This window comes from Bubalus bubalis, chromosome 2 (assembly GCF_019923935.1).
Source record: "Bubalus bubalis isolate 160015118507 breed Murrah chromosome 2, NDDB_SH_1, whole genome shotgun sequence".
Taxonomy (NCBI): Eukaryota; Metazoa; Chordata; class Mammalia; order Artiodactyla; family Bovidae; genus Bubalus; species Bubalus bubalis.
The window spans coordinates 59086698-59230876 of record NC_059158.1 but is presented as its reverse complement, the minus strand read 5'-3'; the positions used below and the strand labels follow the sequence as shown (position 1 = coordinate 59230876).

General features: G+C 38.2%; 1 protein-coding gene and 2 long non-coding RNA genes across 4 annotated transcripts; 1 reads left to right on the top strand and 2 right to left on the bottom strand.

Moving 5' to 3' along the window:
• Positions 1–9895: 9895 nt before the first annotated feature.
• LOC102404092 lies at positions 9896–22833 on the bottom strand. Its single transcript, XR_003106006.3, has 4 exons — positions 22408–22833; positions 15229–15348; positions 14557–14610; positions 9896–13694 (listed from the first exon to the last, which is right to left on the bottom strand). It is a non-coding gene; the product is annotated as an uncharacterized LOC102404092 (long non-coding RNA).
• A 40598-nt stretch (positions 22834–63431) lies between these two features.
• On the bottom strand, positions 63432–104145 carry LOC102403862. Its single transcript, XR_329175.4, has 3 exons — positions 103951–104145; positions 68278–68397; positions 63432–63491 (listed from the first exon to the last, which is right to left on the bottom strand). It is a non-coding gene; the product is annotated as an uncharacterized LOC102403862 (long non-coding RNA).
• On the top strand, positions 103399–139186 carry WDR75 (WD repeat domain 75). 2 transcript variants are annotated; one of them, XM_025273537.3, is made up of 21 exons: positions 103399–103633; positions 110213–110342; positions 111103–111168; positions 112025–112115; positions 114244–114368; positions 117761–117831; positions 121134–121253; positions 121722–121810; positions 125707–125865; positions 126739–126798; positions 126889–127004; positions 128600–128775; positions 129921–130078; positions 130553–130733; positions 131731–131825; positions 132978–133073; positions 133669–133838; positions 134342–134401; positions 137065–137214; positions 137560–137651; positions 137934–139186. In XM_025273537.3, the coding sequence occupies exons 1-21, from the start codon at positions 103473–103475 to the stop codon at positions 138139–138141; spliced, it is 2574 nt and encodes an 857-aa protein (XP_025129322.2). In that variant the 5' UTR covers positions 103399–103472; the 3' UTR covers positions 138142–139186. The 2 variants fall into 2 exon arrangements, with proteins under 2 accessions (XP_025129322.2, XP_006077021.2); XM_006076959.4 differs by lacking the exon at positions 103399–103633 and adding an exon at positions 104245–104399.
• Positions 139187–144179: the final 4993 nt, after the last annotated feature.

Here is a 144179-nt window from a genome sequence, read left to right as displayed (position 1 = left end):
ATGTATCTTTCAATTCTGGTTTCTTTGGTATGTATGCCCAGCAGTGGGATTGCTGGGTCATAAAGCAGTTCTATTTCCAGTTTTTTAAGTAATCTCCACACTGTTCTCCATAGTGGCTGTACTAGTTTGCATTCCCAACAACAGTGTAAGAGGGTTCTCTTTTCTCCACATCCTCTCCAGCATTTATTGCTTGTAGACTTTTGAATAGCAGCCATTCTGACTGGCCTGAAATGGTACCTCATTGTGGTTTTGATTTGCATTTCTCTGATAATGAGTGATGTTGAGCATCTTTTCATGTGTTTGTTAGCCATCTGTATGTCTTCTTTGGAGAAATGTCTATTTAGTTCTTTGGCCCATTTTTTGATTGGGTCGTTTATTTTTCTGGAATTGAGCTGTAGGAGTTGCTTGTATATTTTTGAGATTAGTTGTTTGTCAGTTGCTTCATTTGCTATTATTTTCTCCCATTCTGAAGGCTGTCTTTTCACCTTGCTAATAGTTTCTTTTGTTGTGCAGAAGCTTTTAATTTTAATTAGGTCCCATTTGTTTATTTTTGCTTTTATTTCCAATATTCTGGGAGGTGGGTCATAGAGGATCCTGCTGTGATGTATGTTAGAGAGTGTTTTGCCTATGTTCTCCTGTAAGAGTTTTATAGTTTCTGGTCTTACGTTTAGATCTTTAATCCATTTTGAGTTTATTTTTGTGTATGGTGTTAGAAAGTGTTCTAGTTTCATTCTTTTACAAGTGGTTGACCAGTTTCCCCAGCACCACTTGTTAAAGAGATTGTCTTTTCTCCACTGTATATTCTTGCCTACTTTGTCAAAAATAAGGTGTCCATAGGTGCGTGGGTTTATATCTGGGCTTTCTATTTTGTTCCATTGATCTGTATTTCTGTCTTTGTGCCAGTACCATACTGTCTTGATGACTGCGGCTTTGTAGTAGAGCCTTAAGTCAGGCAGGTTGATTCCTCCAGTTCCATTCTTCTTTCTCAAGATTGCTTTGGCTATTTGAGGTTTTTTGTATTTCCATACAAATTGTGAAATTATTTGTTCTAGCTCTGTGAAAAATACCGTTGGTAGCTTGATAGGGATTGCATTGAATCTATAGATTGCTTTGGGTAGTATACTCATTTTCACTATATTGATTCTTCCGATCCATGAACATGGTGTATTTCTCCATCTATTAGTGTCCTCTTTGATTTCTTTCATCAGTGTTTTATAGTTTTCTATATATAGGTCTTTAGTTTCTTTAGGTAGATATATTCCTAAGTATTTTATTTTTTTCGTTGCAATGGTGAATGGAATTGCTTCCTTAATTTCTCTTTCTACTTTCTCATCCTTGAGAGCTTGAATAGAACAGAAAAAGGAAGGCAGAATTCATTCTTTCTCTGCCTGACTGCTTGAGCTGGAACATTCATCTTCTCCTGCCCTCAGACTGAAATTTACACCATAGCCTCTCCTGATTCTCAGGCCTTTGAACTAGGACTAGAAGTACACCATTAGTTTTCTTGGATATCCAAATTTCAGATGGCATATTATAAGATTCTCAGCCTCCATAATCATGTGAGTTAGTTCTTTGTAATCTCTCTATACCTATCTACCTGTCTGTCTGTATATCTGTCTATATATCTATATAGATAGATAGATATATACATTCTATTTTTGGAGAACCCTACCTGATTTGGATAAATTCAAAAAGAATGGCACTCATCTCAATAGATTCAAAATAATCAAAAAATTTTAACACTAATTTGAAACTTAAAATTCTCAGTGAATTAGGAATAGATAGTAATTCACCAAATTTGATAAAAAGAGTTATGAAAAGAATTAACATTTTTCATAACAGTGAAACACTGAAAGGTGTCACCCTACAACTGGGATTATAGTAAAGATAACTAGCCTCACCATTTCTTTACAGTACAAAACTGGAAGTCTTTAGTGCAAAAAGACAAAATAGCCAGAATAGAAAGAAAGTAAAACCGACCAGCATTTACAGATAACATGGTGGTATATGAATAAAACCCTAGAGATCCTCCAAAAATGTACTAGGACTAACAGATGAATTAGCAAAGTCTCAGAATATAAGATTGGTATACAAAAATTAATAATATTTAAATACTATAAGCAAATAATTAGAAAATAATATTTAAAAACAATACCATTCACAATAGCATCAAAACTATCACATACCTGAGACTAAATCTAAAAAAAAACACACAAGATCTTTACACTAAAAAATAAAAACTATTCCTAAAATTAAAGATCTAAAAAAATGTGAAAACATACTATGTTCATAAAACAAGGAGAGAAATTTGTATTAATAGATTCTCTTTATCATCAAATTGATGGATAGATTTAGTGAAATTTCAGTTAATTATTCAGTAGATGATTTTGTAGAAAATGACAAGGAATTTTTAAAATGTGTATGCAAAGACAAAGGACCTAGAAGAAACAAAAAAATGTTAAAAGAGAAGAAAACAAAATTAACATCTTGCATTATCTGATTTCAAGGCTACAAATATCATGTAGTATTCACAAGAAGACAGATGTATCTATCAATGGAACAGAATAGAGTTCATAAATAGAACACACACATATGGTCAACTGGTTTACAAAAAAGGTCTCAAGATAATATAATGGAGGAAATTATAGTCTATTCAATTAATTGTACTACAACAATGTTACATGCACATGGAAAAATAAATAAGTCTTTACATTTACTTCACACTATATGTAAAAAATCAACTCATTACTGATCATTGATCTAGCTATAAAATGTAGAGCACAAAACTTCTAGAAGAAAAAGTAAGCAAACATATTCATGACCTTAGGGAGACAAATATTAGTTACCCAAAACATATTAACCATAAGAAAAGGAAAAATTAAAATTTTATCTCAGTTTCATCATAATCATCCAAAGTTAAAGATTCATTAAATTGAAAATGTCGAGCAAAAGAAACCAATAACACAAAGCTAAAGTAATCAAAGGGGTTTCCCTCATAGCTCAGTTGGTAAAGAATCTGCCTGCAATGCAGGAGACCCCCGTTCAATTCCTGGGTCAGGAAGATCTGCTGGAGAAGGGATAGGCTACCCACTCCAGTATACTTGGTCTTCCCTTGTGGCTCAGCTGGTAAAGAATCCGCCCACAATGCTGGAGACCTGGGTTCGATCCCTGGGTTGGGAAGATCCCCTGGAGAAGGGAAAGGCTACTCGACTCCAGTATTCTGGCCTGGAGAATTCCATGGGGTATAGTCCATGGGGTCACAAAGAGTCAGACACGACTGAGCAACTTTCACTTTCACTTTCAAAGTAATCAAAACTGCATGGCACTGGCATACAGATGGACATACATATCACTGGAATGAAATTCAGAGTCCAGAAATAAACTCATATTTATTGTATTTATTGCTCAAATTATTGTAATCGCTCATAAGCAATTGATTTCCAACAAGGGGACCAAGACAATTCAATGAGGAAAGAAAAGAATCTATTCAATAAATGGTACTGGGACAACTGGATAACTACATGCAAAAGAATCAAACTGCAATTGTGCCTCATACCATGTATAAAAAATAATTCAAAACTGATCAATGACCTAGATTTAAGAGATAAGATAAAACTATGAAACTGTAGATGTAAACCTTTGTGACTTTGGATTAGGCAATGGTTAATTAGACATAAAATCTAAAATACAAGCAACCAAAAGAAAACTAAGCTTTAACAAATAGATTCAAGGGATTGGATCTGATAGAGTGCCTGAAGAACTACGGACAGAGATTCATAACATTGTACAGGAGACTGTGATCAAAACCATTCCAAAGGTAAAGAAATGCAGGAATGCAAACTGATTGTCTAAGGAGGACTTACAAATAGCTAAGAAAAAAAGAGAAGCAAAAGGTAAGGAGAAAGAAAAATATATACCCTACTGAATTCAGACTTCCAAAGAATAGCGAGGAGAGATAAAAAGCCTTCTTAAGTGAACAATGCAAAGAAATAGAGGAAAACAATAGAATGGGAAAGACTAGAAATCTCTTCAAGAAAATTAGAGAAACCAAGAGAACATTTCTTGCAAAGATGGGCACAATAAAGGACAGAAAATGGCAAGGACCTACCTAACAGAAGCAGAAGAGATTAAGAAGAGGTGACAAGAATACACCAAAGAACTGTACAAAAAAGGTCTTAATGACCAGGATAACCACACTGGTATGGCCTCTCATCCAGAGCCAGATATCTTGGAGTATGAAGTCAAATGGGCCTTAGGAAGCATCTCTATGAATAAAGCTAGTGGAGGTGATGGAATTTCAGCTGAGCTATTTCAAATCCTAAAAGATGATGCTGTTAAAGTGCTGTACTCAATATGCCAGCAAATTTGGAAAACTCAGCAGTGCCCACAGACTGGAAAAGGCCAGTTTTCATTCCAATCCCAAATAAGGACAAAGCCAAAGAACATTCAAACTACCACACAATTATGCTCATTTCACATGCTAGCAAGGTAATGCTCAAATCCTTCAAGCTAGGCTTCAACAGTACATGAACCAAGAACTTCCAGATCTACAAGTTGTGTTGACAAAAGCATAGGAACCAGAGATCAAATTGCCAATATCTGTTGGATCATAGAAAAAGCAAGGGAATTCCAGAAAAACACCTACTTCTGCTTCATTGACTACACTAAAGCCTTTGATTGTGTGGATCACAAAAAACTGTGAAAAGTTCTGAAAGAGATGGGAATACCAAACCACCTTCCCTGCCTCCTGAGAAGCCTATATGTGGGTCAAGAAGCAACAGCTAGAACCGGACATGGAACAATGGACTGGTTCAAAACTGGGAAAGGAGTACATCAAAACTGTATATTGTCACCCTGCTTATTTAACTTATATGCAGAGTACATCATGGGAAATGCCAGGCTGGGTGACGCACACGTTAGACTCAAGATTGTGACAGAAATATCAACAACCTCACATATGCAGATGATTCTACTCTTATGGTATAAAGTGAAGAGCAACTAAAGAGTCTCTTGATGAAGGTGAAAAAGGAGAGTGGAAAAGCTGGCTTAAAACTCAACATTCAAAAAACCAAGATAATGGCATCCAATCCCATCACTTCATGGCAAATAGATGGGGAAAAAATGGCCACGGTGGCAGATTTTAATTTCTTGGGCTCCAAAATTACTGCAGACAGTTACTGCAGCCATGAAATTAAAAGATGCTTGCTCCTTGGAAGAAAAGCTATGACCAACCTGGGCAGCATATTAAAAAGCAGAGACATCTCTTTGCCAAGAATATCCATATAGTCAAAGCTATGGTTTTTCCAGTAGTCATGTACAGATGTGAGAGTTGTACCACAAAGAAGCCTAGGCACCAAAGAATTGATGCTTTCAAACTGTGGTGTTGGAGAAGACTCTTGAGAGTCCTTTGGACTGTAGGGAGATCAAACCAGTCACCTAAAGGAAATCAGTTCTGACTATTCATTGGAAGGACTGATGCTGAAGCTGAAGCTCTAATCTTTTGACCACCTGATGCAAAAGCTGACTCATTAGAAAAGACCCTGATGCTGGGAAAGATTGAGGGCAGAATGAAAAGTGGGCAACAGAGGATGAGACGGTTGGATGGACATGAATTTGAGCAAGCTCCGGGAGAGAGTGAAAGACAGGCAAGTCTGGCATGTTGAGTCCATGGGGTCACAAAGAGTCACATATGAGCTAGTGACTGAACAACAATAAAGGCTTTATCAAAACTAAAACTTTTGTGCCTCAAAGGGCACTATAAAGAAAGTAAAACTACAATCTAAAAAATGGGAGAAAATATTTGCAAACCATGTATCTAACAAGGGTCTGGTATCCAGAATATATAAAGAAAATTCTCATAGCACAACAATTAAAAAAAAAAACTTTTATTTATTTATTTATTTTAATTTTATTTTATTTTTTAAACTTTACATAATTGTATTAGTTTTGCCAAATATCAAAATGAATCCACCACAGGTATACATGTGTTCCCCATCCTGAACCCTCCTCCCTCCTCCATCCCCATTCCATCCCTCTGGGTCATCCCAGTGCACCAGCCCCAAGCATCCAGTATCGTGCATCAAACCTGGACTGGCAACTCGTTTCATACATGATATTTTACATGTTTCAATGCCATTCTCCCAAATCTTCCCACCCTCTCCCTCTCCCACAGAGTCCATAAGACTGTTCTATACATCAGTGTCTCTTTTGCTGTCTTGTACACAGGGTTATTGTTACCATCTTTCTAAATTCCATATATATGCGTTAGTATACTGTATTGGTGTTTTTCTTTCTGGCTTACTTCACTCTGTATAATAGGCTCCAGTTTCATCCACCTCATTAGAACTGATTCAAATGTATTCTTTTTAATGGCTGAGTAATACTCCATTGTGTATATGTACCACTGCTTTCTTATCCATTCATCTGCTGATGGACATCTAGGTTGCTTCCATGTCCTGGCTATTATAAACAGTGCTGCGATGAACATTGGGGTACACGTGTCTCTTTCCCTTCTGGTTTCCTCAGTGTGTATGCCCAGCAGTGGGATTGCTGGATCATAAGGCAGTTCTATTTCCAGTTTTTTAAGGCATCTCCACACTGTTCTCCACAGTGGCTGTACTAGTTTGCATTCCCACCAACAGTGTAAGAGGGTTCCCTTTTCTCCACACCCTCTCCAGCATTTATTGCTTGTAGACTTTTGGATAGCAGCCATTCTGACTGGCCTGAAATGGTACCTCATTGTGGTTTTGATTTGCATTTCTCTGATAATGAGTGATGTTGAGCATCTTTTCATGTGTTTGTTAGCCATCTGTATGTCTTCTTTGGAGAAATGTCTATTTAGTTCTTTGGCCCATTTTTTGATTGGGTCATTTATTTTTCTGGAGTTGAGCTGTAGGAGTTGCTTGTATATTCTCGAAATTAGTTGTTTGTCAGTTGCTTCATTTGCTATTATCTTCTCCCATTCTGAAGGCTGTCTTTTCACCTTGCTAATAGTTTCCTTTGATGTGCAGAAGCTTTTAAGGTTAATTAGGTCCCATTTGTTTATTTTTGCTTTTATTTCCAATATTCTGGGAGGTGGGTCATAGAGGATCCTGCTGTGATGTATGTCGGAGAGTGTTTTGCCTATCTTCTCCTCTAGGAGTTTTATAGTTTCTGGTCTTACGTTTAGATCTTTAATCCATTTTGAGTTTATTTTTGTGTATGGTATTAGAAAGTGTTCTAGTTTCATTCTTTTACAAGTGGTTGACCAGTTTCCCCAGCACCACTTGTTAAAGAGATTGTCTTTAATCCATTGTATATTCTTGCCTCCCTTGTCAAAGATAAGGTGTCCATATGTGCGTGGATTAATCTCTGGGCTTTCTATTTTGTTCCATCGATCTATATTTCTGTCTTTGTGCCAGTACCATACTGTCTTGATAACTGTGGCTTTGTAGTAGAGCCTGAAGTCAGGTAGGTTGATTCCTCCAGTTCCATTCTTCTTTCTCAAGATCGCTTTGGCTATTCGAGGTTTTTTGTATTTCCATACAAATTGTGAAATTATTTGTTCTAGCTCTGTGAAGAATGCTGTTGGTAGCTTGATAGGGATTGCATTGAATCTATAGATTGCTTTGGGTGGTATACTCATTTTCACTATATTGATTCTTCCAATCCATGAACATGGTATATTTCTCCATCTGTTAGTGTCCTCTTTGATTTCTAAAAAAAAAAAAAAAGAAACTTTTAAATAAGCAAAAGATCTGGATGGATATTCCTCCAAAGAGGATACAGAAGTGGTCAATAAGCACATGAATAGGTGCTTATTAGTCATTAGAAAAATGCAAATCAAAACCATAGTAGTAACTCTAATTTTAAAAAACGGTCAATAGCAATGGTTTGCAAGGCTATGGAGAAATTAGAACCCTCACACATTGTTGGTGAAAACGTAAAATAGTATAGTTGGTGTAGGAAGGTTTGTCACTTCCTCAAAAAGTTCAACAGACAGTTACCATACGGAATTGCTCATAATTCAATTCTAAGTAATTATCTTAGTTCAGGCTAATATAACAAAAACACCATAGATTGGTTGGCTTAAACAATAAACATTATTTTTTACAGCTCTGCAAGCCGGGAAGTCCAGGATCAAGGCACCAGCAGATCCGGTGTCTGATGAGAACCTGCTTTCTGGCTGGGAGACGGCCACTTTTGTTCTGTATACTCTTGTGACCTGAAGGAGAGGTAGGAAGCAAATGCTCTTGTCTCTTTTTAAGGGCATTAATCCCTCATAAGAAAGGCTCCACCCTCAAGAGCCAATCACTTCCCAGAGGCCCCATTTCTAAATGCCATCATATTAGAGATTAGGATTTCAACATACGAATGTTGGGAGAACACGAATCAGTCTATAGTAGGAATATACTCAGGAGAACTGAAAATATATCTTTACATAAAAACTTATACATGGATATTCATGGCAATATTATTCTTAACAGCCAAAAAAAGTAGAGACAACACACTATCCATCGACTGATAAATAGAAGCCACACACAAGAGGCCACAGATTGTATGATTTCATATGTATCCTCTGTCCAGAACAGGCAAATCCATAGAGACAAAAAATATATCAGCAATTGCCAGGGCCTGGAGGAGAAGGAGAAAATGGGGAGTAAATGATAATGGATATGGGATTTATTCTAAATTTGATGCTATGTGAATAATTTATCAGTCAATAAAAGAAACCAATAAGGAAAGAGACAATACAGAAACTAGAAGAAAATGTTCAGAAAATATTTATCTAACAAAAGACTTATAGATTATAAGGATCAGTTCAGTTCAGTTCAGTTCAGTCACTTAGTCGTGTCCAACTCTTTGCAACCCCATGAATCACAGCACACCAGGCCTCCCTGTCCATCACCAACTCCCAGAGTTCACTCAAACTCATGTCCATCGAGTCAGTGATGCCATCCAGCCACCTCATCCTCTGCCATCCCCTTTTCCTCCTGCCCCCAATCCCTCCCAGCATCAGAGTCTTTTCTAATGAGTCAACTCTTCGCATGAGGTGGCCAAAGTACTGGAGTTTCAGCTTTAGCATCATTCCTTCCAAAGAAATCCCAGCCCTGATCTCGATAACTCTAATCAAAAAAGGATATTGATACATGGAACAATATGGATAAATCTTTAAAACACATTGGGTCAAAGAAACCAAACCCAAAAGAGTATATACTATAAGATTTAACTTATATGAAGTCCAGGAACATGCAAAACTAATTGTTCTTTCTGGTATATGGAGGAGGGTAGGAAAAAAGCCTAGAAAGGGGCACAGGGAAGCTTTGTGGATGATGGAAATATTTTATATTGATTTGGGTGGTGACTACACAGAGTTGAAAACCTTTTGAACTATAAACTTAAAATGTTCACATTAAATAAAGTATAACTCTATTTTAAGAACTAAAACAGAGAACATATCTAAGCAATATATCAATTTTACAAATTACTCAGACTCCATAAAATATCAAAGAATTTAGATTCAGAAGAATTTTGAATTTATGGACTAAGGATTAGGTACTCTTCTTCTGTGGCCTATTTTTTGGTTCATTCTTAACTTTGATAACTATGTTTATATGATATGTATTTGTACTTGCATTTTGCCAAATTCAAACTGCAATATTTAAACTAGATTAAATAAGGCAATGGCGCCCCACTCCAGTGCTCTTGCCTGGAAAATCCCATGGGCAGAGGAGCCTGGTAGGCTGCAGTCCATGGGGTAGCTAAGAGTCGGACACAACTGAGCTACTTCACTTTCATTCTTCACTTTCAAGCATTGGAGAAGGACATGGCAACCAACTCCAGTGTTCTTGCCTGGAGAATCCCAGGGACAGGGGAGCCTGGTGGGCTGCCATCTATGGGGTCGCACAGAGTCGGACACAACTGAAGTGACTTAGCAGCAAATAACCTCAGTACACACATGCACACACGCGCACAGAAATACTCCTTTCTGGAAACATTATGAAGTGCTTTTTACATCCTTTTTATAATGAAATGAAAGCATATGTCTCCAATTACCAGTACTATAAGCTTTCAAAATTATGGGAGTAATGTGAACTACTTTCTTCAAAGACAGTTGAATTAAACTTCCTCACAGAGGAAGCATAGATATGGATCCTGATTTTTATCTGTTTTAAGAGAGTAGAAAAAAAGAAGGAATTACAATCTTGTCATATTATGCAACTCTTCTGCTACAATATATCAAAAAGTTGATGAACTAAGGTCATGCAGCACAGCTGAGAAGCAATCAAAGTAAACAATGTACATTGCCGCCAGGAAAGCCTGCCAATTTGAGATTAGAACTCTCCATTTTAGCAAAAAAAGAAAAAAAGGTCTTTGGAAAGTTCCTTATAACATTTTATGACTCATAGATATTCCCAGAGGTTCCTGTTTCCATTCTGCAGTAGACAGTTTGAAGACGTGCAGTTCTAGTCAAGTGTTGTTCTTAGGCAACTTGGCTGAAAGATCTGTTTAAAAAACATTTGTTGGAAAGATGGTATGTTTGGATGTTTTCATTTTTTAAAACAAAATTCCAGATTTTAAATTTGTTTAACTCCTAATTCAACATTAACTTAACGGATATTCAATTAAGAATTACTATGTTACATAATATGTATTATGAACTCAACAGTTTTCCCATTTGAAAACGCCCATACCAGGGGGTATATATTCCTGGCATAGTCCCCCTTGCAGATCCTTCCAAACTGCCTCCAGATCCCTGGCTCTGTATTCAATAGTTCTGGCTCTGATCTTGGCCACCCAGTTCAAGTATCTCACTTTGACCAAAACTGCCAAGTCACCTCCCGGCCCACCAGGACTTGATTCCTGGCTATTCTCCACTTTTGTCTAGCCCCAGTTCTCCCTTTCTGTTCTAAGTATTGAATATCACTCATGAGGTATTTTCTCCCCATACTCATCTAAGTCTACTTCACTCCATTTACAGATCAGTATCTTCACCTCCAAGGCCTATTCTCTACTCCCAACCAGCTCCCACATTCTTGTCTTTCCCTCCCTCCCATGTCCCAAACAATAAGCCACCTGGTCTTTAATAATTTTCATCATCTATATATGGTTCTTGTAGGTTTGTTTCCTGACAATAACTATAAAGATATGGACATGAGAAAAGCCATAATATTATAAAACACTTTAGCATTATCCAAATAAAAGCTATTCCTTCATGTAATAGGTATGTTAATAGAGGAAGGCCTGATCTCCCTTGACTCCTTAAGCGACTCATCACCACTCTACTCCCAAGCTCAACTCTCCATCCCTCGTTTACAGATGGCATCTCCCTCACACACAGTCTCTTTGAAAATGTGGTTCCTTTCCCAGGTTTCACACACATCTCTCCCCTGATTCTTCTGCGGGTCAGATTCTACAGAGATATGGTAAACTGGGTCCAGACCAAACACATGTTCAGTTTGACTTACACAGTATTTTAGACTTTTTGCAGTTAGTTTCTAACATTTAAAAATTGGAAGAGTAAGTCAAAAAGTAGAGATTTCCAAAGGAAATGAACAGATATCAAAGATATATCTGCACTCCCATGTCCACTGAAGCAATATCCACAACAGCCAAGATGGAACAACTTGAGTGTGCATCAATGGAGGAGCGAATAAAGAAGAAGATATGAAACAGACAGACAGATACACACACATGGAGTGGAATATTATTCTGCCATGAAAAAAAGGAAATCCTGCCATTTGCAACTATGTAACTGTAGGTAACTTAAGGGCACTAGAAAGACAAATACTGCATGGTACACTTATATGTGGAATCTTGAAACAAAAAAAGTCAAACTCATAGAAACAGAGAATTCAAAAACAGTCACCAGGAGCTAGCGGGTGGAGGATATAGAGAGAGATTGGTCAAACAGTATAAACTTTCAGCTAAAAAATGAATAAGCTCTGAGGACATAACATGCAACACGGTGACTAGGGTTGATTACACGGTATTGTATAATTAAAATTTGCTGACAGAGTAGAACCTAAATGTCCTCATAAAAAGGTAAATAAGTGAGGTGACAGTTATGCTAATTAACTACATAGATGGGGGAATCCTTTCACAGCGTACATGTGTGCCACATCACCACAATGTACACTTTAAATATCTTACCATTTTAAACGTCACTTACACCTCAATAGAGCTGAATTCTTTTTTCAAAAACTGGGAAATTATTTGAGATCAGGGGTCAGGAAGGTATGACTTTAAATTTGTGTCCATAAATAAAGTTTTATTTGAACACAGTCATGTTCATTTGTTTATCTGTGGCTACTTGCGTGCTAAAATGGCACAGTCAAGTAGCTGTGACAGAGTTCATAAGGCCAAATATATTATGCTGCTGCTGCTAAGTCACGTTAGTCGTGTCCAACTCTGTGCGACCCCATAGACGGAAGCCCACCAGGCTCCTCTGTCCCTGGGATTCTCTAGGCAAGAACACTGGAGTGGGTTGCCATTTCCTTCTCCAAAATATATTATAGATACTACCAAAGCCAAAAATATTTACAATCCAGTCCTTTACATAAAATATTTGCCAACTTCTGCTCAAATGGCCCTCAATCCTGGATGCCTCACCCACAGAGATTATAATATGATTAGTCTGCAGTGGGCATTGGTGTCAATGCGCAGAGATTCCAACGCCACTGATCTGAGTGGGCACTGACATAGGCATTTTCAAGTTCCCAAATGGTTCTAATGTACATACTATGGTTTGCGAACCACTGAATTAGGTAATCTGGATGTCTTCAACAGTCTATGGTTCTTTTCTCTCTCTCCGGGAATAGATCTAAGACAGTCAAAAGTGATACTAGAGCAATGACACATGTCATTACCTCACATTGTTATAGATTAAAAGTTAATACATATATCATAAGCTAATTGACAGAATACAAATGAATGAATACATGTGCAGTATAAAGAAGTAATTGACTTTCATCAAAAGGCAACAAGTTCTCCAACACGTCCCTTCCAAATGAAAGTTCTCAGTATAATATGTTAATATAATTATTAAAGAAATCCTAGATTAATTACTTTATTTATGCTCATTTCTGGCCAAAAGGGAACAAACCTTTGCACTGAATACATGTAAAGTCACGAGCAACTAAGTCAGCTTGAGGAAAAAGAAAGAAAATTAGATGCAGTTCTGCTCCAGGTTTCTAACCACTCGCTTGTATGACCTGGAGCAAGTCTCTTCATCGCTCCTGGTCTTGGTGTGCCTTCTGTAAAATGGAGTATGAACTAGGATAAAACCTAATTAGAACTCCACTGGCAATGATTAAATATTTTTTCAAGGAGATATTACTCTCAGTGTTAACACCCACTCTTGCTTTCGATTGTGGAGGTGTCATACGTTTTACATGGCATGTTTCATACCACATAGTGAAAATACATGTGATATATATCCTTTAACATGTGATATGTTTGTGGTGGTACATGTGATACATGTGGTATGTATGTTATATATATGATATGTGTGATATGTATGTGATGATGCATGTGATATACATGTGACTCTGCAACCCCATGGACTATAGCCTTCCAGGCTCCTCTGTCCATGGACTTCTCCAGGCCAGAATACTGGAGTGGGTAGCCATTCCCTTCTCCAGGCGATCTTCCCAATCCAGGGATCGAAGCCAGGTCTTCAGCATTGCAGGCAGATTCTTTATTGTCTGAGCCACCTGGGGGGCAAAGGATATATATGACATATATATTACATATATATGTATATATAGATATCAGTTCAGTTCAGTTCAATCATTCACTTGTGTCCAACCCTTTGCAACCCCATGAACTGCAGCACGCCAGGCCTCCCTGTCCATCACCAACTCCCAGAGTTTACCCAAACCCATGTCCATTGAGTCGGTGATGCCATCGAACCATCTCATCCTCTGTCATCCCCTTCTCCTCCCGCCTTCAATCTTTCCCAGCATCAGGGTCTTTTCAAATGAGTCAGCTCTTCACATCAGGTGGCCAAAGTATTGGAGTTTCAGCTTCAAAATCAGTCCTTCCTATGAGCATCCAGGACTGGTTTTCTTTAGGATGGACTGGTTGGATCTCCTTGCAGTCCAAGGGACTCTCAAGAGTCTTCTCCAACACCACAGTTAAAAAGCATCAAATATTTGTCAAAAAACCACATAGAAGGGATTTCAACAGAAGGGATTTAATGGAAAGAATTGTCTTCACATGTGTTACAGGACAGACTAAGCAAAAAGGTAACACTGAGGTAACCCAGGAGGCAGCTACAATGCCTGAGATTAGGGGACCAAAAGGGGAAAGGAGGGGAAAACCAGAACCTAAGAACTAGAACAAGTCCCCAGATTTGATGCTTTAAGGAAGGGGCTTGGTCTAGCTGCTGCTAATTCCTCTGAGGGAATACAGTGAGACTAGCTCTGGAAGAGCCACAAGGAACTGGAGGCTGGAGTCACTTCCACAGCTGTGGCCACTAGCTGATGCTCAGGAAAAGTGCCATTTTGGAACTGAGGCCAAGAAGAATGGTCAAATTCAAAAACAGAAAGTCTTACCTCCTTTCCTGCTACTCACCTCCAATACCTTCAAAGCCCCAGCCTAATGCCATCAAGAATCCAGCCAAGAAATCTGAGGAATGAAGTTTGCAGAGTCATAGCCCTAGCATCACAGAACAGAGTCAAAAAGGAGGACACAGAGACAGTGGGTAAATAACTGACACAACTTCTTTACTCAGAAAAGTGAATGTCAATTGCACTGTAGTTAACAGCATGAATATTAATGTTAAAGAAAGTATCTTAGAGAATATAAGACTGTGGAGATTTATACATGAACAGACAAGCATGTACGAGCAGAAAAGTAAACGCTCTCCCATGCTTAAGGAATGACATGCAGAAAGAGGGAAGAAACAAAGAAAATTTGGACATTGTGGAAAAGATCTCTATTAAAAAAGGAAAGTGGCAGTGGTATAAATACATAATCATAACATTAAAAGTTTAATCGAAAAAATAAATAAAAGTTTAATCGACACTATATCTCAAAAAAAAAAGTTCTGTGTAATTATATTAGGTTCCAAGGGTAAGAAATTGGCCCTTATATTGGAGCTAAAAACAAGCATGAAGTGTCCCACAAGACCATGGTAACTAAAATTTGGGATTACTGGGCTCATGTGCTCATGTGCAAACACTATTTGTCAAGCACCCCAAAGTTAAAATAGACCAACAGTGACATCTGCTGCTGTGGACTTACTTTGAAAATGGCCAGTCTCAACATTTTGAAGTGAAGTCTCCTGCCAAACCACTGGACTTCTGCTGTGATGCGTCAGCGCTTCTGGAACTCCTGTTTGTCATCTGTGCTATTAGAAGCTTTCTTAAGTGAACACAGAACATGGGAAAAATGAGAGAATATTTGGAAAAGTAACTAAAACAAACAAAAAACAGTGGGGGTGGAGACATAAGTGATGAGAAGAAGAGACTTCATATTGGCTTTTCTCGTCCTGGTTTTCCTTTAGCTAAGTAAATCCAAATTAATTCTGTAGCTGTCAGCAAGCATGAGCACGTCCGCAGTACAAGGACGGATTAACTGTTGCCGGCTTCAGTGGACTCCAACACAAAGTTTACAGCATAATATCCATACCAGGAAAAAAAAAAAAAAGGTTAAATGATCAAAGGAGAGTATGTGGAAAATGTCTGAAGTTACTCTTGCTTTGGAAATCTCTTCTTAATTATCTAATTGTTTACATTAATTATACTTCCTTCAACATCTGCTGACCCTCAGGCTTTTTCTTTTCTGAAAGCCCATAGAACAGAAGGTTTGAATCAAACAGCATGGCTTTTAAAAATTACATATAATCTCCCGTGTAAAGTGGTCAGTGGGGCTCATTTGCATAAACTAATAAATATGAAAATCATGGGTCAATTTATTTGCTCAAGAAAAAAGGTGGCAACTGATACCGAATCCCTGGTTATTATAAAAGAAGATGGATGAAAAGGCCTTGCAGCGAGGAAGAACTGAATTAAGAGTTCTGACTTCTAATGTGGATTCTGACCACTCACTAAACGTGTCACCGTGAGGAAATCCCATAGTCTATCTGAGCCTCAGTTTTCTCTTCCATAATACTAAAGGCCTGGGCTACCTGAGAGATGGAAAGTGGATTTCAACTCATTTTCCTGTTTTGGTTAACTGGCAATGGCTGCTTTTAACTAATCCCAAAGCGGCATCCAGACTCAATGAAAAAGCTGCTGACCGACCAGCAGGGTCTGCAGTAAGCAATACAAATGTGGAAGGGCAGCGTGCATGTCACATATATACCAAGCTTAGACAAAATTATTTCTCTCATTTTCTTGCAGCTGTAGATTCTACTATTAGCTGCCATTTTTAGTGCCTAGTCTCTTTCAGCTTTGCAAGATGCTCAACAGATATTATTTCTAATCCTCACCATATTTTAAGGACATGGAAACTCAGAAACATGAAATAATTTTCTCAAGACCACACAACATAGCTGGACTCAGTTACTAACAAAATAACCCAACATTCTCTATTGTGAATAAAACCTTCACTTATGTTTTAGATCACATCCCCTAGCCCTCTTGCAACGTAAAAGCTATAATACCATTATGTCTTATCTGGGGATACCTTAATACATCTATATTTTCACAGAAAGAAAGGATGGTTTAGACATGAAACTTGGCTAGTTCATGTAAACATGAAAGGGCAAGGCAGGGAAAAAGTATCCAAGAAAATGCTTTTTCCAGGATTGTATGGTAAAAATTAAAAGTGACAAAGGAGTGGGCAATAACTAAAAGTCATATTCAATTTTAAACCAAATAGAATTACAGACAAATGAACAGAATTCAAAAGACTCCTGTAAAAATAGGACATTGTGTATTACATCGATTGGGTCTGCGTAGGCATTGCAGCTTAACTGGTATAGTACTTGGGGATGTACTCAGGTATAGTACTCAGATGTCAGTGCTTGATACACACTTTTTGATGATGATGGTTCACAAATAATTCAAAGAAGAGATTCCTGGTAAGAAACATTTTTGAAGCTTCCTTAATTTGATACACCATTTTGGACATTCTTTGGGTTACAATCTCCAGGTACAGTAGAAAACAAAGACATTCTAACTTGCGGTTGGAACAAACAGACTCCATCATACAGCAGAAACTTTGAGAATGACATCACAAAATCGGTCTACCCTGACTGCAGAATTACATACTGATGCTCTCAGAGTAATACTCAGAAACTTACACTTGCCTTTAGAAAATAACCTAGAAATATCGATTAGTGAAAAAAAAGTTTTAAGGAAACCAAATGCAGTACTGCACCCATAGGAGAAAAATTATTATTAGTAGTCAAGTTGAGTTTCATGTCAAGGTACCTCATGGCCTATGATTAGCTGGCTGATTCATTCATGTTATAAATATTTATTCTTTACTTACTATGAACCTAGGCACTCTGGAATACAAAATAAAATAGACCTGAGGAGTAGAGGTCTAATTGGAAACAGCTACATAAATAAATTAAAATACAAAATGACATGTAAATCAACTGGGTAGTATTTGAGGTACATATGTATCGCACGAAAGTGAAATTACTAATTTTCTCTCATGGTGTCAGAGAAGGACCGGAAAGACACATAAGTACAAGGCTGAACTGAAGATCAATATATTTCTTAAGATACCCATAATTTGCAAGTTTTTAATGATATTAAGACAGTAAAAAAAACAAAACATTAAAACCAAAGGCATAGACCCCCTTAGACTGGCCTCACTCATAAGATAGCTCTGAAAAGAACACAGTCAATAACCATATGGAGAAAATGGTACTTGTATACTTAAGTAAAGCAAAGTGTTGTGTATTTTTCATCCTACTATTTTAAGGTAATATCATTCCAAAGTATTAGGGCCTAACATCTTGTCATGCACAAAGAAAGTCAACACAAGAAAGTCCTGCAAAGAGTCTTGTTCCACATATACTCTGTGACTAATTCTGTTTATGGAATGAACTGCGCTGTGGTCATGGGTCACATTCAGCCAGCCAAGAGAATGTTTCCAGAGTGTAATTGTTCTGGGCATCAAGGCACTTTACAGCATGTTCCCATTGCTTTTTGATACTCTGTGGCCAGGAGACTGCTGAGAAAATATTATTCACCCGAATTAGACTGGAGGAGTCAACCGCCTGGGTATTACATCTCCATGTCAGCACAAGCGGCGTCTGCAACCGACCTTCCCAGATGTTTCTAATTTCTCTACCTTCTGAACTACGACTTGGTTTTCTTTTCCTGACTTTGAAATATTTTAAACAAAGGACTTTCTGTAATGTCTCGGGAAACTTACGAAATTAAAATCCTGGGGTTAATATCAGAATAAGAGTTCTGGAACTCCTGCCACTGCCACATTGATGAGATTTCCACCTTGCGATTCACTACCTCAGTTTCTCTCAAACAACTTTTGAGCTGCAGGAGTCTCATTCACTCTAGAGATTTCCACCCAGCTAACAAATTGAAAAACACTGAATTCTGGAGGCAACTACATGTCCCCTGTTGCCATATTACCTAAAATAAATGCTACTTCAAATTAAGGCCTTAATGTTAATAAAAATGATCAAGCTGTCAAACCAGCAACTGCATATCTAGAAAGTTATACAAAGATTTTCACACATGTTCACAAGGAATCATATATAAAGATATTAATTGCAGCATGGTTTGTCAGAAATTGAACTTGGAAATAACCAAAGCATCTAGCAGCAGAGGACTGGTAGAATATTTTATGCTATATCCACACGAGAAATAATGTGCAGCCCAAAAAGACCATGGCAGTTCTCCACATATGATAAGAAGGGAAATCCCCATAATAATTGTTAGGGAAAGAACTGGGCTAATATGTATGTGTAAAAATACAATACATACTGTGTAACTTTTTGTCGCTTTTGGATTGTAATTTTTGCCATGTGCAAGCACTGTTTATTCAAAAAAATTAAGTTTGGTGAAAATAAAGTAAAATCAAGATAAAACGATGTCTTGAGGAAATAAAACTAATAGAAAAGGAACATGGTAAAAGAAGGGAAGGAAGAAGGAAAAGAAAATTGTGAGACTTCAAGCTTCTAAAACTATGAAAGGGTCTGTCTCATATTCTCAGCAAAATTTCCAACTTGTGTCACAGGTTGGCCTGACTCAGTTCTTATTCTTTACAAGCGCTCCGGAGTGCATTTGACTCATGATTGGAGACTCTCCTCTTGCATGAACTGCCTCACCCTGATTCTTTTTTTTTCTTTCTTTCTTTTTTCCTTTTTTTAAATTGAAGTGTAGTTGATTTACAAACTTGTTTAATTTCTGCTGTACAGCAAAGAGATATACATCCTTTTTTATAATATATTCTTTTCCATTATGGTTTATTGTAAGATATCGAATATAGTTCAGGCTTCCCTGGTAGCTCAGTGATTAAGAATCCACCTTCAATGCAGGAGACCACCTGCAATGCAGAAGACACAGCTAGATCCCTGCATCAGGAAGATCCCCTGGAGAAGGAAATGGCAACCCACTCCAGTATTTCTGCCTGGGAAATCTGGTGGACAGAGGAGCCTGGTGGGCTACAGTACATGGAGTGGCAAGAGTCAGACATGGCTTAACAATTGAACCCACCACCACCACTGGATATAATTCCCTGTGCCATATGGTAGGACATTGTTGTTTATCTACTCTCTATATAATAGCTTACATCTGCTGACCCCAACTTCTCACTCCATCCCCCCCAACCCCCTCCCTCTTGGCAACCACAGGCTGTTTTCTATGCCTGTGAGTCTGATTCTGTTTCATATTTAGGTTCCTTTGTGTCATATTTTAGATTCCACAGAAGGGATATCATATTGTATTTGTCTTTCCTTTTTTAACTTACTTCAGTTAGTATGATAATCTCTAGTTATATCAGTGGTGTTACAAATGGCATTGCTTTGTTCTTTTTTATGGCTGAGTAGTATTCCATTGTATATATGTACTACATCTTTTTATCCATTCATCTGTTAATAGACATCTGTTAATAGACAATATCCAAACATTGTTTCCATGTCTTGACTAGCACTGGTGTGAATGTAGCAGTGCTAATCTTTCTGAATCACAGTTTTGTCTGGATATATGCCCAGCAGTAGATTACTGGATCATATGGTAATTCTATTTTTAGTTTTCTGAGGAACCTCCATACTGCTTTCCACACTGGCTGCACCAACTTACATTCCCACCAATAGTATAGGAGGGTTCCTTTTTCTCCACACCCTCTCCAGCATTTGTTATTTGTAGACTTTTGAATCATGGCCATTCTGACTGGAGTGAATTGATACCTCATTGTAGTCCTGATTTTCATTTCTCTAATAATTAGCAGTGGTGAGCATTTTTTCACGTATCTGTTGGCATCTGTATGTCTTCTTTGGAGAAATGTCTATTTAGGTTGTTTGTTTTTTTTGTTGTTGAGTTGTATGAGCTGTTTGTATATACTGGAAATTAAGCTGTGTTGATCATATTGTTTGCAGATATTTTCTCCCATTCTCCTATTCTGTGAGTTGTTTTTTTGTCTTGTCATGATTTCCTTTGCTGTGCAAAAGCTTATAAGTTTGATTAGGCCCTCTCACCCTGATTCTTGACATGGTCATTGGTCACTCCTCTCTGCTCTCAGGTGGCTCTTCATCCTCCCCTCTACCCTTCAAAGCTTTGGTTGTGGGCATTTCCCAGAGCTTAGTGACTAGACCTCAGTAGTTCAGATACTTCCTTGATGGCATTTTATTTGTAGATGAGTCATAAAACTGTATCTCTGGCATTTGCCTACTTTTTGTCATTTACCTCTTGTCTTCCCTTTCCCTTTTCATTCTCAATGCCTTCCAACCACATTTTCTGACTGCCTACAGAAAACTCCCAACAGATGCTATTTAAACACTGAACTTGATCTTCCCCAGTCTCTCTTGCTCTCATGTTTTATGTATGTGCATGCATTGCCCTCAAAATGAAATGCCAAATTCCTCAAAGTTAGAAAGATTTTTACAATTACCTTAGTATATACCCCATCCTTCTGTTCTTCCTTCAGCCAAGAACAGTGTTCTAACCAGGCTGTTAGCCAATAAATTCTTATGTAATATTATATTTTTGTGAATAAACTACTCCCTTCTCATACAACCACCAGATTTAGTTCATAATTATACATATGGTATGTATAATAGGATATAGGAATTCTATTTATTAATTATTAATATATTTTTTCTAATCTACTCCACAGTGGATTATTATTACACAGTGGATCTGAAACAGCCTATGTTAGAATCATTGTTTACATTTTCCTCCTCATTTAGTTTTTTGAGGCTAGTACCTGTGTGTTATGTGTTTCCATATTGCTAGAGACTGACTCCCACTAGGAGCTTATCATAATTATTTGTCAAAAGAATAAATATTTTTTAAAAAGAAAATACAAGAAATATTTTCCAAAAAGGATTTTAACATTTAGTGGATTAATCCTTTTCTAACAAAGTCGTGATTTATATTCACAAGGAATAAAGTGGATCAGAGCAGGGATAAATGGAGGCCACAAATTCAGATATGCAATTAATGCAAATGTATTTCCCATTACTCCAGTGAATTGTTATTATGAGTCTGAATGTCAGGCTGAAGCTTCCCCTTGAGTCTTTTTGAAGGTTCCCCCAATTCTGCAGCATTTTGTTGAGGTTTAAAGAAGAGTAAAGGATTTTGTAAGGTTAAGAATTGGGGAAGATGGGGAACTAACGCACAGCCCTAACGTCACTTCTCATATAAAGGTTACAGCAGAGAAGTCCCTCAGGCCGTGGGATTATGGTCTTTCTGAGGCACCTTCCTGCCCATTCTTAGAGCACAGGAATGTGTCCACAAAGTTTCCCAGTCTCCATCTGCTAAAAGCCTCACGTTGCTGTTTCCTTGATAGCATCTTACAAGATCCTATCCTCTCAAAGACACTGCCAGAAAGCAGAATTGAACAGTCAGATCTGTAGGATGCCCTCAATCTCCCAGGCTTTCTCTTCCTAGCCTAATCTATTTTCTTCTAGTCTCGAAGCAATTCTCCCTTCAGAAATCCAGCCAAGACACTTTCCTTTGTATTCACATTCCCTTTGTTGTACCAATTTCACAAAGCCTTCCTCCATTATGGGGTTTAGATTTCTAAAACAAAAGACACGTTTTGTGGTTCCAATCAGCCATATCCCTTCCCTTAGACAGTGATCCCAGAACCAAATACTTACTTGACTAGGAAAAGAAAAAGGGAAAAACACAATGCAAAGTTTAAAACTAGGTTACTGTGTCAGTATATTATCCCGTTCTGTTTTTCCCAGATCTTTCCATCATTTATTTATCTTCTCTTTCCCTTTTTCATTCTCACTGCATTCCCACTTCATATCACCCTTTTCTGGGCACTTACCTCACACTTGGACTACATCAATATTCTTCTTGAGTCTCCAGTTCATCCTAGCGTCCACCATTTCTTTCCTCTACAAAACCAATTATCACGCCTCTGTATAATCTTCTACTCTCTGTGACAGAAAGCATAAATTCTCCTGCCAACTTGAAATATTTGCATGTTAAGTTATTAATATTTCAACCTAACTTATTTTCACCCAATTGGGAGCATTCAACCTCTTTTCTGAAAAGACCAATCTTTTCATTGCTCTCTCCATGTTTACAGTACTTGTTCCTGCTTCTGTGCTTTAACTCACATCATTTGTCTCATCTTAAATGCCCTGTTTTCTCCTCTCACATATATTTCAACCAACATTTAGGACCAACTCTAAATTCACTATCACAACCCAGTCTCTCTTATGCACTTTAATTTTACCCATAGGGCATGAATTGTCTAATTTAAAATTTAATTATATATTATATATTTTTGCACTGCACTTTAATTATTCCACATTTTTTGTTTTTTGCACACTCCACTAATTACATGCTCCATGTCAACAGGGAGCATATATTCTCATTTCCTTCATTATACCCAAAGCAGAGTCTGACATGCAATAAATTCTAAATCAATACTTGTGTGGCAGAAAGGTCATTTTAATTACTTACCAGTGTCGCTCCTCCCAACCTCTGCCTATGCCTCCTTCCTCCAACATGCACACAAACAACACTTCTAACTGATCTCCTTCCTCAAATTAGGAGGTGGCAAAGGAATTCTATAACTCTCAAAGTAGAGTTGTTCCAGCAGAAATGCAGAAAAAAATAATAATAAATGATGGAAGCAATTTTTAGCTCTTGACTTTCAAAAGTTTTATAGCCCACACAGAGACAGCAAAAAGTCAGAAAGTCTATAATATAAAGCACAAAATGCATGCTTTAAACAACTGAAGGATGATGAAGAAAGAAATTAGCTCTCCAATCTAGGAAGAAACTTTTAAAAATAATAATAGCGTGAGATGCATATATGAGTCTCTTAGAAGAGACTCTGCCCTCACTTCTTCCCATTGCAAGAAGGTGTAAATAGAATCTCTAGTAAATTTAAGTACTGAAAGCTTATTCTTTGTTTCCCATCTGCTGCCTTGAGAAGAAGCAAGCTAACAGGCTCCAAATATTCACTGGCAGAAGGTTATAGAAATGACTTCATGCATACTTGGATGACTTAAGGGGTTCAAGAAGTATGGAGAGCCTTGAACTAAATGGATGAATAAAACTTTTTCACTTTTTGAAAGAGGCCAAGCAAAGAGAAAGTAAGTCCACCAAGTGTACTGCAAAACGACTAGATTAAATTTTCTGCCCCTAGATAGAGCAGAAGTTGAAAATGAAGCTTAGGTTGAGTTACAAAAAAATAAAGAGAGCTACTTTGCACATTCAAAGTTACTACCTGAGAAATATTATACCCAGTACTGTATTTATGATTAAGTGATTAACTCATTGATCAATTCATGATGAAATAAAAGGTTGAGCTAGACTCTGAAGTCGAAAACACAATTTCTGAAAGGTCCTAAGTCCATTTTAAGAAATCTATTAAAATATTCATAAAATTTAAATAATGATATAATCTCATGAATAAGAAAAACACCCTCGGAAAAGTACAAATGGCTTCCCTGGTGGTTCAGACAGTAAAGAATACACCTGCAATGTGGGAGACTTGGGTTCGATCCCTGGGTTGGGAAGATCTCCTGGAGTAGGGCATTGCAACCTACTCCAGTATTCTTGCCTGGAGAACCCCCATGGACAGAGGAGCCTGGCAGGCTACAGTCTATAGGGTCACAAGAGTCATACACGACTGAGCAACTAAGCACATGTTTATACCAATAAATGTAACATTTGAATGAGAAAATGAAAATACAAGTCATCACATAGTATTATATAAATATGACAGAATAAGAATATACTGGACTATACTTTTAAGGCATTTGTCTGTTTTCACTTTTACATGGGCTAGGATATGTAGAATGAGAGTCCATGATTTTTAATACTACAAAATAATTTATGCTCAAGTCTTTTACAAATCTATCAACTGCCACCATTCACAATGTCTAAAAGCAAGAATTTTGTCTATGGAGTCTTTAGGTAATTATATAATGAGTTTATAAGGTCACCAGGCTATTATTAAAGAAGAGTGTAGAGTGTTATAATGTTTCAAACCAATAGAAAAAAAAGTATTCAACTTAGGTCTTAAATAAATAGACCATTTTTCCCTTTCCTCACAGTTTGTCTCCTAATTTTACCAACAGCATTCTGTCAACCCAGTACACTAGAACCACGATGATGGAAAACATTGGTCATTTGTCTCCTTCTTATATTTGATGAGTTACTAATCCAAAGCACAGCTGGATGATGATTAACTATTTGTCTTAGTGCAAAATATTCCAGTTGTGTCCTCACTGTCAGAATTTTTTCATTTTGATTTATAACTTTCCTGGCAAGCATATTATTAACTTTACATCTCTGTAGTTAACTGCCAAATGTGAACAATAAGTTATTCAACATATTAGCCTCCCTATTCTGAATAAGCCCAGGTTCTACTTGGTAAGAAAATATTCAGCAGAAACTACTAATTATGGTAGGAAAATACTCCATATTTTGAAATTAGGAATCCTAACTCACAGATCAATAATTGAATGTTATTAATATAAGCCTGGTTAAAGTGCATTTTCACTTCAAACATTTTTGAACTTGTTTTCAATCTCACTGAATAATGTTTAGATCACGTTTTTAAATATCAATTTTAAGTCATTAAGAAAGGAAAACAAAAATTAATTTCTTATACCATGTATAATCTTTGAGAAATAGGTCTTTAAGAGAATATTCTGAAACAGATGGAAACAAATTCATTTCTTTTAACACTGATTTCTAAATGGTAGTCAAAAAACCATGTAGAAGCCTCAACTGAGGCAGATGCCTTGCTGGAAAACACTGACCACCTCTGATGTGCCTTTCTTTATTCTCCTAGCCACTAGATCAATGTTGAAGACTGTGTTACCATACCTGACTTGGGAATTGCTGTCTCTACTAAGGGGAAAAGGGATTTTTCCACCAAAGATGCTGTAAGGCTTTGCTAATATGAACTGGTAAGAAGCAGGACAGCATGCCTTGAAAGTCCTGAACCAGGAGGGGATCTGAACTTAGAGCTGGATTTGTTTGTTTTTGGCTGAGCCTGTGAGGCATGCAGGATTTTAGTTTCCCAGCTAGGGATTGAACCCACACCCCCTGCAATGGAAGCACAGAGTCTGAACCATTGGACCACCAGGGAAATCCCAGGAAGAATTTGTTGATATGGGGGCATGCTCTGTGACTCAGGATTTAATGCCCTGGCATGTTCTAATATGCTGCTGGGATGAATCTTGGAAGCTTGAAAAAAAAATAATAATGATGGCTTTCTATTAACTCTAAGATGCCAGAACTGATAGGCTGCTGAAGGAAAGAAAAAAATGACCCAGTGAAATGAACGTGGCAAAACGAGTCCATTACATAAGATGTGAGAACCCACCAGGTGACTTTTCCTGGAAGGGGCCAGAGAAGATTTCATTAACTGTGGTGATAAGGAATGCAGTGGAAACAGAGATGCCACCCTTAAGGAGAAGCTTAGTGGTGGCTGGCCTCTGCAGGCTGAGGCTGATGGCAGGACATGCTGCTACGGAACCTGGCTCCCCAGTATCAGCAAAGAAGATGGGGTTCCAGAGTAGTAGAGACAGCTGGTAGCACTTAATTGTCGGAGAAAAGATGCATGTAATAACTGTAACTGACAGCATAGTTGAAATGGTGGCATCCAGGGCATCCTGACCCACAGTGAACTATCATAATGATGAATATAGTCCATGGTTCTAAAGAGCAAGATGAATAAACAGTAAACAGGGCGTTTCTTCACATGATTGATACATGCATATATACATATACACATAATATAAACAGATTCAAGAGAGATCAAAAATGGATGAACAGAAAGATGATATCAGCTGCCCCAGTGGAACTAATCAAATGCTGCAATGTCTCACCAACCTTCTATACCTGAGCCAGTTCTTAGACAAGTCATTGATTAAAAGAGAGATCAGATGTCTGTAAGAAAAAATTCTCAAATACCATAGTAAGTGAAGGTAGCAGTTCCCTCAGTTTTTTCCCACAGTGACCTAGGATCATTCACTGTTTACATATATATTTTTCAGATTATTTTCCATTATAGGTTATTATAAGATATTGAATATAGCTCCCTGTGCTATGTAATAAATCCTTGCTGCCTATCTATTTTATGCACAGTAGTTTGTATCTGCTAGTTCCAAACTCCTAATTTATCCCTCCCTCCCTTTCCCCTTTGGTAATCACAAGTTTGTTTTCTCTGTCTGTGAATCTACTTCTGCTTCATACATAGATTCATTTGTATTTTTTATATTCTTACTTTTATATTCCACCTATGCAATATCACATAATATTTGCATTTCTTTGCCTGATTTACTTCACTTAATATGAAATTCTCTAGGTCCATTCATGTTGCTGAAGTGTCAATATTTCATTCTTTTCTATGTTTGAGTAATATTCCATTTTATTAAATATATGTATATAATATATATACATATATAATACATATAGTATTAAATAATGTAAATATTTTACATAAATATATGTATATATTTTATAAAATATATGTTGTATAAATGTATATATATTATATAAAATATATTTAATATAATATATACTATATACAAATATATAATATGTATTTTATATATGTATAAAACATATATAACATATATTTATATATTATGTATATTTGTATATAATATAAATATATATTTTATCAAGTAAAATGGCAACCCCTCCAGTATTCGTGTCTGGAAAATCCCATGGACAGAGGAGCCTGGCAGACTACAGTCCCTGGGGTCACAAGAGTCAGACACAACTTAGCGAATAAACCGCCACCATATATAAAACACCTTAAACCAGCCACCTATTGACGGGTACTTGGGTTGTTTTCATGTCTTGGTTTTGTAAATAGTGCTACTATGAATACTGCTGCTTTTGAGTGAAATGCAAAAAAGCAAAATGGCTGTCTGGGGAGGCCTTACAAATAGCTGTGAAAAGAAGAGAAGCTAAAAGCAAAGGAGAAAAGGAAAGATATAAACATCTGAATGATCTGGGAGAATGCATTGAAACATGTATACTATCATGTATGAAACAAGTCGCCAGTCCAGGTTCGATGCACGATACTGGATGCTTGGGGCTGGTGCACTGGGACGACCCAGAGGGATGGTATGGGGAGGGAGGAGGGAGGGGGGTTCAGGATGGGGAACATGTGTATACCTGTGGTGGATTCATTTCAATGTTTGGCAAAACCAATACAATAATGTAAAGTTTAAAAATAAAATAAAATTAAAAAATAAAAAAAATAAACATCTGAATACAGAGTTCCAAAGAATAGCAAGAAGAGATAAGAAAGCCTTCTTCAGCGATCAATGCAAAGAAATAGAGGAAAACAACAGAATGGGAAAGACTAGAGATCCCTTCAAGAAAATTAGAGATACCAAGGGAACATTTCATGCAAAGATGGGCTTGATAAAGGACAGAAATGGTATGGACCTAACAGAAGCAGAAGATATTAAGAAGAGGAGGCAAGAATACACAGAAGAACTGTACAAAAAAGATCTTCACAACCCAGATAATCACAATGGTATGATCACTGACCTAGAGCCAGACATCCTGGAATGTGAAGTCAAGTGGGCCTTAGAAAGCATCACTATGAACAAAGCTAGTGGAGGTGATAGAATTCCAGTTGAGCTATTCCAAATCCTGGAAGATGATGCTGTGAAAGTGCTGCACTCAATATGCCAGCAAATTTGGAAAACTCAGTAGTGGCCACAGGACTGGAAAAGGTCAGTTTTCATTCCAATCCCAAAGAAAGGCAATGCCAAAGAATGCTCAAACTACCGCACAATTGCACTCATCTCACACGCTAGTAAAGTAATGCTCAAAATTCTCCAAGCCAGGCTTCAGCAATATGTGAACCGTCAACTTCCTGATGTTCAAGCTGGTTTTAGAAAAGGCAGAGGAACCAGAGATCAAATTGCCAACATCCACTGGATCATAGAAAAAGCAAGAGAGTTCCAGAAAAACATCTATTTCTGCTTTATTGACTATGCCAAAGCCTTTGACTGTGTGGATCACAATAAACTGTGGAAAATTCTGAAAGAGATGGGAATACCAGACCACCTGATCTGCCTCTTGATAAATTTGTATGCAGGTCAGGAAGCAACAGTTAGAACTGGACATGGAACACTGGACTGGTTCCAAATAGGAAAAGGAGTCCGTCAAGGCTGTATATTGTCACCCTGCTTATTTAACTTATATGCAGAGTACATCATGAGAAACGCCGGACTGGAAGAAGCACAAGCTGGAATCAAGATTGCCGGGAGAAATATCAATAACCTCAGATATGCAGATGACACCACCCTTATGGCAGAAAGTGAAGAGGAACTAAAAAGCCTCTTGATGAAGGTGAAAGTGGAGAGTGAAATAGTTGGCTTAAAGCTCAACATTCAGAAAACAAAGATCATGGCATCCGGTCCCATCACTTCATGGGAAATAGATGGGGAAACAGTGGAAACAGTGTCAAACTTTATTTTTCTGGGCTCCAAAATCACTGCAAATGGTAACTGCAGCCATGAAATTAAAAGACGCTTACTCCTTGGAAGGAAAGTTATGACCAACCTAGATAGCATATTCAAAAGCAGAGACATTACTTTGCCAACAAAGGTTCGTCTCGTCAAGGCTATGGTTTTTCCTGTGGTCATGTATGGATGTGAGAGTTGGACTGTGAAGAAGGCTGAGTGCCAAACAATTGATGCCTTTGAACTGTGGTGTTGGAGAAGACTCTTGAGAGTCCCTTGGACTGCAAGGAGATCCAACCAGTCCATTCTGAAGGAGATCAGCCCTGGGATTTCTTTGGAAGGAATGATACTAAAGCTGAAACTCCAGTACTTTGGCCACCTCATGCGAAGATTTGAGTCACTGGAAAAGACTCTGATGCTGGGAAGGATTGGGGGCAAGAGGAGAAGGGGATGACAGAGGATGAGATGGCTGGATGGCATCACTGACTCGATTGGCGTGAGTCTGAGTGAACTCTGGGAGTTGGTGATGGACAGGGAGACCTGGCGTGCTGCGATTCATGGGGTCATGAAGAGTCGGACACGACTGAGTGACTGATCTGATCTGATCTGATCTGTTCATCTTTTCTGGATATATACCCAGGAGTAGGGTAACTAGATCCTGTGGTAGCTCTATTTTTAGCTTTTTATGAAACCACCATATTGTTTTCCATAGTGTCTGTACCAATTTATATTCCCACCAACAGTGTATGTGGCAGGGTTGGAGGGGCCCAGGATCTTTTGAGGCCTACCAAATTCAGGATCTAAACTGACTCTGATAACAGAACTACAATAGATACCTGACCCAAGAAAAATAGAAAATCAAGAACAATACTGAACAATACTGCATTTCAGATAGGACAGTTTAGAGCCAATCTCAAAGGCCTAAAAAAATGCAGTGAAGGTGTTTACTATTAATAACCCATTTAATTCACCAATTTGGCCATAAAAAATTAAATGGAGCATGGCAGATGACAGTAGATTCTAAAATTTAATTACATATGAATCCCAACTTTAGCTTTTTTTGCTAAATGTAGTGGCAGATCATTTTTTGCTAAATGTATTCGGCAGATCAACATGGATGGCTGTCCTCTGCAGGCAGAGGCTGAAGGCAGGACACGCTGCTCTGGAACCTGGCCCCAGTATCAGCAAGGAAGATGGGATTCCATCTAGTATGTGATACGGAGCTACTGGTCTGGTAGATAACTGGTCAGGAAAGAGGCTAAAAAGCAGATCTCACTTACCAGAGACCAACAACATGATACATTTATGGCATCGCCCAGGGCTATGTTGAATCACCTCTCTTCTGTCACTGTATAGTCTTAATGTATCTTAATTACCTGGGCTTTCCATAGGTCCTTTAATGACTTGCTCATTGGTCTAGTTTATTGATAACAACATGGCAAATAGAACTGATAAGCAGAAAATGGCAAGTACTCTGATGGCAAAGAAAATGGTAAGTAACATACATGAGCTCCTAAAAACGGGCATTAAGTCCTACAAAGTCCCAATTTTTTACCAGTCAATTGCTTTTTTTTTTACCAGCAGTATGCTAAAATATCCTTTTCAAGATAAAGAACAGATTATTATGCTTTGCACTTCCTACTGCTTAGAAGCATAGCACCTGGAGGGCTTTATGAATAGTGTTTCAACTCACTTATCATGTGACTCAAAAGAGGGCTTTACAGTAAATCGAGGCTGACATACAAATAGTCCTGCCACTTGGGCCACACAGCCCATCAGACCCATAATTCTAAAGGAATTTATGTTAATCTACATAATCAACATTATGTAGAGTCTCTGGGAACACCCAATGGGAGAGTTGCAGCAAAGAACTCCAAGGTTCTGGATCAAAGTCATGCCATCTATAGTATAGAACTGTATTCTGTTTAGAAATTGGTTCCTAGCATGCTATTGAGTCATGGTGAAAACTAAGCGTAAGACCACAGAATAGCAAGTGACCATTGACCATAGCTTCCCATAATGAACTAGATTCTGTTAGACCTAAATATGTCATAAGGTTCAATGGGCCTGTGTATGTGTGCTAGTCACTCAGTCATGTCCAACTCTTTGTGACCCCATGGACTGTAGCCTGCTAGGCTTCTCTGTCCATAGGGATTCTCCAGGCAAAAATACTGGAGTGGGTTGCCATGCCTTTCTCCAGGGGATCTTCCCAACCTAGGGATCAAACACAGGTCTCCCACATTGCAGGAGGATTCTTTAACATCTGAGCCACCAGGGAAGCCCTCAACTGGCCTAGCAACGATATGTCTTTCAAGATAAGCTTCATACAGGTATACCTAGGACAGAACGAAGAAAATTTAGAAGACTCAGTAAGCTTCATGATTAGGTTTATTATGTACCAATAACTCATCCTTTTCTTACACCTATGGGCTCGTGGAATAGTTTCTTACAGCTAACAAAGGAAATAAAAAAAAACAGAACTGGTTCACAGATTACTAGATATGTTGAGGCAAGATTAGAAATAGACTGTGGCTGTACCAACTCAAGGGTGGAGCCCAACTCAAGGGTGGCCCTGAAAGACAGTAATGAGAAATTCTCTCAATGAGCAAAACTTGGGTCAGTGTATCTGGTCATCCAGTTCATCTGAAGACAACAACTGGTCAAAGATAAGGACATACATGGACACATGGACAATGAAAAGGTGGATTGACTGGTTGGTCAGAGGCCAGAAAAGAGCAAGACTGGAAGATCAAAGATAAGAAAAAAAGTCTTAGAAAGAAGTGTTTAGATGAGCCTGTAGCAGTGGGCACAAAGGTTGAGCATTCTTGAAACACACTAAATGCCCTTTATAGAGCATCAACTGCAAAAGACATCCTAAATAACAGGTACACAGGATTACTTATCCAGTGGCTGGCTGCCAGCCTCTGCATTTTGGCACATAAGTACTTCTTCGATGGGCCCAAGAATGAAGTAGTGGTGGTGGAAGAGATGAACCTATACATAGGCTCAATACCATGGGGTCCCATGTGTACACACACACACACACACACATCATATGCTCATTATCCATTCATCTATTGATGAACATAATTAAGGTTGCATCTATGTCTTGGCTATTTATTAGTGCTGCAATGAACATTGGGATGCAAGTATCTTTTTCAAATTATGGTTTTCCAGATATATGCCCAAGAATGGAATGCAGAATCATTGGTAACTCTATTTTTAGTTTTTTAAGGAACCTCCATACAGTTCCCCATAGCGACTAACCAATTTACATTACCACCAACTGTTTAGGAGGGTTCCTTTTTCTTCACACCCTTTCCAGCATTGATTATTTGTAGACTTTTTGATAATGGCCATTCTGACAGTACGAAGTGATACCTCACTGTAGCTCTGATCTGCATTTCTCTAATAATTAGCAGTGGTGAGCACTTTTTCATGTTTCTGTTGTCCATCTTTATGTCTTCTTGGGAGAATGTCTGTTTAAATCTTCTGTCCATTTTTTGATAGGGTTGTTTGTTTTCTGATATTGAGCCATATGAGCTGTTTATATAATTTGGAAATTAATCCCTGTGGGTCACATCATTTGCAAATATTTTCTCCCATTTCATAGGCTGGCTTCTTTTGTTTATGGTTTCCTTTTCTGTGCAAAAGCTTTTAAGTTTAATTGAGTCCCATTTGTTTGTTCTTGTTTTTATTTCTATCACTCTTAGAAGTAGATCCAAAAAGATGCAGCTGCAATTTGTGTCAAGGAGTGTTTTGTCAATGTTTTCCTCTAAGAGTTGTATAGTATCCAGTCTCACATTTAGGTGTTCAACTCATTTTATTTTTATGTATGGTGTTAGAAAATGTTCTAATTTCATTTTTTAAATGTAGCTGCCCAGCACCACTTACTGAAGTGACTGTCTTTTCTCCATTGTAAATTCTTGTGCCTCATTTATCATAGATTGATTGGCCATAAGTGCATGGGTTTATTTCTGGGCTTTCTCTCCTGTTCCATTGATCTATATGTCTGCTTTTTGTTGCCAGTACCACATTTTTGATTACTATAGCTTTGTAGTATAGTCTGAAGTCAGAAGGCCTGATTCCTCCAGTTTTGTTTTTCTTTCTCAAGATTTCTTTGGCTATTGAGGGTCTTTTGTGTCTCCAAACAAATTTTAAAACCCTTTGTTCCAGTTCTGTGAAAAATCCCTATGGTAATACGATGGTGATTGCACTGAATTCGTAGGTTGCTTTGGGTAGTATAGTCATTTTGGCAATACTGATTCTTCCTATCAAAGAATATGGTATATTTTTCTATCTGTTTGCAATATCTATAATTTTTTAATAAGTGTCATATTGTTTCTGGAGCACAGGTCTTTGGCCTCCTTAGGTAGGCTTACTCCTAGGTATTGTATTTGTTTTGATATGATTGTAAATGGGATTGTTGCCTTAATTTCTCTTTCTGCTATTTCATTGTTAGTACATAGAAATGCAACAAACTTCTATATATCAATGTTGTTAAAGAATTGATATTTTAAAATGAATTATTTCATGGTTCTACTTCAAGCTTATGTATGTCCAGTTTTTTAACTATTTAATATTATTCAAATTTGCATACTTTATATATAAAACATTGAAAATGAATAAAAGCCTTTTTCTTGTTGTTCTGTCACTATGCAGTGTCCAACTTTTTGTGACCCTATGGACTATACCATGCCAGGCTCCTCTGTCCTCCACTATCTCCTGGAGTTTGCTCAAATTCCATTGAGTATGAATAAAAGTCTATCTTTCACTATTTGCTAATACATGAATTATACATGCAATTATTACATGCTGCTGCTGCTGCTAAGTCGCTTCAGTCGTGTCCAACTCTGTGCGACCCCATAGATGGCAGCCCACCAGGCTCCCCCGTCCCTGGGATTCTCCAGGCAAGAACACTGGAGTGGGTTGCCATTTCCTTCTCCAATGCACGAAAGTGAAAAATGAAAGTGAAGTCGCCCAGTCATGTCAGACTCTTCACGACCCCATGGACTGCAGCCCACCAGGCTCCTCCGTCCATGGGATTTTCCAAGCAAGAGTACTGGAGTGGGGTGCCATTGCCTTCTCCTATTACATGCTAATACATGCAATTATATATAAGAAAATATAAATGACAATATTTATGCAAGTAAATTAGCAGGAGAATTTTCCTTTTAATTTTAAGTCCTTATGAAAAGTCTGAGGGTTTACAAAGACCATGAATTACTCACAAAATCATCAATAAGCACATACAGATTTTTCCAAAAAAATACACTCATTATAAAGTGGAATTTTCCCCTTTTTTCTTCTGATGAAGCATTTTTGCATAAGCTTGTATATTTTAAAATTACATTTCAAAAGATAAGATTTGTTGACTTGTTTAGCCATTACTTCATCTTTGGTTTGTAGATTTTTATAATATGCATACAAATAAGCTTTATTTTTGAATGCTTTTCATGATATTACATCTCTCAAATTTGATGTTAGGACTGTTCCAGAGGGTGAATTTTGCAAGCCAGTCAGTTAATATCAAAGGCAATGACTTCATATTTTGGGAAAGCTGACATATGTTTTAAAAGTTTTTCACATACTACATTTGGCATAACTTCAGAAGGCCCTATATTGTTCTGGATCATTTCGTGGCAAAATTAATTTCTGTATTACTTCACTTTTTCCTCCAAAGGATGCCATTTTTTTTCTATTCCAGTTAAGTAGACATTAATATCTCAGCAGGGAGAATATGACTTTTTAAATAATAGCTTTTTTGGTCCCGAACATTACATTATTGGTTACAGTTACTATTTACTAATCAGAAAATGTTCTTTTCAGTTCAGTTCAACAAACATGTATTGATCATTTTATATACCACAAACTGGATACAGCTCAAGACTAACAAAGAAAGCTATGTTCTCTGCTGTTTGAAATATTCATCAGCTAAAAGAGATATCTAAAGAGAATTTCAATACGATCATTGAAGACTAAGGACCCACAACAGACAGAAACTTCTCTCATTTCTACTTTTCAAAATAAATATATACTCTTTAGTTTAAATTTATCAATTTAAATTTAATTCTAATTCAATTATACATTCCTACTTGGTAAAAATCCCTTTAGACCTCTCTTTGTGCTAGACTTTCCAAATAGTTATGAATAATCCGACTCAAAATAATATTCCTTGTGAATGACAGCAATGAGAAAGGCCTGGGAAGAAATATGGTAGAGACATAAGAGTTTCAGCTTCATGTGAAACAAAATTTGATATGAGAAGCTTAAATTCTAAGAGAACAAGAAAGGACATAGCTGATACAGAAAAAAAAAAGAGAGAGAGAGAGAAAAGGAAAGAAGTGAGGTAAAGAATATGAAAACTAAATCAGTTCTGTAACTCCTGTACACTGCACATGGAAGTATCTCCAACTCAGGAAATGCCTTTTATCTCCCACATGACTAAGGTCATGACATGGCTTTCAGATCCTATTTTGAACTTTTTTTAAGCAATGGGACAATATGTCATTGATTTTTGCTGTGAGAACACACAAGTGAAAAGAACTTATCCTTGAAATTGATTTCTTCTTTTTTTTTTCAAGAAAATGTCCCATGAAGAAATAGAAAGTAACCTGCACAAACCCTGTCTAAGAAAAAAGCCATAAAAGAAGTATCAGGTCAAAAGACAATTACAAATTAGAAGAGAATACTGTAAAGAAAACATAATATGAAAAGTGAAATGACAATTGCATAGTGCATGAGTGATAAGGTATGGGTTGGGCACAAAATTCACTAAATACTGAATTATTAAATTATCATTTTCATATATTTTTTCTTACCTAGGGAAATCTCAAAGTTTACATAGCTTTATTGAGGAAGAAAGATTCAGATTCCTATGGTTGTTGAAGTCCAGTTTTACTGTTTTTTAGTTTTAAAATCACTTAGGAAGAAATTGATCATGACCTCAAAATAATCTTTAATAAATTTTACATATCATGTTTAAATAAATGACTGCTAGAGAATCAATTTAATGGAATAACTCAAGAGCTATATTTATATAAAACATAATTGTTAAAAGATGTATTGCTTCAAAATAATTATCACAGGTCCACTTTTTCCTTGGTATTATATGATATATTATTCTCCATTGAAAGTGTGCATTCAGGTCAAGGGAAATGTGAACTAAGGAAGACATGAATGAATAGGTTAATATAAATGCATAAATCTTCAGGGCATAATAGTTTATAAACTGTTCTTTCACACTATAGATCTCTTTAAAAATAGTTTCTAAACAAATGAAAATGAAAGCACCTTAAAGTTAATAGGAAATTTGACTGCCTCGTAGATTGAATTGTCCCATATGCACAGAACAAAATGTAAGCAAAATATTATATGCCAGAACATAAGTGTATCCAAATATAGAGTATACATGTGTATTCACATATATGAAGTACATGGAGAAAATTCATACCTAAAACTAACAAAAATAAGAAACAGGCATTCAAAAGGTCTGTATTCCAAAACGGCCCCACAAAAGTAAATTGATGTGTAAAATGTAAAGACCTACCTTGTGCTGTGCTGTGCTAAGTCACTTCAGTCGTGTCCAGCTCTTTGCAAGCCTATGGACTATAGCCAACCAGGCTCCTCTGTCCACGGGATTCTCCAGGCAAGAATACTGGAATGGGTTGCCATACCCTCCTCCAGGGGATCTTCTCCACCCTGGGATTGAATCCACGTCTCCTGTGGCTCCTGCATTGCAGGAAGATTCATTACCACTGAGACACTAGGGAAGCCGAAAATGAAGATAATTTACTGAATAAACTATTTTTTTATTTCTTTTTTTTATTTCTATACAAATCTCCTTTATCAAATAGCATTACTTCATAACTATATTTTGCTGGATAACTTGAAGGTCCTATTTTAATTTATTGATCAATACTGTGCATGGATTATAAATAATCTATTGATTTCTTGTTTGTTTAACACAAAATGGAGGCAATGGCTTCTTTTGTCAACTAATATGATGTCTATGTTTTGTTTGTAGCATATGTTATACATTATTTATCAATGTTTAAATTCTTATATAGGGACTATTACTTTCCCAAATTACATTTTGCCCAGTACAGTACTATTTCTTATTACAGGAGGTCTAGAAGGGATCTCATACCTAACTGGTCCAAGTTCTTGCCTCAAGGTAAGTTCAAATGGTGAATAAAGAACACAACTTAATAAAACTGTCATATTTGAAACTTATTACATAGACCTCCTGAATTCAGAAGACAGTAAATAAAAAGGAAAGACTAGTTTATACTTCATGACCCTTTCTACTAGCATGTTAATAAAGGTCTAAGATTAGCAGAGGTCAGAATAATGTAAGAAAATTTCCAAGTCTTCCTGACGAAGCTTTCAACTAAACCCAAACTTCAAATTTGCTCTAATTTTTCTCATCCTACAAAAGGAGAGTAAGATCTCTTTGTGCTTTTCTAATTTCCTGGCATCAGATCAGATCAGTCGCTCAGTCATGTCCGACTCTTTGCGACCCCATGAATCGCAGCACGCCAGGCCTCCCTGTCCATACACTGAGACTTTTCCACAATGTGGGTAAGCAAAGTCTACCCTTATGGCATCAATAAAATATTATGCTTTATTTTTCTTTGACTTTCCCTTTAGTAAATACTTTAATTTTTTATGCTTATGTTATTATTGCTCAGTCACTCAGTTGTGTCCAACTCTTTGTGACCCCATGGAATACAGCATACCAGGCTTCCCCATCCTTCACCATCTCCCAGAACTTGTTCAAACACATCCATTGAGTCGGTGATGCCATCCAACCATCTCATCCCCTGTCATCCCCCTCTCCTCCTGCCTTCAATCATTCCTAGCATCAGGGTCTTTTCTAATGACTCAGTTCTTCCCATCATGTGGCCAAAGTATGGAAATTTCAGCTTCAGCATCAATCCTTCCAATGAATATACAGGACTGATTTCCCTTAGGATGGACTGGTTGGATCTCCTTGCACTCCAAGGGACTCTCAAGAGTCTTCTTAAACACCACACTTCAAAAGCATCAATTCTTCCATGCTCAGCTTTCTTTATAGTCCAACTCTCACATCCATACATGACTACTGGAAAAACCATAGCTTTAACTAGATGGACCTTTGTCAGCAAAGTAATGTCTCTGCTTTTTAATATTCTGTCTAGGTTGGTCATAACTTTTCTTCCAAGGAGCAGTTCAGTTCAGTTCAGTTGCTCAGTCATGTCCAACTTTTTGCTACCCCATGGACTGTAGCACACCAGGCCTCCCTGTCCATCACCAACTCCTAGAGTTTACTCAAACTCATGTCCATTGAGTCAGTGATGCGATCTAACCACCTCATCCTCTGTGGTCCCCTTCTCCTCCCACCTTCAATCTTTCCCACCACCAGGGTCTTTTCTAATGAATCAGTTCTTCGCATCAGGTGGCCAAAGTATTGGAGTTTCAGCTTCAACATCAGTCCTTCCAATGAATATTTAGAACTGATTTCCTTTAGGATGGACTGGTTGGATCTCCTTGCAGTCCAAGGAACTCTCAAGAGTCTTCTCCAATACCACAGTTCAAAAGCATCAGTTCTTCCATGCTCAGCTTTCTTTATAGTCCAACTCTCACATCCATACTTGACTACTGGAAAAACATAGCTTTGACTAGATGGACCTTTTTTGTAAAGTAATGTCTCTGCTTTGTAATATGCTGTCTAGGTTGGTCATAACTTTCCTGACAAGGAGTAAGCATCTTTTAATTTCATGGCTGTAATCACCATCTGCTGTGATTTTGGAGCCCAGAAAAATAAAGTCTGACACTGTTTCCACTGTTTCCCCATCTATTTCCCATGAAGTGATGGGACCGGATGCCATGATCTTAGTTTTATGAATGTTGAGTTTTAAGGCAACTTTTCCACTCTCTTTTACTTTCATCAAGAGGCTCTTTAGTTCTCCTTCACTTTCTGCCATATGGGTGGTGTCATCTGCATATCTCAGGTTATTGATATTTCTCCTGGCAATCTTGATTCCAGCTTGTGCTTCATCCAGCCAAGCATTTCTCATGATGTACTCTGCATATAAGTTAAATAAGCAGGGTGACAATATACAGCCTTGACGTACTCCTTTTCCTATTTGGAACCAGTCTGTTGTTCCATGTCCAGTTCTAACGGTTGCTTCCTGACCTGCATATAGGTTTCTCAAGAGGCAGGTCCAGTGGTCTAGAACTGCCATCTCTTTAAGAATTTTCCACAGTTTGTGGTGATCCAAAGGCTTTGGCATAGTCAATAAAGCAGAAATAGATGTTTTTCTAGAACTCTCTTGCTTTTTCAGTGATCCAGCAGATGTTGGCAATTTGATCTCTGGTTCCTCTGCCTTTTCTAAAACCAGCTTGAACATCTGGAAGTTCACAGTTCATGTATTGTTGAAGCCTGGCTTGGAGAATTTTGAGCATTACTTTACTAGCATGTGAGATGAGTGCAATTGTGCGGTAGTTTGAACATTCTTACAGTCCATGGAATTCTCTGGGCCAGAATACTGGAGTGGGTAACCTTTCCCATCTCCAGGGGATCTTCCCAACCCAGGATCAAACCCAGGTCTCCCATATTTCAGGTGGATTCTTTACCAGCTGAGCCACAAGGGAAGCCTATGGGTACACACACAACTTTTTGACTCAGAGTTTTTATTTTCTTTAGATGAATACCTGGAAGTAAAATTGCTGGATCATATGGCAGTTCTACTTTAACTCTCTAGAGGAAACACCACACCGTTTCACACAGAGATTGCACCAACTTACAGTCTCACTAACAGTGCATGAGTGTTCACTTTTCTCTGTATCCTTCCCAAAACATATGTGTTGACTTTATGATGATAGCAATTCACAAAGAGGTGAGATCTCACTGTGGTTTTGATCTGCATTTCCCTGATGATTAATGATATAGAGGATATTTTTATGTGTCTGTTGGCCACCTATATTATCTTGTTTGGTTTTCTTCTAAGAGCTTTATGGTTTCAGGTCTTGCATTTAATTCTTTAATCCAGTTTGAGTTTATCTTTGTTGTGGTATAGAAAGTACTTCAGATAGATTCTTTTACATGTAGCTGTGCAGTTTTCCCAGTACCATTTATTTAAAAGGCTGTCTTTTCCCTACTATATATTTTTGCCTTCTTTCTTTTAGATTAATTAACCATACTAGTGTGGCCTTATTTCTCGGCTCTCTATTCTGTTCCACTGATTTATTGGTCAATTTTGGTTTCAGTGCCATACTGCTTTCATTATCATAGTTTAATGTATGGTTTGAAATCAGGAAGTGTAATACCTCTAGCTTTGTTCTTTTTTCTCAAGATTGCTTTAGCTATTTGTGTTCTTCATATACTCTATGGGGGTCACAAAGAATCAGAGAAGACTTACTGACTAAACAACAACAACAACAGGTATTTCCATACAGATTTAAAAATTATTTGTTCTAGTTCTGTGAAAAATGCCATTTTATTTTGATAGGATTTACATTGAATCTATAGATTGTGTATAGGTAGTGGGTCATTTTAGCAATATTAATTCTCCCCATTTATGAGTATAGTATAAATTGTTTTTCCATGTGTTTTTTATACTCTTCAGTTTCTTTCATCAGTGTCTCATAGTTTTCTGAATTTTTTACCTCATAGGTTAAATTTATTCCTGATTTATTCAGAAACAAGAACAAGAATAGTATCTTATTCCTTTGATGCAATTATAAATGGAATTGTTCCCTTAATTTCTCTTTCTGTTAGTTTGTTGTTAGTGTATAGATTTGCAACATATTTCTGTATATTAATTTTGTACCCTGTAACTTTACCCTGCCTCCTGAGCAACCTGTATGTAGGTCAAGAAGGAACAGTTAGAACCAGATGTGGAACAAGAGCCTGGTTCAAAAATGGGAAAGGAATATGATAAGGCTGGATATTTTCACCTTGCTTATTTAACTTATATGCAGAGAACATTATATGAACTGCTGGGCTGGATGAATCACAAGCTGGCATCAAGATTGCTGGGAGAAATAGCAACAACCTCAAATACGCAGGTGAAACCACTCTAATGACAGAAAGTGAAAAGGAACTAAAGAACCTCTTGATAAGAGTGAAAGAGGAGAGTGAAAAAGCTGGATTGAAACTCAGCATTCAAAAAACTAAGATTTTTGGCACTCAGTCCCATTACTTCATGGCAAAGAGAAGGGGAAAAGTTGGAAGCAATGACAGATTTTATTTTCTTGGGCTCCAAAATCACTTCAAACGATGACTGCAGCCATGAAATTAAAAGATGCTTGCTCCTTAGAAGGAAAGTTATGACAAACTTAAATAGCATATTAAAAAACATAGACATCATCTTGCTGAAAAAGGTCTGAATAGTCAAAGCTATGATTTTGCCAGTAGTCATGAACAGATGTGAGAGCTGGACCATAAAGAAGGCTGAATGCCAAAGAATCGATGCTTTCGATTGTGGGCTGTAGAAGATTCTTGAGAGTTCCTTGGACTGCAAAGAGATCAAACAAGTCAATTCTAAAGGAAATCAACCCTGAATATTCATTGGAAGGACTAATGCTGAACCTGAAGCCCCAGTACTTTGGCCACCTGAGGCGAAGAGTCAACTCACTGGAAAAGATCCTGATGCTGCGAAAGATTGAAGGCAGGAGAAGAAGGGGGCAGCAGAGGATGAGATGGCTAGATAGCATCACCAACTCAACAGACATGAATTTAAGCAAACTCTGGGAGAGAGTGAAGGACAGAGGAGTCCAACATGCTGCAGTCTGTGGGGTCACAAAGAGTCTGACATGACCTAGTGACTGAACAACAACAACTTTACCAAATTCACTGGTGCATTTTAGTAGTTTGTTGTTAGCATTGTTAGGATATTCTATATATAGTGTCATGTCATCAGCAAACAATGACAGTTTTACTTCTTCCTTTCCAATTTAGATTCCTCTTAATTTTTTTCTTCTTTTCTGATTGCTGTGGTTAGGACTTCAAATAATATGTTGATTAAAAGTGGTTAGAGTGAGCATCCTTTTCTTATTCCTGATCTTAGAGGAAAGGCTCTCAGCTTTTCATCGAGTATGATGTCAGCTATAGATTTGTCATATGGCCTGATTAAATTGAGGTATGTTCTCTCTATACCAACTATGTTGAGTTTTTGTCATTCTTCTATTGAGATAATCATGATTTTTATCTTCAAGTTGTTAATGAAGTGTATGATATTGATTTGTGGATCTTGAACCATATTGCATCCCTGGAATAAATCCCATTGGATTATGGTGTATGATCATTTTAACATATAATATGATTGAATTTACTAATATTTTGTTGAAGACTTTTGTATCTATGTTCATTAGGGATATTGGTCTGTAATTTTTTGTGTGGTGTCCTTGTCTAGTTTTGGTATCATGGTGATGCTGGCCTTATATAATGAGATCAGAAGCATTCCTTCTTCTTCAGTTTTTTGGAATAGTTTAAGAAGAATAGGTATTAACTTTTATTTAAAGGTTTTGTATGACCCACCTATGAAACCATCTAGTCCTGGAATCATGCTTGTTTGGAGTTTTTTTATTGCTTACACAATTTCACTACTGATAATCAGTCTGTTCATATTTTCTACTTTTTCTTGATTCAATTTTGAGAGATTGTACATCTCTAGGAATTTATCCATTTCTTCTAAGTTATCCAATTTTTTGGCATAAACTTGTTCATAGTACTCTCTTATGATCCTTTGTATTTCTGTGGCATTCATTATAACTTCTTTTTCATTTCTGAATTAATTTGGGGGGAACTTTCGCTACTTGCTTACTGAGTCTGGCTAAAGGCTTATCAATTTTATCTTTTCAAAGAATCAGCTCTTAGTTACATTGATCTTTTCTATTATTCTTTAGCCTCTAATTCATTCATCTCTACTCTCAACCTTAGTATTTCCTTCTTTCTACTAACTTTCAGGTTTGTTTGTTGTTTTATAGTCCCTTTAGGTATAGGGTTAGATTGTTTACTTGAGATTTTTCTTACATCTCCAGATATTTGAAAGTCATCCCTAGTAACTGAAAGTCCTTCAATGCCCTTACTCTGTTCCTTTACAGTTCCTACCTTGACAAGTAGGTCTTAACAAGACCCAGGGGAAAATTAGCTCCTCTAAACCCTTCTCTGAACTTGAGTTGTCAATTATTCTCCTCTGTTCTTAGAGCACTTTGTACACAGTTATGTTGCACTCACTACTTCATAACACTATTATTAATCTGCCATAAACTACATAGATGATCCTCAAAGACAGGAAACACTGATATTTTCCTGTTTGTGTCCCATTTCTTGAATAGTACCTATACAAAGTAGAGACTCCAAAAAATATATTCTGAATGAATAAATGCACATTTGAACAAATCATTGACTGTCTAAAATGAATTCAGGATACAATCAAGAGTCTTTTTTAGGTTCACACTATTCTCATTGCTCCATTACCCAATTCTTGTGTGTGTTTGTTTTTTTTAACAAGGCTCACTCAAAAGTGACAATCCTGCAGCTTCTGTATTTCTGTCATAATCTCTCCACCCTCTCCTCATCCCTGCTGCTGCTGCTGCTAAGTCGCTTCAGTCGTGTCCAACTCTGTGCGACCCCAGAGACGGCAGCCCACCAGGCTCCCCCGTCCCTGGGATTCTCCAGGCAAGAACACTGGAGTGGGTTGCCATTTCCTTCTCCATCTCCTCATCCCTACAAGTGGCAAATACCTTAGGGAGAATTTTTTTTTTATTATTTCAAAGACTCATACATCATTACAGAATAAACACAACAGTTACATGATTTTTTTCCTTTTGTGAATCATTTATTCAATAATTTTTATTGCGTAAATGAGCTAGATTATTCTGAGGCTTGAAATATGTTTATAAATCACAACTGACTCACTGTTTAAGGATATAAGAGGCACCCACCAACTAATCAAATCCCTTTTGAGAGTTATCTGAGTTAAATCTGGAGAGAAATGATTTATATTTTAAAATGTTATCATTTTTGCTATTTTTCTCTCTTTTTCCTGAAGAATATACTTCCTGATCATTGTGAAAAGGGAAATCTTCCCCTCCTTGACTTCTACATGACCAGTTTCAGAAGTAATTTCTTTTTAATGTACATCTATTTATATCCTACTGTTTACATAAAATATTTGAAACAGTTTATAACAAAACACATAAAATAAAATTAGAAAAGAGCTGCCATGGAATAGATAAATATGATATTAATAAGAACAATGTAGATGCTGTCATTTCAATTAAATTCTAATTTTGGGTTGCCTGAAAGCTAAGGAACAAAGGAAAGATAAAATGAGTAATCTATTTTCATTATTTACAAAGGAAAAGAAACTAATGTGATAGATACGAAGCATAAGCAACGGTTTTTCTGGCACTGAACTCTCAAAGTTCTCATTTGAAATTTGATATATGCAATATATATATATATGAAATTTCATATGCTCAAAATTCTCCAAGCCAGGCTTCAGCAATACGTGAACCATGAACTTCCAGATGTTCAAGCTGGTTTTAGAAAAGGCAGAGGAACCAGCAATCAAATTGCCAACATCCGCTGGATCTTCGAAAAAGCAAGAGCATTCCAGAAAAAAAATCTATTTCTGCTTTATTGATTATGCCAAAGCCTTTGACTGTGTGGATCACAATAAACTGTGGAAAATTCTGAAGGAGACCACCTGATCTGCTTCTTGAGAAACCTATATGCCGGTCAGGAAGCAACAGTTAGAACTGGACATGGAACAAGAGACTGGTTCCAAATAGGAAAAGGAGTACGTCAAGGCTGTATATTGTCACCCTGCTTATTTAACTTATATGGCAGAGTACATTATGAGAAATGCTGGGCTGGAAGAAGCACAAGCTGGAATCAAGATTGCCGGGAGAAATATCAATAACCTCAGATATGCAGATGACACCACCCTTATGGCAGAAAGTGAAGAGGAACTAAAGAGCCTCTTGATAAAAGTGAAAGTGGAGAGTGAAAAAGTTGGCTTAAAACTCAATATTAAGAAAATTAAGGTCATGGCATCTTGTCCCATCACTTCATGGCAAATAGATGGGGAAACAGTGGCTGACTTTATTTTTCGGGCTCCAAAATCCTAAATCACTGCAGATGGTGATTGCAGCCATGAAATTAAAAGATGCTTACTCCTTGGAAGGAAAGTTATGACCAACCTAGATAGCATATTCAAAAGCAGAGACATCACTTTGCCAACAAAGGTCCATCTAGTCAAAGCTGTGGTTTTTCCAGTAGTCGTGTATAGATGTGAGAGTTGGACCATAAAGAAAGCTGAGCATAGAAGAATTGATGCTTTTGAACTGCGGTGTTGGAGAAGACTCTTGAGAGTCCCTTGGACTGCAAGGAGATCCAACCAGTTCATCCTTAAGGAGATCAGTCCTGGGTGTTCATTGGAAGGACTGATGCTGAAGCTGAAACTCCAATACTTTGGCCACCTCATGTGAAGAGTTGACTCATTGGAAAAAACTCGGATGCTGGGAGGGATTGGGGCAGGAGGAGAAGGGGACGACATAGGATGAGATGGTTGGATGGCATCACTGACTCAATAGACATGAGTTTGAGTGAACTCTGGGAGTTGGTGATGGACAGGGAGGCCTGGCGTGCTGTGGTTCATGGGGTTGCAAAGAGTTGGACATGACTGAGCGACTGAATTGAAGTGAATATGCAATATGAAATATTGATTGCTAGATTTAAAATGGATAAGCAAAAAAACCTATTGTATAGCAAATGGAACCATGCTCAATGTTATGTGCCAGCCAGGATGGGTGTGGGGGTTGGGGGAGAACTGATACATTTATATGTATGTGAATCCCTTTACTGTTCACTTGAAACTATCACACCATTGTTAATCTGCTATACCCCAATACAAAATGATTTTGATGTTAAAAAATTTAATTTAATTTAAAAAGAAAGTGAACTTTACCCTCAACAATTATGTATATAATATTTGCTATAAAAAATGTATCACTGTTATTTATTTTATTATATTTTCAGTTCAGTCACTCAGTAGCGTCTGACTCTTTACGATCCCATGAACTGTAGCACGCCAGGCCTCCCTGTCCATCACCAACTCCCAGAGTCCACCCAAACCCATGTCCACCGAGTCAGTGACGCCATCCAACCATCTCATCCTCTGTCATCCCCTTCTCCTCCTGCCCTCAGTCTTTCCCAGCATCAGGGTCTTTTCATTTAATCAGCTCTCTCCAGTAGCATATTATATTTTACAGATATATTATTAAAACAAAACTCAGTGAAGATGATTGTACAACAGGCTAAGCTATTATGATACAAAATATAATCTTCCTGTGACTCAATTTCTCCAAAGACATTTGTCAGAGTATCTAGGAAATTGGTTCTTAATTCCATTGGAGCTTTGAATACTTTCATGACTCTGCTGAATACTACATTATTCTCAGCACAGAAATGCACATGCACACCCACCTTCCTTTGTATACAATTTCAAGGAGCTCATTGACTCCTTGAAACCCACCCATAGATCCCAAGGACAAGTGTAAAGATGAATTAGACAGCCTTTAAACAATTTCTCTATATATTCCAGAAATGAATTTTGATTAAAGATGAGAAGTAAATGATTCAAGGCTGCAGCTTCACTAAAATTCCTAAAATATTTAATCTGAATGACTCTGAAAACCCTCAGGGCAAGATTCCTTCATCTGATGATAATAACTTTCCTTATAATAACTGTGTTTTTCTCTGCTGAGGCAACATCACTTTTTGTTTCTGCAGGTATTTTTTATAGCTGGATGAAAGGGGATCTTTAGCCTCTGGTAACTGAACTGATTGTAAAGTTGACTTTTATTATTAAAGGCTAAACGGGACGACAGAGGATGAGATGGTTGGATGGCATCATCAACTCGATGGACATGAGTTTGAGTAAGCTCCGGGAGTTGGTGATGGACAGGGAAGCCTGGTGTGCTGCAGTCCATTGGGTCACAAAGAGTCGGACACAACTGAGCAACTGAACTGAACTGAACTGAATAGAGAGGCAGGGTACAGAGGTACCTAAGGCAAAACCAGTATGTCTTTAAAGAGATATTTGAGATTTACTGCAGCTGAAGAAATGGTAGCTGATACTGAATGCTTTTTATGTCCTTGATACTTTACAGACATTATTTCATATAATTAATAAAACAAATCAGGCAGTATCATATACGCTAGTAAAGTAATACTCAAAATTCTCCAAGCCAGGCTTCAGCAATACGTGAACTGTGAACTTCAGATGTTCAAGCTGGTTTTAGAAAAGGCAGAGGAACCAGCAATCAAATTGCCACATCCACTGGATCGTTGAAAAAGCAAGAGAGTTCCAGAAAAACATCTATTTCTGTTTTATTGACTATGCTAGGCTTTGACTGTGTGGATCACAATAAACTGTGGAATATTCTGAAAGAGATGGGAATACCAGTCCACCTGACCTGCCTCTTAAGAAACCTATACGCAGGTCAGTTCAGTTCAGTTCAGTTGCTCAGTCGTGTCCAACTCTTTGAGACCCCATGGACTGCAACACGCCAGGCCTCCCTGTCCATCATCAACTTCTGGAGTTTACCCAAACTCATGTCCATAGAGTCGGTGATGCCATCCAGCCATCTCATCCTCCATCGTCACCTTCTCCTCCTGCCCACAATCCCTCCCAGCATCAGGGTCTTTTCCAATGAGTTAACTCTTTGCATGAGGTGGCCAAAGTATTGGAGTTTCAAAATATTGACAAAATCAATATTCAATCTAAGGTTGTTAATTCTGAGTTTATGTATGGTATGCTAAAAAGCATACCATATTGACAATCCTCCTTACTCTGCTTTGCACACTAAGACTAGAAGGAGTTGGGAAACCCTACATTCTAACTCTTCCCAGAAAGGTAAATAAGATCAAGTTTTTGGTTAAAATTACATCTCTGGCATTATGCTAAAAGTCTTTCCTTAATGGAATCTCTCATCTCCTTCCTCAGTAGTTATGTAGTTTTTTATTTAACTTGATTTGTTCAATATGCACTAGTTCTTCTTGGATTTTAGAATATGGGACTCCTCTTAAAAGGAACCATAACAAATGGTGAAAGAAATAGTCTCAGTATTTAAAAGTAGTGATTATCATTATTGCAAGGAATTTGGACTGTGGGTTTTCAGAATTGCTCACATGAAATATTCTAGGAATGTCAATGATAAATGGAATAAGATATGGGATCTAGGGGAGGTAAATGAGCTGTTCCAGAACCTACTAGGGTAAAAAAGAGCATTGAGTCTCCCTTGTTTGGAATGTAGACTGTGCTTAAGTTAAAAATTGTCACACAAAACTTTTCTTCCTTATCTTTACATGAGCTAAAAAATAAAAATACTAAACTATTTCAAGCTACAATTTTTAAAAATAAATTCAGTAAAAATAACATTAAAAACTATGAAGATTTAAGGCAAATCATTCAGTGTTATAACCAGTGGGGTGAGAATAATCCTGGCAACAGAGTTTTGCAAAGTACCTTGATCATATAGTGCATTAAAATCTAGGCATATGTTTAGCAGTTCTTTCATATGCTTCCTGGTTCAGGGAATCAAGAAAACTGTTAGAAAGTTATGGTTACCAAAGGGGAAAGGGGTGGAGAAGGGATAAATTAGGAGTTTAGGATTAGCAGATATAAACTACTAGATATAAAATAGATAAACAACAAAGCCCTACTGTATAGCACAGAGAACTATATTCAATATCCTGTAATAAACAATGGAAAAGGATATGAAAAAGAATATACACACACACACATATATATATGCATATATATATATATATATATATCTGAATCACTTTGCTATAACCAGAAACTCATACAAGATTGTTAAACAACTATACTTCAATTTAAAAAAAAAGATTGTTGTTAGAATGCCACAAAAAAAAAAAGATTTAAAGCAAATCAGAACTGAAACCTAACAGTATGAAATAATCAGCACACCAGGTAAAAACCATGCAGAAAATAAGAGAAATTTGCCCCCATTTTGGCTTTATTTTTTATTTTTGTTATTTATTTTTTTAATTTTATTTTATTTTTAAACTTTACATAATTGTATTAGTTTTGCCAAATATCAAAATGAATCCACTTTACTTTTTAAATGAAAATTATAATGGTATATTCCATATTAAAAAGCAGAGACATTACATTGCCAGCAAAGGTCCATCTAGTCAAAGCTCTGGTTTTTCCAGTAGTCAGGCATGGATGTGAGAGTTGGACTATAAAGAAAGCTGAGCACAAAAGACTTGATGCTTTTGAACTGTGGTGTTGGAGAAGACTCTTGAGAGTCCCTTGGACTGCAAGGAGATCCAACCAGTCCATCCTAAAGGAGATCAGTCCTGGGTGTTCATTGGAAGGACTGATGCTGAAGCTGAAACTCCAATACTTTGGCCACCTGATGCGAAGAGCTGACTCATTTGAAAAGACTCTGATGCTGGGAAAGATTGAGGGCAGGAGGAGAAGGGGACGACAGAGGATGAGATGGTTGGATGGCATCACCGACTCAATGGACATGGGTTTGAGTAAACTCCAGGAGTTGGTGATGGACAGGGAAGCCTGGCGTGCTGCAATTCATGGGGTAGCAAAGAGTTGGACATGACTGAGTGACTGAAATGAACTGAACTGATATTCCATTTTAAAAGCTAAAGTTAATTTCTAAAATAATAAAACCACAAGTAAATAATTAATATAGATCTTGCTATAATTATATATATATATGTATATTTATGACATCTGATGACTTTTCCATATTAAATATGGGAATTCATTTCTGAATGAATCCAGCCTTCCAGGCAGAAAATAAAAGGAGTTACCTCTTGCATATTTTTGGACTGCTTAAATGTTTATAAATAGTATTATCAATTCTGTGATAATAATAATTCTATGACATTTTACTTAAAATCACAAAAACATTATAAAAGAAGATGGAACAGTAATGTTAAAATAATAAATAGTTGAGGTATCTCACACATTCTTCTATATATAGAAAACATTGTACAGTAATTTCAGAAGAGAAGATTGAATGAGAAAATTTGAAATAAATTTGCATTCTTTCCACCACTTGAATAAATTTTAAAATGACATATCTTTACTACCTTGAAGAGTCTTTAAATAAATTTCAAAGTTGAGATTAAAACTAGAAAAGTATTATGATTTTCATTTTTAGTAAAACTGACTTGAAAAATATGCTCTTATTATATGTGTTACTGGATAATTAAATTAGACTATAACAAAAATAATTTACTTTCAGATTGATTTTCAGAAACTATTTGATGAAATTTACTGACATGAAAATGATATTATGCAATTATTTTCTGCTAATGTTCAATATTTTTTTCACATTGATTATACATAATCTGAATAAATAACCATTCAACAATTAATTAACATTCTGAGTAATTTAAACTTTTCCTTTCAATAATTCAGGAGACAATTATTTACATGCCTAATGATTTCAGCCAGCAACAAATAGAAGGCGGTATAAAACTGAGTGTCTTTGTGTTGAAGTCAAAGAATTTCCTTTTAATAGTCATAAATAAGTGAAATGATAGCCAGTGTTTACCTAAGTAGTTAAAGATCAAGATATTAAAATCTTGTCTTCATCATATAGTTAATTACATTTATGAATTTTTTCTAATTTCTACTTATAGGTGGCTATATATAACATCAAGAAAAATTTTGATTCATGTATAATTATCTTCTATCCAGCCATCTAATCAAATTCACTTAATTTGTAGATTTTTATTATTAATAGGATGAGTATGTCATGGTTTTCTGTATTAGTTTTCTAAAACTGCCATAACAAAATATGACAGACCCTGTGGCTTAAACTCCAGAAATTAGTTTTCTCACAGTTCCGGAGCCTAGAGTCCAAGACCAAGGTGTCAGAAGGGTTGGTTTCTCCTAAGACCTTTCTTCTTGGCTTGGAGAAGACAGCCAAGCTTTCTTGCTGTGTCTTAGCATAGTCATCTGTGCTGTCTGTGTCCTAAAATACTCTTCTTATAAAGATGCCAATCATATTCGATTAGGGTCTCACTCTTATGATCTTATTTTCACCTTATTTACCTCTTTAAAGGCTCTATCTCCAAAGAGGTCACATTTGGGGTTAGGACTTCAACATATAAATTTAGAGGGGGCATAATTCAGTCATCAGAAATTTCTAAGGATATTGAAATATCATAGACAAAAAAGAAAGAAAAAAAAATTTATATTTTTGCTTCCAATATTTCAGTTGTTATTTCTTTCTTTTCCTATTGCATTTTAGTGAACCTCAAAAATAATGTTTAACACTAATAGAATACTGGTCATCTCTGCTCTTTTCCTAGTTGTGACAGGAATATCTATGTTTCATCATTTAGAATAACATTTGCTATTTATTTAAAAAATTCAGAAATAGGTTAAGACAGGACTCCAATGGGCAAGTCCTCCCTTTCAGTGTGTTTTGTATTAAGTACAGGCTTTAATGATTTCTCCACCCTTTTTTTTATATTTACAGGAAAATTTATAGATTGTGTATAAAAGGAACATAACCAGGGACTACAACTCAAGAATTCTCTGGTTTTGCACATATAGTTCAGTTCAGTCGCTCAGTCGTGTCCGACTCTTTGTGACGCCATGAATCGCAGCACACCAGGCCTCCCTGTCCATCACCAACTCCCGGAGTTCACTCAAACTCATGTCCATCGAGTCGGTGATGCCATCCAGCCATCTCATCCTTCCTCTGTTGTCCCCTTCTCCTCCTGCCCCAGTCCCTCCCAGCATCAGAGTCTTTTCCAATGAGTCAACTCTTCGCATGATGTGGCCAAAGTACTGGAGTTTCAGCTTCAGCATCAGTCCTTCCAATGAACACCCAGGACTGATCTCCTTCAGAATGGACTGGTTGGATCTCCTTGCAGTCCAAGGGACTCTCAAGAGTCTTCTCCAACACCACAGTTCAAAAAGCATCAATTCTTCAGCGCTCAGCTTTCTTCACAGTCCAACTCTCACATCCATACATGACCACTGGAAAAACCATAGCCTTGACTAGACAGACCTTTGTTGGCAAAGTAATGTCTCTGCTTTTGAATATGCTATCTACATTGGTCCTAACTTTCCTTCCAAGGAGCAAGTGTCTTTTCATTTCATGGCTGCAATCATCATCTGCAGTGATTTTGAAGCCCAAAATTATTAATAAAGTCTAAACTGCTTCCACTGTTTCCCCATCTATTTCCCATTAAGTGATGGGACCAGAAGATCCTTAAGTTTTATCAGTTTTCAAAAACCTTTATTTTCAGAACAGTCTCTGGGTTTGAGAAACAAAATCTTCTGTAGTTTTTTGTATTTATCCACTTTCTCACATTCTCTTTCCTACGGATCTCATGGTAGGTCCTGTCAACCCAACACTGTCTAACAGTATGTTACTATTTTTCAAACTAAAAAAAAAGTAGCTTTGAACCTAGTAGGGAAGTAAGCAAGCTTTCTTCCTCTGGTTTCTTTTGAAGTGTTCTGGGATGTCAGAAAGATTTATTGGATCAAGTAGGATGGAGACAGCATCAGAGAGGAGGGAAATAACTTGACTTGGGAGCTGGGGATCTGCTATAACAAATCCTGTAATTACCCTCCCAGGCCTGGTGGCATGATGCTGGGAAGAAAGGTCCTGAAACGATAGGCCACACAGTGCCCTGGTTTCCCCAAGATGTTCCCCAAGAACAATGAGAATGCCATTGAAAACACGATCCTTGAATCCTACTGAGATTCAAAAATTCAGGCTTATTTGTGTTTTCTCGGGAGTGGGATTCTGTGTCATGATAGAAATCTATCTCCTTCTTCCTTTTAATTGTTGCTTTAGGCCTGTGAAGTTTCTTCACTATGTTAATAGCTGTCCTGTGTCCCCCTCCCAGCAAATAATTTTTGTCACTGGGGCTGAGGAAATAAACATTTTCTGTCACAAATGGCAGCACCAGTTTGGATGGATATGTTCTCCAGGACATCAACATGTGGCCCAAACTGTCACTATCGCATCCAATTATCAGTCACCTGAAAAACACTTCATATTTATGAATTGCTAATGACAAGGGACACTGCATAAATTACTATTCACTAGTATATGTGCCTCAAAAGTTATAATAAACAGACTATTAAACACATCTTGAAAGATGTAGAAGTCCCTCTATATTCTTATATAGTTCACGATAGAGTTGTAAGAAAGAAAACAAAAAATCAAACTCATTATTCTCATTCTGGAACCTACTAGGTAGAACCTGCTAATGCCAGGTCAGACGGGATGCTTGGCGTGCTGACTGGACAGTAGAGTGGTCCCTGAAGTAAGACTTTTTTGGCTTCCCTCATGGCTCAGATGGTAAAGAATCCACCTGCAATGCAGGAGACCTGGGTTCAATCCCTGGGTTGGGACTATCCCCTGGAGAAGGGTATGGCAACCCACTCCAGTATTCTTGCCTGAAGAATCTCATGGACAGACGAGCCTGGCAGGCTACAGTCCATGGGGTCACAAAGAGTCAGACAAGACTGAGCGACTAGCACTTTCACTTGACACTTACTCAGTTCAATTCAGTTCAGTCACTCAGTCGTGTCCAACTCTTTGTGACTTGGACAGCAGGACACCAGGGTTCCCTGTCCATCACCAACTACTGGACCTTGCTCAAATCCATGTCCACTGAGTTGGTGATGCCACCCAACCATCTCATCTTCTGTTGTCCCCTTATCCTCCTGCCCTCAATCTTTCCCAGCATCAGGGTCTTTTCAAATGAGTCAGTTCTTCACATCAGGTGGCCAAAGTATTGGAGTTTCAGCTTCAACATCAGTCCTTCCAATGAACACTCAGGACTTATCTCCTTTAGGATGGACTGGTTGGATCTCCTTGAAGTCCAAGGGACTCTCAAGAGTCTTCCCCAATAGCACAGGTCAAAAGCATCAATTCTTCTATGCTCAGCTTTCTTTATAGTTCAACTATCACATCCATACATGACCACTGGAAAAACCATAGCTTTCACTAGATAGACCTTTGTTGGCAAAGTAATGTCTCTGCTTTTTAATATGCTTCCTAGGTTGGTCATAACTTTTCTTCCAAGGAGCAAGTGTCTTTTCATTTCATGGCTGCAGTCACCATCTGCAGTGATTTTGGAGCCCAAGAAAATAATCTGTCACTGTTTCCATTGTTTCCTCATCTGTTTGCCATGAAGTGATGGGACTGGATGCCATGATCATAGTATTTTGAATGTTGAGTTTTAAGCCCACCTTTTCACTCTCCTCTTTCACTTTCATCAAGAGGCTCTTTAGTTCTTCTTCACTTTCTGCCACAAGGGTGGTGTCATCTGCATATCTGAGGTTATTTATATTTTTCCCGGCAATCATCCAGCCCAGCGTTTCTCATGATGTACTCTACATATAAGTTAAATAAGCAGGGTGACAATATACAGCCTTGACATACTCCTTTCCCAATTTGGGACCAGTCTGTTGTTCCATGTCCAGTTCTAACTGTTGCTTCTTGACCTGCATACAGATTTCTCAGGAGGCAGGACAGGTGGTCTGGTATTCCCATCTCTTACAGAATTTTCCAGTTTGTTGTGATCCACACAGTCAAAGGCTTTGGCATAATCAATAAAGCAGATGTTTTTCTGATAATTCTCTTGCTTTTTCTATGATCCAACAGATTTTTGGCAATTTGGTCTCTGGTTCCTCTACCTTTTGTAAATCCAGCTTAAATATCTGGAAGTTCTCAGTTCACGTACTATTGAAGCCTCACTTGGAGAATTTTGAGCATTGCTTTGCTAGCATTTGAGATGAGTGCAATTGTACGATAGTTTGAACATTCTTTGGCATTGCCTTTCTTTGGTATTGAAATGAAAACTGACCTTGTCCAGTCCTGTGGCCACTCTGAGTTTACTAAATTTGCTGGCATAGTGAGCGCAGCATTTTAACAGCATCATCTTTTAGGATTTGAAATATCTCAGCTAGAATTCCATTACCTCCACTAGGTTTGTTCATAGTGATGCTCCACACTTGCTATTTATTTCTAATAAGCCTTTACTGATTTAAGCATATCCTTCTATTCTTATTATACGTAGATGTTTCATGAATATCCTCTATCTTTCACTCAAGGTTTTCCAATATCTAGTATATAATTATATAGCTTTCTCTTTTAATTGGTAAATACAATAATTTCTGGTATTAAAGTAGGCTTGCATTCCTGGAAAGAGTGTTTCTCAGTCATGATATGTTACTCTGGAAGTACTGTGTTATTCTGTTTGCTAATATGTTATTTAGAATTTTTGTATACAGTAAAATTAAAAATTTACATAAACTTTGATTCAACAATGTCACTTCTAGGCCTCTAGCTCACAGAAAGAAATCACCAACAGGTTAAGACTTTTATGCTTAAAGATGTTAATTAGCAAATGTTAAGTAGCACAGTTTGCAATGAGTAAAAGTTTTTAAAAGTTATCCTATAAAGAAGTCCATTTAAAAATTTTCATCTACTGACTAGATAGATGATGTTTTCAGCATAACACCAGTAATTTTACAGCAAGGTTGGATTGTAACTGATACAGAAATAAAGGGATTTTTTTTGTTTATTTGTTTCATTTTGCTGTGCTGGGTCTTCGTTGCTCCTAGGGCTACTCTCTGGTCGCAGTGTGTGGCCTTTTCATCTTGCCGGCTTCTCTTGTTGCGGAGCACGGCTCTAGGATGCTCGAGATGCAGCCGCTGCAGCACGTGAGCTCAGTAGCTGTGGCTCCTGGGCTCTAGAGCACAAGTTCAATAGTTGTGGCGCGGGCTGAGTTACTAAGAAGCAGGTGGGATCTTCCTGATCAGGGATCGAACCTGTGTCTTCTTCATTGGTAGGTGAATTCGTCACCACTGGGCTACCAGGGAAGCCAGGAAAGGGTTTATTTAAATGTTTACAGATTAAAATCCCAGTGGCCCACTTTTGTAGAACTTGATAAGCTGATTCTAAAATTCACATGAAAATTGAAATTACACAGAATACTCATAAAAATTGAAAAGCAAAGTTTGGGAACTTAATCTGATTTAAAGACTTACAGTAATCAAAACAGTGAAGTACTGGTGGAAGGATAAATTCATGGCCAGTGAAATAGAATATAGAGCCACATTCATGATATATTGATTTTTGATGCAGATCTCAATAAAGGTAACAAAAAAGAAAATAAAGTCTTTTCTACTAATAGTGCTGAAATAATTGAATACATATATGAAAAAAATGAACCTCTTTCCTTATATAAGGCTGTACACAAACGTAATTTACCATGCACATAGTCCTGAACATAAAAGTTAAATCTAAAAATTTCCAAAAGAATGTATGGGGAAAACAATGAATGAAAAAATGAAAAAACAAACTGATATATTCAGAAAATGTAATATTACTCAGAAACTTAAAAATTAATCAAGTAGCATGGAAGAACTTAACATTAGACTGAGGAAAGAAAGCCAGACACAAAAGAGCATAAATTTCATCAGCCCATTTGTGTGAAATTTAGAACAGACTAAACTAACGTATAGCCACAGACAGTAGAATAGTTACTCGTTGGGGCCAGAACTGGAGATAGTAGTTAATTTTAAACAGACCTAAAGAAACTTTCTTATGTGAAGAAAGTGTTTTATCTTTTAATTGCAGGGACCAAAATACTTGAAAGTATACATTTATTTTTTGCACATTATTTTATTTATATCCCCATTGTCTAATATGTACATTTATGAACTTCCCAAAAGCAGTATTCTTTTTGCAATCTTGGAAATTTTAAATACTCTAAGTTACTCCTGAAGATTCAAATTGGCAGATTCCTCACCAAGGACATCCTTAGGTCATCTTTGTGCTTCCAGAAAGAAAGTAATCAACAGGCAGCAGTCTATGCTTCAGGCATCATTCTTTCACCTGTAAAGCCGGTATGCTTACTTGATCTCTGCAAAGTTCTTCACCACGACACAGTAACCAAGATCTAAACCTTAAGTGACACTTTGTTTCTGCCGTTGGCTGGCTTTCACACCATGACAAGGTAGGCATACATGCAGTTACACAGTGAGGCCTTCCCCTTTCACACACATGAAAACCCTACTTCTATTAAAAACTCCTTAACATACAATCCATGGCCAATCAACTCGAAAGCCCTCACACCCCTCGCCTCATCTGCCGGTGCATGAACGCAGGCCTGGGGCCGCCGCTGGGCCTCCTGAGGGCTCACCCACAGCGCGGTGGAGGCCGGGCCAGACCACTGCCCTCAACTCGCTCAGGGCCCATATGCTTTAAATGGCTGTATTTATTATATGTAAATTATTTCTCAACATGGTTGATTTAATAAAAGGCAAGAAATATATTGTTTTTTAAAAGCCGTATAAGCAAACTATTGGGAAAATGCAAAACAAAAAAGATAAGAATTCAGTAATCAAGTTGCTGAAGCATCCAAGCTCAAAGTGGGTGAAATAAGCCCTTTGTGGGACATATGGAATCTATGATTACATCGTCCAACAGAATTGTCTGTGATGATGTAAATGTCCTCTATCTGGACTATCTGACATAATAGCCATAAGCTACTTTTGACTCGGAGAAGGCAATGGCACCCCACTCCAGTACTCTTGCCTGGAAAATCCCATGGATGGAGGACCCTGGTGGGCCGCAATCCATGGGGTACTAAGAGTCGGATACGACTGAGGGACTTCACTTTCACTTTTCACTTTCATGCATTGGAGAAGGAAATGGAAACCCACTCCAGTGTTCTTGCCTGGAGAATCCCAGGGACGGCGGAGCCTGGTGGGCTGCCGTCTGTGGGGTTGCACAGAGTCGGACACGACTGAAGCGACTTAGCAGCAGCAGCACTTTGGACTATTGGCACCTAACTGTTATTAGTAAACCTGAAAACCTTAATTTTTAATTTTAATTAATTTCTATTTCAATAGTTACATGTGGTTGGTAGCCACCATACTGGAAATCATAGTTCTTCATATACAATTATTAAAGCTATTTCCAGTTTCTTCAGGAAAAGAAATTAAAGAAAAATGGTAGAACCCACTATGTGTATTACTTATATTTAGTTGTATGCAATACATAACATACTCTAGAAAGCCTTCATTTTTTTTTTAATTTAAAATCATTTAAATATTATTTTAGAACAAGCATATAATATGACATCCTTCAAAAGCAAGAATATATGCTAAATGCCCTGTCAACATTCTTGCATCTTCTCCCTTCCAAAACTCTCATGCTGAAAGGGTCTGAAAATGTGGTTGGTGAGATAGAAAAAAGGAATAAAACAAGGAAAAAGCAAGGAGCAGACCATAACCCCCATCTTCTCCTCAAATACCTGTCTGAGTATTGCTAGTGCTTGAAGTGGTAAAGACACACAAATACAAAATAAGACTGAATTTTTCTTTTTTTTAATGTTGTTTTTTTAATTTCAGTTCAGTTCATTTGCTCAGTCATGTCTGACTCTTTGCGACCCCATGAATTGTAGCACGCCAGGCCTCCCTGTCCATCATCAACTCCTGGAGTTTACTCAGACTCACGTCCATCAAGTCGGTGATGCCATCCAGCAGTTTATTCATTTGTTAATTGAAGGATAATTGCTTTACAGAATTTTTTGTTTTCTGTCAAACGTCAACATGAATCAGCCATAGGTATATATATATATCCTCTCCCTTTTGAACCTAACTAGTACAAGAGACTGGGCATTTTAACAACTAAACTACAACTCTGATATTTGACTTCAAAGAACCAGAGAACAGTTTCAAGAAATGTTACAGGGCCTGCTTGAGTTTTTCCCCAAAGGCAGAACTGTATAGAACATATTTAAAGGGAAAATAAATTATGAAAATTAAGTCCCTTTGCAATTACACGTGTGAAGGGATTTAAAGAAAAATGAACTACCTACATCACCCACTATAGTATTTTTTGCAGCAAATAAAAATGTGTGTCCAGTATCACTGAGGAATTGTTTCCAGGAAATTGAAACTATAATGAGGGCCTAATCAAAAGCTGCTCCATCAGTGTGAAAAAGGAAAGTTCTGAGCATAAACCTGAAAAACTTGAAGGAGGACAGAGCTGCCTTTTAGAAAAGAAAAACAAGACCAGGAGAATCAACTGTTTTCGACACATGGTAAATACATTTGATCCTGCAAAGGGCCTCAAACAAAACAGACAATAGGCAATGTTAAGATCCCTAAAAGGAGTTTTAATCTGTTCCAAGACACTGTGCTTCAGAGCAGGGAAATAACATAAATAAAGAGGCATTTAGGAAAGTGTGTTCCCGTTCCAACCCAGGAGACAGAGTATGGAAGGAAAAATTATTGGTGAGAGGAAAGCCTCTAAGGAGGCTGCTAGAAGAGTTTGACAAATGCTGCAAATGTGCTGAAACCATAGTGTTTAAAGCTAGAAGGAACCCCAGAGAGTTTTTTGGCCAATATTTTCCTTTTGAAGTCAAGCAAGGAAAACAGGTTTATAAAATGTAACAGACATTAAAACTCAGATGTGCAGCAAAAACTTAAGTTCCTTATTTTGCCTAAAAGCAATCTGTCCTGCTTCCTTTTTCTGCACGTAATACCTAGTGGGTCTCTGAGAGATTTCTGATCCAATCAGGTCATTTAACATTCCCTTCAAGTAATGCTCAATCTTCCACATGGATAAAAATTCTTTCTCACAAGAGCCTCTTATCTTATTCAACCCCCAGTATGTCACATCATTCTGGGTATTACAGTCTCCTGGTGTTGGGATGAGGTGGCCACCAGCCTCATGCCAGTCCTTCACTGGTGCTACTGGTGTCTGAACTGAGGTCTCCCGTCCTCTGGGTGATGGTTTGCTGCCCTGGCCTCTGTTGCTAAAAATTACAGCCAGAAAATTTATGGTCTATTCCTTTGGCTTGGATTTTGTTCCCAGAAGAAACTAGCTTCTTCCTTTTTCCAATTCAGCTTTCCCGCAATCTTTATTGACTTCACACTTGGGGTTTTCCCTACTGCCTCCATACAGTCCCCTGGCCTGATGGCCTTTTCTCAGCCCCTGCCGCGGGGTCAATCACCTCACCTCACTGTCTCTCATGTGAGTGTCCAACCTACTCGCTTCTCCGTGTTGATCAGGACTTCTCTGCTCAGCCTCCTCCTTCAGTGCCGGTCAGGAGAGCAAGGAAGAGTCACATGCCACTGATATCCTAGCTGCCCAAACTCTCTCAACCCAGGCTAAAGCCATGCGAGGGAAAACCAGGCCACATATTTATCTGGCTCCATATTCTCCCTCTTGTTATCCCTTCTGTCTACCAAAGCTCAAGGCCAAAAGGGGGGTTAGTTCTTATTCTATTCTCCTAACTTCATTCCTCTCTTCTTTCTGACTTGAGTATCTCTGTTAACGTTTAGAGGAGATTAGGGGAACCGTCACTAAACACTATGACAAGAAACACACACACCTAGGGACTCCAGGCTAATCTTAAAATAATAAATGGACTTGAAGGGTTAGGGATTCCTAACTCTTCAAAAGCCTGACTTTAAATCTATTATCTTCAAAATTCATCAAGTGTCTGCCTGCTATTGGTAAAGTGTTAACCATCAGAGAAATGAAAATTAAAACCACAATGAGCTATCACCTCACACCTACAGGAATGGCTATCACCTAAAAGAACACACATAACAAATGTTGGTAAGGATGTGGAGCAGACGGAATCCTCATACACTGTTGGTGGGAATGTAAATTGGTGCAGCCGCATGGAGAACAGAATGGCAGTTTCTCATAAGCTAAAAATAGAACTATCACATCACCCAGCAATTCCACACCTGTGTATATATCCAAAAAAAAATTTTTAAATGCAAACACTGATTCGAAAGGATACATGCACCCCAATGTTCACAGCAGCATTTACAATTGCCAAGATACGGAAGCAACTTAAGAGTCCATCAACAGACGAATGATAGAGAAGGTATCGTATGACATACTTCTAAGTCGCTTCGGTCGTGTCTGGCTCTGTGCGACCCCATAGACGGCAGCCCACCAGGCTCCCCCGTCCCTGGGATTCTCCAGGCAAGAACACTGGAGTGGGTTGCCATTTCCTTCTCCAATGCATGAAAGTGAAAAGTGAAAGGGAAGTCGCTCAGTCGTGTCTGACTCTTCGCGATCCCATGGACTGCAGCCTACCAGGCTCCTCTGTCCATGGGATTTTCCAGGCAAGAGTACTGGAGTGGCGTGCCATCGCCTTCTCTGTAATGGCATACTACTCAGCCATTGAAAGAATGAAATTTTGCACTTTGCAACAAAATGGATGGACTTGGAATGTATAAGTCTGAGTGAAGTAAGTCAGGCAGAGAAAGACAAATACTATATGAAGTCACTTATGTGGAATCTAAAAACATTAACTAGTGAATATAATGAAAAAGAAACAGGTTCACAGATATAAAGAGCAAACTAGAAGTTATCAGTGGGGAGAGAAGGGGGGAAATACATAGGATAGGCGTAGGGGATTAGGAGGTACAACTATTATGGGTAAGTAAGTAAGCTTCAAGGATGTATTGTACAACACGGGGGATTTAGTCAGTTGCTGCTGCTATAACTATAAATGGAATGGACTTCCCTGGTGGCTTTGACAGTAAAGAATCTGCCCGCAGTGTGGGAGATCTGGGTTCCATCCCTGGGTCAGAAAGATCCCTGCAGAAGGGAATGGCAAACCACTCTAGTATTCTTGCCTGGACAATTCAATGGACAAAGCCTGGCAGGCTACAGTTCATGGAGCACAAAGAGTTGGACACAACTGAGCGACTAACACTTTCACTTTATAAATGGAATGTGCTGTCTGTGTATGTTCAGTTGCCAAGTCATGTCTGAGTCTTGAATACAATCTTTTAAATTGTGATCACTATGATGTACACCTGTAATTTATGTGATATTGTACATCAACTACACTTCAATTTAAAAAATGAAAAAAAAAGATACTACTCAAAAAAGAAACAATGAAAGTCACCAGACCAGCCATATTCAAAGGATAGGGAAACAGACCCCACCCAGTAGTGAGAGAAACTACAAAATATTGTGGCCAAATTTTTCAAGCTACTATGGTACAATAAGAGCTGAATTAATCCATTAAACACTTTTCCCAAAGTCCCACTCAACATCATCTATTTGCATGTCGTTGTCTATACCTAGCTACAAGGGAGGCAAGGAAATGAAACCTTTCTATTGGGCCCATGATTATCCAAAATAAAACCAGGATGTTGACAGAAAAGTAGAAAGGGAAAAGGGATTGGAGAGGTAAGCAATCAGCATTCTCTGTCACATTGATCATTTCCCAATTTATGTGTGGCTTTCTGAGTCTGTGTCCTTAACCCTTAAATAAATATGACCCAAAAGTAACATCTGCTTTCATTGTATGTTGTGGCATCGTGCTCGTGTCATCATCACTTCAGTCATGTCCAACTCTTATGGACTATAACCCTTCAGGGTCCTCTGTCCACAGAATTCTCCAGGCAAGAATACTGGAGTGAGTTGCCATGTCCTCCTTCAGCTGATCTTCCCAACCCAGGGATCGAACCCACATCTCGTGCGTCTCCTGCACTGCTGAGCCACTGGGGAAGCCCTGGATGTGGCGTAACATGTGTCTAATAAATTTAAGCCTATCTTTTTTCAAAATAACTTACTGAAATCTGGTATGACCAGAATCTGAAATCTACTGACATGAGATGCTAGAGATCATCCCAAATAGGAGATTCAATTGATGAACAAGATGGTGAACAAGTGGTAAGATGTACAGTAATGTGGTAACTACACACGTACACAGATAGCACTGAGAGCTCAGACAAGGAGCAAACTCAATCTTCAACTGGTAGACATGTTTTTTAATGTAATAAAAAATACTTCATTCTTAAAATATTTGCTTCTTTATTTATTTATTTGGCTGCATCAAGTCTTAGTTGCAGCACATAGGATCTTCACTGCAGCATGTGGGACATTCACATGAAACTAAAATAATGTTATATGTTGATTATTCAGTTCAGGTCAGTCGCTCAGTCATGTCTGACTCCTTGTGACCCCATGGACTGCAGTACACCAGGCCTCCCTGTCCATCACCAAATCCCGGAGTTTACTCAAACTCATGTCCATTGAGGCGGTGATGCCATCCAACCATCTCATTCTCTGTCATCCCCTTCTCCTCTTGCCTTCAATCTTTCCCAGTATCAGGGACTTCTCCAATGAGCCAGTTCCTCACATCAGGTGGCCAAAGTATTGGAGATTCAGCTTCAGCATCAGTCCTTCAAATGAATATTCAGGACTGATCTCCTTTAGAATGGACTGGTTGGATCCCCTTGCAGTCCAAGGGACTCTCAAGAGTCTTCTCCAACACTACTGTTCAAAAGCATCAACTCTTTGGCACTCAGCTTTCTTTATAGTCCAACTCTCACATCCATACATGTTGATTACACTTCAACTTAAAAAACAAAAAAACAAAAAACAGCATTTAAACAACTTAAAAAACAGCATTCAGCCTGTGCCAGCTCCTGTTTTAGACAGTGAGGACACAGCATAAAGATGGCTCTCCTAGGAGATAATATCATAAAGTAATTACTGCTCTATGAAAAGAGAGTGACCTGGCAGGAAGTGCTAGAGGAGGTTCAGAAATGGGTGACTAGTCAAGACAGACCTCTTTGCAATGATGACTTTTGGTGAAAACTATATACTGGAGAGAAGCCAGGTATGCAAAGGTCTGCCTTTCAGGCAGGGGTAGCAGTCCTAAGATGGAAACCAGCTACAAAGAGGAGAGACAATGTGACCAAAGTGGAAAAGAGCCACAGAAGATGAGATTGGATATGCTTGGTTAAGTATCAAACTAAACATGTATTCATAGGTCATGATAAATGGTTGAATTTTGTACTAGCTACAATTAAAATTAGAAGAATTCAAAACATAAGTGTGACATTATATCATTTATGTTTTTTAAAAGTCACTGTTTTCTACAGAATAAATGTCTGAATATCAGGGGGCAAAGAGTTTGGGGGATTGATTGGGGGACTGGGACTGGCATATATACAGTACTATGTATAAAAAAGATAACTAATATTGCTGCTGCTAAGTCGCTTCAGTCGTGTCCGACTCTGTGCGACCCCATGGACTTCAGCCTCCCAGTCTCCTCCATCCACGTGATTTTCCAGGCAAGAGTACTGGAGTGGGTTGCCATTCCCTTCTCCATAACTAATACTATTTTATATAAAATAGCTAACTAATGAGAACTGACTGTATAGCATGGAAACTCTACTCAATGCTGTGTGGTGACCTATATGAGAAGGAAATCCAAGGAAGAGGGGATATATGTATATGACAGATTTACTTTGCTGTACAGCAGAAACTATAAGAACACTGTAAAGCAACTATACTCCAATTAAGAATAATAATACAAAAATAAAAGTCACTGTTCATTAAACAATAGATTATAGGTATAGGAGGCTAAAGGAGGAAGAAAATTAAATCAAGAACTAGGAACCTAGTACATTCACAAACTGAAAGGCAATTATGCTCCCTTTGTTTTCATATCATTAAGTAAGAGTAATGCTAAACAGAGAGTAGCACTTCACTCTATCTGGCATATACATCCTACATTCCATTCATTCTCTCATTCATCCATTCTACAGACATTTTACAGGACATTTTATGTTCTAGGCACTGGTACTAATCAACAGAGTATAAGATTATCCCCAGTGCCTTAGGCAATCTGATCCCAGGAAATATGAATGAAAGAACTACCAAAAAATACCTAATATCCTATCTTAAGCTATATGGAATAGCTATGATCAAATATTGTCAATCAGATATCATCTGGCTCCAATATTCTATGACTCTATGATCAGTTCAGTTCAATTGTTCAGTCCTGTCCAATTCTTTTTGACCCCATAGACTGCAGCATGCCAGGCCTCCCTGTCCATCACCAACTCCAGGAGCTTACTCAAACTCAGGTCCATTGAGTCCATGATGCCATCCAACCATCTCATCCTCTGTTGTCCACTTCTCCTCTTGCCTTCAATCTTTCCCAGCATCAGGGTCTTTTCAAATGAGTCAGCTCTTCCTATCAGTGGCCAAAGTATTGGAGTTTCAGCTTCAGCATCAGTCCTTCAAATGAATATTCAGGACTGATTTCCTTTAGGATGGACTGGTTAGATCTCCTTGCAGTCCAAGGGATTCTCAAGAGTCTTCTCCAACACCACAGTTCAAAAGCATCAACTCTTTGGTGCTCAGCTTTATAGTCCAACTCTCACATCCATTCATGACTACTGGAAAAACCATAGCCTTGGCTAGATGGACCTTTCTTGGCAAAGTAATGTCTCTGCTTTTGAATATGCTGTCTAGGTTGGTCATAAGTTTTCTTCCAAGGAGCAAGCATCTTTTAATTTCATGGCTGAAGTCACCATCTGCAGTGATTTTGGAGCCCCCCAAATAAAGTCTGTCACTGTTTCCACTGTTTCCCCATCTATTTGCCAGGAAGTGAAGGGACAGGATGCCATGATCTTTGTTTTCTGAATGTTGAGCTTTAAGCCAACTTTTTCACTCTCCACTTTCACTTTCATCAAGAGGCTCTTTAGTTCTTCACTTTCTGCCATAAGGGTGGTGTCATCTGCATATATGAGGTTATTGATATTTCTCCCAGCAATCTTGATTCCAGCTTATGCTTCACCCAGCCCAGTGTTTCTCATGATGTACTCTGCATATAAGTTAAATAAGCAGGGTGACAATATACAGCCTTGACGTACTCCTTTTCCTATTTGGATCCAGTCTGTTGTTCTATGTCCAATTCTAATCATTGCTTCCTGACCTGCATACAGATTTCTTAAGAGGCAGGTCAGGTGGTGGTCTGGTGTTCCCAACTCTTGAGAATTTTCCACAGTTTACTGTGATCCACACAGTCAAAGGCTTTGGCATAGTCAATAAAGCAGAAATAGATGGTTTTCTGAAACTCTCTTGCTTTTTTTGATGATCCAACAGAGGTTGGCAATTTGATCTCTGGTTCCTCTGCCTTTTCTAAAACCAGCGTGCACATCTGGAAGTTCACGGTTCATGTATTATTGAAGCCTGGGTTGGAGAATTTTGAGCATTATTTTACTAGCGTGTGAGATGAGTGCAATTGTGTGGTAGTTTGAGCATTCTTTGGGATTGCCTTCTTAGGGATTGGAATGAAAACTGATCTTTTCAGCCCTGTGGCCACTGCTGCATGTTCCAAATTTGCTGGCATATTAAGTGTAGCACTTTCACAGCATCATCTTTTAGGATTTGAAATAGCTCAACTGGAATTCCATCACCCCCACTAGCTTTGTTTGTAGTGATGCTTTCTAAGGCTCACTTGACTTCACATTCCAGGATGTCTGGCTCTAGGTGAATGATCATACCATCGTGATTATCTGGGTTGTAAAGATCTTTTTTATATAGTTCTTCTGTGTATTCTTGCTACCTCTTCTTAATATCTTCTGCTTCTGTCAGGTCCATACCATTTCTGTTCTTTACTGAGCTCATCTTTGCGTGAAATGTTCCCTTGGTATGTCTAATTTTCTTGAAGAGATCCCTAGTCTTTCCCATTCTATTGTTTTCCTCTATTTCTTTGTGCTGATCACTGAGGAAGGCTTTCTTATCTCTCCTTGCTATTCTTTGGAACTCTGCATTCAAATGGGTATCTTTCCTTTTCTCCTTTGCTTTTGGCTTCTCTTCTTTTCACAGCTATTTATAAGGCCTCCTCAGACAGCAATTTTGATTTTTTGCATTTCTTTTTGTTGGGGATGGTCTTGCTCCCTGTCTCCTGTACAATGTCATGAACCTCCATCCATAGTTCATCAGGCACTGTCTATCAGATGTAGTCCCTTAAATCTATTATAGCTTTATGGTATTTCAAAAGAGTTTTTAATAAATTACTTTTGGGAAGTAACATGCCGAGAGAAATATGGAAACTCAAATATGGAAACATTTTATTCATCATACTTTAAAAATAAACTTTTAAATGAAATCATTATGGACAAATTGGAAAAGATTCTAGGAATTTTTTCCAAGATTTCTTACCTTCTCCCTCAGAGAATTTATCTGATCTGGTGTCTTTAGAATGGCCAAATCCTTACTGTCAGTCCAATATTTATAAAACTCTATAAATTTTAGGTTGCAAAAACACAATTTGGCTTTACAACCAAGTACAATCTGCTCAAAATTTGTAAAGGGTCTGTGACATTATTGCTTAATCCTCAGGAGAAGAAAATATAATCAGCTAGAACTCCTAATCCTCACACCTCAAACACATACATACTGTGATCATTAACTGGATCATTAATGAAAACAACTGCTATTCCAATCTGAACTGAAGATGACTGCAACTGGGAAATTTTAACCTCTAATGACCTGCCGACATTAATAAGTTTTCAGTAATTCTAAATATATCTGAAAACTGAAAAGAAGATATTATTGCATTAAGAAGGTAGATTTCATCAACACATTTTGCCTCTCATTAAATTTCATGAAACCTGGAAATACTGTGAAGTATTTTGAACTGTGAAAACACCTTCATCAGTGGAGACAAACTGGTCTATCTATTCTAATGAACAAGATGACAGAGCCACGGAACAGATGTGAGCTCTTATGGACCTCCTGGTTCTCCAGGCCATGCCCCAAATCTGTAAATTCCAGCCCAAAACGTTGCCTAAATAAAGCATAATGTTGTAAAATGTGTCCCCAGAGGATCATTCTGCGCTTAACTACAGGTTCACCAGCTTAGCAACCCCAGGCCTAGAAACTTACCGGCACAGACCACAATAGCACATACCCAGATGGCTTGGTCCTTCAAGCTAAAATATGCATAGTCAGAGCAGAATGTAAGTATGTGGTATGACTCAAGAGTCACCAAAATGGTTTGCAGAAGGATAAAAACAGATCTAGTAAATAAAATATTTATTTTTAGTTAAAATGTCAAGATGATTGAAACTACCAAATTTGAGCAAAACTTCTGCCGGATCAAAGAGCAAAGGTAAATTTGGCGGTCCACGAGTCCTAATGGAGAAAAAAACCCCAAAAGAAGGGAACAGAAGACAAGTTAGAATTAATGTGAATAAAGTCAAATCTTGCTGCTGCTGCCTAGCAAAGCAGGGCCATGGGGTTGGAATAGAGGAAGGGGGGAAATAAGGTTAAGAGCTAAGGGCTACAGACAGAAAAATCAGGCATAAAATATTGGGATAATAAGCTATCCAAATACTTACTGTTGGCTGCCTTGCTCTCAAAGGTCACAAGAGCATGTGGTATGGACCATGCTCACCTATATCCAAGATTGTTTAATGATCTAAGAAACCAGTTTCCAACTGCAGTCTTTTCTTTACAGTCTAAATGAATACAAGAAAAAAAAAAAAAGATTAGGTATTCAGTACTTGGAAGCCATTTCCTGGATTTATTTAACAAATTGAGCCATTTATAACAAATTAATAAAGCACTGATAATTGATTTTTGGAATTCATTAAAACTGAACTAATGCCATGCTCTGAAACCATCACCTGGGGGTAAGATACTCACTGTATTCATAGAAGCTAATTTCTTAAAGTAATAAAGTTTTCCTTTTGGTCAAGTCTGTTTAGTTTAAATGTGAGTTTATTAAAGTTGGCTTAAAAGGTAAGTCATTAGCAAAATTGGTGGTTGCTATTTTCAAAGATTTTTTTTTTTTAAACTACTCTGAAAGTAACAAACGCTCTAAGACTCAAATTTGGTTGGATCTTTTAAGATGGATTGAGGTTTAGCTCTGAAATGGAGCTAGGATGGTAGGACACTTCCTGTGTTCTATATACAACATCTGACAGACATGCTCTACAGGACGTTCAGATTAGAGCTGAAAAGTTCCCAGGCTGCATGACAGTGAGAATTATGGAGAACACCCCTGACTTGTGGGTGTCATCCCACTGATGATGACAGACTTAAAATGAGAACCTGTTTCTCTCATTTCACAAAAGTAACGAATTTGGTGGCTCCTTAGACAAAGGCTGATGGTTCAGGGTCACAAAAAGCAGAACTAGGGTGACTGGGGTGATATAACTTGTTGTTGATGCTATTGCTAATAGGTCACTAATTTTTCCATTTAAACAGATATGTTTTCCTTACATTAATTATACATCTCAATGTTATTAAGTTTTCATCATGTTGAAATGGTGTCCCCATTATGTAACTAGTCTATGTAAGTTATTGATGCTCAGCTGAGATATTAGCTTAATCTTTATTAAAAATTTCCTTGTCATGTCAATACATTATAATATTCATTTATTCCCATTTTAAAAACAAAATAATTTGAGAAAATGTAATATTGGAAAGTACAGAACCACTTTTACTTTTATGTATCAGGTTATGTCTTAAAAGTTAGGCACTGAGCTTGATTCAACCAGTCAAAATTCCACATAAACCTGGAAAGAAAAATTTGCAAATGTGAAAAGCCAATGCAGTACCAAGACAGAGTTTGTTTTCAACTCTGTTGATAGATCTTGGGATTCCAAGAGAACTAGAAAGTCATGTAAAAAAGTCAGAAAATACTTCCTCAAAAATGTCATACTGACTTTGACCATACCCTCAACAGTCCAGGTACTGTCCTGCTGTGCTCTTGGTTGTCTCAAACTTCAACATTCATATCAAATGATTACCTCTCCCTCTTCTTTAAGTCTTAAAAGACAAAATCAGGGTTTGCATTTTCCTACCTCTAATAGTAAAGACTGTGTCTTCCTTGGTCCTTCAACTTTACAGGACCAATGTGCTTCCACATCTCCTGATCTAAAGAAGCAAACCATCTGAGTTTACCACCAGGAGAGTAGTCTCCCTCCCTCCCATCTCTTCCAGACTATAAACCTCTTGGACCAAGCCGTGCAGCAGAGTGGGGGGAAGGAAGGGGTAAGACAGAGTGAGAACTCACTGCAGTGTTAGTAGGAGTCATCAGCAACAATAAATCTCACTTTTCATGTGGCCCAATCTGCTGGGAATCATTTGAAGCAGCAACTATTTTCTAGCCCTGCTCAGAAGCTTTGTTTAGCTTCCTCTCTTTGTATTTGGTCTGGTCATAAATTATTTGCTCACCTGAACAGCTTAAGCACCTACCTTGAGAATACTGTCATCAAGCAAGGGGAATTAATTAAAGACATGCCACATCTATCTATCAAAAAAAAAGGAAGTGGGGTACTGTATACTAGTTACATCTGGGTTGCCCTTGTAGTCTTATTACTCCTGTTTGCTACACAGAACTCGACCACAAATGAGAAATATAATTGTAAGAATAAATAGACTAAAATAAGTCCAATTTGCTCCCAATTAGCAAGGCCAATTTAGCACCAAATGTGTGACCCTGAAACTCATAGTCTCCCACATTTGGGACACATTTTTTAAATCTTCCAAATTTTTTTACAGAAAAATACAAAAAGAAGTTGGTTCCAGCTGGAACTTCACTCCCTGTGTGTAAAGGTACTACGATTTTCCAGCCTTGGGTCTGGCAACATTGATGTTTATTCATAACATTAATTGCAAATTGAAACAAAACTAATAACAAAATAGGATTAGACAGCATGCTATTTTATAGTAAATGAAAATTTTCATATTTTAAAGGTTTTACACAGTCCCATTAATTCATTTTTAAACTATTTTTATCAGCTTAAACACTGGCTATAACTACAGAGACCTATCTTTCTAGTCTAACTATCTGCTTAAATTTTACAAGACGTTCATTTCCACCCAGAAAGGGAATGCGAGTCATTGTCAAAGCAGCATCTGTATAATGTCTGATGGTTGATGGGATGGGTTCATGGCTTAAGGAATGTTGTTTATAGCAGAGAGATTTGAAGTTGGATTCCCCTGGACAACAGTGATACAAACAAACTCCTAATCTACCAAAAAACACTAGTCATAAAGTGATAAGTGGTTCTTTTAATAACCAGTTCTTACCCCTCCATTCTTATAGCTTCTCTTTGGTCTGCAATTCCTAGAATGCCAAAAGAAATGAACCTTTATGCAAAATTCCCTCAATATTTCTCAGTTACAGGGGCAAGAAATATTATTTGACTCTTCAAGACATGCAGGGCCTTCACCACACACTAGCTCCACACTGCCTGCCTGCTGTTCATGCATGAAAAGACATTCTGTCCACTTAATTTTAGCTCCTTCTCAGCCATATTTTTTACATTATCCCATGCTGAGTAGGCAAGTTCCCTCTGCTGAACTATATTAATCAGAAACTATGTTAGGCCTCCTCTTGGGCACACCTCCCAATCACAAGCAACCAATAAGCAAGCCTTAATAAAGCAAAAATTGAAAAGCAACCAATCCTTATAATTGCTACTAGTCATTGCTGTGCCTTTTTTTTTTTTCAAAGGTTTATCCCTCTTGTGGAAAAGTTAAGTTGTTCCTGGACAATGTCAAGCTTAAAGCAGCTGCAGAAGGTGATTCTCTAAGAGAGATATTTATGTGATAAGACTAAGGAATATCTAGAAGCTTCTAAAAAAAAAAAAAATTCCTTTAAGGTTCTTCATACAAATGTTCTTTAAAATACAAATAAGCATGGAAGGGTTATGCAATGGATGAGATGATCATGCCCCCCCCCCAACAAAACTTTATTAATTTATGTTGAAACTCCTAATCCCCAATGTGATATTATTTGGAGATGGAACCATTAGGAAGTAATTAGGTCATGAGTGTGAAATCCACATGATGGGATTGGTGCCCTCATAAAGAGAGACAAGAGAACTTGGTTCCCCTCTCTGGTCTCTGCCATATGAAAATACAATGAGAAGACGGTTGTCCGCAAACCAGGAAGAGGACCTTCACCCAAGAATCCAACCATGCTGGCACACTTATCTCAAATTTCAGCCTCCGAAACTGTGAGATATACAGGTTTGCTGTTTAGGCCACCTAGTCTAAGGTATTCTGTTATAACAAAGCAAACTCAGCAAACTAATCACATGACAAAGTCAGAGACTCATAAAATATTTTCCTCTTTTACAGGCTTATAAAGGCACAAAGATTGAGAGTCAAGGTGGTAGGGGGAAGGTGTTCAAAAAAATGAGATGACGCTCACAGAAAGCTGCTGCTGCTGCTAAGTCGCTTCAGTCGTGTCTGACTCTGTGCGACCCCATGGACGGCAGCCCACCAGGCTCCCCTGTCCCTGGGATTCTCCAGGCAAGAACACTGGAGTGGGTTGCCATTTCTTTCTCCACACAGAATACCTAATTAAAAATGGTTCCCATCCCAGATAGTCACATTTTGTTCATACACTGAACCTACTCTAAACTACACTAAACAGTAATTAGTCTTGATTTACACACTTTATTTTAGTCACTCATTTTAGGTTTGTCTTTTCATGAGATGGTTTACAGCAGCTCCAGAATTTGTTATTCTCTTAGAGTACAATGCTTGTTATTGAAGGTTCCACAAAGTTCTTTTTTTTTATTAATTTTATTTTATTTTTAAACTTTACATAATTGTATTAGTTTTGCCAAATATCAAAATGAATCCGCCACAGGTGTACCTGTGTTCCCCATCCTGAACCCTCCTCCCTCCTCCCTCCCCACACCATCCCTCTGCGTCGTCCCAGTGTACAGAGTTCTTTAAATTAAAAAGATACCAGGAAAATTTGAGTCACTATAAGCATGATCATCTAAAAAGAATTTCAAAGTCAATAAAATTACTTCCATTTTAACACTACAAAAACAATTTAATTTAAATAAATGATGAGAAACTATCCCAAAATGCCTAAGACAAGTTCTATGTCATACTTTTTTGAACACTTTTTAACATCACTTAAGATTTTTCCACACTTTTCATGACTCTATGAACAATGATAATTTTTACATAATGAATTAGAGTGAAATGAATTTATAAAGAAAAGCATAATGTAGATATAAGCTGGAAAGCAATGAAAGAATTTTCAATTAATAGTTCCAATTTTACGTTACAATTTGTAGACCAAACTTTAGTCTCTTCTCTTCTATTTGCCCAAACCACTTCTAGGTGAATACTTGTTCTTCATCACACACACAATAAAAGTATCAAAAGCTCCGAAAGTTCTCCTTTGGTTTTTATCTTAGAGATGCCAGGTGCAACTTGGAATTTCTTGTCACTACTAAATTATTTGTTTTAATTAACAGTTTTAGGAAAATAATAGCTGATAGTACACATCTCTAAGTAAAAGTTGAGCAAAGGTAGTATAGAATCCCATTCTTAAGAGGTTATTGGTTAATTTCATAATTTTGCATGAAAAGTGGTAGCTACATGTTTTCGTTGTTGTTTTGTTGGCATTTAGAGTATACTAGTAACAAAGAATATATATAAAACATCTACTAGATAGGAATTAGGATATTTGAGTGAGAAATACACTCTAATATCTCTTTTTGATATTTTGTCCTGCTATAGGATACTTTATTACCATGTGGTCCCAATTTCTTACTGGTATCAGCTTTGTGTGTGTTAGTAGCTCAGGCATGTCCGACTCTTTTCTACCCAATAGACTGTAGCTTGCCAGGCTCTTCTGTCCATGGAATTCTTCAGGCAAGAATACTGAAGTGGGTTGCCATTCCCTTCTCCAGAGGCTCTTACCCAACCCAGGGATAGAACCTGGGTCTCTGGCATTGCAGGCAGATTCTTCACCATCTGAACCATCAGGGAAGCTTTATTAAACTCTTTAAAATTTAAGAAATTTATAGATGTGTTCTTAATGGTAAATATTTCTGTTGTTTAGTCACTAAATCATGTCTGACTCTTTTGCAACCCATAAACTATAGGCCACCAGGCTGCTCTGTCCATGGGATTTCCCAGGCAATAAAATTGGAGTGTGTTGCCATTTCCTTCTCCAGGGGATCTTCCTGACCCAGTGATTGAGCCTGTGTCTTCTGCATTGGCAGGAGGATTCTTTACCACTGAACCACGAGGAAAGCTCAATAGTAAGTATACTAGATAGTAAGTATACTAGATGAAAAAGCTAGTGTGTGATCTCAGATTATTTAAACCTCTCTCATTCTCAGTTTGTGCCTTTCTAAAATTTTCTTTCTTTGGTTGAGTACCCCACTAGGGTACATGCAGTAAATTTGGAAACCACTAGTATAGTAGAAAGAAATGGGCTTCCCCTTCCCCTCTTCTCCACAACTATGTCTCATAGATACAAGATCCATAATTAGCATATAATTTCAAAAGCAAGTTGGAAAACAAGCTTAGAGATACAATAATTTGGGTGAGAGAACTCTTTGGAATAAAATAAATATCCCCAAATTGTGTACGTGCTTGTTCTAAAACTTTTATAATACTTTTTGTTGTTGTTCAGTCGCTCAGTCATGTCCAACTCTTTGTGACCCCATGGACTGCAGCACACCAGGCCTCCTGTCCTTCACTATCTCCCAGAGCTTGCTCAAATTCCTGTCCATTGACTTGGTGATGCCATCCAACGATCTCATCCTCTGTTGTCCCCTTCTCCTCCTGCCTTCAATCTTTCCCAGCATCAGGGTCTTTTCCAATGAGTCACCTCCTTGCATCAGGTGGCCAAAGTAATGGAGCTTCAGCCACAGCATCAGTCCTTCCAATGAATATTCAGGACTGATTTCCTTTAGGATGGACTGGCTTGATCTCCTTGCAGTCCAAGGGACTCTCAAGAGTCTTCTCCAACAACACAGTTCAAAAGCATCAGTGTTTTTATGGTCCAACTCTCACATCCATACATGACTACTGGAAAAACCACAGCTTTGACTAGATGGACATTTGTCAGCAAGGTAATGTCTCTCCTTTTAATATGCTGTCTAGGCTGGTCATAGCTTTTCTTCCAAGGAGCAAGTATCTTTTAATTTCATGGCTGCAGTAACCATCTGCAGTGATTTTGGAGCCTAAAACAATAAAGTCTGTCACTGTTTCCAATGTTTCTCCATCTATTTGCCATGAAGTGATGGGACCAGATTCCATGATCTTAGTTTTCTGAATGCTCAATTTTAAGCCAACTTTTTCACTCTCCTCTTTCACTTTCATCAAAAGGCTCTTTAGTTCCTCTTTGCTTTCTGCCATAAGGGTGGTGTCATCTGCATAAAGTTTTATAACGCTTTAAGTATATTAAAATGTTTTGCATTTTTAGATGTTTTCAGATATATATCATTTTAGTAATTAATCACACTTTTTGCTATAATAAAATTGAAACAATCTAATTAGTTAATAGAGGTATTAGTAGATTTAAAATTTCATCTAATTATCTTCCATATAGGATACAGTCACCGTCTTGATCTCATGTAGAATAAAACCACAGTGGTGTGCAGCAATGAAAGGCACTCCAGTTAAAGATTAACACAATCAATTAACCACATTATCCTAAGTTGTCCAAGTTTACATATCATTCTGAGCTGTTTTGACATAATGAAATGTTTGAGAAAATACTGTAAATTATAAAACATACACGGCAAGGTTCTGTATTTGTAAATGTCAATAATATATAAAATATATACATATAGAGTATCTAAAGAGATACGTACATGTGTGATCAGTTATGTCTGATTCTTGGCAACACTATGGACTGTAGCCCACCAGGCTCCTCTGTCCATGGGATTTTCCAGGCAAGAATACCAGAGAGGGTTGCCGTTTTCTCTCCAGAGTTTCTTCCCAACCCAGAGATCGAACCCATGTCTCCTGTATTGGCAGGCAGATTCTTTACCACTGAGCCACCTGAGAAGCCCTACAGAGATATAATATTTGTACTAACAGTGTTTTTCAGATGGATTATAGTTATTTGCAATTTTTGTTAAATGTCTGATTTTTCATTTACATGTATGTATTGCCTTTTTTATCCAAAAGAAATTCTATAAAGAAATGTAGAACTTGAATGTTCTGCTTTTTACAGACTATTTTAAGCCAAATTACTTGCTTTTCTTGTTTATGTTTTGTGCCTAAGAACACACTAAGATGTGTCTAAGATTCACACTAATTTCATTATCAAATATGTACTTCCTTTCAATTTTTTCCTATTAACAGAGCCTAAGCAAAGGCTCTGGAGTCAGACCGTCTGGATACAAATATTGGTTCTGCCATTTGCTAAGTATACAATTTTGGATGAATTATTTAATATCTGTGTGTCTCAGTTTTCTTGCCTACAAAATGATAATAACTGTATCTACTTTATAGGTTAACTGTGAGAAATAAATCAGATAATCCAGCAAAATAAATCTGCTGGCATACAGGACGTTTCTCTATAAGTATTAGCCATTTTTATCAATATATTTATTACTAACTAGAAAATATTCAAATTAATTGAATAGAAATGAATAAAAATAAACACACACCAAAAAAAAAAAAAGACATAGCATATTCATTTGCAATTAAATTACCCTTTAACAAAGTTTAGTGTCACAGAACTTAAGATTATTGCACTCTATAGAACATTCTTCATATTGGCCAGTGGGGAGGCAATAGGCAGGAAATAGAAACCCAAAAGAACCTGGTTAAAGTATAAAGCAGAGACATGTAACATACTATTGTGCTAAATTAAAACAGACAAATGCTTGCACATGATTTCATGCTCACAGTGCATATAAAACCAGCTGGGTATCTATAAGCATGAACCTAATGTAGAACTATAGTGCATTTGAGTCAAAAATCTCTGCTGTCCCAAGGTTTTTTTGATAACTTCTAAAACTACTACCAAAACTTAGTCAACACTTATGGCCCTTTAGGAACTATTTTTTGGACTAATAATTTGTTGCATCATTTGAAATTCTTAATTTATTTTCAAAGCAATGAATATGAATAGCTTAGTTCTTTCTAGAGCATTTGCAACCACATCATACAATGATTAAGGGGAAATATGCAGATAACTTATTTCAGCTAAGATCAAAGTATATTCACAAACAGTAATTAATTTTCATATTTCTAAGTGCTGTTATATCTTTTAAAAAATGAATTACTAATTAAAGAAAAAAGTGCAATGTAACAAATAAAACCTGTTAACAATAATGTGTTGGAAATTGCCAATTTTAACTTCAATCTCATTGTAATTTTTAAGCTATACTTCTAAAAACACAGAATTAGTGCTTTTTAAGATATATTTCTCCTAAAACACTGTACTTTTTGGTAACAATATATTTCACAAATAAAATGAAGACATGGTAGACTGCACTGTTGAAATAATTTTATCTCACACTACTAATAGCTATGTTCAGAAATATCCAAGGCCATCAAAAAAGCACATATTGCTAAAACCTTAAAAATTAGTTTTAGTGCCTATTTCCTGCCACAAATTACAATATTATCCTTGCATTTTTCCTTAGTCTAAAATCAAGTTCATTCCCCTTCTTAAGCATCACAAGAAAATGTACTCCTTGAGATATTGGAAGAAAATTTCAGTACAGAAAAAGCTCCATAATTAAACATGGTTGACCTAACTCTAACCTTTAGCCATGTGACTAGGAAAAGTGCTTGAAAATTGGTTTATACTGGATTGCTTATATATTAAAAAGCACTTGTGCATGATGTTACTCAAATACAAGTTGCCAAGAAAAAGCTATTAATTTGTTAACACAGTTTCTAAGGTGTGGGAAATTCATCAATGATGATGTAAGATTTCAATATTATTCAGACAAAGAGCTCATAGACAAATCATCACAAAAGCAAGAAAGATGGAGCTATAATTTATAGGGGTTAGAGAAACTGGATAACTTCCTGTAAACCCAAAGAGAAAAGAAGTATAATTAGTTTGCCTCCCTCAACCCAAATGTCTGTTGAACATGTCTTAACTTGTATTGTCTGTGCTGGCCAAGTTCTTCCCCAGAAGAAAATGCACTTGAAAGTTTATTAATAGCTATCCCATAGGAAGATGCTTTAAGATTACACTAAATTGTCAAGCAAATGATTATATTTTTCAATCATTTTTAGGTTATTTTGCTTCAAGTAAGCTTTCAACTGAGCCTGGTGGGCTTACAGTGCATGGGGTCGAAAAGTTGGACACAACTGAGCAGGCAGCATTCAAACTCCATCTCTGTGAAAGGTTCTTTATAAAGGTTTATTTAGTTAAAAAGGCAAATAATTGTAGGAAATGCATGATGAGAAGAAACTGAAAAGTTTTTAAATCCTTTGCCTTGAGCCTGAAAAGTGTAAGAATAAGGAGGTGAAGTGGAATATTTATACCACTCAAAACATAGCTACAGCTGTTTTGTATCATTATGTACTAAAAGCCAATTCAAATACCTAAAAAGAGGTTCACCATATATTGAATGGGATAGTCACCTTCTCCAAAACTTAGTTTTCTAAGGTATTACGTTGCTTGGTATTGGTTTAATGGACCATGATCTAACATTTTAATTGAAGAAGGTAAGATTTTTTCTGCTTTGAAAAGTCTAAAATCCTCCATCAACTCAGCAGCTGTGTATGATTAAGAATGCAAATAGGCTCAAGAGACTGAATCCACTTCCAGGTCCCCTGCTTATGAATCACCTACCCAGAGACATAAGTTTAATGGAAACAGAATTTCTTTCTAAAGCAACAAATAAATTATCTCCCAGGAATACTGCAGCAAGGCAACACTTCTTTACTAGCCCTATTGTGCTGAACAGAGACAGGCTCCATTTTCTTTGCTTTAAGACATATAGTCAGGAAATGAGTTCTGTTTTTCATTTTCTGGAGGAAAAAAATATTAGAGTTGCCTTTCTAGTAATAGCAACATAAACTCCAAATCCTGTTATGGCAGATTAAAGATCTTTCACTGAGGATGGACACAGTATTTTGGATGGAGAAAGTAGAGTACGTTAAGACTGTTCAAGACTGGTTCTGTTTACCTGGCCACTGTGTGCTCAATTTGCTGATCAAGATGAAATCCACTCTAATGCCTGGGATTGTAAAAAATGTGCTTATTATCTAGTCAATTACTTAGCACAAGGGATTGATTTCAAGTGAGGAACCCAACGTTCTTTCTGAGTGAAGGATAAAGGTGAGTGAACACAAATCTGAGTAAAAGTAATACTAATACTTATTTGAAATAAGAGGCAACAGCTAAAGCTGAAACTCAAAGAAAATTAACTCAGTCTCACAGACATTCATATGCTGCCCATTGTATTACAAACCAGAGTGTGCGGACATGTGCACAGTTTTGCTTTTGCCTCTCAATGGTGTGATGTCAAAACAAAGTACATAGCATTATTATGTAAATAGACTTGACATATTTTATTCAAATTTGACTCAAAAAAACATGTGTGACTATCAAAAACATCAAGTTGTATACCTTAAACATATATACTTTATTTGTCTATTTACCTTAATGGAGGAGGGAGGAGGGTTCAGGATGGGGAACACATGTAAACCTGTGGCGGATTCATTTTGATATTTGGCAAATCTAATACAGTTATGTAAAGTTTAAAAATAAAATAAAATTAAAAAAAAAAAAAAAATTCTGTGGCTATTAATTCTAAATACTGGTCTGATATAAAGGATATAAAGCCTAAGAAGGAAAGCAACCCAGAGTACATAATTCAGTGACCACAGTGACTCTTAATAGTCATTCTTTAAATTGGAATATAATATAAATGTATCCAATCACACTGCGCATTTTAAATGTACCCAATGTTACAAGTCAATTTTATCTCAAAAAGTAAATAGGAACTTTTATATCAATAGGCATTGGAATATAATAAAAATTATTCAGATACACTAATTTATCTTGTTATCACTGGTCTTACTTTGAATCATCTTTCTAAACACTAGATAGAAGCCATACAAGAAACAATCACCATCTCTGCTATTCCTTTGACCTCACGTAGATCTGAACCACAGTGGAATATAGGGATGAAAGGTACTCCATGTAAATCCAGACTTAATCATTTAATCATATTATCCTTATCCAGAAATATTTGTAAATCTTTCAGATGTTTTGATGTAATGAACTGGATCATTTATTCAACTGGTGCTCTTTACTTTGATTGTAGAAGCCCAGGTTGGAAGCAATCAAAGGAAAATAAAATAACTGAGGGTCTGAGTACTTCAGAAGCTTAATTTTTTGTGACTACAGTCTTTCACTTGAAAAATAGCATGCATCCACTCTTATTTGATGCTGTGTTTATAAAATTTTCACTTCATGGCATTTACTCTTGTTTAGTAAAACTTCTTTCTGAAAGTCACCAGTATTTCTTTGTTTCAACAGAAATGAACACTCACAAAATGACACAAGATAGATTGTGCTCACAGAATTATAGAAATACCCTTACATTTTATTGATTTTTATACTCCCTCAATGCCAGGACATATGCCCTACAATCAGAAATGCAAGTTTAACTGCAGTTAGCACTGTTCATCTTACAATATTGTGCAAGGGTTAACGGAACAAGGAAATTAGCTTTAGTTTCTTCTTAACACTTTCTCAAGAAGATCTGGAAATGAGATCTACATTCTACTAATTGGGAGGTGAAGTGGGAAACCTTAAGTCACTGGAAAAATTCAGATTAAAACTATGACTTAATTCCTTAAAAACTATTAACTTTACTCTGAAAATAGAATTGTTTTAATATTAAAATAAAAATACCATCTCTGTAACACCCTTTTATAAGACTGAATTTGTGACTAAATTACTAGGCCATTATTTTTTCAATTGACTTCCATAAATGAAACTACTGAAGTTTTACCATTTATGGTCTCTCAAACAGACTAGAAAACATAAAGAATGTCATAATAGTTTTCTGTCCACTCCCTAACCACAGTTTGAGGGAAACTTTAAAATGGAAAATAAAGTACTAAGAATCTATTTGTTTTAGAACTATAATTCAGGCTGAAAAAAAGAGCAAGTTCAATATCAGGCATTAAATGTAAGAGAGCAATATGAATGATTCCCTCTTAAATTAGAAGTATGTTTTATGCTGTTCAAGTAGAAAAATAATATACATAAAATACTTTCAGAACAGATTCCAATATCCACTTACATCCCAATAAATAACATCATCTATTTCCATGCAACTATAGACTATAATGGCAAGACCAAAAGATGTATATTTGAGAATAAAACAAATACTAAAACCAGAATTAGGAAAATTTAACTTATTTTTATAGAAATAATAAAATAGCATTATGTATCAAAGAAACACAGAGCTCCTGAAACATCTCTCAATGATTCTAAAAGCTAGCTCGACAAAAATAGCATAGAATTTATTTTTTTAATATGTTTCTCCACATTCATTTTGAATTTGTTTTTGTGAGGAAAACACTATCCAGAGAATTGTTATTTCTGTTACATTTAATATACATGAGAGCTATCATTTAGCCATCTAAGTTGGCCATTCAGTTCAGTTCAGTTCAGTTCAGTTCATTCGCTCAGTTGTGTCTGACTCTTTGCGGCCATTAATAAAGGCTAAATTATCAATTACCAACACAAAAATATAATTATACATATATTTCATAAGAATGGATTTCCCTGGTGGCTCAGATACTAAAGAATCTGCCTGTAACACAGGATACTGGGGTTTGATCCTTGGGTCGGGAAGATTCTCTGGAGAAGGGTATGGCAACCATGCCAGTTTTCTTGCCTGGAGAATCCCATGGACAGAGGAGCTTGGCGGGCTACAGTCCATGGGGTCACAAAGGGTCAGACACAAGTGAGCGACTAACTCACTTGTGCAACTAACTTTTCTACATTATAAGTATACAAATGCATTATACACACTTTTCACTAAAGCTTCATTTTTTAATCTAGAAGCTAAATATCTATGGACTTGATTAAATACAATGACAAATTCAACGATGCTTTTTTATGTTTACTTAACAAAGCAAAAATATATGAATATACCTGGAATTGCATAAATTTTTAGTCAATGATGTATTTTACTGCTTCACATAGAACCACTAACTTTAAGAACATCAGCTGTTATGAAACCTATTAAATATTTACTATGCAAAAAACAGTCATATATTATTATCACCTTAAAATAACATAAATCAAAACTTTTCATAAGTCATAACATATATCAAAACTTTACAATTATAATCTCGAATTTTTTATTTTAAAAAATTTTGCATTTATATTTCCAAACCTTTAAGTATAGATAAATCTAGTCTCACGCTTCCTTTCAATTCTCTTTTTTTGTGAGGGGAAGGGGTAGCACCAAGTAGTGCAGGCATCTGGGGGCATTTTCTTTTTGGATTTTTGGTTCTCTTTTGTTTGTTTGGCCATACCATGGGGCTTATAGAGTACCCCGACTAGGGAGTGAATCCAGGCATCTGCCAGCAAATGGAAGGACAGTCCTAACAACTGGACCCCAGGGAATCTCCTTTCCTTTCTGTTCTTTCTCACCACCTATCCTTCCATGTATCTGAAAGAAAACCAAATGAGTCCTTATGTCCACAAACCCATCACACTAGTGCTCATTCCATTTTGCTGCCTCAAAAATCTGCTTTACCCTTCACTGCCTAGATAAATTCCCTTCTATCATTCAACACTTACCTCCAATAACATCTCCTTGATAAAGTCTTCTTTATTTACCCTAGCTTATGTTGTTGGCTCTTCTGTGTGGTCAGAAAATTTTTTAATTAATTAATTTATTTTAATTAGAGGATAATTACTTTACAATATTGCAATGGTTTTTGCCATACATCAACATGAATTGGCCACAGGTATACATGTGTCCCCCTCATCCTGAACCGCCCCCATCTCCCTTCAAACCATATGCCTCTGGGTTGTCCCAGAGCACTGGCTTTGGGTGCCCTGCTTCATGCATTGAACTTGTGCTCATCTAGTTTACATATGATAATATACATGTTTCAATGCTATTCTCCAAACCATCCCATCCTCGCCTTCTCCCACAGAATCCAAAGTCTGTTCTTTACATCTGTGTCTGCTTTGATATCCTGCATGTAGAATCGCTGGCATCATCTTTCTAAATGCCATATATATGCTAATATACAGTATTTGTCTTTCTCTTTCTGACTTATTTCACTTTGATTAACAGGCTCCAGTTTCATCCACCTCATTAGAACTGACTCAAATGCACTTTTTTTTATAGCTGGGTAATATTCCATTGTGTATATGTACCACAGCTTTCTTATCCATTCATCTGCCGATGGACATCTAGTTTGCTTCCATGTCCTGGCTATTGTAAACAGTGCTGCAATGAACACTGGGGTACATGTGTCTCAGTTCTGGTTTCCTTGGGGTGTTTGCTCAGCAGTGGGATTCCTGGGTCGTATGGCAGTTCTATTCCCAGTTTTCTAAGGAATCTCCACACTGTTCTCCATAGTGGCTGTACGAGTTTGCATTCCCACCAACAGTGTAAGAGGGTTCCCTTTCCTCCACACCATCTCCAGCATTTATTGTTTGTAGACTTTTGGATGAATGGCCATTCTGACTGGTGTGCAATGACATCCCGTTGTGGTTTTGATTTGCATTTCTCTAATAATGAGTGATGTGTAAGCATCTTTTCATGTGTTTATTAGCGATCTGTATGTCTTTTTTGGAGAAATGTGTGTTTAGTTCTTTTGCCCACATTTTGATTGGGGTGTTCATTTTTCTGGTATTGAGCTACATAAGCTGCTTGTATATTTTGGAGATTAATTGTCAGTTGTTTTGTTGCTATTATTTTCTCCCATTCTGAGAGCTGTCTTCTCACCTTACTTATAGTTTCCTTTGTTGTGCAAAACCTTTTAAGTTTAATTAGGCCCCACTTATTTATTTTTGTCTTTCTTTCCATTACTCTGGGAGGGGGGTCATAGAGGATCTTGCTGTGATTTATGTCAGAGAGTGTTCTGCCTGTGTTTTCCTCTAAGAGTTTTACAGTTTCTGGTCTTACATTTAGGTCTTTAATCCATTTTCAGTTTATTTTTGTGTACGGTGTTAGAAAGTATTCTAGTTTCATTCTTTTACACGTAGATGACCACTTTTCCCAGCACCACTAATCTGTGCTTCTTTCCTGTTATATTGAATGTTCCTTAAGAAAAGGATCTGTCTTAACCCTGTTTAAGCCTCCCATCTTGCTTCCCTGGTACCTCAGCTGGTAAATAATCCACCTGCAATGCAGAAGACCCAGGTTCGATCCCTGGGTTGGAAAGGTCCCATGGAGAAGGAAATGGCAAACCACTCCAGTATTTTTTTTTTTAGTTTATTTTTTTTATTGAAGTATAATTGCTTTACCGAATTTTGTTGTTTTCTATCAAACCTCAACATGAATCAGCCATAGGTATACATATATCCTCTCCCTTTTGAATCTCCCTCCCATCTCTCTCCCCATCCACTCCAGTAATCTTACCTAGAGAATGCCATAAACAGAGGAGCCTGGTGGGTTACAGTTCATGGGGCTGCAAACAGTCGGACATGACTAAGTGACTAACACACACACACACACACACACACACACACCAACCTGAGCTAGGCCCTTAACAATTATCTTTGAAAAGAGAAATGGGAGCGGGGGAAGAAGAAATAAATTAAAAACAAAACAAAAGTAGTTAATAACTAATAACTACCCTTGGAGGGGGGGAACAATTAGAAGCACAAATTCTGTGTGGCTAGAACTCTATAAGCAATCATCAACATAAACCAGATATTAGAATACTTTTAAATACAGTACTTAAATACCACAGCAATGAAAAGGTACATAGGTGTTACACAAAAATCTGCCTTTAATACTGCCAACCTTTAGGAAAATAAAAGTTCAGAGCTATTACTAAATGATAATACAGTGAGATTTAGTTTGGGTTTAAGAAAACTTGTATTAGTAGTAAATATTTTTCTAAGTAAAGAATAAGCAAAGCTTATAGAGAAGGAGAGGAAATCCTATGGTTATCAAGGAAGGAGTTTAAAGCAAAATCCAACATTTATTTGGTGCAATGGTTTCCCAGAAATAAACTGCTACTCACTAATGGGGTCAAAGACACTAGATGGCTCTCCAAAATTCCCTTTTCTATTCAAAAGGGTTTCAAAGTAAAGTGGGGGTGGGATGAGAGGCTAGGGAACTGTTCTTCTGTGCATCAAATGCATTCTCAGAGGACTAACAGCTGTTTCAGTTTACATATTTTAAGTATGACTTTACACATGGAAATTAAACTTAGGCAACATGCCTAAGAAGCCTGTCTGCCAAAGAACTGCGTGTACCATCAACAGCTGGAATTTGTATAGGTCCACATTCTACAGAATATAATGTCCTGTGAGCCACCAATGACCTCCATCCCAAAACCCAAATGCCAAGAGCAGCTTCTAATGCTCACGAAATTTTAGGGTAGAAAGGGATAAGATGGTGAAGGAAGAGGAATCTGATTTCAAAACAATATAGAAGAATTCTAGAACTTAAAGACATCTTTTGTAAATAAATTCAAGTAAAGATTTACAAAGATCTTTTTGAATGTTTCTATACTAAGAAATGCTCATCCCATAACACTCTACTGAGCTTAAATATCAGCTAGATATTAAAAATATTTTCCTATGTGCTAATAGGGTAATTATAATTTCTGGTAGAAGTAAAATACAAAGTCTGCAAAAATAATGATGTGTCTTTGGTGCCACCACGTGGTATATTTGTATTTTTGCAGTCATTTTTTAAAAATCAATTTTCATACCTAGTTCTGAAGTCATCATCAGCTCAGATCTCTGGCATGCAAATAATATTAAATACTTCAGGAATATAAGGTTGGTTCCAAGATAATTTACATACTAATAAATCATCAACCAATAAATGGTAATTAGGAACCCACAATGCAGGAAATACTGCATTATGATATCCAAAAGGACAATATACTGTCTTGACCTCTAAGATCATACATCTGTTAACACCAAAACACAGACAAATCAAGTATTAACTTGAGACAACTCAAGCTACCATATAGAAAAGTTTACCTGCTCAGATTAAAAAGTAGGAAGATAAATGAGAATATTCATGGAAGAGAACTGAGAAGATTTAAAACTCTTAGAAAGGATTTCGGTTTTTAGAATGAAAATAAGAAGGTATTGGGGGCAGGAGGAGAAGGGGACGACAGAGGATGAGATGGCTGGATGGCATCACTGACTCGATGGGCGTGAGTCTGAGTGAACTCCGGGAGTTGGTGATGGACAGGGAGGCCTGGCGTGCTGCGATTCATGGGGTCGCAAAGAGTCGGACACGACTGAGCGACTGAACTGAACTGAACTGAATATGGTATTTCAGGTAGAAGCAACATAAGAAAAGGTACAGATCTAGAATCATCATGGAATGCTAGGACCATACCCACAGTGAGGTTCATAAAAGCAAGAAAAATAAGATAGATTAAAAAAAGTTAGGACAATTTGTGTCAGTCCTTCATTGCCGGCTGCACAGTGCCAGAGCAAGCAGCAGGCTCAAACAAACCTCGTGCGCACCTGGACCCAGGGACCCCACAGAGACTGAGACAGAACTGTGCTTGAGCATCTCCTGTGGAGGTACGGGTCAGCAGTGGACTGCCACAGGAAGAGGGGCTCTGGGTACAGCAGACTTGAGTATGGCATAAGCCCTCTTAGAGGAGGTCACCATTAACCCCACCATAGAGCTGCCAGAACTTACACAGGACTGGGAAAAAGACTCTTGGAGGGCACAAACAGAACCTTGTGTGCACCAGGACACAGGAGAAAGGATCAGTGTCCCCAAAACAGACTGACCCAGACTTGCCTGTGGGTGTCCAGGAGTCTCCAGTGGAGGTGTGTGTGGGTGGTGGCCTGCCGCAGGGTTGGGGGCACTGAGTCTAGCAGTACATGCATGGGATCTTTTGAACGAGGTCTCTATTATCTTCATTGAAAATGAAGTCACTCAGTCGTGTCTGACTCTTTGCGACCCCTTAGACTGTAGCCTACCAGGCTCCTCTGTCCATGGGATTTTCCAGGCAATAGTACTGGAATGGATTGCCATTTCCTTCTCCAGGGGATCTTCCCAACCCAGGGCTCGAACCCGGGTCTCCCGCATTGTGGACAGACGCCTTACCGTCTGAGCCCTTCTTTATCTTCATTACCTCCACCATAGTTTACCCCAGGTAAATAGCTGGGAGGGAACACAGCTCCACCCATCAACAGAAAACTGGATTCAAGATTTACTGAGCATACTGCCTTCGGAGAAGGCAATGGCACCCCACTCCAGTGCTTTTGCCTGGAAAATCCCATGGACGGAGGAGTCTGGTGGGCTGAAGTCCATGGGGTCGCTAAGAGTTGGACACGACTGAACGACCTCACTTTCACTTTTCACTTTCACGCATTGGAGAAGGAAATGGCAACCCACTCCAGTGTTCTTGCCTGGAGAATCCCAGAGACGGGGGAGCCCAGTAGGCTGCAGTCTGTGGGGTCGCACAGAGTCGGACACGACTGAAGCGACTTAGCAGCAGCAAGAGCATAGTGAAAGTGAAGTCGCTCAGTCGTGTCCAACTCTTTGCGACCCCATGGACTGTAGCCCACCAGGCTCCTCCATCCATGGGATTCTCCAGGCAAGAGTACTGGAGTGGGCTGCCATTTCCTTCTCCAGGGAATCTTCCCGAACCAGGGATTGAACACAGGTCTCCCGCATTGTAGGCAGACGCTTTACCATCTGAGCCAGTAGGGAAATCCAGTCACTGGTACTGAGCATGGCCCTGTATAATCATAAGGGATTTGATTTAGGTCATACCTGAATGGTCTAGTGGTTTTCACTAGAAAACCATGGTCTAGTGGTTTTCCCCACTTTTTTAAACTTAAGTCTGAATCTGTCAACAAGGAGTTCATGATCTGAGCCACAGTCAGCTCCCGGTCTTGTTTTTGCTGACTGTTTACAGTTCTCCATCTTTGGCAGCAAAGAATATAAACAATCTGATTTCGGTGTTGGCCATCTGGTGATGTCCATGTGTAGAGTTTTCTCTTGTAGATCTCTTCAAGAAAATTATTAGAGATATCAAGGGAACATTTCAGACAAAGATGGGCTCAATAAAGGACAGAAATGGTATGGACCCAACAGAAGCAGAAGATGTTAAAAGGTGGCAAGAATACATAGAAGAACTGTACAAAAAAGATCTTCACGACCCAGATAATCACGATGGTGTTATCACTCACCTACAGCCAACATCCTGGAATGTGAAGTCAAGTGGGTCTTAGGAAGCATCACTATGAACAAAGCTAGTGGAGGCGATGGAATTCCAGTTGAGCTATTTCAAATCCTAAAAGATGATGCTGTGAAAGTGCTGCACTCAATATGCCAGCAAATTTGGAAAACTCAGCAGTGGCCACAGGACTGGAAAAGGTCAGTTTTCATCCCAATCCCAAAAAAAGGTAATGCCAAAGAATGCTCAAACTGCTGCACAATGCACTCATCTCACACACTAGTAAAGTAATGCTCAAAATTCTCCAAGCCAGGCTTCAACAACATATGAACCGTGAATTTCCAGATGTTCAAGCTGGATTTAGAAAAGGCAAAGGAACCAGAGATCAAACTGTCAACATCCCTTGGATCATAGAAAAAGCAAGAGAGTTCCAGAAAAACATCTACTTCTGCTTTATTGACTATGCCAAAGCCTTTTGTGGATCACTACTGTGTGGATCACCACAAAGTGTGGAAAATTCTGAAAAGATGGAAATACTAGACGACCTGACCTGCCTCTTGAGAAATCTGTATGTAGGTAGGAAGCAACAGTTAGAACTGGACATGGAACAACAGATTAGTTCCAAATAGGGAAAGGAGTACATCAAAGCTATATATTGTCACCCTGCTTATTTAACTTATATGCAGAGTACATCATGAGAAACGCTGGGCTGGAAGAAGCACAAGCTGGAATCAAGATTGCCAGGAAAAATATCAATAACCTCAGATATGCAGATGACACCACCCTTATGGCAGAAAGTGAAGAGGAACTAAAGAGCCTCTTGATGAAAGTGAAAGAGGAGAGTGAAAAAGTTGCCTTAAAACTCAACATTCAGAAAACTAAGATCATGGCATCTGGTCCCATCACTTCATGGCAAATGGATAGGAAAACAGTGGACACAGTGGCTGACTTTATTTTTTTGGCTCCAAAATCACTGCAGATGGTTATTGCAGCCATGAAATTAAAAGACGCTTACTTCTTGGAAGGGAAATTATGACCAGCCTAGACAGCATATTAAAAAGCAGAGACATTACTTTGTCAACAAAGGTTCATCTAGTCAAGGCCATGGTTTTTCCAGTGGTCATGTATGGATGTGAGAGTTGGACTATAAAGAAAGCTGAGCGCCAAAGAGTTGATGCTTTTGAACTGTGGTGTTGGAGAAGACTCTTGCGAGTCCCTTGGACTGCAAGGAGATCCAACCAGTCCATCCTACAGGAAATCAGTCCTGAATATTCATTGGAAGGACTGATGTTGAAGCTGAAACTCCAATACTTTGGCCACCTGATGCGAAGAGTTGACTCATTTGAAAAGACCCTGATGCTCGGAAAGATTGAAGGCAGGAGGAGAAGGGGACGACAGAGGATGAGATGGTTGGATGGGATCACCGACTCAATGGACATGGGTTTGGGTGGACTCCGGGAGTTGGTGATAGACAGGGAGGCCTGGCGTGCTGCGGTTCATGGGGTCACAAAGAGTTGGACATGACTGAGTGACTGAACTGAACTGAATACACCTATTAAAATGATTTTTAAAAGATTAAATGGATAAACTACTTTATATAATAGACCATCACAATTTCATTAAAGAAGCAATTCATAGGGCCTGGACTCCATCTTAGGCCTGTTCATGCTGATCATGCTCGGCCACCTTTCCAACAGACTCTGAACTCTGTGTTTAGTGCCTATGAAAACAACAACTGAAGGATAAGACCCCCTCCAGATAGAGGAACCTTGAAGATCATATCTAGGTTACTTATCGGCTAAGAGAAAACATACACTAATCACCCCTTCCTCCAGACAGGCCATAAATTTTTCCTTATCAATCGGAGTGTAACCTCAGGTTTATTGATTATTGGCTAACTGTTTGACTGTTTGAGCCCATGAGCACATAGCACGTGAATGATAGGGTTATTGGGATTGTATTTTCCTTGGTTTATGTAAGTCTCAAGGAATTTGGAGTGGTGGGTTCAGAAACGTACACATGGGGTATAAAAGATTTTCACAAATGCTGGTCGGGATCCTTGGCTAAGAGGAGACTCTGCCTTGGGCCCGCCAGTGTAATAAACTGCACTCCACTATCTGCATTGTCCTTCTGAGTGAGTCTGTTTCCTGGAACGCGTGGCTACAACATCATAATTGTTTAATGTTTTTATATTTTCACTTGTTTTTAAAAAATTAATTGTCAAATTTCTAAACTAAATTAATTCATAAAGGCTGTGTGTCTACTCTAAGGTGTAGAAAAACACTGTATCTTGGGGGGGAAAAGGCCTTAGAAATTCATCACTTTGAATAATGCAGAAACACAGTTTATTTTCAGACATTTCATCTTACATGTTGAATTAAATTTCATGATTGCATGTATCAGTGGATAATTATTTAATCTGATTATATCAGATTTTATGAATTATACATTAATCAACATAATTTAATTCAAAAATGAGGAAACAAAACAGAGTAGACATCAGTTGTATGTAAACAAGAAGAACTTTTTAAAGTTCTGCAGTATCTGGGAAACCAATTTAGAATGCAGGTTCAAAAATAATAAATACTGTATTAAAGATGTCAAAAGTGTCCTCTATATTCACATTTGTTTCTTAGCAACCAGGTTCTAATCTTATTAAATTGTGCACCCTAATATTTGAAGAAACAATTTTAGTATGCATCCCCAAATATATGTATACACACAGGCTAGGGACATGTGCATGTGTGTTTATGTGTCCATAGTAGTGTACTAAATTCTTATAAACACAAACCAAATAAACATGAAAAGGGATAAGATCAGAGAAGCTCCAAAAAGAGATTAATGAAATCAGGCCCTCAGCAGAGTCAGTCACTGGTCATTCTGCTGCTGTAGTTGCTGTTGTTTAGCCCCAAAGTTATTCTTTTGTGACCCCATAGACTGTAACCTGCCCGGTTCCTCTGTTCATGGGATTTTCCAGGCAAGAATACTGGAGTAGGCTGCCATTTCCTTCTCCAGGAGATCTTCCCGACCCAGGGATCAAACTCACATTTCCTGCATTGGCAAAGTGGGTTCTTTACTGCTGAGCCACGATGGAAGCCCATGTGTAGCTAATTACACCTTTATATATAGTAAGGAAAATTTAGTAAAAGCTTGTAATGAATAGCTAGAATACCCTTGGGGATATAACTAGCATAAAATATTTATTAAGGCCAAGTACTTAAAAGTATAGTGTTTTGTATAAGTTGATTTTTATGTGGGTAGGACTTGAGACTCTACTTAATGGCTTATTTTGCACTTGTTTAGTCACTAAGTCATGTCTGACTCTTTGTAACCCCATGGATTGCAGCATACCAGGCTTCCCTGTCCTTCACTATCTCCTGGATTTTGCTCAAGCTCATGTCCACTGAGTCAGTGATGGCATCCAATCATCTCATCCTCTGTCACCCGCTTCTCCTCCTGCTTTCAATCTTTCCCAGCATCAGGGTCTTTTCCAATGACATGGCTCTTCACATCAGGTGGACAAAGTATTAAGATTTTCAGCTCCAGCATCAGTCCTTCCAATGAATATTCAGGACTGATTTTCTTTAGGATTTACTGGTTTGATTTCCTTGCAGTCCAAGGGACTCTCGAGAGTCTTTTCCAACACCACAATTCAAAAACATCAATTCTTTGGCATTCAGCCTTTTTTATGGTCCAACTCTCACATCCATACATAACTACTGGAAAAGCCATTGCTTTGACTGTATAGACCTTTGTTGGCAAAGTGATGTTTCTGCTTTTTAATATGGTGTCTAGTTTTGCCACAGTTTTTCTTCCAAGGAGCAAGCATCTTTGAATCTCATGGCTGAAGTCACAAACTGAAGTGATTTTGGAGCCCAAGATAATAAAATCTGCCTCTGTTTCCACTGTTTCCCCATTTATTTACCATGAAGTGATGGGACTGGGTGGGGTGATATTCATTTTTTTGAAGATTTAAACCAGGTTTTTCACTCTCCTATCACCCTCATCAGGGGTCTCCTTAGTTCCTCTTCACTTTCTGCCATTAGAGTGGTATCTGCAAATATGTGCACAGTCGTCATAAAATTATGGAATTCTTTTAGCTTTCTCGACTGAAAAAACACACACACAACCTAAAAGTTGAGAGCTGTATGTTTATTTTGTGGAAATCGTTAGGACTTCAAGCCTGAGAGACAGCATCTCAAGTAGCCTAAGAAACTGCTCCGAGGAGGCAGAGGAAGGAGTCAGCTTATATAGAAGTTTGCAACAAAGGGGGCAGATAGTCAGATCAGATTATTTTTAATTAAGGAAACTAGACAGAGTGCCTGATGAACTATGGACTGAGGTTCGTGACACTGTACAGGAGACAGGGATCAAGACCATCCCCATGGAAAAGAAATGCAAAAAAGCAAAATGGCTGTCTGAGGAGGCCTTACAAATAGCTGTGAAAGGAAGAGAAGCCAAAAGCAAAGGAGAAAAGGAAAGATATAAGCATCTGAATGTAGAGTTCCAAAGAATAGCAAGAAGAGATAAGAAAGCCTTCTTCAGCGATCAATGCAAAGAGGAAAACAACAGAATGGGAAAGACTAGGGATATCTTCAAGGAAATCAGAGATACCAAGGGAACATTTCATGCAAAGATGAGCTCGATAAAGGACAGAAATGGTATGGACCTAACAGAAGCAGAAGATTAAGTAGAGATGGCAAGAACATACAGAAGAATTGTACAAAAAAGATCTTCACGACCCAGATAATCATGATGGTATGATCACTGACCTAGAGCCAGACATCCTGGTATGTGAAGTCAAGTGGGCCTTAGGAAGCATCACTACAAACAAAGCTAGTGGAGGTGATGGAATTCCTGTTGAGCTATTCCAAATCCTGGAAGATGATGCTGTGAAAGTGCTGTACTCAATATGCCAGCAATTTTGGAAAACTCAGCAGTGGCCACAGGACTGGAAAAGGTCAGTTTTCATTCCAATCCCAAAGAAAGGCAATGCCAAAGAATGCTCAAACTACCACACAATTGCACTCATCTCACACACTAGTAAAGTAATGCTCAAAATTCTCCAAGCCAGGCTTTACCAATATGTGAACTGTGAACTTCCAGTTGTTCAAGGTGGTTTTAGAAAAGGCAGAGGAACCAGAGATCAAATTGCCAACATCCGCTGGATCATGGAAAAAGCAAGAGTTCCAGAAAAACATCTATTTCTGCTTTATTGACTATGCCAAAGCCTTTGACTGTGTGGATCACAATAAACTGTGGAAAATTCTGAAAGAGATGGGAATACCAGACCATCTGACCTGCCTCTTGAGAAATCTGTATGCAGGTCAGGAAGCAACAGTTAGAACTGGACATGGAACAACAGACTGGTTCCAAATAGGAAAAGGAGTACGTCATGGCTGTATACTGTCACCCTGCTTATTTAACTTATATGCAGAGTACATCATGAGAAATGCTGGGCTGGAAGAAGCACAAGCTGGAATCAAGATTGCCAGGAGACATATCAATAACTTCAGATATGCAGATGACACCACCCTTATGGCAGAAAAGTGAAGAGGAACTAAAAAGCCTCTTGATGAAGGTGAAAGAGGAGTGAAAAAGTTGGCTTAAAACGCAACATTCAGAAAACGAAGATAATGGCATCTGGTCCCATCACTTCATGGGAAATAAATGGGGAAACAGTGGAAACAGTGTCAGACTTTATTTTTTGGGGCTCCAAAATCACTGCAGATGCTGACTGCAGCCATGAAATAAGAAAAGTTATGACCAACCTAGATAGCATATTCAAAAGCAGAGACATTACTTTGCCAACAAAGGTCTGTCTAGTCGAGGCTATGGTTTTACCAGTGGTCATGTATGGATGTGAGAGTTGGACTGTGAAGAAGGCTGAGCGCCGAAGAATTGATGCCTTTGAACTGTGGTGTTGGAGAAGACTCTTGAGAGTCCCTTGGACTGCAAGGAGATCCAACCAGTCCATTCTGAAGGAGATCGGCCCTGGGATATCTTTGGAGGCAATGATGCTAAAGCTGAAACTCCAGTACTTTGGCTACCTCATGCGAAGAGTTGACTCATTGGAAAAGACTCTGATGCTGGGATGGATTGGGGGCAGGAGGAGAAGGGGATGACAGAGGATGAGATGGCTGGATGGCATCACTGACTCGATGGACGTGAGTCTGAGTGAACTCCGGGAGTTGGTGATGGACAGGGAGGCCTGGCGTGCTGCGCCTCACGGGGTCGCAAAGAGTCGGACACGACTGAGGGACTGAACTGAACTGAACTGAGATATCTCAAGTTAAGGAATTTAGCGCTCTTCTCTGTATGGGAAAATGCAAGCTCTGGGCTTGCATCCTTTTCATATGCATCTCAGCTATCTGAGGCCAGCATCCTGCTTCTCAATTATTCACATCCTTTATTATTCATTTGTTCACCATAAAGAGTGGTGGGTGTGGGGGACGGCTGGCACTTGTGCTTTCTCCCACCCCCTTGAGCTCCTCAGTGCTAACCATGGGGAGTGGCTGATGGCTGCTGGATAGCTGGCATTGTTCTTCCCAGGCTCGGAAATTTACATTTGGAAGGTTGGAATCCCCATTGGCTGTGCCATCCTTGTATACCGCTAAGGCAGGAAATATTCCATTTCACAGCTTTATGAAGCTATTCCCTATGGCCTAGCCTCTCAAATTGAAATCTGAGAGTTCAATAAGAATTTTTAATTTTTGAGATTTCATTTTAATAATCTGAGAAAAATTACAACAAAATATAACAACAAAAGTTCTCTTTTGCAGTGTTATTTCCCAATTGAATTATATCCTCAGTCAATACAAAATAAAATAATACTCTCCATGTTTCCAATCTTCATGGACACCCTTCATTCTCCCTTTCTAGCTTACTGTTGAGTAGAAACCGTGGTGTTGGTGGTCTACTCACTAAATTGAGTCCAACTCTTGTGACCCCACGGACTGTAGCCTGCCAGGCTCCTCTGTCCATGGGATTCTCCACACAAGAATACCAGAGTGAGTTGCCATTCCCTTCTCCAGGGGATAGTCCCAACCCAGGAATCAAACCCAGGTCTCCTGTATTGCAGGCAGATTCTTTACCAACTGAGCTACAAGGGACGCCCCCGACTAAAACCTTACCAATGACACAGTCAGTGAATATATATTTTTATGTTAAGTGTATTATCTGTATACATTTTATACATTCCTGACACACCTAACTTCTTCTTAATTTTTTGATAGTTCTAGACAATGCAGAGAATCTGTGAGTCTTTTCAAATTGTCATAAACCTCAAAAAAAAAAAAAAACAACCAACATATTTGTTGAAAAACACCTGCATATAAGTGGACCCACAGTTCAATAACAAACCCATGTTGTTCAAGTGTCAATTGCATAAAACTCTTCACATTAAACATAGGAGAATATGTTCATAATTGTGGAATAGATAAAAAGAGTTTTTAAATACAACAAAACATGATCCATGAAAGAAGAGAACTGATAACTGTACTTCGTCAAAATTTTAAATTTCAGTTCTATGAAAGACACTATTAACAGAATGAAAAGCCAAGCCACAATCTGGGAGAAAGTATTTACAATTCACATATCTGAGAAAAGAATTGTGTCTAAAATATATTTTTAAAAATTTAAAAACTCCAAAATAAGAAAATAACCAATAAAACAATGGATAAAATATTTGAAGACACTGCACCAAAGAAGATATTAATATATCGACAGGAAATGAACACATGAAAAGATGCCCAACAGCATTAGTCATTAATGAAATGAAAATAATAACAATGAAATCCCACTATAAACTTATTATAGTGGCTTAAATTAAAAATACTGACAACACAACGCTGACAAGGATGTAAAGCAACTAAAACTTTCATAACTAGCTGATTAGCATGCAAAATGGTACTGAAACTGGAAAGTCAGTCTGGCAATTTCTTAAAAACTTAAACATTATTTGACTCAGCAGCCCCACTTCTTGGTATTTATTCTAGAGAAATAAGACCTCCCTGGTGGCTCAGATGGTAAGGAGTCTGCCTGCAGTGCAGGCGACCTGGGTTTGATCCCTGGGTTGGGAAGATCCCCTGGAGAAAGAAATGGCAACCCATCCAGTATTCTTGCCTGGACAATCCCCATGGGCAGAGGCATTGGGGCTACCCTGGTGGCTCAGACAGTAAAGAATCTGCCTGCAATGCAGGAGACCCAGGTTCAATTCCAGGCTGGGATGATATCCTAGTAAAATGAATGGTAACCCACTCCAGTATGCGACTCTTAAATAAGATTCTGGAGAGGACTAGAAAGAAAAGAGGAGCCCTGAAGAGAACCAATGACTTGTCAAAGACACTCAGTTCTCAACAAATGAGCCAAACTTCCCTTGTTCTTTTCTATGAAATGGCTAGGGAAGTATCTGATACTGTGTGCAGAGTGTGCACACCCCCTTCTATCACCCTTAATATTCTATTAGTTCTTTCAAGTCCTCCAAACACTTAAGAAAATTTTGCTTTTATTTTAGTGTTTGTAAACCAATCAACAAAGACTGTGGTGTGATATATGAATGTCAGTATACTAAAAAAATATTAAGGAGCAGAATTCATTATACTTCAGTTCAGTTCAGTCACTCAGTCATGTCCGATTCTGTGACCCCGTGGACTGTGTGGCATGCCAAGCTTCCCTGTCCATCACCAACTCCCAAAGTTTCCTCAAAATCATGTCCATTGAGTCAGTGATGCCATCCAACCATCTCACCCTTTGTCGTCCCCTTCTCCTCCTGCCCTCAATCTTTCCCAGCATCAGGGTCTTTTCAAATGAGTCAGCTCTTCGCATCAGGTGGCCAAAGTATTGGAGTTTCAGCTTCAGCATCAGTCCTTCCAATGAATATTCGGGACCGATTTCATTTAGGATGGACTGGTTGGATCTCCTTGCTGTCCAAGGGACTCACAATAGTCTTCTCCAACACCACAATTCAAAAGCATCCATTCTTTGGCACTCAGATTTCTTTATAGTCCAAACTCTCACATCCATATATGACTACTGGAAAAACCATAGCTTTGACCAAATGGACCTTTGTCAGCAAAGTAATGTCTCTGCTTTTTAATATGCTTTCTAGGTTGGTCATAGCTTTTCTTCCAAGCAGCAAGCATCTTTCAATTTCATGGCTGAGGTCACCATCTGAAGTACTTTTAGAGCCCCCCCAAAATAAAATCTCTGTTTCCATTGCTTTTGCATCTATTTGCCATGAAGTGATGGGACCGGATGCCATGATCTTAATTTTCTGAGTGTTTTAAGCCAGCTTTTTCACTCTCCGCTTTCACTTTCATCACAAGGCTCTTTAGTTCCTCTTCGTTCTCTGCCATCAGGGTGGTGTCATCTGCATATGTGAGGTTATTGATATTTCTCCCAGCAATCTTGATTCCAGCTTGTGCTTCATCCAGCCTGGCATTTTGCATGATGTACTCTACTCTACATATAAGTTAAATAAGCAGGATGACAATATACAATCTTGTACTCCTTTCCCAATTTGGAATAAGTTTGTTGTTTCATGTCCGGTTCTAACTGTTGCTTCTTACAGATTTCTCAGGAGACAGGTAAGGTATTGGTATTCCCATCTCTTTCAGAATTTTCCAGTTTGTTGTGATTCACACAGTCAAAGGCTTTGGCGTAGTCAATGAAGCAGATGTTTTTCTGGAACTTTTATGACTCAATGGATGTTGGCAATTTCATCTCTGGTTCCTTTGCCTTTTCTAAACCCAGCTTGAACATCTGAAAGCTCTCCATTCATGTACTGTTGAAGCCTGGCTTGGAGAATTTTGAGCATTACTTTGATAGCATGTGAGATCAGTGCAATTGTGTGGTAGTTTGCCTTTCTTTGGAAAGAAAACTGACCTTTTCCAGTCCTGTGGCCACTGATGAGTTTTCCAAATCTGAGTTTCCATTATACTTATAAATTCCTTTTTTTTCTCTTTTCCTTTTTTTAAAATACTTACTTGGCTGCACCAGGTCCTGGTTGTGGCATGTGGGATCTAGTTCCCCGGCTGGGGGTCAAGCCTGGGCCCCCTGAATTGGGAGAAAAGAGTCCTAGCCACTGGACCACCAGGGAAGTTCCTACACTTAGCAAATCTTGAAAAAGTGACTCAACAATACACTCAGTTTTAAATAATGTACTGCCCACACTTGCTACCCTTCAATTGGTGCTCATTCATGCAGTACTTATAGGCAGTATATATAGGCAACTGTGTTTGCCTTGCACTATTTCATCAGTCCTCTTCCTTTCTGATTTCTTTTTAAGACTTTCTCTTTAAGACTCTTATGGACTTTCCCAAAACTTTAAATAGTTCCCTTTTTTGGCTGTTATTAGTTATTCCTCTTGGTTTTCCCAGTAACACACATCTCTATTCCACAAAACACTCCTTCAAAATAAAAAAACACTAAATAAAAAAACACTTCAACACCATAATACCTATCCTATGAATATCTCCTAAAGCAATACTGTCACAAATTTATGTCAAATTTATGTGTCCTATAGCACCATGTGCCATTTAAAAAAAAAAAAAGTAAATGACTAAATGTCCACTTTTGAGGGAATGATTTAATCAAGTATGCTACTTTTACTCTGTGAAATACTATGCAATTATTAAAAAGGAGATAAAAATTTAAGACACTGCAATGAAAGCATATAGACAGGGGAAAAAAAAACTTGGTGCATTGCAAAGCATTGAAGAATAACATAAGGTATATATATATATATATATATGTAGGACCAATCCCACGTCCAAGGAGCCGTGGCTGCGTGGGCGCAGGAGGGCCTAGAGGAGCTATCCCACGTTGAAGGTCAGGAAGGGCAGCGGTGAGGAGATACTCCTCGTCCAAGGTAAGGAGCAATGGCTGCACTTTGCTGGAGCAGCCGTGAAGAGATACCCCACGCCCAAGGTAAGAGAAACCAAGTAAGACGGTAGGTGTTGCAAGAGGGCATCAGAGGGCAGACACACTGAAACCATACTCACAGAAAACTAGTCAATCTAATCACACTAGGACCACAGCCTTGTCTAACTCAGTGAAACTAAGCCATGCCCATGGGGCAACCCAAGATGGGCGGGTCATGGTGGAGAGATCTGACAGAATGTGGTCCACTGGAGAAGGGAATGGCAAACCACTTCAGTATTCTTGCCTTGAGAACCCCATGAACAGTATGAAAAGACAAAATGATAGGATACTGAAAGAGAAACTCCCCAGGTCAGTAGGTGCCCAATATGCTACTGGAAATCAGTGGAGAAATAACTCCAGAAAGAATGAAGGGATGGAGCCAAAGCAAAAACAATACCCAGCTGTGGATGTGACTGGTGATAGAAGCGAGGTCCGATGCTGTAAAGAGCAATATTGCATAGGAACCTGGAATGTCAGGTCCATGAATCAAGGCAAACTGGAAGTGGTCAAACAGGAGATGGCAGGAATGAATGTCGACATTCTAGGAATCAGCAAACTGAAATGGACTGGAATGGGTGAATTTAACTCAGATGACCATTATATCTACTACTGTGGGCAGGAATCCCTCAGAAGAAATGGAGTAGCCATCATGGTCAACAAAAGAGTTCGAAATGCAGTACTTGGATGCAATCTCAAAAACGACAGAATGATCTCTGTTCGTTTCCAAGGCAAACCATTCAATATCACAGTAATCCAAGTCTATGCCCCAACCAGTAACGCTGAAGAAGCTGAAGTTGAATGGTTCTATGAAGACCTACAAGACCTTTTAGAATTAACACCCAAAAAAGATGTCCTTTTCATTATAGGGGACTGGAATGCAAAAGTAGGGAGTCAAGAAACACCTGGAGTAACAGGCAAATTTGGCCTTGAAATATGGAATGAAGCACGGCAAAGACTAATAGAGTTTTGCCAAGAAAATGTAATGGTCATAACAAACACCCTCTTCCAACAACACAAGAGTAGACTCTATACATGGACATCACCAGATGGTCAACACCGAAATCAGATTGATTATATTCTTTGCAGCCAAAGATGGAGAAGCTCTATACAGTCAGCAAAAACAAGACCAGGAGATGACTCTGGCTCAGACCATGAACTCCTTATTGCCAATTCAGACTTAAATTGAAGAAAGTAGGGAAAACCACTAGACCATTCAGGTATGACCTAAACCAAATCCCTTATGATTATACAGTGGAAGTGAGAAATAGATTTAAGGGCCTAGATCTGATAGATAGAGTGCCTGATGAACTATGGACTGAGGTTCGTGACATTGTACAGGAGACAGGGATCAAGACCATCCCCATGGAAAAGAAATGCAAAAAAGCAAAATGGCTGTCTGGGGAGGCCTTACAAATAGCTGTGAAAAGAAGAGAAGTGAAAAGCAAAGGAGAAAAGGAAAGATATAAACATCTGAATGCAGAGTTCCAAAGAATACTAAGAAGAGATAAGAAAGCCTTCTTCAGCGATCAATGCAAAGAAATAGAGGAAAACAACAGAATGAGAAAGACTAGGGATCTCTTCAAGAAAATCAGAGATACCAAAGGAACATTTCATGCAAAGATGAGCTCGATAAAGGAAAGAAATGGTATGGACCTAACAGAAGCAGAAGATATTAAGAAGAGATGGCAAGAATACACAGAAGAGCTGTACAAAAAAGATCTTCACGACCCAGATAATCATGATGATGTGATCACTGACCTAGAGCCAGACATCCTGGAATGTGTAGTCAAATGGGCCTTAGAAAGCATCACTACAAACAAAGCTAGTGGAGGTGATGGAATTCCAGTGGAGCTATTCCAAATCCTGGAAGATGATGCTGTGAAAGTGCTGCACTCAATATGCCAGCAAATTTGGAAAACTCAGCAGTGGCCACAGGACTGGAAAAGGTCAGTTTTCATTCCAATCCCAAAGAAAGGCAATGCCAAAGAATGCTCAAACTACCACACAATTGCACTCATCTCACACACTAGTAAAGTAATGCTCAAAATTCTCCAAGCCAGGCTTCAGCAATATGTGAACCGTGAACTTCCAGTTGTTCAAGCTGGTTTTAGAAAAGGCAGAGGAACCAGAGATCAAATTGCCAACATCCGCTGGATCATGGAAAAAGCAAGAGAGTTCCAGAAAAACATCTATTTCTGCTTTATTGACTATGCCAAAGCCTTTGACTGTGTGGATCACAATAAACTGTGGAAAATTCTGAAAGAAATGGGAATACCAGACCACCTGATCTGCCTCTTGAGAAATTTGTATGCAGGTCAGGAAGCAACAGTTAGAACTGGACATGGAACAACAGACTGGTTCCAAATAGGAAAAGGAGTACGTCATGGCTGTATACTGTCACCCTGCTTATTTAACTTATATGCAGAGTACATCATGAGAAACGCTGGACTGGAAGAAACACAAGCTGGAATCAAGATTGCCGGGAGAAATATCAATAACCTCAGATATGCAGATGACACCACCCTTATGGCAGAAAGTGAAGAGGAACTCAAAAGCCTCTTGATGAAAGTGAAAGTGGAGAGTGAAAAAGTTGGCTTAAAGCTCAACATTCAGAAAACAAAGGTCATGGCATCCGGTCCCATCACTTCATGGGAAATAGATGGGGAAACAGTGGAAACAGTGTCAGACTTTTTTTTTCTGGGCTCCAAAATCACTGCAGATGGTGACTGCAGCCATGAAATTAAAAGACGCTTACTCCTTGGAACGAAAGTTATGACCAACCTAGATAGCATATTCAAAAGCAGAGACATTACTTTGCCAACAAAGGTTCGTCTATCAGGGCTATGGTTTTTCCTGTGGTCATGTATGGATGTGAGAGTTGGACTGTGAAGAAGGCTGAGCGCCAAAGAATTGATGCTTTTGAACTGTGGTGTTGGAGAAGACTCTTGAGAGTCCCTTGGACTGCAAGGAGATCCAACCAGTCTATTCTGAAGGAGATCAGCCCTGGGGTTTCTTTGGAAGGAATGATGCTAAAGCTGAAACTCCGGTACTTTGGCCACCTCACACGAAGAGTTGACTCATTGGAAAAGACTCTGATGCTGGGAGGGATTGGGGGCAAGAGGAGAAGGGGACGACAGAGGATGAGATGGCTGGATGGCATCACTGACTCGATGGACATGAGTCTGGATTAACTCCGGGAGTTGGTGATGGACAGGGAGGCCTGGTGTGCTTCGATTCATGGGGTAGCAAAGAGTCGGACACGACTGAGCGACTGATCTGATCAGATCTGATCTATGTATGCTTATAAAAATATCAAGAAGCACATACACCAAACTTTTCATGGTGGAGATATTAGGGGAAACAAACTGACTGAAACTGCCCACTCCAGCCAAGCACCATAGTAACTACTTCCATGCCTTATTTTATGACAGAAGGTCCTGTTGAGGACATGGAACTGATAAGCCACCAACTGGAAGAGTTAAGGAAAGGAAAAAAGGAGATGCCATGTGTCCTCTAACCTCCCAGAATCCTTCTCACTTGCATCCATCTTGGCTGAGCAATACATGCGCCAACAGAAAGGACCCTATGTCAGAATGATTGGACAGAGAAAACCATCAGCCATGTGACGGAACAGTTCTCCCAGTTTCCCTGGGAAACTGCTCTCCACCTGGGTGCCTCCTCCCAATAAAGCCTCCACTTTATCAGCGTATGTGTCTCCTCAGACAATTCATTTCCGAGTGTTAGACAAGAGCCCCCATTCAAACCCTGGAAGGGGTCCCCCTTTCTACAACAGAGTATAGGATCAACAGGGACCATTCTATTTCTGCACTGATTTTATACCAAATTTGTATTACCATTAAATTGTTAAAATATTACCTTTTAAACTATACAACCTTAACACATATTCATCAGGTCACGCCTAAACCTCCTCCGAGAAAACTATTCTCTCTCTTATGTTCCTATTGTATTTTCTTCAGTATACAATCTGTGATCATTTTGTTTGTTAAAGATTTTTGCCTTTCTCCCATCGAAGGGACAGGGATCACAACTGTCTTGAATTGTGTCCCACATATAGAAGGCTCTCAATAATTATTTGCCTCCAGAAAGACTGGAGGGATGTGGTAATTTTCTACAGAATCAAGGCAGTTCCTGTTCCTGTTATAGTTATGCTGTCTGTGGCTCTTTACACTTAAGAGAGTTACAGAGGAGATTGGTAAATGTTTATTGAGTGAATGAAACAATGAAGAGAAGCACCCCCTAATATACAGGGACCACGAATATGTAACATATAAGCTTACAAAAGGGAATGGAGATGGAGGCATAAACATTCTCAGAGCTCAGGGATTCGGTTGAGTAACTGGGGAAGCTAAAACCACAGAAACACACGAGAAACAGCAGCAACCAGGGGGCAGGCTAAAGCCCTTAGCCAGGGTAAAGCCGAGAAGATCTAATGAACGTGGGAGAGATGGGGTAGGAGCCAGGTGTCCAAAGGAACAAGCCAGGCTCATGGAGCTATAAGGGTTCTGTAGGAATGTATGCTCAGAAGACGACGACTACGGGACGACTAACGAGAGGTCCTAACAGCTGTGCAAAATATAGAACGCTACCTTTCCACCCAAGAACTCAATTTGCGCGACCAAGCAAGCCGTTGGCTCGAAACGCTGGCGTCATTTTGCAGCGCCCAAATCAGAGGTAAGAGAAAGGCAAAAAAGACTGGAAGGGTTTGGGGAAAGACTGGAAGTCACTTGACACTTTGGGCCAACTTTCTCTTCCGGCGGAAGAAACTATAGAGTAGGGTTAACAAAGCAGGAGAGAAATGTATCTATAATAAACAACAGTTTAGAGGAATCTAATATAAATACATTGTGTCTATGTCTCTGTTTCGCTTTTACCTTTTCAGTTCAGTTCTGTCGCTCAGTCGTGTCCGACTCTTTGCGACCCCATGAATCGCAGCACGCCAGGCATACCTGTCCATCACCAACTCCCGGAGTTTACTCAAACTCATTTACCTTTTACACATGTCCTAATGTGGGTCGGGAAGATCCCCTGGAGAAGAAAATGGCAACCCACTCCAGTACTCTTGCCTAGAAAATCCCATGGACTGAGGAGCCTGGTAGACTCCTCAGTCCATGGGGTCGCAAAGAGTCGGACACGACTGAGGGACTTCACTTTCACTTTTCAATGTGACTTGCCCAAGCCAAAGATGGCCGCACAGGCGCTGGGTCTTACCATAGAAACCTACCATAGAGACTGAATCCTAGAATACCTCTGCTTGGCTGCCTGTGGGCCGGGACGGACTCCCTACCCACCGGCTTCCGTTGAGGAAGCTCGTGGCCGGGCCGGCGGTAGAGAGTCCTTGCGCGTGCGCGAAGATGGTGGAGGAAGAGGGTATCCGCGTGGTTCGTTGTGGCGGCAGCGAGTTGAACTTCAGGAGAGCGGTGTTCTCTGCAGATTCTAAGTATGAGGTCATGGGTAATTGCCGGCCCGGCTGAGGGGCGTGAGTCCACGGGTGGTGGGGGGCGAGAACTGCCGGGCGCGTCTGGACGGGCCAGCCGGCGCTTCTGGCTCGGGGAAGCGGTGCGCGCGGGAGGGAGCCGGGGTCTGTGTGCTGCAAGAGAAGTCGGAAGCCCCTTAGTCCAGAGGCACCGCAGGCTGGGGCGCGCTCGCTTCCCGGCTCCGAGGACCTGCAGATAGGTTGAGGGGCCCCCAGGCTGACCCTTCTGTCTAGAATCGGCTCGGCATTGGGGAGGCTGGAAAATGGTTCAGGCACAGATGTGTACGCCGCTACTCTTGGAAAACCAGGAGTAAACAGCCTTCTTTCGGACCGAATCGTGACTTGGGTTACTGAACGACTGCAGGTTCCGATTTCTTTGCACTTCCCTATCGCCTAAAAAATGCGTTTTGATAGCCTTTCTGGAGCTCTCCGTAAAAACTGATATTAGCTTCTGTGTGAGATAAATATATGCGTAAGCCCTGATGCCCTTGCTCCGAAGTTCAGTGTAGCTGGAGGCGTAACTAAGCCCGGTTCATCTGTTGTTTGCTTTTCGTGAGGTTCTTAATCTTTGCTTCAGTTGCCTCATCTGTAAACGGGAATAATATTTAGTAATTCATTTCATAGGGTTGTTATAAGAGGATTAAATGCCTTAATACATACTGTTCAGTCCTTCAGTCGTGTCCGACTGTTTGCAGCCCCATGGACTGCAGCACACCAAGGCTTCCCTGTCTTTCACTGTCTCCCAGAATTTGCTCAAACTCTTGTCGCTTGAGTCGATGATACCATCCAGCCGTCTCCTCCATTGTCACCCCGCCTCCTCTCCTGCCCTCAGTCTTGCCCAGCATTAGGGTCTTTTCCAATGGCTCTTCACACGAGGTGGCCAAAGTATATATAGAGCATGTCAAACAATGTTTGTCGTTGAATGGCTCAATATATGTCAGCTCTTACCATCATTTTGTGAACATCATCTAGAAATGATACAGTATAAAAAGAAGGTTTCCAAGTCACTCAGAGATAGACACTTACCAAACACCTTTCTGTCTTGGAAAAGCAGAGGTAGTATCTTACTGAAGTTTGTATTGTCACAATATCTTAAGGGTATATGGCAATAGTTATTGAACGCAGGCAGGACTTAAAGAAACTTCTGTAAATTGCCTTAGAGGCGCAAAAAAAAAAAAAAAGATCTTTTGGTCTTTACAATACAAAGGGCTTTGTTGATACTCAACTTGTGAGTCAGGAGGAAACTGAGGCTTTAAGAGATTGCCCAAGTTCTGCCACTTTGGATCTATATTCAGTTTCTTCCTCCAGTGTACAATTTCTAGAAGTTATTCATTATATTGGGATCTAATATTTTTCACTTCCTTAGTCCTACAGTTAATTTTTAAGTGTTTACCAGCTATGTGTTTGTAACAAACTGAGGTTTCAAAAACTAAAATAATTCCAGGATTGATCCTACCTTCAAGAATTTCAAACCTAATGAGGAAAAGAAGATAACCAGTAACAGATGTTTCATACAGTGGCACTTTGGAAGCCCATAAGAAACAGTGTTTCAGACTGAAAGGATGGAGAAGGTTGATGAGGAAGTGATGTTTAGGCTAGACAGGGATGGACAAACTCTGGGAAATGGTGAACCACAGGGAAGCCTGGCTTGCTGCAGGCAAAGGGGTCGCAAAGAGCTGGACACGACTTGAGCGACTGAACTACAACAAATGGATGGTATTTTAACTAGAGGATATAGATGGAAGGCATTTGGGATAGGGGGCACAGTATAAGCATGAGAACTGTAGTACAGTTAGCTAGTAGGAATGGTGTATGGAGAGAGCTGGGGATGTTAGTTTCAAAAGGAAACGTAGAATCAGTTCTTGGTTGTTGTTTGGTCCAAAGAGAGTGTATTTTTTTAGTTCTCTAGATAAGGTATACTCAGGCAGGGAGTGGTAACATAAGATTGTGTTTCAGAATATGAATCTGAAAACTGTATCAGTTCAGTTCAGTTGCTCAGTCATGTCCAGATCTTTGTGACCCCATGAACCACAGCACGCCAGGCCTCCCTGTCCATCACCAACTCCCGGAGTCCACGCAAACTCCTGTCTATTGAGTCGGTGATGCCATTCAACCATCTCATCCTCTGTCGTCCCCTTCTCCTCCTGCCCCTCAGTCTTTCCCAGCATCAGGGTCTTTTCCAATGAGTCAGCTCTTCCCATCAGGTGGCCAAAGTATTGGAGTTTCAGCTTCAACATCAGTCCTTCCAGTGAACACCCAGGACTGATCTCCTTTAGGATGGGCTGGTTGGATCTCCTTGCAGTCCAAGGGACTCTCAGAGTCTTCTCCAACACCACAGTTCAAAAGCATAAGGTTGTATAATACATGGTGGAGAGATGAGAGAGGGTAGGAAAGCATACTCAAGGGTCAATGCTGGCATAGAAGAGGGAGTTACACAATGAGAAAGTTTCCCTTCAGCAGTAGATCTTGCAAAACCAATAGGAATTTGCTCCTTCTGTGATATATTGGGGGGCGGGGAGATCAAGCAAAGCAAACAACTCAAATTGGAATAGGCGGAGGGTTATCATGGCTGTGGGGTCAGTATATCTGCAGCTTAGGGTGAAGGGGAGTGGTGGGAGAAGAGTCTAGAAGGTTATGACCAGGGCTCCAAAGGCTAATGCAGGCATCCAAGCAAGAGATGACTTTGGCCAAAATTAAGATACTATTGAAGGTGAAGAGAAAAGACAGAGCTTTGGAGTGCTTTAGCAAATAGGATTAACAAGGAAAAGATGCTAGGTTCATACTGGGACTCTTGAGTTTAAAGTACCTTGAAAATAAATGTGAAAGTAGCAGGTGTTTAGGTAGAAATTCAAGATAGGAACTTGGTCAAGATTTAGAGATACTTTTTTTCATGTATATATATATATATAAGCTAATAATTAAAGCCAGTTTTCTAGCAAATTAACAGGGTTATAATGAAATCACTGAGGACTTGAATAGTATCTAAAAGCTACTACAAGGAGTTGGCTAACTTACACAAAGAGGAATAAGGAAATGTTGTATTTTACTTCAAAGAGTTTATCGAAAAAGCTGAAATAGTAAATGCAATGACAGAATTCATGGAATTTTAGCAGCATCATTTTTCTTTCCCAGCCCTTAAATCATACATTCTTCAAAACCTCATATAAATCCTGTTTCCTGCTTGAAAACATCATTAATTTAGTCAGCACTTTATCAACAAAGATGACGTGAGTCCTCTGACAGGCACTGTGGTGGTGCTTTATGTGCACTTCTGTCTGCATGGTTTAGGTATTGTTATCCTCATTTTACAGAAGTATTTATTGAGTGTTAGCTGTCTGTGCAAAGCTTGCACTTGCACACATTGTCTCAATGTACCCTTATAATAATCTTACAATAATCCTTATAATAACCCTGTGAGTAGAGAACGGTGAGGTTTAGAGAGATTAAGTAAGTTCTCCACCATCATTCAGCCCATACATGGATAAAAGCTGACATTCGAACCCATCTGGGTTTAACTTCTTTAAAATGCATTCTTTTCTACCACACTGTATTTCCATTATTATTTGTAATAAGTAAACACAGTTTCTCCCCTCATTAGAGCTCATAGTCTGGTCGGGAAGGTCTCTCATAACACTGTGGAAAATGCCGGAGTAGAGCTGAGCCCTGCACCCTGTGGAAGCAGGTTAAAACAGGCACCAATTTGGAACAAAATAAGGGAAGGTTTGGAGAAGGCGATGGCACCCCACTCCAGTACTTTTGCCTGGAAAATCCCATGGACAGAGGAGCCTGGTAGCTGCAGTCCATGGGCTCGCGAAGAGTCAGACACGACTGAGCGACTTCACTTTGACTTTTCACTTTCATGCATTGGAGAAGGAAATGGCAACCCACTCCAGTGTTCTTGCCTGGAGAATCCCAGGGACGGGGGAGCCTGTTGGGCTGCTGTCTGTGGGGTCGCACAGAGTCGGACACGACTGAAACAACTTAGCAGCAACAGCAAGGGAAAGACACCCGAACTGAATGTCAAAGATGTAGAAAATGTTCTCATTCTCCATGGACCATAGCAGAATGTGCAAAAGCATGGAGTGTTTCTCTAGGGGTTTGTATTCAAATATTGGTAGTTAAACCCATTATTCTCTGCTGAGGAGCAAGGAGAGAGGAAATGACTTTCCTCTAGAGAAGAGTATCAAAATCAGCTCAGGTGAGTTTTCAGTCCCCCCTCACCCACCACCGTCTCAAGGAAATACTGCCTAAAGGACCTGCTGATGCAGGGGGAGGGGGGTTGGGCAGGTTATTAGAAATTTGAACCACTTGGCCTGCTGTTCGAGTGAAAAAGTTCTAGTCAGATTGGAGTCAAACTTAGGAATTGGATCATATCCTGAAAGCAGTGAAAAAACCTTGAAGGATTTTAATGTAGTCTTTATTTAAGGAAGTAATATGGTCAAGTTTGTAAAAATGAATAAGAAAAGTGAATTGAAGAGCCACACCTGGAGACTGAAGGGAGCCCTTAAAAGAGTGGTCTGGGCTGCAGATGGTGAGAGCCTGAGAACTCGTGGGCATGGAGAGGAGGAGCCAGCCAGCAGGGGCGTCCATGGGCCTCGGTTGCTTCATTGCTTGTTCTTTGTTGACCTTATTAAACAGTTGAACACAACTGTGTCCTCTGGTCACAGCACTTGGAAGAGGCATCTTGATTTCCAAGATGTACGTGTGAAAACTCAAGTGTCTTAGAAATGATAAAATAGGGTAGTAGCAGCCCTAGTCAGCATAGATTTCCCCTTTGATTATTTGGTAGTAATTCTTTCACTGGTTCATTTTATCTAAATAGTTTATAAAACCTTTGAAGATTGGGCAAGTTCTGTTTGACAAATGTGTGCATATATTACAATCAATATATAAGTAAGGCCTCTGCCCTACAGGAGCTTATGGCTACATAAGGGAGATGGATATTTAGATAAATGAGGAATTTCAACACAATTCAAAAATAGATCAAATGATTTGGGATCACAGAGTAGAGAGAGGTCCAGTCTAAGGGTTCTGTGGTTTACCTTCTATAGTATATGAGGAAGTGCCATGTTAGGCATGTATAGTGTCAGATCTAATAGGCACAGAACAAACATCTTTTATTTGATACTAGAATATTTGCAGTTCTGAGCTTTGTCTTATGGTTGTATCTGCTATGAAAAAAGTCAGATATTACCCTAGATTAACCACAATTAATGATTTAGTAGCCTCTGCTATATAGGAGAAAGCCACAAATCTAGAAAAACAAAGGCAAAATCAGCATTTTGGCAGTAAGAAAAAGAACTGCCATAAAATCTTTATACTTCGCTATAGGAGAGACCTCACTGAGTAGAGAGAATCTTTGACTTCGTACTTGTAAACTGGTGTCCGCAATGAATGATGGAGTATTGGAGGACAAGGAAAGACTGCTGTTAGCCACACCCCCACAGAATAGTAACTGGTAGTGCATAGCACAGTCTCTGCATCCATTAGCGAGCAGGCAGCTTGGTTAGATCAGCCGTTTTTGCAGGATGATTCCGTATAGCCTCTGCCTCAGCACAGGTCAGAGATGTGATTTTGGCATCATTAATCTACTTTTGAGAGTTAATGAACTAAATGGTCTTAGATGTCCCCATAGGTGTGAGCAGCACAATTTGAGTATATAGTTCTTGAACTTTTATTTTGAATGAATTCTCCATTGCATGTTTTAATTTTTCATGGACAATAGACAGATTATACTGTATGGAGAAGTGAATCTTATTTTTCTCTCTTATTTCCAGGTATATCTTCTGTGTCTCTGGAGACTTTATTAAAGTTTATAGCACAGCTACAGAAGAATGTGTGCATATATTGGAAGGACACAGAAATCTGGTGACCGGAATCCAGCTCAATCCCAACAACCATCTACAGGTGTTAAACAATTCACAATTGAATCTTTTAATATTGGCGTTACTGTTGCTAGAATAATTTAAATTGAATTTGGCTGAGAAGCTTTCTAAGTGATGATCAAGGAAATATCTATTTTGATTTTCTGATTCAGGATATTTTTCACTTATTTTTAATTATTAAAATAGGGTCACAGCCTAGAACTACATTGTTTATGAGATGAGTTCCATGTCCTACTCCACCATCTTTCTTGTGAATTGTTTTCCCAATAATAGCACACACAGAAGTTCAGTGTAACCTTAGTAAAACTCAGTCCACTGAAACGGAAATAAAAACATGTTACTAAGGCATTCTGGTGTTACCAAAGTTTGGCCCACAGACTGTTGGTTACAGTGAGATAAGTGTAGAAATTGACTGTTACACCCTACATTCCTTTGATACCCCTGCAGGATAAAAGTAGTTCTGCTGGTAAAGAACTGGGCTCTGGGATAATAGTCACAAACTCTCAAGAGTTTTTTATTACTCAGTACCTTATCATCTCCCTCTTGAAAGTAGAGGGTTGACTTTTTTCCTTCTCTTAATTAAAATTTGATAGGTCTTATTTCTACAGAGAGCTGTGATAAGTTTTTTTATTTTGCAAAAACAGTATAAATGACTTCACGTCTTTAAAGCTAATAATAGATTAATGAATAGGCAATGCCTTCTGTATCAGCATTTAAGTTACTTGATAATCTTATTGTAGTTCTTTTTCTTAATCAGTTTTGTACTGTTTTTACCCTTTTAGCTGTATTCTTGTTCCATTGATGGCACGATTAAACTGTGGGACTATATAGATGGCATTTTGATAAAGGTACGTGGATTGAGTTTCCATTTTCATTATGTGAAGAGGAATGGCAACATAAGACAGATGTATTTTGTTTTGTTACTTCTCTAAGGTCTCAGCTTTTAGATAGCCTTCCTAAAATGTCATGAAATTCACTCATCATAAAAGATAAATTTGACTATATAAAATTTTAAACTTTTTTAACCAAAAAATGAGCAGTGAAAGAACATATTTACAAGAGATATTATCGGTGATACACAAAATTAGCAAGAACCAATAAGGAAAAACTAGACCCCACAGGGAAAAAAAAGTTGGTATAGAGTAGGAATATGTAATACACTAAAAAGAAATAGCCAATAAACATGAAAAGATTCTTAACCTTGTTAATAGTTAAATGTAAATTAAGAGATAACAACAGCATTTTTCCCTGTCAGTTTAGACAAATTACAAATTGAAAATATATAGTGATAAAATATAGAGAAATAGACATTTTTGTATATAGTCAGTATATGAAACTGAGAACGAATACCTTTGCTCCAGCAATCTCACCTTTAGGAATCTCTTGTTGAAATAATGGCAGGTACATATGGTTCTTAAAACATTAAACATTGTTCATGGTAGAAAAAAGTTGAATTTACTTGAGTTAAAATTGGATATTCATTCAATAGAATACTGTGCACCCATTGAAAAGAACCAGGTAGATCTAGAGATATTCACTTAAAAGGTTATTCAGTAAATACATACTGAGTGTCTCCCTAGGCCAAGTTTTCTTCTGATGTTGGCAATATAGCAGTGAGCAAAATGGATTAAAAAATCCCTCCTGTTAATGAAACTTCTGCAGGGGGTGGACGGAATAAATAATATGGTGCTCTTTATCTTTCAGACCTTCAGAGTTGGGTGTGAACTTCACGCCCTCTTTACTCTTTCCCGCGCTGAGGATTCTGTCTTTGTTACAATAAATAAAGAAAAACCAGGTACAGTAAATTAATTTATTTTGATTTATATAGCTTTGAGTGGCTTTTTCTTTTTACAGTGTCTCAAATTTAACATTTTCATTTTAGTCTGAAGTCAACAGTTTTTGGAGCTGGTATTTAAATTGGTTTCATCATTATTGCAGTCATTTGGGGGAGGGTTTGTATTACTTTCTGAAGTATTGATGAGGGAATGATTATTTAAAATATGGTTGTGATAATGGACAACCTAACTCTAATTTTAAAGCTATTTTGAGCTACCATGTGTCTTGCTACTGAACAAATGTCATTTTTAAACATCACTGTCATTTTACCCATCCTTGAACACCACCTATTTGTTGACCTTGAATCTGGAAGAAATGGTATAGAAAACAAATTATTAGCAACTAATTGGCTAATTATTTTTATATTTTTGTTATCATTGGAACATTATTCACTGAAATTGCTATGTTTCAGAGCATTTTAGGAAATCTAGAATATCTTCAGTAGTTATAAGTAATTATCCTTTAGCTGTAAGTTTAATACCTCAACATTGATATGAAGAATATATCCAAAGCATTTTTCTAATCTCAGACTTTAAGAATCCCAGTGCAGCCTGTGTGTGTCCTCCTTAAAATAGAGTTGTATTCAGAATTCAAAGTACAGACCAGCTTTAAATTTGTAACTGGGTGGTCAGCGAGATTGGCTCATAACTCATTAACTCCTTTCCATGGTGGGGGTGGTTTGGAAGTTTTGGGGGGATTTTTGGGTGGTTTTTTGCGGGGTGTTGGTAGTCAGATTTTTGGGATTTGGGAGGGGGGTTGTTATTTCTTTTGTTGAAACAGTTTGCAGATTGCTAATGTCATGGACTTTTAAGTAACTTGAGAATAGTCACAACTGTGAAAGCGAAATTGCTTTTAGCTAGAAGTCATTTGGTACCAACCGTATTAAGGAGTAATGTTTTTATCTATCAAAAATGTGACATGAAAGAATAAAAAGCTATGAGTTTTCTTATGTGGCCCATAAATCATCTTTAAGGGACATTTCAAAAAATGTTCTGGAAATGGCAATATATTTCTTAATATGATTGTTGTCTTATCAGATGACTGTTTAAAATAGCACTTTTCAGTATTTAGGTTCTGCCTGTACATAAATATGTGAATTCTTAATGTCTGTTGTTGTTTAGTCACTCAGTCATGTCTGACTCTTGTGACCCCGTGGACTGTAAGCCCGCCAGGTTCCTCTGTCCATGAGATTCTCCAGGCAAGAATACTGGAGTGGGGTGCCATTTCCTTCTGCATCTTAATGTCTGTCTTAATTCTTAATCTGTATTCTTATTAAAAAATTAATGTTTCTAAACTCCGATTCACTGGGTCTGAGATTTGGTCTAGGAATGAGCATTTTTTGTATCTTCCTAGGTGGCTTTGCTCATCACTGTAGTTTGGTAGCCACTCCCCATACTCACCGCCTGATTCCTCAGTTGAAGCAGGCAGTGTTGGGGAAGACTTAACTTTAGAAAAGAGAATACATGTTTAGGATTTAGGCATATAAAGTTTGAGATGACTGAAAAGGTTGTAAGAAAGACTGGAAAACAGAAGAAATAGTAGATCAATATGTTACAGAATTTTGTATTCATTATAAAGTCTAGGGGGCTTCCCTGGTAGAGGATAAGGAAGAAATAGTGCAGTGAAATATAACTGTTTCCTGTTAAGGAGAAGCTATTTTAACAGAATGCAAAGAGAAAAGCGTGCCAGTTTACAGAAAAGGTGTATCCTATGTATGTGTGGCAAGTCCATAGCATTTGTGAAAGGTCTCAGATGATTTGTTGCTCTTGGTGCTCATTTCACCAGTATGTCATATTCCTTCTCCATTTTAAAGTCATCTCAGCACTTTGGAGAGCAAAATGCAGCAGTAAAAGAAATTGTTTCCTATTTCTGCGTATATGGTGCTTGTGTGTATACATAAATGAGTTCTGAGATTAGACTTCTGTTAAAACTTGTATATTCAAATGAAGAGTACAGCTTGTTCAGGTAGCCTAGAATTATGATCTTGGCATCAAGTGAACTCTGGAGTTCTGGTAAACGGTTTTATATGAACAAACACATATTTTTCTCTGGAGAAGCTTTCTATTAATATAGCTGCCTTTGGCTAGATGTCTTTCAGCTGGCTTCAGTGAAACTACCGAAATCATCAAGTCAGGAAACAGATGCTAAGGAGCTCTCCTTGGTTTTGGATTACGTGAGCCAGCCACCCAAATGCATTGCCTTTGGAAATGAGGTAAAACTGGCTTCGTTGGTTTTCTTTTGTGTACATGAAATCTCTTGCCTGCAGTCTTTCCTCTGAGTATTTTATGTTACAGTCATTTAATATTGCCTTGAGTTGCAGTGCCTTTGTTAGTAAATAAAAAAACTGTCTTGCAGTTTTAGCATATGTTTGCAGTATAGATTTTTTTTAGGGCCATTCTTATTTTGTATGTTGGCTTACTGCTCTTATAAACTCTGTAATTGTTCAGAAAAATCAATGGTTTGACATTTTTTCTGTACTTCTTAGCCTGTACCATGTAAAAGCCACTTACATCCTTTGATTATAGATATATGTCTTTTGAAAATGTGACCTCCCTGCCTATAAATAATATACCTTTACAGAAAACTAAAGAAATGAAATCTCACAAGTGATAATATTTGAAGAATCTTTTTCTAGACTTTTTCTTAAATATGTATAAAATAACTTCCCAAACTGAATAATTATCTGAGGGCTTTATCTTTTTTTTTTCTTCACTTAGCACTGCAGCATGTGTATACTTATTTTTTTATCTGAAACAGTAACTGTATGATGTTCATACAATAGTTTATTTAGCTATCAAATCAAGTACCATAGAAAGCCCCTAGATACCATTGTGATGGCATGTTTCTTTAGTCTTAAGTTTTGTAACATTATTCTGGCTTTGTTCTAAAAAGGGTTAATTTCTTAGAGAAAACACTTTTAACATTATAAACGTCATTACTCTTCAGCATCGTAGTCATCAGTTAAATACAAATTAAAAGCACAATGAGATACTGCTTCACGACTAGAACAGGTAGTGACAGTGCTGTGCTGCTGAGGCGCGTCAGTCGTGTCCGACTCTGTGCGACCCCATGACGGCAGCCCACCAGGCTCCCCGTCCCTGGGATTCTCCAGGCAAGAACACTGGAGTGGGGTGCCATTTCCTCCTCCAGTGCATGAAAGTGAAAAGTGAAAGTGAAGTCACCCAGTCGTGTCTGACTCTTAGCGACCCCATGGACTGCAGCCCACCAGGCTCCTCCGTCCATGGGGTTTTCCAGGCAAGAGTACTGGAGTGGGGTGCCATTGCCTTCTCCGAGTGACAGTACTGAGTGGTGGCTAAATATGGGGTAAAGTTAAACATGTGCCTTACTGTGACCCAGCAGTTCTGCTTATAGGTAGCAATATGAAAGCTTGGCCACAAAATGACATGTACGAGAAAGTGTGTGTCAATAAGAGAATAAATGATTTGTAATACATATGCATTCACTGGGTGCTGCTTCACAATAAAAAGAAACTAATGACACATTTAAGAGCATGGGTGAATCTCAGAACGGTGATATAGAGCTACCATTGGGATGCATTAGATTGGTGCAAAAGTAATTGCAGTTTCAGACCATGAATTTTAAATCATTATAATTAGGCTGAAACACATCTTTATTAATCAAAATAGGGACCATTGCAATCAACACATTTTTGCCAACGAGAAATAAGTTTGCCTATTCCTGTATGATAAAAATCCATGCCTCAGGATTCGTCAGACTCTTGGAAAGCATTTTCTGCCTCCTGCTGGTTGTGCAGCATTTTCCCTGCAAAAAGTTGTTGAGATGCCAGAAGAAGTGGTAGTCCGTTGGCAGGAGGTCAGGTGAATATAGTGGATGAGGCAAACCTTGATAGCCTAAGTCATTCACTTTTTGAAGTGTTGTTTGTGTGACGTGCAGTCAGGCGTTGTCTTGGGGAAGAATTGTGCCCTTTCTGTTGACCAGTGCCGACTGCAGGCATTGCAGTTTTCACTGCACCTCGTCAGCTTGCTGAGCATACTCCTCAGATGTAATGGTTCCACTGGGACTCAGAAAGCTGTAGTGGATCAGACGGGCAGCACACCACCAAACAGTGGCCACCACCTTTTTTTAATGCAAGTTTGGCTTTGGGAAGGGCTTTGGATCTTCTTCTCAGTCCACCCACAGAGCTGGTCATTGCTGGTTGTCGTATACGATCCACTTTTCCTCGTATGTCACAGATGGAGAAATGGTTCGTTGTTGTTGCATAGAATATAAAGTATATAAAGATATATAGATTTTTTTTTGTCCTTTTTGGTCAGCTCTTGAGACACCTACTCATTGACCTTTTTCACCTTTCCAATGTGCTTCAAATGCCAAACGACCATAGAATGGTTGACATTGAGTTCTTTGGCAACGTCCCATGTAGTTGTAAGAGGATCAGCTTTGATGACGGCTGTCAGTTGGTCAAGTCAACTTCCAGTGGCCAGCTACTACCCTCCTCATCTTCCAGGCTCTCGTCTTCTTTGCAAAACTTCTTTAACAGCCACTGCACTGTACATTCAGTAGTCGTTCCTGGCCAGATGTGTTGTTGATGTTGTGAGTTGTCTCTGCTGCTTTATGATCCATTTTGAACTCAAATAAGAGAATCACATAAATTTGCTTTACGTCTAATACCATTTCTATAGTCTAAAAATAAGTATAAAAAGCAAGCAATAAGTCGTTAACAAAAAACATAAAGTGAGAAATATGCATTAAAATGATGTATAACATAACCACATGTATTTAAGAATGTATTCCAATATCAAATGGCAAAGTTCAATAATACAAAACCACAGTTACTTTTGCACCAACCTAATATTTACCATTCTGTTATAGAACAGGCCGAGAGGTAAGCTATGGTGATAGCTGGCAGGGCTAAGGGCATTAGGGATTGACTGGAATGAAGAACAAATGAGCGCTCCTGAGGCAAAGAAAATGTCCTAAATCTTGATTGTGGTGATGGTTACATGGTTATATACATGTCAGACATTACACTTGACTGTTTATAAATTATGCCATAATAGAAAAAAGTTTTAATCATTATACTTAAAGTTCGAGAGTCTAGTTTTAGGATATAGGATCTACATTTATCTTTAACTTTCTGATTATTGTAAAAGTAGGAGTATCCTTTCCATACAATAATCATGCTGGTAAAGAATCTGCCTGCAACACAGAAGACCCCAGTTCAATTCCTGGGACAGGAAGTTCCCCTGGAGAAGGGATAGGCTACCCACTCCAATATTCTTGGGCTTCCCTGGTGGCTTAGATGGTAAAGAATCTGACTACAGTGTGGGAGACCTGGGTTGGAAAGATCCCCTGGAGGCAGGCATGGCAACCCACTCCAGTATTCTTGCCTCGAGAATCCACATGGACAGAGGAGCCTGGTGGGCTACAGTCCATGGGGGTCACAGAGAGTCAACTAAGCACCTGCACATCCTTTCCATTGTTAAACTGTAATATATCGTTTCATATTAATATACTCGATCAGCAAAACAGTTTTATTGCTTTGTTAACTATTGTGAAGAGAATATTTCTTTTTAAAGGGTGTTAACTGTTTTTATGAATGTTATCTTCTCTTTGCAATACCAGGGGGAGTATGTTGCTGCAGTACGGGACTTCTACTTGTCTGTTTATTTTTTCAAAAAGAAAACAACAACAAGGTAAGAGTTCCGTTTTGATAGTTTTATTTTATTTACTCAAGAGTTCATTGTAATTGTATTTATCTTAATTTTATTCATCCTGTGACCTAAAGCTGTTTCTATACCATATTAAAATTATGAAACCATAAGATATAAAGGTAGAATTTTTAATCCACAGTGAGTTAAAATTATTACCCACAAAATCCTAGGGAGCTTGTCTCCCTAAAACCCCATCCACACATAGATTTCTGCTGTCAGAATTGGGATGTGGTTTCCAAAGTCTTTTCTAGATGATCCTCATTCATTTTATGGCTATAGGAATGAATATAGGCTTTTGGATATCTGGGCTTAGCATGATTCAAATTAGTTTATTGAACCTACTTGTACTTCAGATTAACATACATTTTAAATGGGGATAATATCATTAAATGAGGATGATACCATTAAATGGGGATCATGAACTCCTTATTGCAAAATTCAGACTTAAGTTGAAGAAAGTAGGCAAAACCACTAGACTCTTTAGATATGACCTAAATCAAACACCTTACGATTATACAGTGGAAGTGACAAACAGATTCGAGGATTTAGATCTGACAGAGTGCCTGAAAAACTATGGATGGAGGTTCGTGACATTGTACAGGAGGCAGTGATCAAGACCATCCCTAAGAAAAAGAAATGCAAAACGGCAAAATGGTTGTCTGAGGAAGCCTTACAAATAGCTGAGAAAAGAAGAGAAACCAGAGGCAAAGGAGAAAAGGAAAGATACACTCATTTGAGTGCAGAGTTCCAAGGAATAGCAAGGAGAGAAAAGAAAGCATTCCTCAGTGATCAATGCAAAGAAATAGAGGAAAACAATAGAATGGGAAAGACTAGACATCTCTTCAAGAAAATTAGAGATGTCAAGGGAACATTTCATGCAAAGGTGGGCACAATAAAGGACAGAAATGGTATGGACCTAACAGAAGCAGAAGATATTAAGAAGAGGTGGCAAGAATACACAAAACTATACAAAAAAGATCTTCATGACTCAGATAACCATGATGGTGTGATCACTCACCTACAGCCAGACATCCTGGAATGCAAAGTCAAGTGGGCATCACTACAAACAAAGCTAGTGGAGGTGATGGAATTCCCGTTGAGCTATTTCAAATCCTAAAAGATTTGAAAGTGCCACACACAATATGCCAGCAAATTTGGAAAACTCAGCAGTGGCCCCAGGACTGGGAAAGGTCAGTTTTCATTCCAATCCCAAAGAAAGGCAATGCCAAAGAATGTTCAAACTACCATACAGTTGCACTCATCTCACACACTAGCAAAGTGATGCTCAAAATTCTCCAGGCCAGACTTCAACAGAACGTGAATCATGAATATCCAGATTTTCAACTGGATTTAGAGGAACCAAAGATCAAATTGCCAACATCCACTGGATCATCAGAAAAGCACGAGAGTTCCAGAAAAACATTTGCTTCTGCTTTATTGACTATGCCAAAGCCTTTAACTGTGTGGATGACAATAAACTGTGGAAAATTCTTCAAAAGATAGAAATACCAGACCACCTGACCTGCCTCCTGAGAAATCTGTATGCAGGTCAAGAAGCAACAGTTAGAACTGGACATGGAACAACAGACTGGTTCCAAATAGGGAAAGGAGTACGTCAAGGCTATATATTGTCACCCTGCTTATTTAACTTATATGCAGAGTACGTCATGTGAAACGCCAGGCTAGATGAAGCACAAGCTGGAATCAAGATTGCCGGGAGAAAAATCAATAACCTCAGATATACAGATGACACCACCCTTATGGCAGAAAGTGAAGAAGAACTAAAGAGCCTCTTGATGAAAGTGAAAGAGGAGAGTGAGAAAGTTGGCTTAAAGCTCAACATTCAGAAAACAAAGATCATGGCATCCAGTCCCATTACTTCATGGCAAATAAATGGGGAAACAGTGACAGACTTTATTTTTTGGGGCTCCAGAATCACTGCAGATGTTGGCTGCAGCCATGAAATTTAAAGACACTTGCTCCTTGGAAGAAAAGTTATGACCAACCTAGACAGCATATTAAAAAGCAGAGACATACTTTGCCAACAAAGGTCCATCTAGTCAAAGCTATGATTTTTCTAGTAGTCGTGTATGGATGTGAGAGTTGGACTATAAAGAAAGCTGAGCATGGAAGAATTGATGCTTTTGAACTGTGGTGTTGGAGAAGACTCTCGAGAGACCCTTGGACTGCAAGGAGATCAAACCAGTCAATCCTAAAGGAAGTCAGTCCTGAATATTCATTGGAAGAACTGATGCTGAAGCTGAAACTCCAATACTTTGGCTACCTGATACGAAGAACTGACTCACTGGAAAAGACTGAGGCTGGGATAGATTGAATGCAGGAGGAGAAGGGGATGACAAAGGATGAACTAGTTGGATGTCATCACCAACTTGATGGACATGAGTTGAGTAAGCTCCAGGAATTGGTGATGGACAAAGAATCCTGGCGTGTTGCAGTCCATGGGGTTGCAGAGTCGGACACAACTGAGCAACTGAACTGAACTGAATAGAGTTGTAAGGATGAATGAGATTATATATTTAAAGAGGCTAGTGCTAAGCATGGGACTTCCCAGGTGGCACATTGGTAAAGAATCTGTCTGCCAATGCAAGAGATACTAGAGACATGGGTTTGATCCTTGGATTGGGAAGTTTCCCTGGAGAAGGAAATGGCAACCGACTCCAGTATTCTTGTCTGGAAAGTCCCATGGACAGAGGAGCCTGGTGGGCTACAGTCTGTGGGATTGCAAAGAGTCAGACAGGACTAAGCCCAGCACACAGCAACACAGTGCTAAGCATGAGAAGTCACTCTTCAAATGACGCTGTCCTCTTGAACCCTGCCTTAAGATTAACATCTGTTTTCCTTTGCAGTATAATAAGGATCCTGACATCTTTGAACAGATTATCCAGTTGTCTCAGATAAAATTTCTGAGGCTTATCCATACTTAATACTAAAAACTTAGCTTAAACAAGAAATTTTAACAAACTTTGGCCAGGTAGCAAACCACGGAAAGGACTGTCTATTCTTTACTTCACTCTCAGTGGCTTCCATGGATAAGTCATTATGGTAGAATGTTATTCACATAAAGCTTATATTGTTTAATAATACATGTTTATAAAACGTAATTCATGATTCCTGGTCACAGTTTTTCTTAAAAATCGTACATTTATATCCAGTGCATTCTGAGAGCTCACCAGTTTGCCTTGATAAGGATGGACCTCCCTTTTACTTAACTATATCACACCCACCAAGTCTTTAATAATCAAGGTAAAATTTTTTTCTTCTAGGTTTACCTTATCATCATCAAGAAATAAGAAACATGCTAGGAACAACTTTACATGTGTAACATGTCACCCAAAGGAAGATTGCATAGCAACTGGTCACAAGGATGGCAAAATTCGTCTTTGGTCAGTTTACTCTTGAGGAGCTTGATGATCATTTATTTCTTCTGGATTAGTCCTGCAGAACAGGGGTATACCTGGGTACAGGGAGAAGGATAGAACCGAAAAGCAGCTGCTAATAGTAGATGAGGCTTTGCTGGCGTCCTCCCTTTCTTTTTATTTTTTTCCTCCCTTTTTTATATTGCTATACTCTTCATTGCACAGACTTACTATTTTAAGATTTCCACCCTTGGCCCTAGGAGTGCAAAAGGTGCATTTTATCTATAAGAGCTTTCTGTCAGCCTTTAAGTAAAATGGAAAGAGTAACAACAGTGAATATTGAACTGGTAGGAACTGGTAGGATACTATGATGGCCTGTTGTTTGCAGAAGTGACTGGTTTAGAAATAGAAAGTGTTCTTTTTGCACATTAAAACCAGTGAGCTTGATAAACATACCCCTTTGACCAAATTAAGAATTTTGGTTTTCTCCAACAGGAGGAATTTTGATGATGAAAAGAAATATACATATACATGTTTACATTGGCATCATGATTTGGTTATGGATTTGGCTTTTTCAGTGACAGGTAAGTGCAGATTTAATAATTAAAATGAACTTTTGAAATGTGTAAACCAAGTATTTTAATTCACTGTATTTATAGTCTGAAAGACTTAGAATTGCCTGGGCAAAATGAATTTTAAGCGCTTACATATTACCCGTGTTTTAGGCATAGTTAGCATGACGCTTATTGCACAATACCATTTGCTTAAGGTTTCAGAGCCCTTCAGAGTATCAAAGTGAACACCTGTCATAAAGCCTCTTGTTAATACACACCTATTTAAACTTACTACTTTTTTGTTTTAATGTATGTGCACATTGTCAGGTGTTTGTTGTCCATGAGTCTAACTACAGTTTATCAAGAGCAAGTGACTGCTGACGCGTCACATCCATTATCTCAATTCATCGTTGACTCCAAAAATAATAGGCACCTTTATTCTCATTGTATAGATGCCATAAATGAGCTTTATAGTTGAGAACTAAGTTGCTTAAAAGGTCACATGGCTAGTAAGTTCGATTTGGACCTAGATCTAGTTCAAAAGTTTCTTTTTTTACCTATAAGATCGCCACATTCACTGTTTGAAGTTAATTCAGTCCTTCGTTCCATTTAAGCTGCATGAGAGTGGCTGTAATGAGTAAAAATACCCCCTTGGAAATAGGATGACCTACAACAGAAATTTGGGGTACGTTTTGTCTTTGGTTACTTTAGCATCCCTACACCTGTGTGCTGAAAATCATGTCATTATATTTTGGCTGGTTCCGAACAATGCAGGGGAGGGGTGCTGCATGCTCCAGGGGTTGATGTCCCTGGAGAAAGTGGATTTTCTTCCTGCACGTCTTCCTAGAGATGGCCAGGACAAGTCTTAGTACTGTGTGCTCTGGATGCCTACAGGGTTTCTTGGGTTTAACTCACTGGAGCCTTGGGAAGCCGAAGGTATCCTCAGCCCACTTGTGCTTTTGGTTTGGGGGGTTGGGGAGTGGTATGTGGAAGGGTGGGACCCAGCCTGAAACACTTAGAGTAGTATAGCAGGAGTCCACACAAGACACACGGGAACTGAGAACAAAAGGAGAAGGAAGAGGGTGTTAACCCTGTGGATGGAGACAGAGGCCGCCTTATCTTTAACCCCACCCCCACCCCAGCCCCCAGAGTACAAGTGAGGGTGTTGGTGGCGTTTCGTGTATATGTGTCTGTAATGTTCCAGGCAGTGTCTTTATTCTTTCCTGACCCAAGGCGGTTTCTTGTGCCCTTCCTACTCAGTTTTTTTTTCTTTGCTGTGGCCCCTGCTCAAATCAGAACCAACTGTGACTTTTCTCTTTTGTTGTCCTTACCCATCTTGCCCACCGCCTGTCAAGCTAGTTATTAGTCATAGCTTTCTTGATGGCCTTACTTATCCTTAAGCCCTGGAACATTCAGAATTGGCCTTTTCAGGTGGGGTTTACGGAAGAAGGCATAGTTAGATTAGTTGGCGCTCGAAAGAAAAAACGAATACCAAGTGCTTCTACTGTGAACCAGGGCTTTCATACAGGAGGTACTGCACATCATCTTGGCTAATAGAGAGTTGAATGTTTGTAAACAAGAAGTAATATAGTACATGGTTGTCAGTGAAATGTTAGAATTGACCCTGAATATGTAAAAGAGTTAATTGAAGAAAGAAATTAGTTGTCTGTGCAAACAGTTTTTAGAACTGTGTATAAGTTAGGTTCAATATTAACTGTATAAACTGTTCTGGCTCCGCTTTGAACCCAGTCATGCTGTGAGCATCTAATTTTTGTTATTTTTTAAATTATGAAAATAAGATAACACATGTACAGGAGACCTGGAAAATACAAAACAAAGTTACATGTAGTTTCACCGTATATATTACAATTGTCTGTTTTAAGTTGATAAATTAAGACTTTTAGTTACAGTTTCAATATCAAACTCTCAGAAATTATTAGAATGAATGTACAGAGGAGTACAAGAATATAGTAGGCCTGAAAAGCACTATGAACCAATTTGACGTAATTAAGATTAATACAGTTTTCACATAACAGTAGGATACAAATTTTAAGTTCCCGTAGACTATAAACTAGGAGATATATCCAGACATAAGACCAGGTGCAGAAATTTTGTAGTCATAAAGTATTGATATTATACAGTCTGTTCTCTTTTTACTGTGGAATTATTTTAGACATCCGTATCAAAAGATATTGAAAATAACCCACATGTTTTCTTCAAGTGCAGTGTGACCTTTACCAAGAGATCTTTGACTTAGCCATTGAAAGCCTCAATAAAGTTAGAGGACTAAAAAAACACAGAGGGTGATTGCAGAGAATCTTTTAAATGAGAAATGAATAGCAAAGCTACTTTAAAAATCCCATATATTTGGAAATTAAATGTCCACTTTTGAATGAGGGGTATATCCAAGATGCCATAACAAGGAAAATTACAAAATGTTTTTAATAGAATAAAAGTGAAAAGAGAATTCAGCAGAATTTTTTGCATGCAGCTGATACTGCTCAGTGCAGTTGAATACAATGTAGAGTCTTGAATAAGGTATGAAAACAAATAATGGACACTAACGTAAAATTCTGTGAGATGTGAACAAAATCTGTACTTCGGTTAATAATACTGAATCACGTTAATTTCTTTTTTTTTTTTTTTTTTTTTAAATTTTTACAATGTTGTGTTGGTTTCTGCCATACAACAATGCAAATCAGGTGTAATTACCCATACCTCCCTGCCTTCCTTAGCCCCCTCCCCTGCTCCCATCCGATCCCTCCAGCCCATCACAGAGCACCACACTGGGCTCCCTGTGCTGCACGGCAGCTTCTCACCAGCTGTCCACCTCACACCCAAGAGTGCACATGTGTTGATGCTACTTTCTCCATTCATCCCACTCTCTCCCTCCCCCACTGTGTCCACAAGCCCATTCTGTGTCTACATCTGCATCTCCTTTCCTTCCCTGTAAGTAAGTTCATCAGTATCACTTTTTCTAGATTCCATATTTATGTGTTAATATACTATATTTGTTTTTCTCTTTCTGACTGACTAAACTATAACAGATTCTAGGTTCATCCACCTTGTTAGCATCTGTTACTTTGTTCTGAACTTTAAGCCTTTCTTATTTCAGTGCTCTAGGACCTCAGGTTAATGTTGAATAAAAGTGGTATGGTGTTCCCAACACAGGGGGAAGGTTTTCAGTGTTTTACCACTAAATTACCTGTAGATTTTCTATAGGTGTTTTGGTGAAATTTTAAAGGTCTCACTACTTGGTTACTGAGTTTTTATTATGGGTCTAGAATAATATCATTCACGTTCTCTGCATCTATAATAAAATACTGATGATTTATTTTTCCTTTATTCTCTTAGTAGAGTTCATGACATTGGCTTATTTTTCAAATGTTAAAATAACCTCACATGCTGCAGTGCACTTTACCCTGCAGTGATGTCCTGTCTTTTTAGTGTATTGTTGGATTCAGCTTGCTATTTTCATGTGGTGGTTTTTGCCTGTTAAGAAATTGGCTTGCACTTTTCTTACAGTGTACTAGTTTTGGTGCTGAAGTATGCTGGTCTTCAAAACAAATTAGGAAGTGTTCTTTCTTTTTTGTTACCTGGAAGAGAGTAAAACTGGTTTATTTCTTCCTTAAATGTTTGGGAAAGTTCACTAGTGAAGCCATTTGGGCCTGGAGGATGTTTGTGTTGCCCAGATTTTCTAGTTATTGCCAGAATTGGTCAGCAACAAAGTAATCACATTACCGAAAAGAAAAAAAATCCATTAATCAGTGATCTTTAAATCTTTTGTCTTGCAAATTTATTAAAAGATGTAAAGACACTGCTTTGCACATTTTTTTAAATAGTTTTTCTCTAACATAGGAAAAATCACAACATTGATTCTATCTTCCTATTTTTTCTCTGTCTTTCTCATTTGGGTGGATGAGAAGGCAGCAGTCTGCTGAGCGGTGGCCGTGAGTCTGTCCTCGTAGAGTGGCGTGAGGCGGCAGAGAAGAATAAGGAGTTCCTCCCCCGCTTAGGAGCTACCATTGAACATATCTCAGTGTCACCAGCCGGGGATTTGTTCTGTACTTCACATTCCGATAACAGTAAGTCTGAATTTGTTGTCGTGAGGAAATATGATTTTGTGTAATGTCATAAATTAGCTAGCATCTGTAGGGAATGGCCAATAGCAAACTAAGAGTAGCATAGGATTTAACCAGCCTTTTTTTCTCTTCCATTTCTCATCTGTTCTCCATCCTTTTTTTGCCCTTAGATGCCACCAGAATCCTATATTTCCAGAGTTGTTTTTATGAGAGTATATGGCTAAGTGTATTTAGTTATTGTTATGCCACTTACATTTAAAGATCTTTTTCATGTGGGATGATTGGGGGAAAAAAAGAAGGGTTTTGAATGGGCATTTGTGTTTTTACAATATAATGGCATTTTTCTAAGAATGCTATGAGATTTTCCTTTAGTATACCCATTATCTCAGTGTGAGAGCTATTATCTCAGTGTGGGATTTTGACAGAAATGGAGGCAGTCTTGTGATTCCTCCAACGCATTTAGTCATCCTGTTATAAGTCAGCTGAGATGTGAATCCCATAGCCCACTGCCTTCTTTCCCCTCAACAGAGAGCATGGCCGACCAACCCATTAGTGCAGTGATTCATTTCAGAGTAAACTGTAACCATCTCTTTTGGGGCAAATAAGTTTCTGAATTAACATTTTCAGTGTAGTCCTAGTCACAGCAGAAAACTTAGAGGTTCCAACAGGGACTGAAAGGTGGGATGAAAAGCCCTCATCCCACCCCTGGTTTTTCTGTTAAATAACTAAGTAGTCCTAACTCTCCAATCACACCCCAAGAACATAACTCACTTGTCTTCTGTATTCTGGTATATATCGGAAGAATATAAACTCACCTTTTTTTTTTTTGCCTTGAAATTTGACTCATTTATGTTTAACTGTTTTTTTTACCCACAGAGATAACAGTCATTCACCGAAACCTTGAGGCGTCTGCAGTAATTCAAGGCCTAGTGAAAGGTACCGCAGACCTTTGGCTGTGGAATGGTGTACATTTTTTAGAGTGAATATTTTTCTGACTTCAGCTACTATTCATCACTTCTTTTGCAGACAGAAGTATCTTTACTGGTTTGATGATTGACCCAAGAACTAAAGCTTTGGTTTTGAATGGGAAACCTGGCCACCTGCAGTTTTATTCTCTCCAAAGCGATAAACAGTTATACAATGTAAGATTTTGATGCATTAACTAATCTTAAAACTAGTGAAAGTTTTTATAGCACCCACTGGGGTCAGGTAACTTTTGTGACTTCTTAAGATGTGCCTGTGTTATTCAAACATTGTATTATCAGTTGTTTACAGCATGATCCTAATGAGGCCACAGTTGCAGATGAAGTCTGCCTGTAAAAGCCAGTCAGCGCTGTTGTGTAAGCTCTTATTTTACTGACAACACTAATTAACTGTTACACACATCTCTACCTTTGAGTCACAAGGATGGGGTATGAGACTATGTGGATTGACAACACAGACATGTCTGTGTTCGTGGCAAAACAGTGTCATATGTGCATACTGAAGATAAAATTTTCAGTGTAGATTAAAGAGGAACACTTTCTGTAATCCTAATAAATGCAGTCTAGACTTTGCACTTTTTCTTTTGTGCCCCACAGTACCCTTTATTGGAGAAGGAAACGGCAGCCCACTCCAGTGTTCTTGCCTGGAGAAGCCCAGGGACGGCGGAGCCTGGTGGGCTGCCGTCTATGGGGTCGCACAGAGTCGGACACGACTGAAGTGACCTAGCAGTACCCTTTATAGATTTCTATTACAGCCTCTCTAACACTTTGTCTCTTTCCCTCCAACACCTTTTAACCTCTCAAAGAAAGAAAGCTTACTGATCTTTGTACATTTCTAGTACAATGCCTGGAAATAGTAGACACTGAATACATTTTTAGATGTAGATGAGGAAATAGAATAAAGGACACAATTATAAATGCTCATCTGTTTACAGCATTTATATTGTTCTTTTTTCACTCCTTAAAAATTGTAGGTTTTATTTTTGCTCTCTTTGTTTCTAGTGATGTGAAATCTAGTCTTGAGATTTTATATAAAACTATTTGAAACAAAAGAAAAACATTACTGTAATCTAAGATTTTGTTCTAAGATCTATAAATGGAGCATAATCATTACTAAAATTCAAGATCATTGAAAAATTATCACCACTGAATTTATGTTATATAATGTGCTTCATTTTTTTTTTTTTTTAAACTTTACATAATTGTATTAGTTTTGCCAAATATCAAAATGAATCCGCCACAGGTATACATGTGTTCCCCATCCTGAACCCTCCTCCCTCCTCCCTCCCCATTCCATCCCTCTGGGTCGTCCCAGTGCACCAGCCCCAAGCATCCAGTATCGTGCATCGAACCTGGACTGGCAACTTGTTTCATACATGATATTTTACATGTTTCAATGCCATTCTCCCAAATCTTCCCACCCTCTCCCTCTCCCACAGAGTCCATAAGACTGTTCTATACATCAGTGTCTCTTTTGCTGTCTCGTACATAGGGTTATTGTTACCATCTTTAGAAATTCCATATATATGCGTTAGTATACTGTATTGGTGTTTTTCTTTCTGGCTTACTTCACTGTGTATAATAGGCAAATGGCAGTTTTGATCACCATAAATAATGGTTAGTTCATTTTTGTCTAAAAGCCTGTTATTCTAGATTCCAGAAGGTATTTAGGATATGGTTAATTATTCCTTGAATGCTTAACATTTACGTATTTACATTAATAAAAATTTTGGATTTTTTTTTTAACCCATCAGTTAGATATTATACAGCAAGAATATATCAATGATTCTGGTCTGATCCAAATTGAGCTAACAAAGGCTGCATTTGGCTGCTATGGTAATTGGCTTGCAACGGTGGAACAACGTCAAGAAAAGGAAACTGAGCTTGAATTGCAAATGAAACTATGGATGTATAATAAGAAAACACAAGGGTAAGATTACCTATATAGCTGTTTAATTTCAGAGCAGAAAATTATTTGACTTTCGAGCTTGTGGTTTCAATTATTGGTCTTTTTGATACATTTATATTAAGAGAAATGAAGGAAGTGTTACTCCTTTAATAAAGCCTTTAAGCTTTCTGCTCTGAGAAAGCAGTGGCGTCCTCCAAGTTATGAGTCACTTCATTGCATAAATGAGGAAACGTGGAGAAGTGGCACCCCCAAGGACACACCTAATTCCAGGCAGATCCAGGATTAGAATGCAGCTGTCTTTGTTCCTTGGCTCTTTCATTGATGTTATACTACCTTCCTTGGGAAAAATGACAGTAACAGGTGGTGGAAGTGTGGTGTGGTGCAGTTTCGACTAGATAAGGAGCCCACTAGTTTCTCATAGTATGGCTGTAATAGCTATTTATCAAGCCCTTGCTTGTCAAGACCTGGGCTTAGTTCTCTGTGCCAGTTATCTTGTGAATCTTCACAAGATAAGCCTGTTGTTGCATTTTACAGGTGAGGAAACAGTCTCTCCATACCACTCTCATAACCTGGACTTTTAAAAAATCTGTCAGCCAGACGGGACCACTGCCCAGATATTCTAGAAAACAGGGCCAGCATGAGTTCCTTTCATTCACACCAGTGTTCTGTCGAGGCAGAAACAAACTTTGGGAGGTAGTTTGGGTGACTTATCAAATACTGACCAGGGCAGTTTGAAGTAGGTAGTGTTTCTGTACCTTCTTGCCACAAGGAGGGGCTTTATAGCCATTTCCTTTTTTGCTTTTTTTTTTTTCAAAATAGGTATATGTTCTGCAGTTTTCCTGTACTTTAGTGTAGTAGCCTTTCAAGTGTCATGTTTTGACAGACCCCTATTTTATACTCAATGTGTACCAGTAAGCTGACACTACGTAATCATCTGTGTTAATGTAAGTTACGCGAGGCCAGAGGTAATGTGCCGGAACTCTTTGCGTCTTTTGTCTGTTGGTGACAGAGCACTCAATTGTTGCTCCTTATGGGTAGTAATACATAAGTTGCCTAATCTTAATGATTCTATTGGAAAATGTACAACATGTAAGGAATTCTTAATATTCAGTGATAGTATCTCATATTGTCCTGGTATAAAAATAAATTGGTTTCTTTCCTACTAGGTTTGTTCTTAATACAAAGGTTAACATGCCACATGAGGACCACATCACAGCTCTCTGTTTCTGTAATGCAGAAAAATCTGAAAGCTCCACGTTGGTTACAGCAAGTAAAGATGGCCACTTCAAAGTGTGGATATTAACAGATGATTCTGATATATACAGTAAGTTGCATAAATAGAGTATATGCATATGCAGTGTACAAGGTTAAGAATTGGTATGTTTAACTCATGAAAATTATATCCATTCTGGGAGGATTTTTTCAACTATAATTCTGTAGACCACTGCCTACTTTCAAATTATTTGGGAAATAACATTTTTACATTCCTTCTTTCCCAAATCTTTACTTATTTTATGACATTCTTGATTAACTGTGTGCTAATTACTCCATTTTATGAGGAAAGAGTTTAAAAAAAAAAAAGTTACTCCCTTTTGCAATTACTCCCTTTACTGTTCCACTAGAGGGAAGAACAAGGTCTCTTAGAAGGGATACAAATTTCATATCAGTCAATGATTTGTAACTAAATTTGGGGGATGAAAGTTTTTTGTTGCTTCCTTATTTTTTAATCTGTGTGTCTAATAAATTCCCTAAAATATTATCTAGCATTATACTATTTCTATGCTCTACATTTCCACAGAAAAGGCTGTTGGCTGGACCTGTGACTTTGTGGGTAGTTATCATAAATACCAAGCAACTAACTGTTGTTTCTCTGAAGATGGCTCGTTACTAGCAGTTAGTTTTGAAGAAATAGTTACAATATGGGATTCAGAGACTTGGGAACTTAAATGTACATTTTGTCAACGAGCTGGGAAAATAAGGTAGGTAAATAATTGGGCGAGTGTAAACTGCTGGATTTTTTTTTTAATTCAACAAATCTTTCTACATAAACTTTAATAATAATTTATGCTTTCTCCAAAGGTATCCGGTGTGTCAGTGGTGCCAGCAGCTCAGCAAAATACTGGGAAGCTAAGAAATGCTGTGTTTATGAACTGTGTGCATTAGTTTTCTCGGTTGTACCACACAACAGTAGATGCCATGCATAAGCTCAGTAGATCCAGACAACGTTTACTTTCTCTGCATCTTCAAAAAAGCAATGTTATGCTCAAACTTCAGTATTTTTAATAATGGCAAGGGAATTAACAATAATATCTTCCATTTTACTTCAGGTCACTTGAGCATTTGAGGACAGAATGGCTAATTGTTTCTAATTTCTAACATATCTAATTCTGAATTTACTTTATAAAACTTCACAATTCATATTGCAAATCTGCCTCTTGAGGCAAAAAAAAAGCATAAAACATTTTAAGTAACTTGGTATGTTTCACATACATGTCCTCTATATGTGCCAATTACTATACTGTACAGCATATTAGAAAAGAATTGGTCGTCAAATCTGTTTTCCTAAAGACACAAAGTAACTGAATAAACCTTTCCTTTTGTGCTCCTTACCCCCTTTTTCTGCAGGATAATTATGAATAAAAACACGTGTTTATCTGAAAGTCTGCATTGCACAAAACTAGTACTGTGTGAGAAGTCTGCAGACCTTTGTAACTGAGCCTGGTAGAACTAACTGTTGTTGACTTCCCTGTTTTAATCTAGGGCAGGAAGTCTGCAGACTTCTGTAACTGAGTGTGATAGAACTAACTTGTTACCTTCCCTGTTTTAATATAAAGCAAGAAGTCAGCAGGCCTTTGTAACTGGGTATGGCAGAACTAACTTGTTACCCTCCTTGTTTTAATTTAGGGCGGAAAGGCTGCAGTCCTTTGTACCTGAGTGTGGTAGAACTAAATTGTTAACTTCCTTGTTTTAATCTAGGCACCTTTGCTTTGGGAGATTGACTTGTTCCAAGTATCTTCTTGGTGTCACTGAAAATGGCATTCTGTGCTGTTGGAATCTGCTCAGTTGTGCATGTAAGATATTTTTTGCTATAAAGTAGTATCAGAGCACATAGGAAAATTTGGAGTGCTTTGCCTGTAATAATAGACTTTGATTACAGTTGACTCTTGAGTGATGCAGGAGTTAGGGTCATTGACCCTCTGCACAATCAAAAATTCGTGTATAACTTAGAGACAACCCTCTGTGGATTTAACCAGCCTTGGGTTGAACAGTGCTGTAGCATTTGCTGTTTTAAAAGTCTCTATATATGCATACCCGCTCAGTTCAAATTGGTGTTATTCAAGGGTATTTATAAAGGGTTTCCCGGGTAGCACTAGTGGTAAAGAATCCACCTGCCAACGCAGGAGATGCAAGAGACTCAGCCGTGTTCTCTGGAAGAAGGTTTATTCCCTGAAGTAGGAAATGGTGCCCTACTGTGGTATTCCTGCCTGGAAAGGTCCATGGACAGAGGACCCTGGCAGGTTTACAGTCCATGGGGCCACAAAGAGTGGACACAACTGAGCGCGCACGCGTGTAGACTGGCTCAGTTCAGATCCGTGTTATTCAAGGTCAGCGGTGTTTATAAATTGCCCAATTTTCAACAAATCAACTTCCATTGTCCTTGCTTTTTTCCCCACTGTCTTCAGTGTGTACAAGTCTGCCGCCCTCCGTATTCTCCATCCTCATAACAGTTTGTGGAAAGTTTCTCTAATCCATAATGCATATTAACCTGCAGTGCCCTGTCAGCATTAAATTTGAATGGAGCCTATTAACAGTCCTCCTAACAAACATGGACTCTGTGGCATTTTACTTATTCAAGTATGTTTGGAACACATGGTGGTTGCTTAGTAATGAATGTTTATAACTTTTTTTATATTCTCTATGACGATTCTGGTTAACATTTTGCCCACATTTAGCAATAATGGAAAAACATGAGACCATAGTTGCACTGAAATAATAACGATTTCATTGCATGTGGAAGAAATACTCTGTTTTTTTGCTTCCTGCCCCTCATCTTAATGCAGATTTCCACAGATAATTTCAGTATGTTGACTGTGTGTTATCTGGAAGCATAAAATCCCTCTTCCTAAGAATAATAAAATTGATTGTCCCAATAAATATTGAGTACCTACTTTAAGAAGCTTTTGGTAAATCTCTTCTTAGAAGTGAATCCCTTTTTCCCCCAGTGGAATGGAGTACGAAATTAAATGTGAGAGTTATGGAACCTGATCCCAATTCAGAGAATATTGCTGCAATCGCTCAGTCTTCTGTTGGTTCAGACTGTAAGTACACACATTTCTTTGACAAAAGAAATCTGTCACCTAAATTTTCTTTTTAACATCTTTAATGTAATTTGAGTTAAACTTAACTTTGGATCAGAAGCCACTTGCCTGACCACTGCTCTTCCTTGAGTTCCAGCTTGAGGACGTCCCTCATTTTTCAGCATGTCATCCATCTCCTACTCAGTCTTCAAAATCCAAAAGAGATTTCACCTCCTTAAAGGATTTTGAAACCACCCCCCAACCCCCAAGGAGCTTTAATCATTCCTTCTCTGTGATCTTAAAGCTCCACAGATGTCTGTTCTAGAGCTTAAGACAGAAAGTACTTCCGTAGTGTTTTGGTGTCTGTTTTCTGCAGTTGGCCCTGCTCTCAGAAATAGGAATTTTGCTTTCTCTTTTCCATCTTCAAAGCCCTTGTTCCTAACCTGCTTGACACATAGTAGGCATCACAGATACTTATTGAATCAAAGCCTAAAATAATCATGACCTGGGCCATTTACTCAATGGGGTAAGTCCCAGGGTGAGTGTGGGCCTCCAATCTGAGGCTAGAACTAACCTTTGCCAGCAAAATGTTATTGTCTGGTTTTTTTTCCTCTAGTGTTTGTATTTAAACCTAGCGAGCCAAGGCCATTGTATATTCAAAAGAATATCTGCAGAGAGGAAGTCTTGTGGGGAGTGTTTGTTCCCCGAGATGTCCCTGAATCATTCACCTCAGAAGCTTACCAGTGGCTGAACAGATCCCAGTTTTACTTCCTAACAAAATCACAGGTAACCATCCACCTCAGAAAAGGTGGTCATTTAGTATGTGTGAAATAGTATTATTAAGGATTACCCCTTCTCTTCCTACCCACCTCAACCCACTCAAATCATCTAATATGCTCAGTACAGTCATATTATTGGTGGGAGTATGTTAGCCCCCACCTTTAAGGCTATTTCTTGTATTCATTCATTCCGTGACAATAAAAAAGATATGATCTAAAAGATAATTAGAGTATTTTGAATTGTACTGTTAGAATGGCCTTTTTTTAACTTTTTTATTTGATTTACCATAAGAAATCAGTGGCTTAAATTAGATTTATCAGTTGACTTTTTATATATATATATATATATTTTTTTTTTTTTTTCAGAACGATCTTACAACTATCACAGCAGTTACTACATACATATTCTATGAGTATATATATATATATAAGCATGAAAAGTTGACATCATTTTCTAACTGTAATATCTACAGTTTATATTTTGCATCATTAATTGACCTCTCTTTTCAGAGTTTATTGACATTCAGTACGCAGTCTCCAGAAGAGAAACTCACACCCACAAGCAAACAGGTACGTTCTGGTCACTTGTAGCTCAGATCATGCACATTGCCTCCCTGCAAAGATAAGTTTATCTTTCAAAACTCAGCTATGACAAAAATGTTTTACCTGCCCTGAAGTGGAGTTTTAAATTATATACTTAGAAACTGCTTGCTTCATTTGATGTCATAATGGTCTTTGAAAATGTAGTTTTAATTTGTAATATCAGTAATGTATGCTTATGATCCAAAGAATCAAATAGTTTTATGAGACGTTTGTGAGAAAACTTGAACTTCACCACCAAGTGTGATTACCCACACAGATACCCACTCTCAACTTTTTAGTTACCTCTCTGTCTCTAAGAAACATGTTTATATTGCTAATTCTGGATTTTTCAGATCTAGGCATTAGATTCGGTATTTTCTAATTCTGATCTATTGAAGTTGAAATTTCTTTCACATCCCTCCCCCCAAATACACAACATACACCCACATACATTCTGTCCCTAATCTTTGCAGTGTAGATAAATTTATCTTAGATTGCTGTTCATCCTTAAAAATGTTAACACAATTCATAACTGAGCCATGCAATAACAAACAGGTGGTTTTTCCTTTTATGACCAGCTTCTTTTATCTGGAGTTAATGATTGCTTATCTTCATTTGCTCAGATTCCTATTCTCATCTAGTGAAAGTGAGAGTGTTAGTCGCTCAGTCATGTCCAATTCTTTGTGACCCCATGTACCGTAGCCCGCCAGGCTCCTCCATCCATGGAATTTTCCAGGCAAGAATACTGGAGTGGGCAGCCATTCCCTTCTCCAGGGGTCTTTCCGACCCAGGGATCGAACCTGGGTCTCCTGCACTGGGGGCACCTAGTTCACCACCAAACTCTCTCTAGTGTGTAAGTCCTCTCTCATGGTTTTCATATTAGGTATTCTGGGTCTTGAAGAAGTATTTTCAAGAGCCTCTGACCTGCTTTACTCTGAACTCATTGCCCTGTTACAAACCTAACACCTGCTGCACAGCAGTCATCTTAGGATCTGCATTCGCAGCCATTCTGGGGGTTCAGTCACCTCTCCTGTAATAGAGCCTGTGGTTTATTGCTTGCTTTGGTTACTCCTTTGCTTTGGTAAATATCTCCCTGTTGGTGCATGGGCAGTAAATTAAGACGTTGCAGGTTTGGACTTGTTTTTATTCTCTCCCATTTGATTGGTTGGTTATGTAGAATTCTAGGTTGAAAATCATTCTGTCTTAGAACTTTGAAGATACTGTTATACTTTATCTGTAACCTGACTTAGTTTTCTCTGAAAATTCATTGAATTCATTCAGCATTTTTTTGTTGATCATTACTGTATGCTCTAGACATTTAGGGTATCAGTGAATGGAAGGGTCAAGTCTCTAAATTTGTAGTGTTACAGTCTAATAGGAAGGTACAGATAATAAACATTAAGTAAAATATATAGTCTTTTAGAAAGTAATTCTTTTTTTCCCCTGTTTTTTATAGTATGAGAGATTTCTTGTTTTTCATCTGATCTTTTATATATATATATATATATATATGTATGTATGTTTGGGGTTTTTTTGGTCTCTCTCGTATGGTTTATTTTCATTAGGTTTTTTCTTTTCAATTTGTTTTGGAGATTTTCATCAGAGTCTGATGATTCTTGGCTGTCTGCTTTTAATTAAAAGTGAGCAAGGTCACCTTTGAAAGTTCACCTGGATGGAACTTGACCTCTGGTCTCCACTAGCTGACTGAGCTATTAGGAGAAAATCTCTTGAAGTCATTACTTTTAGAACTTTTTCTCTTAGACTGGTCATTATCACGCAGATAAACTTCTTCCAAGTTCCTGCCTGAAAGGCGTCACCTGACTGCCGGCACTGCGGGCAGCACCCTCTGTGGACCACAGCTGCCTTCAGCTGCGCGGCCACCCTCACCCTCCACACACCAAGCTGTCCAGTCGAAAGACACACTTGGTTTTGCTCTTCAAGGAGCATACTGCCAGCCTTCTGCTGAGGCTGAGGAGGAGATCTGGAAATCTGAGAGCTCTAGAGATAGATAGACTGTAACCAGGCTAACAGGTTTTCTTCTTTTTTTTCTTTTAGCCTTTTTCAGAGGTACTATTAGTACCAATTCTTGAGCATTGTGAGATTCTACAGCATACATTTGGAGAAGGAAATGGCAACCCACTCCAGTGTTCTTGCCTGGAGAATCCCATGGACAGAGGAGCCTGGCAGGCTACAGTCCATGGGGTCACAAGAGTTGGACACAACTTAGTGACTAAACCACCACCACAGCATAAATTGGGGTGCCTCTTAGCGTTGGCCACCACCAGCTTAGAATCCTGTTCTCTTGGGTCTACTAGGTCAGCTACCACCCTTCAGCCTGCTCTCCACTTTCCACATCACCCAGTTTCTTTATTAGTGTAGATCTGTGCCCTTTTGAAAACCCCTTTGCTGCTGTTTTTGTAGGACTGGGGGAAAAGTAGTGATAGGTGTACATATTGTTCTGTCATCTAAGAGTCCACGTTGGCTTTTCTCAGAGTTAAAGGGACTAGTTTCAGTTGCTTGTGAAGTGAAAGAATCATACAAGATAACCTACAATTCCTTTCATCCCTGTTATTTTATTACTGTAGTACTTGAATCAGAGGCAGTTCCTCCTTTTTTATTGAAACTATTTCCCTGTTCTTTAACCCTTACAGCTCTTAGCAGAAGAAAGTCTTCCAACAACCCCATTTTATTTCTTATTGGGAAAGCACAGGAAGGAACAACAGAATGACAGGTTAAATGAAGCTTTGGAGAATGAGCTGGTACAGCTGCCCTTAACAGAAAACATACCTGCAATTAGTGAGGTAAGTAATTATTAATTACATAAGTTTATTATAATACTGAAACAGTATAAATTAATTGCTTATACCTATGTGACATGGGTTAAATGCAGTAAAGCACTGTAACTAAAGTTGGAATTTTTGGATAATCAATCTGTAACAAATAATTTTTGGATAATCATTTGTATATTGTGCAACTTTAATTCTCAAACTAAATGGCATAAAATTTAGGATTTCTGATGGGGTTGGAGGAGGGGTTGTTTGCATAAAAGTAGGAGTTCTCTGGTTTTTCATCAACAGAACCTGGTGTTGATAAAAGCCTTGGCATTTGCTCTTTAAATGAAACCCTGTTTTTCCGTTCTACTCTAGCTTCTTCGCACTCCAGCCCATGTCCTGCCATCTGCTGCTTTCCTCTGCTCCATGTTTGTGAGCTCACTGATGCTGTCTAAGGAGACCAAGAGGTAAGGCAGTTCATCAGATGTGTTCAGATACTCTGTTTTGAGAAACAGGATGGTTTGTGATATCATTGATCAGAATATTCTTTCCCTGTGTTTCTCCTTCAGCTTTAATCTGTATTTACAGGGTATAGAATTACTAAGTCAAATAAATAAAAGTGTATTCAGTAACAAGAATTTTCATTAATTTTGTTCATATGATTTTTTTCATAAGTATCTTAAATTAGAAAGTTATTGTTTAGAAATATTTTTCAATAGTAATTGCATTTTATTCTGTTATTGTTAAAGTGCTGAAGAACATCCTGATGATGTTGATATGGAAGAAGAAAAAGAAAGTGATGATTCAGATGAAGAAAATAATTTCACTGAAAAGATCCAGGAGGATACAAATAACACAGATTTGGAAGAAGACATTATACATCAGTTGTCAAAATCGGAAGAAAAAGAACTGAAAAAATTTAGGAAAGTAGACTACAGCTGGATAGCTGCCCTTTGAGCCTTGAAGGATGGGGAGGGTTTTGCACTTTGTTTTTGCGTTTTGATTTGTTTTCATTGTATGTTGATACTCCACAAATCTATTTAAATGTTTTTTCTTTAAATGTTTTTTCTGTTCTTGAGATGTTAAATATTTACAGGCTTTACTTTTAAATAACTGGTAACATGAAGTTGGGTTTACATCATGTTTTACAGTTGCCATATCACATATCAGCCTTAAAGGAGAGCTGGAAGTTGAACTTAAATAGCATAAGTCCCCTTATCTGCAATTTGGAGATATAAAAAGTTTTTTAAAGTTTTGTAGATAGTGTTTTAATTTCAGAATTCATTTGGTGGCCAAGTATGACTTGAACTGATGTGAGATTCTCTACAGTCTTGATTTCATCCCTCTTGTATATTTCTCATAGAGAAATTTAGGGAAATGATTTGATTATGGTGGTATTTCACAGACTTCATTGACAATGTTATATAATACAAGCTGCCTAAAATCTTAAAAATTCTAAATTCACATCATCTGACCCCATACCTTTCTGAGAAGGTGTCTACTATACTTGTACTATACTTGTAAATACGGTTTTCATGACAGCCTTAGAGCCAATAAGAAGAGCTTGTGTTACTCTGTCGTGTTACTGTGTCTACTGAGTCACGTAACAATCACTTAGGAGTTTTCCAATTCAATGATACTCTTCTATAAAATCTATATTAAAAAGTTAATGCAAAAACAAGTGGACACATCATAAGTGCACATCTCAGGGAATGTTCACAAATTTGCTATAAGTGGCTTTTTTTAATATTTTTAGATTCTATTTCTACTATTTTGGGAGTTTACACTTTTATATTGGTACTCATTGAAAGTAACCTTATAAATTTCTATAATACGCTTAAACATCTATATGATTTATAGACTTAGTGTCTTCTACTGACTGTCTACTACGGTGGTTAGACGTCCCTTCATGTCTCTTTATGGCCACTCCAGTTATTTGGTCATTTTGTTGGTTTTCATGGATGCTAAACACTGCTGAATAAATTGGTACAAAGCAGAACAATTATGGATCTTTTTTTCTCTTGTCACACAGTGTCCCTTGCTCGGTTCTTTTCAGACAGGGTTGTGGAAAAATGATGATTACAGACTTGATCCCTACACTTGTCCTCTTGTAATTTTGTTGAAAGCTCTATTTTGAGGTTCAGTTCAACTTCTTGAGGGTATAGCTTGTGATCTTAAAATTGCCTTTATATTTTCTTAATTTTTTCTCTCACTTAATTCATTAGCTTCATTGAATACATCACTTCGTCTAGTCAGAAGATGCAGAAGATGGCAGAACTGAGGTCTCTGGCCAAGGAGCTACTAGGAAAGAACATAGGAAATGAAGTATCCTTGAACATTTTGCTCTTAGCCATTCACTCCCTTAGAGCCTCTGCTCTATTTTCTCTTCTCATCTCTGTTCCAACTGAATGTGGCTTTCAATATTCACGCAAATGTTTATTTTATTTAAAAAAATAGTATTGTAAGTCTTTTTTTATTATTGTGCTTTAACTTATTACATTCTTTTTTCCTTTTTAATTTTTTTTTTTATTGAAGGATAATTGCTTTACAGAATTGTGCTGTTTTCTGTCAGCCCTCAACATGAGACAGCCATAGGTATACATATATTCCCTCCCTTTTGAACCTCCCTCCCATCTCCCTCCCATCCTACCCCTCTAGGTTGATACAGAGCCCCTGTTTACGTTTCCTGAGCCATACAGCAAATTCCTGTTGGCTATCTATTTTGTATATGGTGATGTAAATTTCCATGTTAGTCTTTCCATACATCTCACCCTCTCCTCCCCTCTCCCCATGTCCATAAGTCTATTCTCTATGTCTGTTTCTCCATTGCTGACCTGAAAATAAATTCTTTAGTACCATTTTTCTAGATTGCATGTATATGCATTACAATACTATATCTTTCTCTTTCTGACTCACTTCACTCTGTATAATAGGTTCTAGGTTCATCCACCTCATCAGAACTGACTCAAATGCGTTCCTTTTTATGGCTGAGTAATATTCCATTGTGTATATGTACCACGACTTCTTTATCCATTCATCTGTCAGTGGACATCTAGGTTGCTTCCATTGTCCAGCTATTGTAAATAGTGCTGCAGTGAACAATGTGATACTTGTGTCTTTTTCAGTTTTGGTTTCCTCAGGGTATATGTCTAGGAGTGGGATTGCTGGGTCATTTGGCACTTTTATTCCTGGTTTTTTAGGGAATCTCCATACCATCTTCCATAGTAGCTCTATCAATTTACATTCCCACCAACAGTGCAAGAGCGTTCCCTTTCTCCACACCCTATCCAGCATTTATCGTTTGTAGACTTTTTGATAATGGCCATTCTGACCAGTGTGACGTGATCCCTCATTGTAGTTTTCATTTGCATTTCTCTCATAATGAGCAGTGTTGAGCATCTTTCATGTGTTTGCTAGCCATCTCTATGTCTTCTTTGGAGAAATGTCTGTTTAGATCTTTTTCCCACTTTTTGATCGGGTTGTTTTTCTGGCATTGAGTTGTATGAGCTGCTTGTATATTTTTAAAATTAATCCTTTGTCAGTGGCTTTGTTTGCTATTATTTTCTCCCATTCTGAGGGTTGTCTTTTCACCTTGCTTATGGTTTCCTTTGCTGTGCAAAAGCTTTTAAGTTTAATCAAGGCCTACTTGTTTACTTTTGTTTTTATTTCTGTTACTCTAGGAGGTGGGCCAAAGAGGATCTTGCTTTGATTTATGTCATCGAGTGTTCTGCCTGTGTTTGCCTGTGTTTTATAGTTTCTGGTCTTATATTTAGGTCTTTAATCTATTTTGAGTTTATCTTTGTGTATGGTGTTAGGAAGTGTTCTGATTTCATTCTTTTACAAGTGCGTGTATGCATGCTAAGTCACTTCAGTCGTGTCTGATTCTTTGCAACCCCATGGACTGTAGCCCACCAGGCTCATCTGTCCATGGGATTCTCCAGGCAAAAATACTGGAGTGGGTTGCCATGCCCTTCTCCAGTCTTTTACATGTAGCTGTCCAGTTTTCCCAGCACCATTTATTGAAGAGGCTGTCTTTGCCCCATTGTTATATTCTTGCCTCCTTTGTCAAAAATAAAGTACCCATAGGTCATGGGTTTATTTCTGGGATTTCTCTCTTGTTCCATTGGTCTGTATTTTTGTTTTGTGCCAGTACCATACTGTCTTGATGACTGTAGCTTTGTAGTATAATGAGAAGTCAGGAAGGTTGATTCCTCATTCTTCTTTCTCAGGGCTGCTTTGGCTTGGGCTTTTGTGTTTCCATATGAATTGTGAAATTTTTTGTTCTAGTTCTATGAAAAATGCCATTAGTAATTTGATAGGAGTCTCATTAAATCTGTAAATTGTATTTGATAGTATAGTCATTTTCATAATATTGATTATTCCTACCCTGGAACATGGAATATCTCTCCATCTGTTTATATAGTCTTTGATTTCTTTCATTAGTGTCTTATACTTTTCTGTGTACAGTTCTATTGTCTCCTTATTTAAGTTTATTCCTAGATACTTAATTTTTTTTTGTTGCCATGGTGAATGGGATTGATTCCTTAATTTCTCTTTCTGATTTTTCATAGTTAGTATATAGAAATGCAAATGATTTCTGTGTATTGATTTTGTATCCTGCAACTTTGCTAAGTTCACTGATTAGCTCTAGTAATTTTCTGATACTGTCTGTAAGGTTTTTTTATGTACAGTATCATGTCATCTGCAAACAGTGAGAGCTTTACTTCTTTTCTGATCTGGATTCCTTTTATTTTTTTTTCTTCTCTGATTGCTGTAGCTAGGACTTCCAGAACTATGTTGAATAATAGTGGTGAAAGTGAACACCCTTGCCTTGTTCCTGATCTTAGGGGGAATGCTTTCAGTTTCTCACCATTGAGAATAATGTTTGCTGTAGGCTTATCTTATATGGCCTTTACTATGTTGAGGTAGGTTCCTTCTATGCCCGTTTTTTAAGAGTTTTAATGATTAATGGGTGCTGAATCTTGTCAAAGGCTTTCTGCATGTATAGAGATGATCATATGGTTTTTATCTTTCAATCTGTTAATATGTTGTATCACATTGACTGATTTCTGTATATTGAAGAATCCTTGCATTCCTGGAGTAAACCCAACTTGATCATAGTGTATGAGTTTTTTGATATGTTGCTGAATTCTGTTTGCTAAAATTTTGTTGAGGATTTTTGCATCTATATTCATCAGTGATATTGGCCTATAATTTTCTTTTTTCGTGTTGTCTTTGTCTGGTTTAGGTATCAGGGTGGCCTTGTAATTTTTTGAAAGAGTTTTAGAAGGATAGGCATTAGCTCTTCTCTAAATGTTTGATAGAAGTCTGTGAAGCCATCTGGTCCTGGGCTTTTGTTTTTGGGAGATTTTTTATCACAGCTTCACTTTCAGTGCTTGTAATTGGGTTGTTCATGATTTCTGTTTCTTCTTGGTTCAGTCTTGGAAGATTGAACTTTTCTAAGAATCTGTCCATTTTTTCCAGGTTATCCATTTTATTGCCTTATAGTTCATAATATTCTCTTATAATCCTTTGTATTTCTGCATTGTTTGTTGTAACCTCTCCTTTTTCATTTCTGATTTTGTTGATTTGATTCTTCTCTCTTTTTTTCTCCATGAGTCTGGCTAAAGGTTTGTCAATTGTTTATCTTCTCAAAGAATCAGCTTTTAATTTTATTTATCTTTACTATTGTTTCTATTTCTTTTTCAGATACTTCTGCTCAGATCTTTAAGATTTCTTTCCTTCTACTAATTTTGGTATTTTTTTGGTTCTTTTTCCAGTTGTTTTAGGTATGAAATTAGTTTGTCTATTTAATGTTTTTCCTTGTTTCTTAGGTGGGATTATATTGCTATAAACTTCCCTCTTAGACTTGCTTTTGCTGCACTCCATAGGTTTTGAGTTGTCATGTTTTCATTGTCATTTTTTCTAGATTTTTATTTCCCTTTTGATTTCTTCAGTAACCTGTTGGTTACTTAGAAACGTATTGTTTAATCTCCATGTGTTTGTTTCTTACAGTTTTTTCTTATAACTGATACCTAGTCTCATAGCATTGTGGTCAGAGAAGATGCTTGACACAATTTCAATTTTCTTGAATTTACTGAGGTTTGATTTGTGACCTAAGATGTGGTCTGTCATGGAGAATGTTCCATGTGCACTTGAGAAGGTGTATTCTGAATTTGGATGGAATGTCCTGAAGATATCAGTGAGATCCATCTCATCTAATGTATCACTTAAGACTTGTGGTTTTTAATTAATTTTCTGTTTTGATGAACTGTCCATTGGTGTGAGTGGGGTGTTAAAGTCTCCTACTATTACTGTGCTACTGTCAATTTCTCCTTTTATGTCTGTTAGCCTTTGTCTTATGTATTGAGGTGCTAGTATGTTGGGTCCATAGATATTTACAATTGTTATGTCTTCCCCCTTGGAATGATCCCTGATCATTATGTAGTGTCCTTCATTATCTCTTATAATCTTTATTTTAAGGTCTAGTTTGTCTGATATAGGGATTGCTGAATTTGGCAATAAGAAGTTCATGATCTGAACCACAGTCAGCTCCTGGTCTTGTTTTTGCATACTGTATAGAGCTTCTCCATCTTTGGCTGCAAAGAATATAATCAGTCTAATTTCCGTATTGACCATCTGGTGATGTCTATATGTAGAGTCTTGTGTTGTTGGAAGAGGGTGTTTGCTCTGGAAGAGGGTGTTTGCTATGACCATTGCGTTCTCTTGGCAAAACTCTATTAGCCTTTGCCCTGCTTCATTCTGTACTCCCAAGGGCAAATTTGCCTGTTACTCCAGGTATTTCTTGACTGTTTACTTTTCCATTCCAGTCCCCTATACTGAAAAGGACATCATTTTTGGCTGTTAGTTCTAGAAGCCCTTGTAGGTCTTCATAGAACCATTCAACTTCAACTTCTTCAGCATTACTGGTCAGGCCATAGACTTGGATTACTGTGATACTGAATGGTTTGCCTTGGAAGCAAACAGAGATCATT

Coding starts and splice junctions, on each gene's coding strand:
- WDR75 (XM_025273537.3), top strand. CDS start 103,473: ATGTATGCTCAGAAGACGACGACTACGGGACGACTAACGAGAGGTCCT. Junction 130,079..130,552: donor AGATGATTCTGATATATACA/GTAAGTTGCATA, acceptor ACATTTCCACAG/AAAAGGCTGTTGGCTGGACC. Junction 134,402..137,064: donor TCACACCCACAAGCAAACAG/GTACGTTCTGGT, acceptor TAACCCTTACAG/CTCTTAGCAGAAGAAAGTCT.